This window comes from Ornithorhynchus anatinus, chromosome 21 (genome assembly GCF_004115215.2).
Source record: "Ornithorhynchus anatinus isolate Pmale09 chromosome 21, mOrnAna1.pri.v4, whole genome shotgun sequence".
NCBI classification, from domain to species: domain Eukaryota; kingdom Metazoa; phylum Chordata; class Mammalia; order Monotremata; family Ornithorhynchidae; genus Ornithorhynchus; species Ornithorhynchus anatinus.
The window spans coordinates 22,324,047-22,453,585 of NC_041748.1; the positions used below are offsets into that span (position 1 = coordinate 22,324,047).

Sequence of the window (129,539 nt, forward strand, 5' to 3'; positions counted from 1 at the left end):
ATCTGGACATTCAGCCGCGTCCAGATCCTCTCATGCGGAACTCCCCGGAAATTCAATCGTTCCATCGTATTTATTGAGCGCTTACTGGGTGCGGAGCACTGTATTGAGCGCTTGGGAAAAAACAACACGGCAACGAAGAGTGACAATCCCCGCTCACGACGAGCTCACAGTCTAGAGGTGCGGGGGAGACAGGCCTTAATATAAATAAAGAAAATGACAGAGATATTCAAAAGTGCCGTGGGGCTGGGAGAGGAGGGAATAAGAAGAATTATCGTATTTGTTCGGCGTTTATTTTGTGCCAGGCACTGTTCTAAGCGCCGGGGGAGACACAAGGTAATGAGGGTGTCCCACGTGGGGCTTACAGTCTCGATCCCCATTTTGCAGATGAGGCAACTGAGGCACAGAGAAGTGAAATGGCTTGCCCAAGGCCACACAGCAGGCTAGTGGAGGAACGGGGATTAGAACCCACGACCTCCGGCGCCCGAGCTGGCGCCACTGCGCCACGCTCCTGCTTTAGAGAAGCAGCGTGGCTCAGTGGAAAGAGCCCGGGCTTGGGAGTCGGAGGTCATGGGTTCGAATCCCAGCTCTACCACTCGTCAGCTGTGGGACTGTGGGCAAGTCACTTCGCTTCCCTGTGCCTCAGTTCCCTCCTCTGGAAAGTGGGGATTAACTGGGAGCCTGCCGTGGGACGACCTGATGGCCCCGTATCTCCCCCGGCGCTTAGAGCAGTGCTCCGCACATAGTAGGCGCTTAGCAAACGCCAACATTATCATTATTATTAGAAGAGAAGCAAAGGGAGCAAGTCAGGAGCAAGTGGGAGATGAGGAAAAGTGGAAATTACGTGACCGGGCCCCCCTACTCGGGAGGAAGGGGCAGGGGGGCCATCAAGTGAGGAGAAACTATCGGGACGCACCCCTGGTTCTGCTCAACACACGTTTCCCTTGCACAATTGGGCTGGAACCTGATGGGAGAAACAGGGAACCTTCTTTCCACAGCACCAGTCTGCTCGGGTAGAACACGATCTGCAAGATGCTGCGGGAAGAAACGACCCTGCGGCTGCACGATAATAATAACGTTGGTATCTGTTAAGCGCTTACTACGTGCGGAGCACTGTTCTAAGCGCCGGGGGCTTGTCCCACGTGAGGCTCACAGTCTTCATCCCTTCATGAGGGAACTGAGGCCCAGAGAAGTGAAGCGACTTGCCCACAGTCACCCACCTGACAAGGGGCAGAGGGGGGATTCGAACCCATGACCTCCGACTCCCAAGCCCGGCCTCTTTCCACTGAGCCACGCTGCTTCTCTAATGCGACTGCCCTCCCCGTCCTCAGCTTCAGAAGCAGCGTGGCCTAGTGGGTAGAGCAGGAGCCTGGGAGTTGGAGGGTCCTGGGTTCGAATCCCCACTCCGCCACTTGTCTGCTGTGTGGGCTCGGGCTGATCGCTTTCACTTCTCGGTGCCTCAGTGACCCCATCTGTAAAATAAGGATTAAGGCTGCGAGCCCCACGCGGGACAGGGACAGTCTCCAACCTGCCTAGCTCGTCTCTACCGCAGCGCGCTCAGTACAGTGCCTGCAACAGTAGCAGCGTGGCTTAGTGGAAAGATCACGGGCTTGGGAGTCAGGGGTCGTGGGTTCCAATCCCGGCTCCGCCACTTGTCTGCTGTGTGACCTTGGGCAAGTCGCTTCACTTCCTCTGTGCTTCAGTCACCTCATCTGTAAAAATGGGGATTAAAAAATGTGAGCCCCACGTGGGACAATCTGATTACCCTGTATCTCCCCCAGCGCTTAGAACGGTGCTCGGCACATAGTAAGCCCTTAACAAATACCATAATGATTATTATTAGTGGCAAGAGCCCGGGCTTGGGAGCCAGGGTCCTGAGTTCTAATCCCGCCTCCGCCACTCAGCAGCTGTGTGACTGTAGGCAAGTCATTTCTCTGTGGCCTCAGTTACCACATCTGCAAAATGGGGATGGAGACTGTGAGCCCCACGTGGGACAACCTCAATACCTCGTATCTACCCCCAGCGCTTAGAACAGTGCTGGGCACAGCTGTGTGACTGTGGGCAAGTCACTTAACTTCTCTGTGCCTCAGTTGCCTCATCTGGAAAATGGGGATTAAAACCGTGAGACGCCCCACGTGGGACAACCCGATCACTCTGTAACTCCCCCAGCGCTTAGAACAGTGCTCCGCACATAGTAAGCGCTTAACAAATACCAACATCATTATTATTATTATTATTAAGCGCTGAACAAATACCATCGTCATCGCTCTTAGTAGTGGAGTAGGCATTTAACAAATGCCCTTAAAAATGAAATAATTTTTAAAAAGTGTGCCACGGGCGACTTTTGTGTTTTTGCATCATCACGGCGTTCAGTGCAGTAAAATGGAGCCACTTTGCTGGGGTTGGACGCTTAGAGTTGATAGGAGAATGCATATTGAAAAATACGGTCGGAATCTTTGAACCATCTGCCCTCAGTCCATGATTATAGATTGTTATAATGCAACTTTCCCACACCGCAGCGGACTCAAACAACAAACCCCCATCTTCGGTCTTGTAGAAAAACCAGATTCTCCCCTTCCCTGGCGATTTAGGCCCTCGTACTCACCGCCTTCCTTGGCACGTTTTGCTAATGCTTTTGTTTTTGTCTGCCCGTCTCCCCCGATTAGACCGTAAGCCCGTCAAAGGGCAGGGACTGCCTCTATCTGTTACCCATTTGTACATTCCAAGCGCTTAGTACAGTGCTCTGCACATAGTAGGCGCTCAATAAATACTATTGAATGAATGACAGAAATCACATTCCATTAAGCAGGAACTCTACTAAATTTCTCTCTTCCCTTCCTCCTCCTCTCTTTAAATGTAGCGCCTGTCGTGTTGTAAGCTCGGCGGGGACGACGATCACGTCTATTAGCTCCACCGGAGTCTTCCAAGCGCTTAGTACAGTGCTCTGCAGGCAGTCGGACAGAGTACACCCAGTTTCTAGATGGATGGATTCCCCCTGGTCCCTAAAAAGTTCAATGAATCCGGTTCTGGGCCAAGTCTTTTGTTTTGTTTTGTTTTGCTTCAGTGGTATTTGTTAAGCGCTCACTACGCGCCTGGCACTGTACTGAGAACTGGGGCAGACACAGGCTATTGAGGTTGGATAGGTCATTTCCCGTCGTTCCACAGCATTTATGTATCTATCTGTAATTATTTGTTCACTCATTCATCCAGTCGTATTTATTGAGCGCTTACTGGGTGCACAGCGCTGTACTGAGCGCTTCGAATGTACAATTCCGGCAACAGAGACGATCGATATTAATGTCTGTCTCCGTCTCTAGACTGTATGTTCGTGGTGGGCAGGGAATATGTCTGTTTATTGTTGTACTGTCCCAAGCGCTTAGTACAGTGCTCTGCCCATGCTAAACGCTGACCGACTGACACAGTCCATGTCCCACGTGGGGCTCACATTATTCTCGGGGGATGTCTCCCTCCATAATGCCCTACTTGTAATGGAAATAATAATAATAATAATTCTGGTGCTGATCGTTAAGCGCTTACTGTGTGTCAGGCACCGTACTAAGCGCCGGAGCAGAGAGAAGGAAATCGGGTTGGACACAGTCCCTGTCCCTGGAGGGGCTCAGAGTTTTCCTCCCCATTTTCCAGGTGAGGGAACTGAGGCCCGGGGAAGTGAAGTGACTTGCCCAAGGCCACCCAGCAGACAAGCGGCAGAGCCTGGATTAGAACCCAGAACCGGGCTCTACCCACTACACCAGGCCGCTTCCCTAGGACCCGGAGTGGGGTGGCGGTGGGAATTCTGTCTCTTTGATTCCCTGTGCTTCCAAACCGCCTTTCCGGGGAGAGGTCTGTACCCTGTGTGACTTTGGGCGAGTCATTTCACTTCTCTGTGCCTCAGTGACCTCATCTGGAAAATGGGGATCAAGACTGTGAGCTCCAAGTGGGACAACCTGATGACCTTCTATCTATCCCAGCGCTCAGAACAGCGCTTGGCACATAGTAAGCGCTTAACGAATGCCATCATCGTTATTATTATCCCGGTCTGCGTAGCACAGCGTTCTGCACACCGTAAGCGCTCAATAGATACGGCTGAAAGAACGACTGTGTCTTTAAGGTCTGCAGGTTGACCGGATTTCAGCACTAAGCTTCCGGACGGGGTTTCCTGAGCCGCAACTGGGATTATTCCAAGGATAATAAGAATAATAATAATAATGACGACATTTATTAAGCGCCTATTATGTGCCAAGCACTGTTCTAAGCACTTATTCTAAGGAGCGAAGGTACGTGTCATAACAGGCCTTGGGGGGGGGGGGCAAGTTGGGAAGCAGGGTTCCCCCCTTTTATTCATTTCTCGAGTCCAGAGAGCCCCCCTGGTCTCTAGCTGGAGCTTTTGTGTTTGTTTTTTTTATGGCACGTGTAAAGCGCTTACTGTGTGTCAAGCACTGTTCTAAGCGCTGGGGTAGACACAAGGTAATCAGGTTGCCCCACGTGGGGGCTCACAATTGTAATCCCCATTTTACAGATGAGGTCACTGAGGCACAGAGAAGTGAAGTGACTCGCCCCGGGTCACACGGCAGACTAGTGGCGTGGTGGGGACTAGAACCCACGACCGCTGACTCCTAAACCCGCGCTCTTTCCACTAAGCCACGCTGCTGCTTCTTTGTCTTGACTAGGCGTTTCCTGCTGATTGTGGATAATCATAGTAATAATAATAACGGTGGTATCTGTTAAGCGTTTACCAAGCACCGTTCTAAACGCTGGGATGGGTACAAGCTAATCAGGTTGTCCCACGTCGGCCTCACAGTCTCAATCCCCATTTTTCAGATGAGAGAGCTGGGGCGCAGAAAAGTTAAGCGGCTTGCCCAAGGTCACACAGCGACATGCTGGGGAGGCCGGAATTAGAATACTAATAATGATATCTGTGAAACACTTATTATGTGCCAAGCACTGTTCTAAGCGCCGGGGTAATCAGGTTGTCCCACGTGGGGCTTGCACTTTTAATCCCCATTTTCCAGATGAGGTCACTGAGGCCCAGAGAAGTGACTTGCCCAAAGTCACCCAGCTGACAAGTGGCGGGGGCGGGATCAGAACCCACGACCTCCGACTCCCCAGCCCGGGCTCTTTCCACCGAGCCACGCTGCCTCTCCAAATATCTCCTTACACCGACAGACACGGTCGCCCCCACTCAGCGTTTCACAACGAGTCCTACTTTCAGGGCTGCGCAGCGAGACGGAAGGAAAATTCCCCTCCCTATTTTCCTTTTCACGCCAGGAGCAGGCGTTCACCGGGGAAGGCAGGTCTGATTTGCGTGATCTTTCGCAGAGGGTTTCCACCTGCAGAGCCTAGGCGGAGCCTCTATTTTCAGCTGCAGAATCCAGCCACGAGGTCTCCATGAGTGAAACTCTCCTTTTCAACTTCGAATTCATTCCGCTTCGATCCCTTTCCCAACCCGGGGAAGGGAAAATCGAGTTGAAGGGACACCCGAAAATTGCCCCCATCCCGTTATTCTTTCTGCCCGGGACTGAGGTGTACGGAAGCATGGGGAATACACCCATCTGTCTCTCCTTTATTCTTCCTTCCTCCATTTCAGGGCAATTAAAGATTAAGGATGCTTTGGCAAGGGGAGACAGGGTTTAGTGAATCAGATAAAACGGTCCAGGCTAGAGACGGGTGATTTCACTGTCTCTCTCTTCCCCTTCGGATTGGAACCTCCCCGAGGAAGGGATCATATCTACCTAATTTCATCGCCCTCTCCGAAATGCTCAGTTCGGTGTGTTGTACGCGGTTGCCCGGTGCCTACTTCCGATGAATTAATAATGATGGGATGATGACGGTTTTGCAGACGTTTGTATTCACAAGGCCTTCGCTGGCTTCCTGGGTCTTTTCCAAAGCAAGACACCGAGCGAGAAAGGTTAGGGCCCAGGCAGCTTCTTCTCTTGGAGATAGTGACCTGCCCTGGAGGAAGGATTTCCCGGGTTTGCTCAGTGACTGCGTGATTTTGGACGGCTCTGTATGCATTTTGAGACAGAGAGGTCTGGTGGTTAGAGCGGGGGGAGGGGGAGTCCGGACCGCAGGGTTAATTAATTAATGGAGGTATTTGTTAAGCGCTTGCTATCTGCCAAGCACTGTTCTAAGCGCTGGGGTCTGGTCCCAGCGATGCCAGCAGGGCGACCCTGAGCCAAGTCTCTTAGCGTGCCTCGGTTTCCTCATCTAGAAAATAGGGATAAAATAGCTGCCCTCCCGCCCTAGGCTGAGACCAGGGAGGGACAGAAACGGTGCCCATTCCAATCGCATTACCGTTATTGTTATTTTGATGTCGGTAAAGTCCTTCAGTGGATAGGGCACGGTCCTGGGAGACCGAAGGACCTGGGTTCTAATCGCGGATCCGCCACTTGTCTGCTGGGTGACCTTGACCTGGGGCAGGCCACTTCTCCGTGCCTCAGTTACCTCATCTGTAAAAATGGAGATTTAGATTGTGAGCCCTATGCGGGACAGGGACAGGGTCCAACCTGATTAATTTGTACCTTCCCTAGCGCTTAGTACGGTGCCCGGCACCTACTAAGCATTTAACAAATACTTATAAAAACGCTGTTCTAAGCACTGGAGAGATGCCAGTTAATCAGTAGGGCACAGAGCACACGGGGCTCGCGGTCTAAGCAGGGAACATACCTGTTTACCGTTTCAGTGTCCTTTCCCAAGCGCTTGGATCAGTGCTTGGCACACGGTAAGGGCTCAATAAATACGATTGGATGAATGCATGAATTTAAATGCAACACGGTGCGTGCTATCTTGTAAGTGCTTGACGATTATGATTATTATTCTCATTTTTTTGTAGGTTCAGTTTGAAGGAGCCACTCATCCACTACCCTTGTGTGAGGATCAAGGCCCTAGGTAAGGAAGTGATGTGGGAAAAGTGAAGGGCAGAGGGCCAACGTCACCCGGCCTCTCAGCAGGGAGGGGAGGTCGGAGCCCTGGCATTCTGAGTCCCAGCAAACCGCCCTCTTCGGCAATAAAACCCTGAATTTTGCACATCACTTCCATTTCGTCCTCACAGATTCCTCTCTGAGGCAGAGGAGAGGTAGCTGCATGGCGTAGTGGCAAGAGCCCGGGCTTGGGAGTCAAGAGGATGTGGGTTCTAATTCTGGCTCTGCCGCTCGTCTGCTCTGTGACCTTGGGCAGGTCATTTCACTTTTCCGTGCCTCGGTTACCTCGTCTGTAAAGTGGGGATTATTAATTATAATAATAATGATTATATTTCTAGTCTGTGAGCCCGTTTCTAGACTGTGAGCCTGCTGTTGGCTAGGGATTGTCTCTGTTGCCGAATTGTGCTTTCCAAGCGCTTAGTACGGTGCTCTGCACACAGTAAGCGCTCAATAAATACGATTGAATGAATGAATATTTGTTAAGCGCTCACTCTGCGCCAAGCACGCTTCTAAAACTGTGAACCCCACGTGGAACAGGGATTGGATCTAACCTGATTACCTCGTACCGACCCCAGCGCTTAGATCTCAGCTCTGTCACTTGTCAGCTGTGTGACCGTGGGCAAGTCACTTAACTTCTCTGTGCCTCAGTTACCTCATCTGGAAAATGGGAATTAACTGTGAGCCTCAAGTGGGACAACCTGATTACCCCGTATCTACCCCAGCGCTTAGAACAGTGCTCTGCACATAATAAGCACTTAAATACCAACATTATTATTATCCGTGCTGGGCACATAGTAAACGCTTAAGAAATGCCATAATGATCATGATCAGGCATCATGACCCTTTTTTCAACTGGGTGAGGTGACGGAGGCTCAGATAGGTTAAGTGACTGGTCCGAGGTCGCCCAGCCGGCGACTAGCAGGATTGCAAATTAGGGCTCTTGATCCCCAGACTCTGCTCTTTCTTTTAATTCATTTAATCTTATTTGTTGAGCGCTTACTTTGTGCAGAGCATTGTGTCCGGAGCGCTTTTTAGGCAAAGCCACCTGCCTGAAAGCCCCTAATGCCTGAAGGCTGCATCGAGCAGAGGTTGGGGTGAAGGAGGGCAGAACCCCCCGCAGGACCACCCTTTTCCGAAGTGGCCGGAATGAGCCGAACTGTGGCGGAAACAGCCGAGCGCAGCGCCCCCTTCTGCTCTCCCCGCCAAACTCCACCGTCCGGAGATTGCCGAGCTGCTGGAGGCGGGGCTCGCTCGCCCTGGCCGGGAAGAGCCGAGTTGTGACGGAAGCAGCCGAGCGTAGCGCCCCCTGCCGTTCCCCCGCGCCACTCCACCCTCCGCTCGCCCTGGTCCAGAGAAGTCGAGACAATATGGGCCATAGCGGCCGCTCCCGTCCTCCGCGTTTAGCACAGTGCTTGGTACATAGAAGCAGCCTGGACTTGTGGGAAGAGCCTGGGCCTAGGAGGCAGAGGACCTGGGTTCTGATCCCGACTCTACCATAATGACAGTTGTGGTATTTCTTGTTTAATAATAATGCTGGTATTTGTTAAGCGCTTACTATGTGCCGAGCACTGTTCTAAGCGCTGGGGGAGATACAGGGTCATCAGGGTGTCCCACGTGGGGCTCACACTTTAATCCCCATTTTACAGATGAGGTAACTGAGGCACAGAGGACTTAAGTGACTCGCCCAAGGTCACAGACAAGAGGCAGAGCCGGGATTAGAACCCATGACCTTCTGACTCCCAGGCCCGTGTTCTAGCCGCTCCACCATGCTGCTTAACTTATGCCCCCGGAGAAGAAATCCAAATCAGTCCATCAGGAAATGATTAAGTGCCTAAGTGCATGGGAGAGTTGGTAGACATGTTCCCTGCCCTCAATGAGCTCACTGTCTAGAGGGGGGAGACGAACATTAAATAAGCATATAATTTATAATACATCATTTATAGATCTGTACATAAGTGCTGTAGTATTACTATTAGTAATGGAATATATTGACTCCTGAGTGAAACACATTTTATGAATTTCCCGGTGAAGTACAAAAGAAAGCTCAATTGGCTAAATGCTCCATCCAGTGCTGGGAATCCAATTAGCGCTCAATCAATACCCATCACTGACTGCAGTGTGGCCTAGTGGGTAGAGCCCGGGCCCGGGAATCAGAAGGACCTGGGTTCTAATCCCAGCCCCGCCACTTGTCTCCTGTGTGACCTTGGGCAAGTGATTTCACTTCTCTGGGCCTCAGTTCCCTCATCTGGAAAATGGGGATTAAGACCGTGAGCCCCACGTGGGACAGGGACTGTGTCCAACTTTAGCAGCTCGTAGCTACCCCTGGGCTTAGTACACTGCCTGGCACATAGTAAGCGCTTAGAGGAGCAGTGTATAGAGCAGTATGTAGCACTGCTACAGGTAGATAGCAGTGGAACCAGAAGGCCCTAGGTTCTAATCCCGGCTCTGCCACCTGTCTGCTGTGTGACTTGGGGTAATTCACTTTACTTCTCTGGGCCTCCATCACCTCATCTGTAAAATGGGGATTGAGCCTAGGAGACAGGATCTGTGTCCAACCCAATTACCTTGTAATAATAATGTTGGTATTTGTTAAGCGCTTACTATGTGCAGAGCACTGTTCTAAGCGCTGGGGTAGATACAGGGTAATCAGGTTGTCCCACGTGAGGCTCACAGTTAATCCCCATTTTACAGATGAGGTAACTGAGGCACAGAGAAGTTAAGTGACTTGCCCACAGTCACACAGCTGACAAGCAGCAGAGCCGGGAGTCGAACTCATGACCTCTGACTCTGAAGCCCAGGCTCTTTCCTCTGAGCCACGCTGCTTCCCTTGTAATAATAATGCTGGTATTTGTTAAGTGCTTACTATGTGCAGAGCACTGTTCTAAGCGCTGAGGTAGATACAGGGTAATCAAGTTGTCCCACGTGAGGCTCACAGTTAATCCCCATTTTACAGATGAGAGAATTTAGGCTCAGAGAAGTTAAGTGACTTGCCCACAGTCACACAGCTGACAAGTGGCGGAGCCGGGATTCGAACCCATGACCTCTGACTCCCAAGCTCAGGCTCTTTCCACTGAGCCACGCTGACCTACCCTAGCACCTACTACAGTGCCTGACACATAGTAAGCGCTTTACAAATACCACAGTTATTATGATTATTATTAATAGTTGTTGGGTAAGGATTGTCTCTATTTGTTGCCAAACTGTACTTTCCAAGCATTTGGTCCAGTGCTCTGCACACAGTAAGCACTCAATAAATACCATTGAATGAATGAATTCAAAAGACTAAAAAGGAACACAGGTCACATTGTCTTCCCTCAGGGAGCCTATGGGTAAAGAGGAGAAGTTTTGGGTCAGCGCTTCTCCAGATGGCAGAGTCGAGGTACCTCTTCCTCGAGGCCGGTTCCCCGACGCTGAGCTTTTCCACCTGCCCTCCCCAAGGCAGCCTGGAAGACTGGACCCAGCCCGCCTCCGCCCCACCGCAATCCAACGCCGATCCTTCCGTCGCCCTTCAGCGGGCACGGACGCCGGGGTCGTTTTCCCGCGGCTCAGGAAACCGCGCCGAGAAAACCGAGAAGAGCTTCTATATTTAGTGCAGCCGGTCTACAGCTCTTACTGAGTGTCCCACAGCAGGCAGGTGCTGGCACGGGGCGCCGTGTTTGATTCTCCTGCCAACAGGAGAGCTCTCCGGCTGCTCGTGACCGGCTTGGCTCAATCCATCTGCCCTGATGGGGTAGCGTGGAAAGAACCTGGGCCTGGGAGTCAGAGGGCCTGGGTCTAATCATGGCTCTGCCACCTACTTGCTGTGTGACCTTGGACAAGTCACTTCACTTCCCTGTGCCTCAGTTTCTTCAACTGTACAGTAGGGATTAAATACCTGTTCTTTCTCCTACTGAGACTGTGAGCCCCACGGAGGACAGGGACTGGGCCAGACCTGAATAATCTGTATCTGCCCCAGTGCTTAGAACAGTGCTTGACACATAGCGCTCAACAGATACCGTTAAAAAAAGAAAGAGGCTCGCTGTGGGTAGGGATCGAGTCCCTCAAGACCGTAAACTCACTGTGGGCAGGAAATGTGTCTACCAACTCCGTTGCATTGTATTCTCCCAAGCACTTAGTACAGTGCTCTGCACAGAGTAAAGGCTCAATAAATACCATTGATGAGGATTAAAACAAATTACAAATATGTCTGGCCTCATGAACCCCCTCCAGACTGTGACTCCCTCTTGATTGTGAGCTCGTTGTGGGCAGGGAATGTGTCTGTTTATTGTTTCATTGCGCTCTCCCAAGCGTTTAACCCAGTACATTGCACACAGTGAGCCCTCAAGAAATTCGATTGAATGAATGGATGAATGAGGATGAGGTGGAGCGTGGTGGGAGGGGATGACCGGAACTGGGGGCGTCGTGTGGCGGCCCCCAAGACTTACATATCTCAGGGGGGCGGGGATGGTGTTGGTGTCCCTCTGTGGATTATTCTCCCTCCATGAGGAACAAGGAATTCTCTAGGGGCCGGGAATACTGGGGAGGTTGGAGGTCACCATCTAGGTCTCTTAGCCAAGGGTGTCCTCTTGCGGGACATTTCCTCACGGGGGTGATGGAGGGTGGGATGGGGTGGGCTGCAGGGGGCAGAACCTTTTTGGCCAAATAATAATAATGGTATTTGTTAAGAGCTTACTATGTGCCAGGCACTGTCCTAAGCGCTGGGGTGGATCCCAGCTCTGCCACTTGTCAGCTGGGTGACTGTGGGCAAGTCACTTAACTTCTCTGTGCCTCAGCTACCTCATCTGTAAAATGGGGATTAACTGTGAGCCTCACATGGGACAACCTGATTAGCCTGTATCTACCCCAGCGCTTAGAACAGTGCTCTGCACATAGTAAGTGCTTAACAAATACCAACATCATTATTTTTATTATTACAAGCAAATCAAGTTGGACCCAGTCTCTGTCCCATGTGGGGCTCACTGACTCCATCCTCACTTCACAGATGCGGTGACCGAGGCCCAGAGAAGGGAAGTGACTTCCCCGAGGTCACACTGCAGACAAGTGGAGGAGATGGGATTAGAACTCATGACCTTCTGACTTCCAGGCCCGGGCTCTATCCACCAATGGCCCAGGGAGTTACCTCCGGGCTTCCCGAGGTAACGTGGTATCCATCGCACTGGACTGAGCACCCCAGGGCTCTTCATATATATATATATATGCATATATATATATTTATATATATGTAGATTTGTAGGCAGTGGTGGTTGTGCTATTTGTTAAGTGCTTATTATGTGTCAAGCATAAGGAAGGCGCGTGGCCTAGTGGAAAAAGCACAGGCCTGGGAGTCAGAGGATCTGGATTCTAATTCTAACTTTGTCACTTGTTTGCTGTATGACGTTTGGCAAGTCATTTCACTTCACTAGAGAAGCAGCGTGGCTCAGTGGAAAGAACCCGGGCTTAGGAGTCAGAGGTCATGGGTTCTAATCCCAGCTCCACCACTTGTCAGCTGTGTGACTTTGAGCAAGTCACTTAACTTCTCTGTGCCTCGGTTCCCTCAACTGTAAAATGGGGATGAAGACTGTGAGCCCCACGTGGGACAACCCAATAACCCTGTATCTCCCCCAGCGCTTAGAACAGTGCTTGGCACAGAGTAAGGGCTTAACAAATACCAACATTATTATTTCACTTCTCTGGGCCTCAATTCCCTCATCGGTAAAATGGGGAATAAGACTATAAGCCCCACGTGGGGCCACCTGATAACCTTGTATCTACCCCAGCGCTTAGAACAAATACCATTATTATTATTATTATCTTCCCTCACATCTTCCCACCCATCGCACCTCCCATCTCTATGATTCTATTTATCTTGATGATGTCTGCGCTAGACTGCTTGTTTTGTTCTGTTTTCCTGTACTATACGTCTCCCCCGATTAGGCTGTGAGCCCGTTACCGGGCAGGGCATTCCAAGCGCTTAGTACAGTGTTCTGCACATAGTAAGCGCTCAATAAACACTATTAAATGAATGAATGAATCTTCCCGCCCATGGCGCCTCAGATGATCCGGTCCACGGCGCTTTAGACCTTCCCACCCATGGCCCTCGTGTCTTCCCGCCCATGACGCCTCAGATCTCCCCGCCCATCGCACCTCCCGTCTTCTCGCCCATGGCTCCTCATGTCTTCCCGGCCCACGGCGCCTCAGGCGTCCCCGACCATCGCTCATCCCATCGTCTCGCCCATGGCCCCTCAGATCTTCCCGCCTATCTCCCCTCACGCCTTCCCGCCCAAGGCCCCTTATGTCACCCCGCCCATGACGCCTCAGATCTCCCCGCCCATCTCCCCTCATGCCTTCCCGCCCATCGCACCTCCCATCTCCCCGCCCATGGCTCCTCAGAACTTCTCGCCCATCGCCCCTCATGTCTTCCCGCCCATGGCGCCTCCCATCTCCCCGTCCATGGCGCCTCAGATATTGCCACCCATGGCCCCTCATGTCTTCCCGCCCATGCCGCCTCCCACCTTCTCGCCCACCGCACCTCCCATCTCCCCATCCATGGCTCCTCAGATCTTCCCGCCCATCGCCCCTCACGTCTTCCCGCCCATGGCGCCTCCCATCTTCCTCCCATGGCGCCTCCCACCTTCTCGCCCACGGCACCTCCCATCTCCCCGTCCATGGCGCCTCAGATCTTGCCACCCCTGGCCCCTCATGTCTTCCCGCCCACGGCCCCTCAGGTCTTCCCGGCCATGGCTCCTCCCCTCTCGCCGGCCTGGGCGCCTGAGATCTCCCCGGCCACGGCGCCTCCCATCTTGTCGCCCGTGACGCCTCGGATCTCCCCGCCCATCGCCCATCCCATCTCCCCGGCCATGGCGCCTCCTGTGTCCCCTCCCCTGTCTCCTCCCCTGTCCCCGCCCATGGCCCCTCATGTGTCCCCGGGCCTGTCCCCGCCCCGTGCCCGGAAGCGGGACGGCGCAGGCCCATTTCCGCCGGGCCGGTGACAGCGGGACGGGCAGGACCGGACCGGACCGGGCCGGGCCGCACCGGGGAGGAAGGCGGGCGGGCCGAAGGACGAGGAGGAGGAGGAGGCGGCGGACATCTTGGCCTCCCCGTCCCCGACCTTTCCTGGTGAGCGCGGGCCGCCGGGCCAAGGTCATGGCGGGGAGGGTGATACCCCCGAGGTCAAAGGTCACGGGGACCCCCGGGGGGACCCGGCCGATGGGGACGGTCATCGCGTCTTTCGCCCTCCTCGTCGTAATAATGATGGTGTCGGTGAAGCGCTCACTATGTGCCCGGCACTGTTCTGAGCGCTGGGGGGGGGGGGGGGGGATGGAAGGTCAGCAGGTTGACCCCCGTGGGGCCCGCAGTCCCCATCCCCATTTTGCAGAGGAGGTCACTGAAGCACAGGGAAGTGACTTGCCCCAAAGCCCGCCGCTGACAAGCGACGGAACCGGGATTAATAATGATAATGGGGGTGTTGGTTAAGCGTTTGCGAGGTGCAGAGCACTGTTTTAAGCGCTGGGGAGATGCAGGGTCAACGGGTCGGGCCACGTGAGGCTCACAGTCTTCATCCCCATTTGACAGATGAGGGAACTGAGGCTCAGAGAAGCGGAGGAATAGAATAATAATACTTCCATTCAATCCTAATAATGTGGGTATTTGTTAAGCGCTTACTAGGTGCAGAGCACTGTTTTAAGCGCTGGGGGAGATGCAGGGCCATCGGGTCGGCCCACGTGAGGCTCACAGTCTTCATCCCCATTTGACAGATGAGGGAACTGAGGCCCAGAGAAGCGAAGGAATAGAATAATAATACTTTCATTCAATACTAATAATGTGGGTATTTGTTAAGCGCTTACTAGGTGCAGAGCACTGTTCTAAGCCCTGGGGGAGATGCAGGGTCATCGGGTTGGCCCATGTGAGGCTCACAGTCTTCATCCCCATCTGACAGATGAGGGAACTGAGGCACAGAGAAGTGAAGGGACTTAATAATAATGTTGCTATTTGTTAAGCGCTTACTAGGTGCAGAGCACTGTTTTAAGCGCTGGGGGAGATACAGGGTCATCAGGCTGTCCCACGTGAGGCTCACAGTCTTCATCCCCATTTGACAGACGAGGGAACTGAGGCACAGAGAAGTGAAGTGCCCACAGTCCTGCAGCTGACAGGTGGCGGAGCTGGGATTCGAACCCATGATCTCTGACTCCCAAGCCCGAGCTCTTTCCAATGAGCCACGCTGCTTCTCGTAGTCCTCCAAGCGCTTGGTACAGTGCTCTGCACACAGTAGGTGCTCAGTAAATACCGGTGATTGGTTGATAGATTATAAAGCCCTCGAGTGTGGGGGAATCATGACTGCTAACTTGATTGCACTCTCCCCATTGCACACTTATTAAATTATTAGAGGAACATGGCCTAGTGGCAAAGGCGGGAGCTTTAGAGTCAAAGGTCATGGGTTCTAATCCCGGTTGCACCACTCCTCGGCTGTGTGATCTTGGGCAAGTCACTTCACTTCTGTGCCTCAGTTACCTCACCTGGAAAAAGGGGCTCGAGACTGTGAGCCCCATGAGGGACAACCCGTTTACCTTGTATCCACCCCAGTGCTTAGAACAGTGCTCGGCACATAGTAAGCACTTACCAAATGCCATTATTATTATTATTATTATTATAAAATACTTTAGGGCGAGGGATCGAGGTGGCTTAGCTCCACTGTAGTCTCCCAAGCGGCCACTACAGTGCCCTGTACAGTAGGGTGTCAGTAAATCCTAGCTATTGATCAAGGGAGCCAGGGCTCCTGGACAATCCCGAGGGCTCGGTCGTCGGTTTGGGAAGAGGGGGATTCGTTTATTCATTCACTTGTATTTATTGAGCGCTTACTGTGTGCAGAGCACTGTACTGAACGCTTGGGAAGTACAGGTCGGTAACGGATAGAGAGAATCCCTACCCAACAATGGGTCACGGTCTACAAGATCTCATGTCGTAGTGGGTAGAGCACGGGTCTGGGAGTCAGAAGGTCATGGGTTCTAATTCTGGCTCCTCCACTTGTCTCCTGTGTGACTTTGGGCAAGTCATTTGCTTTGCGCATAGTAAGCGCGTAACAAATACCGTTATCAGCATCATCATTTCACTTCCCTGTGCCTCAGTGACCTCATCTGTCAAATGGGGATTGAGACTGTGAGCCCCACATGGGACAGGGACTGTGTCCAACTCGAATTGCTTGTATAATATTGATGGCATTTGTTGGGCGCTTACTATGTGCCAAACACTGTTCCGAGCACTGGGGGAGATACAAGGTAGTAAGGTTTCCCACGTGGGGCTCACAGTCTTAATCCCCGTTTTACAGGTGAGGCAGCTGAGGCACAGAGAAGTGACTCGCCCACAGTCCCGCAGCTGATGAGTGGAGGAGCCGGGATTAGAACCCATGATCTCTGACTCCCAAGCCCGTGCTTTTGTCACTAAGCCACGCTGCTTCTCATATCGATCCCAGCGCTTAGTACAGTATCTGGCACATAGTGTTTAAATGCCATCATTTTATGCAGGCGGGGGGAGACTCGGGAGGGGAGTACTGAAACCTGGGAGCAGGAGGAAGGTGGAAGTTAAAATCTAAGGACCACCAATGCCCCTCTCCCTTTCCCTTCCTGCAAGACAATTCATCCATTCAGTTCATTCAGTTGTATTTATTGAGCGCTTACTGTGTGCAGAGCACTGTACTAAGCGCTTGGGAACTAGAATTCAGCAACTAATAGAGACAGTCCCTGGCCACCAAGGGCTCACAGTCTAGAAGGGGGAGACAGACACCAAAACAAGTAAACAGGCATCAGTAGCATCGTAATAAATAAATAGAATTATAGGTATATGCACATTAATAAAAATAAATGGAATGATAATTATAAATATGTACATGTATACACACAGTTGCTTTGGGGAGGGGAGGCGGGGTAGAGCGAAGGGACCGGGTTGGGGCGATGGGGAGGGGGAGCAGAGGAAAAGGGGCGCCTAGGCAATCACTCATTGTCGTTGCCGGAGCGGTGAAAGTCCTGCGGACTTCTTGGCTACTTGATTCCGTCACCACTGCCCCGGCTCCAATCTGGCCTGACTTGGTTCTTCCTTCCTTAAGCGTTTAGTAAAAGTGCTCTGTACTCTGTCAGCGCTCAGTAGATAACATTGATTGATTCCATCAGGCCCTTTCAGTCAACCAATCAAGAGGCCTTCCCGTATGCAGAGCGCTGTCCTAAGCGCTGCCGTGGCCTTATCCTTGACTGCTCTCTCTTTCAATCCACGTAGTCAATCCATCACTAAATCCTGTCAGTTCAACCTTCAGAGCATGGCTAAAATCCGCCCTTTCCTCTCTATCCAAACTGCTATCAAGCATTTATCCTCTTCATTCACTCAGTCCTATTTATTGAGCGCTTACTGTGTGCAGACACTGTTCTAAGCGCTCGGAAAGTACAACCGACGACTGGATCAGCCTCCTTGCTGACCTCCCTGCCTCCTGTCTCTCCCCACTCCAATCCAGACTTCATTCTGCTGCCCGGATTGTGAGCTCGGTGTGGGCTGGGACTGATGTTATATTGTATTCTCCCAAGAACTTAGTAAAGTGCTTTGCACGCAGCAAGCGGGCACTAAATACAGTGGAATGAATGGATGATTATTCTACAAAAACGTTCAAGCCTTGCTTCCCCACTCCTCAAGAATCTCCGCCATCCTCCTCTGCATCACACAGACAGTCCTTACCCCTTGGCTTTAAAGCACTCAATCACCTCGCCCCCTCCTACCTCACCGGCTGCTATCTTCGCACACTTTGCTCCTCTAATGCCAACCTTCTCAGCGTACCTCGATCTCATCTATCTCGCTACCACCTCTCACCCACGCCCTGCCTGTGTCCTGGAACGCCCTCCCTCTTTCTATCTGACAGACAATTGCTCTCCCCACCTTGAAAGCCTTACTGAAGGAACATCTCCAAGAGGCCTTCGCTCCTCTCCCACTCCCTTCGGTTCCCCCTTGACTTACTCTCTTTATTCATTCCCCCTCCCAGTCCTACTGCAGTCGTGTACCCATCTGTAATTTTAATTATTTACATTGATGTTTCTCTCCCTCTCTAGACTGTAAGCTCATTGTGGGCAGGGAATGTGTCTGTTCTATTGTTCTGTTATCTTTTCCCCAACGCTTAGTCAAGTGATCTGCACACGGTAAGCGCTCAATAAGTACAAGTGACTGGCAATACAGCGGAGTTGGTAGACTGGTTCCCTGCCCACAATGAGTTCACAGTCTAGCGGGGGAGACGTGTTAATATGAAGTAATTTATAGATATATACACAAGTGCTGAGGGGCAATTACCAAGAGCCCAAAGGGCACAGATCCAAGTACATGGATACCCAAATTATCCAATTTTCTTGGGACATTGGGAGACTGGCAGCTGTCATTTGGTATTTTATGAGTTCTACCAGGGAAAGCAGCACGGCCTAATGGAAAGGACACGGGGAGTGGAAGTCAGAATATTAAAGTTGCTTTCCCAAATCTCAAGCGTCGAACGTGTTTCATGGCCCCCTTAGGTACAAGGTGAAGTGTGTGCGGGCGTGACCAAACCATAAAAAATGCCAGCCAAGAAACGGGCCTCAGCTGCTCAGTTTTGGTCACGGCCGGTATCCGAGCCCCCCGCCCCGTAATTCCATACCTTCTTATTTTATCCTTAAGAACAGTCATTCTGCCCTCTCCCGACAGGCTACTGGTCACAGACATTTTATGTCCCCACATAAAGGCAGATCAATTTGTTCTGCAGGGATTGTTTTGCTCTTTGGGAATATTTGCCTGTCATATGTTGTCATATGTGAAGCAGAAGGACGGACAGATAAAGAATGAAGGAGAAGGCACCCAAAGATCTTTTTTTAGATTGCACAGTATGCTGTCTTTGCAACTCCTTGGGCCCGTGTTATAATCTAACCTCTAATTTAGCTCCATTGTATTCCATCTGAATTTCTCGGAATGGCTTTTTTTTTGTCACCCCCATTCCTCTTCCTCCATCCTCGTCGTGATCGGTGGTATTTATCAAGTCCCCCTGTGTGCCGTGCACGATGCTAAGCACCTGGGAGAATAAGGTAGATGAAAAAAAACCTGGTTTTTACCCTAAAGAAGTTTTCAGTCCGGTAGGGAGAAGGCAAACACAAGTTTATTTTCAAATGCACGGCCTTGTGGAAAGAGTACAGGCCTGGAAATTGAGACCTGGGCTCTAATTCCTGCTCCACCACTTGCCTGTTGTGTGTGACCTCGGGGAAGTAATTCACTTAGCTTCTCTGTCCCTCAAGGTTCTCATCTGTAAAATGGGAATTAAATACTTGTTCTTCATCTCCTCTAGATTGCGAGCCCCGTTTGGGAAAGGGATGGTCTGTCCTCATTTCTTTCATCCCACTGCTTAATACAGTGTTTGGCACGTAACGAGCGTTGAACCAGTATTATTATTGTTCAAAGAGGAAAGAAACAGCGACCATAATAGTAGCCAGAGTATGGAAACATGAGTTAATGAATGATTAAGGAGGGTAAGGATTAAAAGGAGAGAGAAGAGAAAGACAGAGAGATTTTGTGTGTGAGTGCCTCTGCCTGCTGTAAGAAAGGTGTGATGTCAATATTACCCTTGCGCCTTTTGCTAGGGATTTACTGCCGTTTCAGTGAAGTTTCTAATCTTGACTTGATCCTGCCCTCCCTCTGTTTTGCTCTGGAAGGCTTTGAGATGAAATGGCCTAACTGAGGGAGCAGGGCCAGAATTAGAACTCAGAGCCGCTGGGCCTAGCCTGCTGGATCTCCCGGCCCCTTGTTAGCCGGGCAGGCGGCAGGGGCCACCATCGATGGACCTGCTATTCTGCCTTTCCGAGGGTTTTTACAGTGAAGGAGGACAATAAGAATAATAATTAGACCACTTCCGGCTTGCTTAACGCTTGTCTTTTCTTGAGCAGTTTCTCCTCACCTCATTTTATTCACTCGATATCCCGGCGGGTTAGAGACAGACAAATGGTGACCCCCATCACCCCTGTGTTTGGGGTGAACTAACTGAACCACAGAATGATCAAGCGCTTAGTACAGTGCTTTGCACTCAGTAAGCGCTCAATAAATATGATTGAATGAACAAATCAACGGTCAAGCAGGGTGGCCTAATGGAGCGAGCACTGGCCTGGGAGTCAGAAGGACCTGGATACTAATCTCTGCTCTGCCAATTATTTTCCGTGTGACCTTGGCTAAGTCACTTCACTTCTCTCTGCCTCGGTTTTCTCATCTGTAAAATGGGGATATCCGTTCTCCCTCCTCCTTAGCCTTTGAGCTCCATATGGGACAGGGACTGTGTCTAAGCTACTTAACTTGGACCTACCCCTGCGCTTAGAACAGTGTTTGACAAATAGTAAGTGCTTAACAAAGACCATATTTTTTTTTTTTTTAAAAAGCGATTAATCTGACGTTTCCCCAGCGAAGCAGAAGCGAAGCTGGGACTTTAACGCCCATCTCCTGACTCCCAGACCCCTTCGCTGGCAACTCTGAGCTGAGCCCACCCCCCGCGTCCTGCTGGCAAGTGCCCGTGGGCATGGTGGATGCCAGGTAGTGGGCATTAGCTCTCTCAAACGCCGCCTTGTCTGGTGTGACTTCCTTCTGCGAGCCAACAGCTGTCCTCGCTAGGGGCTTTCCAGACTCTAGTTCAGAAGGTGGTCAACCCATTGACCTACGCCAATTCCTCCTCTTAGAAACCACCTCAGGCCCCAGTGACCATAGTCAGTTGTAATAATTGCACGCTAACTGTGTGCAGAGCACTGTAGTAAGCGTTTGAGAGAGGACAATATAGCAAACACATTCCCTGCCCACTGCAAGCTTCCAGTTTAGAGCGGGGACAGACATGAATAGAAATAAAGAAATGACAGAGATGGACATAAGTGGTGTGGAGCTGGGAGGAGGGATGAATAAAGGGAGCGAGGCAGGGTGATGCAGAAGGGAGTGGGAGAAGAGAAAAGCCAGGTGACCGGGCCTAGTCTAGTCTCGCACCTGCCCAGAACTGAGCCCTGGCTGAAACAACAATAATAATAATTGGCATTTGTTAAGTATTTACTCTGTGGCAAACACTGGGATAGATACAAGATCATCAGGTCCCACATGTGGCTCACAGTTGAAGTTGGGGGGTAACAGGTATTGAACCCTCATTTTGCAGATGAGGAAACTGAGGCACACGGAAGTGAAGTGACTTGCCCAGAGTCACACAGCAGCCGAGTGACGGAGTCCGGATCAGAACCCTGGTCCTCTGACTCCCAGGTCCATAGGCCACCCTGCTTCTGTGAGTTAGAGGGGCCTCACAACCAGCTGCCCCGGTCACCGAGGGACAAATTCCCCCCAGGAGGGTGGGGCACCCCTGCTTTTGCTTGGGCTCCCCCCACTTCTGACTCAGGCTTTGCCCCCAGGCTGGGAGAAGACGGGGCCTCGGAGAAGCCTCCGAACCCAATTCTCGTTCAGCCGTGTGCCCCGAGCTTGTGGGAGTCACAGAATGTGATGGTACCTCAATCAGCCAGTCAATCCATGGTATTTGAGTGCTTACTGTGAGCACAGCACTGTGGTAAGCTCTGGGAAGGGGACAGTTCATCAGAGTTGGTGGACACGTTCCCTGACCACAAAGTAAGAGTATTTGTCCAGCGTTACCGTGGGTCTGGCAATATAGTGAGAACTGGGGGATGTAAGCTCCAGACTCTAAGCTCATTGTGGGCGAGAAAAGCGTCTACCAACTCTGTTATATTGGACTCTTCCCAAGTGCTTAGCACAGCGCTCTGCCACTGTGAGCACTCAATAATTATGGTACTTGTTAAGCACTTACTATATGCCGTGCATTGTTCAAGTTAATCAGGTTGGACGTAGTTCCTGCCCCACATGGGGCCCACACTCTTAATCCCCAATTTACAGATGGGGGAACCAAGGCCCAGAAAAGTTAAGTGACTTGTCCAAGGTCACACAGCAGACAAGCGCTGGAGCTGGGATTAGAACCCCGGTCTTTGCGACTCCGGGCCTGTGTTCTATCCACCGAGCCACACTGCTTCCATACCACTGATTGATTGGGATGTGGATAAGGGAGTATCTCAAACCCCAGAGGGCATCATTTGGCTCTGGAGAAACACAGACAAGGCCCAGAATGTCTTCCCTTTGGTGTTTGGGCTGGCAGGTTTTTGGGAATTAGCGATCCTCAATCCACAATTGAAGCCTGAGCACTCACTAGGAAGAGCTAAACTCTGCCACTCCCCAGTGCTCACAGGCGTGTGGGGCATCTAAGAAGAGAGCCCACTGGAATAAGCAGTATGGCCTAGTGGAAATAATAACAATAATAATAATAGTATTTGCTAAGTGCTTATTACGTGCCAAGCTATGTTCTAAGCGCTGGGGTAGTTACAGGGTTATCAGGTTGCCCCCTGCCGGGCTCACACTTTTAATCCCCATTTTACAGATAAGGGAACTGAGGCACAGAGAAGTTAAGTGACTTGCCCAAGGGCACACAGCAGACAAGTGGCGGAGTTGGGATTAGAACCCACGTCCTCTGACTCCCCAGCCCATGCTCTTTCCAGAAAGGCACTCTGGCACGAGCCTGGGAGTCAGAGGACCTGGGTTCTAATTCCGGCTCTTCCAATTGCTTGTTGTGTGACCGTGGCAAGTCGTTTACCCTCTCTGTGCCTCAGTTCTCATATTCTCCCTCCTACTTTGACTGTGAACCCCATGCGAGACAGAGACTGTGGCCAACCTAATTCACTTGTATCCACCCCAGTGCTTAGAACAGTATTTGGCACATAGTAAGCGCTTAACAAATACCATAAAAAAACTCTAGGAAATAACGACGATAATAAGGATGGGAGCCGCAAGATAAACATCAGACTCAGATCCACCAAGCATCTCGCAGTCAAGAGGGAGGGAGAACAGGTGTCATTTTACAGAGGAGGAAACCGAGGCTCAGAGGAGCCATTTTACAGATGAAGAAACCGAGGCTGAGCCGACTCAAGCCACTTCCCCATGGCCACACAGGCAGGTGGCGGAACCGGACTAGAACCGGAGCTCACGACGAGCGATCCCCTGCCCTTTCCGCGAGGCTCCGACGTGGGTTTCTCGTGACCTTGGGTTCAGGTGGTTGGTGTGACCTTCTTCATAATGAAACCAGGGTCTTTTTAAAGAGATGGGATCTGTTTTAGTCCACTGAAGAAAGCTAAGGGGTGATTTACTAACAGTCTCCAAGTCTCCCCAAGAGACTTCTCGGCGGTGTCGGGAAACTGGCTCCGATCCCTCAGAGGTCATTATGAAGCCACCATCTGCGGAGAGCTTCTGATCGAGACCGGTCACTCGCCTTTGCCGGATGTTGAGCTGGCCACCGGCCCCGGCGCAGACGAGGGCCCCCGGGGCCCTCCCAGCGTGTTCCGATTCCTCCACGGGAGGTGTCCCTTCATTTCAGCGGAGAAACGTTACCCGACAAACCATCAGCCGCCCAAGTAGCCTGGAAAATGGCCGGATTGTGCCTGCAAGTCTTTCTGCTGAGAAGCAGCATGGCCGAGTGGATGGAGCACAGGTCTGGGAGTCAAAAGGTCATGGGTTCTAATCCCAGCTCTGCCACTTGTCTGCTGTGTAATCTTGGGCAAGTCCCTTCACTTCTCTGGGCCTCAGTTACTTCATCTGTAAAATAGGGATTAGAGAGTGAGCCACTTGGCTAAGGGACTGGGCCCAGCCTGATTAACTGGTATCTACCCCAGCACTTAGAATAGTGCTTGGCACATAGTAAGCGCTTAACATGCACCATTATTATCATTATTAATAAGAAGACCCACACCTTCAGGGTTGATGTTTCGGGATTAAAGAAGAGAACTAGCGTGGCCTAGTGGAAAGAGCCCGGACCTGGGTTCTAATCCCCACTCGGCCAGTTGCTTGGTCTGTGACCTTGGGTGAGTCGCTTCACTTCCTCTATACCTCAGTATCTTGACTATAAAATGAAGATTAAATACCTGTTGCCCCTCCTACTTAGACCGTGAGCCCCTTGCAGGACAGGGACTGTGTCTGACCTAATTAACTCCTACCTTCTCCAGCACTTAGAACAGTGTTTGCCGCACAGTAAGCGCTAGAGGGGGATGAAAGACCCCACACCCGCCCAGCCCTTCAGCACAGATTCTTCTGAACGAAACTCGGAGCCCCACTTGGGACAGGAACTGTGTCCAACCCAATTTGCCTTTATCCACCTCAGTACTTAGTACAGTCCCTGGCACGTAGTAAGTGCTTAACAAATTATTATTATTAAGTGCCGTCGAGTCGTTTGCGATTCACAGCGACTCCTTGGATATACTTTCTCCAGAACGTCCCGGCCTGTGCTCTAATCCTCAACCTTTCTAACGGTTCTTCCGTTATGGTCGTTACGGTCTCTCTCCATCCAGCTGCCGGTCTGCCTCTTCCACCTTTTCCTAGCATTAGGGTCTTCTCCAGAGAATTAGTCCTCCTGATTATGGATCCAAAATATGCTAATCTAAGTCCAGTCACTTGGCCTTCCAAAGACCACTTGGGTTTAATTCCCTCCCAAATCCGCTTGTTTGTTTCTCAGGCAGTCCGTGGTGTTCACGCTCAACAAATATCATAATTATTATTATTATTAGAAGCATTCATTTCTTTTCTCCAGCAAATTCCCTTTCCAGCCTGGGTTTCTTATCCAGTAAGGTTCTTGACCCAAGTTATTTTTAAGCACTGGAGGTCTCAGGGCCTCAGGTCTCAGGGTCTCGAGCGTTATTCCGCCCACATTCCACCCACCACCCCTTCTAGACTATGAGCTTGTTAGGGGCAGAGTGGGTGTGAAGTCTTAATGTGTGTTAATGTCTCTCTCCCCACCCCCCAGACTGTGAGCTCATTGTTTCTCTTTATTGCTATCTTGTACTTTCCCCAAGCGCTTACTACAGTGCTCTGCACACAGTAAGCGCTCAATAAATATGACAGACTGAATGAATAAATGATTGAATGAAAATCCAAAATAGATGGATGGAAAATGATTGAAAATTGACCGTCTAAGTCGTTGTGGGTGGGAAGTGTGTCTGTTGTTATTATACTCTCCCAAGCACCAGGTAGTGTCCCACACCGTGGGCTCGTTGCGGGCAGGGAATTGTATTGTACTTTCCCCAACGCTTAGCACAGCGCTCTGCACACAGTAAGAACGCAGATACGATTGAATGGACGAATGAATGCTCTGCACACAGTGAAGCGCTCAAATACGATGGAATGAATGAACAAATACCGTAAAAAGGAAAGGGACGAGGTTCCTAGTGTGACTCAGCAGCCTAGTGGACGTACCTGGGGCTCACCCATCTCCTGCTCTAAACTGGCCAGTCCAGCCGGTTTGGAAACACCACGAGGCCACTCTGAGGAGAATCGTGGGGAGCGTGGGGAGCGACGCAGAACAGAACTCTGGTCTGGTCTTCCGGAGGGAGGGCGGTTTCAGTCTAGCCGAGTGTGTGAGTTCCTCAGTTTGGCTCTGCCCGGGGGGTTCAAAGGCTACACCCAGGGACTCTGGACTCGGGCATTTCACAATTAAGACTGCGTTTAGACGGGAGCTTCCTGTTCTGGCCTGTTGAGGAAAAAGCAGCAACACGGCTCGGTGGTTAGCGCCCGGGCCTGGGGGTCAGAAGGATCTGGGTTCTCATCCCGCCTCCTCCACTTTTCATTTAGTCATTCAGTCGTATTTGGCGAGCGCTTACTGTGCGCAGAGCACCGTACTAAGCTTTTGGGAGAGGACAATAGAACGGTCAACAGACACGTTCCCTGCCCTCAGTGGGCTAATGTGTCTGCTGGGTGACCTTGGGCAAGTCACTTCACTTTGCTGGGCCTCAGTTCCCTCATCTGAAAAATGGGGAGTAAGACTGTAGGACAGGGACTGTGTCCAACCTGATTACTCTGTATCTCTCCCAGCACTTAAAACAGGGCTTGACACATAATAATAATAATGTTAGTATTTGTTAAGCACTTACTATGTGCCAAGCACTGTTCTAAGCACTGGGGTAGATTCACGGTCATCAGCTTGTCCCACGTGGGGTTCACTGTCTTCATCCCCATTTTCTAGATGAGGGAACTGAGGCACAGAGAAGTTAAGTGACTTGGCCAAGGTCACACAGCTGACAAGCGGCAGAGCCGGAATTAGAACCCACGACCTCTGACTCCCAAGCCCGGGCTCTTGCCACTGAGCCACTCTGCTTCTCATAGTAAGCACTTCACAAATACCATTTTTATTATTATGAAAACGGAATGTTTCTGGGGGTGAAGGCCTTGGATTGGGAATTTATTCATGCTCAGCAACTGCCCCTTTCCCCCAATAATTCTCTTAATCACCCCCTTTTTGCTTCTTAAATAGGAGGCTTTGGGGGCTTTCCTCCCCTTTTCTCCCCCCTTCAGCATTTTCTCTTGTGCCCCAAAGCACAGCTATTCACACAACTTTCTTCCAGCAAACAAATGAGAAGCTTGGCCTCCAGTCTTGCAGTTCACATCTCCATCAACTCAGTTTCATCCATACTCGCTCCCGACCCAACCCTGAACCTCCCGAAGAGATTGCTGTTGCTCATTCCCCCGACCTCGAACCTCCCAAAGAGATTGCTGTTGTATATTCTCACCCTGTAGACTTAAAAATGAGAAGCCACTGGATTGGGGTGGGGGCCGGTGTGTTGTGTTATGATGCGTGTGTGAGAATCAGAGAGAAAGAGCACGTGCGTGCGATATGGAGGCAGTTAGTTTTAGTGTGAATGGTTTGCAACCAGGTCCGATAATCATCCTCTTCCTCCTTCTCACCCTCCTTTTAGTCCTTCACCTCCTCCTCCCCCTCCTCCTCCTCCCCCTCCTCCTCCTCCTTCCTCATCCTCTCTCCTCCTCCTCTTCTTAATCCTTCTTCACCTCCTTCTCATACCCCTTCCTTCTCTTTGTCTTTCCTTCTCCTCTTTCCTCCTCTCCCTTTTCCTCTTCCTCCTCTCCGCCATCCTCCTCAGCTCCCAGCTCTTTCACTTGCCAGCTGTGTGACTGTGGGCAAGTCACTTAACTTTTCTGGGCCTCAGTTCCCTCATCTGTAAGATGGGGATTAAGACTGTGAGCCTCACGTGGGACAACCTGATGACCCTGTATCTACCCTAGCGCTTAGAACAGTGCTCTGCACATAGTAAGCGCTTAACAAATACCAACATTATTATTATTTGCTGCCAGGGAGGAGGCCAGTGGCCATGAAGCAGCTTGGCAGTTGGGGGCCCGCTGATCCCCAGCACAGAGTCCGGTTCTGCTGGTCCTTGCCTGTTTATTTTATGGCACTCGTTAAATGCTTATTATGTCACAGACTGTACTAAGCACCGGGGTTGGTACGCGTCAATTAGGTTGGACCCAGTCCCTGTCCCGCACAGGGCTCACAGTCTGAAGTAGGGGGAACAGGTATTGAATCCCCATTTTACAGTTGAGGAAACTGAGGCCCAGAGAAATTCCGGAGCTCGCCCAAGGTCACACAGAAAGCAGTTGGCAGAGCAATTGGTGGAGCGGGGATTAGAACCCAGGACCTGGCCACGCCTGTGCTCATCCCACTAGGCCACGCTGGTGAGTCACGGAGTCGTACTGGCTCTCGGAGCAGGCCCTCCGCGGAGGCCCCGCCAGGCCGGTCAGACGGGTTCCTGGTTCCTGACTCCGAAGAGCTGGTGTCTGGGGGGGAGCCGCTTCCCCGGCTGAACTTGCCGTTCCTTGGCTCAGAAGTCGGCCCGGCTCTCGGCATTCCTTGGCCGAAATCCAGACCTTCCCCCGGAGAGGCAGGGGACTTTTGAGAAGCAGCCTGGCGTAGGGGATAGAGCCCGGGCCTGGGAGTCAGAAGGTCATGGGTTCTGATCCCGGCTCCGCCACTCGTCTGCTGTGATCTCGGGCAAGTCGCTTCCCTTCTCGGGGCCTCAGTGACCTCATCTGCAAAGTGGGGATTGAGACTGTGAGCCTCACGTGGGGCAGGGACTGTGTTGAACCTAATTTGCTCGTATCCACCCCAGCGCTTGGTACAGTGCCTGGCACATAGTAAGTGCTTAACAAATACCATAATTATTATTATTATTATTGGAGGAAGTTGACTTGGGCAGCTGATGTTCCTGGTGGGTGGTAATTCTAATTCTGGTAATTACTACTAATAATAATAGTTTCACTTCAGCACTTACTGGGTGCCCAGCTCTGGGGTCGATACCAGATGATGAATCTGGACCCAGTACCTGGCCCACAAGGGGCTCACAGTCCAAAGGGGAAGGAGAACAGGGATTGAATCCCCATTTGACGGCTGAAGAAACTGAGGCCCAGAGCTCATGCTGGGCAGGGAATGTGTCGGTTATTTTATGATACCGTATTTTCCCAAGTGCTTAGTTCAGCATTCTGCACATAGTAATCAATAAATAGGATGGACCAGCTTGCCCAAGGACACCCAGCGGGCAACGAGCAGAGCCGGAATTAGAACCCAGGTCCTCTGACTCCCAGGCTCTTTGTACTAAGCCCTGTTGTTGCTTCAGTCCCGCTTTGAGGGTTGTCCCGCTTTCTTCCCTCCGACTCGGGGCGCCTCACCCCCTCCATCCTTCCAGGCTCACGGAGAACCGAGCCTGGATGCCAGCTCCTGGCCGAGGCCCCTCACGTTCCAAGCCGAAACAGCCGCGAGAACCAGCCGATCTCCGGCCGGCTCTCCGTCGGTTGGCCTGCGTCTCTGACTCCACAGCAGCGTGGCTTAGCGGAAAGAACCCGGGCTTGGGAGTCAGAGGTCGTGAGTCCTAATCCCGGCTCCGCCACTTGTCAGCTCTGTGACCTTGGGCAAGTCACTTCTCCGCGCCTCCGTTGCCCCATCCGTAAAATGGGGATGAAGACTGTGAGCCCCACCTGGGGCAACCTGATTACCTTGTATCTAACCCAGCGCTTAGAACGGTGCTTGACACATAGTGCTCAACAGGATACCAACGTTATTATTAATGTTATTTTTATTAAGACCCTCCTCGGCCTGGGGGCGAGTGTCCAGTGAATAAGATTCAGCCTTCTGAGCAAGCTGGGAGGGGAAGAACTGTAATAGTAGTTGACGACTTATTTCTTGAATGCCTCCTCTATGCCTCCCTGAGCACTGTAGGCCTCTTGGGAGAGTCCACTAGAATTACTGGACACGGTCCATGTCCTCAAGGTGTTTACAGTGAGTTGGACTGAAACGTTTCAGGTAGGAGAAAGGACTAATAATGTTGGTATTTGTTAAGCGCTTACTATGTGCAGAGCACTGTTCTAAGCGCTGGAGGAGATACAGGGTCATCAGGTCGTCCCACGTGAGGCTCACAGTTAATCCTCATTTTACAGATGAGGTAACTGAGGCACAGAGGAGTTAAGTGACTCGCCCACAGTCACACAGCTGACAAGTGGCAGAGCCCGGGAGTCGAACCCATGACCTCTGACTCCGAAGCCTAGGCTCTTTCCACTGAGCCACGCTGCTTCCCCAGACTAGAGTGTAGGGAAAAGTTACACAAGTGTCTCGGGTCTCTGTCCGAAGGTCGGGAGGAGGAGACGAGGACTCAAGTGGTTTGATGATGTGGAAGTGCTTAAAGTGGCATTGGCGAGGGGAAAGAGTATTTTCAATGGTATCGGTTAGATGCCTACTCTAATAATAACAATAATTATGGTATTTATTAAGCATTTACTATGTGCCAGGCACTGTAGTAAGCGCTGGAGTGGATCCAAGCAAATGAGGTTGGACCATGTGGGGCTCACAGTCTCGATCCCCATTTTACAGATGAGGTAAATGAGGCCCAGAGAAGTGAAGCGACTTGCCTGAGGCCACACAGCAGACAGGTGGCGGAGCTCGGATTAGAACCCGTTACCTTCTGACTCCCAGGCCCGTGCTCTATCCTCTGCGCCATGCCGCTGTGCCAGACGCTGTTGTAAGCGCTGGGGTAGATTGAAGGTAATCAGGTTGGACACAGACCCTGTCCCGAAAAGGGCTCACACTCTTATCCCCATTTTGCAGATGAGGGAACTGAGGCTTAGAGAAGTGAAGCGACCTGCCGTAGGTGACACAGCCGACAAGTGGCGGAGCCTCAATTAGAACCCAGATCCTTCCGACTCCCGGGCCCGGGCTCTCCCCACTAGGCCACGTTGCTTCTCTTCAAGCCACGTTGCTTCTCTTCAGTGTGGTATTTGGATCGATCGGGATGAAGCGGCAGGCTGTTGGAAGGGTTGACCTTGATCCGCCAGCGGTTCGAGCCGGGACTTCCCTCCCCCTTCCCGTTTTTCCCCCGCCGGCACGTGACCTCCTTCCAGAGGAATCGCTCCTGCTGCGGTGCTGCCTGCAGCCTGCAGCGGCGACCCGCGGGGAGATGCCGCAGGAGAGGATCCAGCCCGGGCCCCCAGCCGCAGTCTGCCGATGATCGCTCGCTGCCAGCGAAGGGCCTCTGAGCCCTCCCCCGCCCAGTCGATCCTCGGTTGAATGTATTGAGCGCTTCCCGGGTGCAGAGCGCCCCACCGAGCCCCCCCATTCCCGCCCAGGGAGCCCCGCCGATTGAACCCCGCCCTCTCCCGAGCTGGCCCGGCCCCTGGGGCGCTAGCCGTCCTCGGCACTTGCAGTTCACTCAGCAGGAGAGGGTGAGAGTGCTTTGGGGCGCACGGATTTTTCTTGGGGCTCAGTACGCACCCGGAAAGCCCCCAATAAATACGATGATGTGGATGAATGCTTAGAGGGGCAGCGACGGGAATCGTCCTTCCGTTCTCAGGGGCCGGGGGTCGGGGATTTTTCGCGGTGAGGGACCCCAGAGCGATGTTCTTGTGGCTTGCCCCTTTAGCAATCGATCGATCGGTGATATTTATTAAGTGCTTACTAGGTGCAGAGCACTGGACTGAGTGCTTGGAAGAGGACAGTATCACATAGGACAGGGACTGTGTCCAACCTGATTTGCTTGTATCTATCCCAGCGCTTAGTACAGTGCCTCGCACATAGTAAGTGCTTAAGAAATGCCAGAATTATTATTATTATTAGACACATTCCCTACCCACAAGGAGCCTACACTCCAGAGGGGGAGGGAGATGTTAAGATGTGCTGCCTTGGAAGGTTAGGGTTCAGCTTCGGGGTTCAGTTAAGCCTTGGGCCAGTGGAACAGACAGTTTGGCCCCTCTAGTGACAGGTCGCCACGAGAAGCAGTGTGGCTTAGTGGAAAGAGCCCGGGCTTGGGTGTCGGAGGTCGTGGGTTCTAATCCCGGCTCCGCCACTTGTCAGCTGTGTGACTTCGGGCAAGTCACTTCACTTCTCTGTGCCTCACTCACCTCATCGGTAAAATGGAGATTAAGAGGGTGAGCCCCACGTGGACAACCTGATAACCTTACGTCTACCTCAGCGCTTAGAAAAGAGCTTGGCACATAGTAAGCGCTTAACAAATGCCATTATTATTGTGATGATTGATTATTAAGCACTGTTGTAGCCCTGAGGTAGATACTAGTTAATCAGGTTGGACACAGTCCCTGTCCCACATGAAGCTCCCAGTTTGAGTAGGGAAGAAGAGGCATCGAAAACCCATTTGCCAGACAAAGAAACTGAGGCCCAAAGAGGTGAAGTGACTTGCCCAAGGGCACAGAGCAGGCAACTTGCAGACCTGGGATTAGAACCTAGGTCCTCTGAGTCTCAGGCCCGGGCTCTTTCCATTGGGCCACTGCCAATCCATTCCTCCTCAAATGTTTGCTTTCTCCAGGTCCTTAGTTACACTTTCCTCCTCTTCCTCCTCCTTCTCTCCATCCCAGCGAAGACACTTACTTAACTCCTTCCAATCCCCATCCTAAACCATTTGAGTCCAACAGCCGGTACCCCGACTCTTTGGCTGACCCGCTTTTTTTTTAGGTATCTGTTAGGCACTCACTATGTGTCAAACACTGTTCTCAGCGCTGGGGTAGGTACGAGTTAACCAGGTCAGACAGAATCCCTGCCTGGAGCTCACAATCTAAGTAGGAGGGAGAACGGGTATTTAATCCCCGTTTTACATTTGAGAAAGCTGAGCCACGGAAAAGTTGGGTGACTTGCCGAAGGTCACGCAGCAAGCAGTCGGCAGAGCGGGGATTAGAACCCAGGTCCTCGCACTTCTAGGCCCGGGCTCTCTCCGCTAGACCGTGCCGCTGCTCAGTGTCCCGTGCCGCATGTCAGTTTACAGACGACCACACCTTTTAAGCCCTTCTTCCTCCTATTTGTAAATGTTTTTATGTCCGCCCCACCAGGTTGTAAACTCCTCGAGCAGGGTTATATCTGCCAACCTTACCTTACAACGCCAAGCCCTTGCATATAGAATTTATTGAGCCCCTACTGGGTGCGCTGTACTGAACGCTTGGGAAGTACAAAGCCAAGAAGCACAAGCTTCTCGCTCCCATGGGGCTGATGCTTGAGTGGGAGAGCACATAAACAAATATTTACAAATAGAATAATTAGTTGAATGTGCAGTTGAATAACCGGATTTGCAAGAGTACTTAGGATGGCTAAAAATAAGTTCGTAAGAGCTAGAGGTGACGACTGGTGGTGGGTTTATGTGGCTCGGAGTGCTGGGAAATTAGTTGGGGGAAATCAGTCGATCAATGATATTTATTGAGCGCTCACTGAGAAGCAGCATGGCTCAGTGGAAAGAGCCCGGGCTTGGGAGTCAGAGGTCATGGGTTCCAATTCCGGCTCTGCCACTTGTCAGCTGGGGGACTGTGGGCAAGTCACTTCACTTCTCCGTGCCTCAGTTACCTCATCTGCAAAATGGGGATGAAGACTGTGAGCCTCACGTGGGACAACCTGATGACCTTGTATCTACCCCAGCGCTTAGAACATAGTAAGCGCTTAACAAATATCAACATTATTATTATTATTCGTGTGTGCTGAGCACTGTACTAAACACTTTGAGGAGCACAATACAACTCTTGAAAGAAGCAGGATTGCCTAGTGGATAGAGCACGGGCCTGGAAGTCAGAAGGACCTGGGTTCTAATTCTGGCTCCGCCAGTTTTCTGACGTGTGATCTTGGGCAAGTCACTTAACTACTTCTCTGTGCCTCAGTTCCCTCATCTGTAAAATGGGAAATTGGGGCTGTGAGGCCCATGTAAGTCATAGACTGTGTCCAACCTGACTAGCTTGTATCTACCCCAGCATTTAATACAGTGCCTGGCACATAGTAAGTGATTAATAAATATCATTAAAGAAACAAAACAGTTGATAGACAAGTTCCTTACCCGTAGCGGGGAAGGCTTGTTGGAGGAAGTGGGATTTCAGGAGGGTTTTGAATGGGGGGAGAAGGGCAGGCGATGATCTGGTGGATTTGGGGAAGGAGGGAGAGAGTTCCAGGAACTCAGGAAAGACAACTGATTAGTTGACTAAGAGATGGCACCGCCCCGCCTGCCCAGACAACTATTTGGAGCTGAGTTCGTCCGTGAGCCAGCCTCAGTTCCCCTTTCAGTTCCCCCAAATAGAAAGCCCCGGGTTTTTAAGCTTTGCAAATCACAGGGCAAGTCGTCTTTGGTTTTTTTTTGGTTTCTTTCCTTCCTATTCCACGTTGCCAAGCACGGCCGAAAGCCAGAGACCGGGGCCGAGCGCAAAGCCCAGGCTGACGGGGAACCTTTTCTCCTTCTCTCTTTCAGACCCTCACGGCAAACCACGGGACCAAAATGACCGACTCCAAGTACTTCACCACCACCAAGAAAGGTACCACCCGAGAGCCTTCCTCTCCCTTGTGCTTTCCCCGGGATGAGCCCGGCTGGGGGGTGGAGGGGGAGAGTCAGGGAGGGAGGGGGTCCGGGAGTGGGCGCGGGGACTGGGCATAGGCAGCCCCGGGTTCTTGTCCTAGCTCTGCTTCTTGACCCTGCCGGGTGACCTTGGGCAAGTCATTCAACCTCTCTCGGCCCCAGTTTCCTTATCTGTAAAATGGGGTTAAGAGCCCTTCTCTCCCTCTGTCTTAGACAAGGAGCCCCGTGTGGGCCTGGGATCGATGATTATTATTACATGTAATAATAATATCCGTATATATAAGGTTTATTACGTGTTTACTCCGTGCCAAGTAAGTACGGAGCTACAAACCAGATCATTAGGACCCACAAGGGGCTCAAGTCTAAGTAGGAAAGAGAACAATTGTTGAATCCCCATTTTGCAGATGAGGGAACTGAGGCACAGATAGGTGAAGTGACTTAGATGATCGTCATCGCTGTTATCATCATTATTGTTAGTATCATTATTACTGCTGTATTTAAGTACTTTATGCCAAGCACTGTTCTAAGCACTGGGGTGGCTACCAGGTTAACAGGTCGATCACAGTCCCTGTGCTCACAGTCTAGGTAGGAGAGAATAGGGTTTAATCCCCATTTTACAGGTGAGAAAACTGAGGCACAGAGAAGTGAAAAGACTTGCCCAAGGTCACACCGCAGACAAATAGCAGAATTGGGATTAGAATTCAGGTCCTCTGACACCCAGACCAGGGCTCTTTCCCCTAGACCGTGCTGCTTCTCGTCCTCTGATCATCTCTCTACCCTAGTCTAGCACAATGCTTGACATATAGAAAATGCTTAATCAGTCCATGATACTTATTGAGTGATTAACAATGTGCAGAACACTGTGCTTAGAGGACAAGGTGCCAAAATTAGGAGGATTCAGAACCTCCCTCTCCCCTGGTAATAATAATAATAATAACAATGATGGTATTTGGTAAGCGCTTACTAAGTGCCAGGCACTGTACTCAATGCTGGGGTGGATCCAAGCAAATCGGGTTGGACACAGTCCCTGCCATGCATAGGGCTCTCAATCTTCATCCCCATTTTACAGATGAGGAAACTGAGGCTCAGAGAAGTGAAGCGCTTTCCCAAGGCCACACGGCAGAGAGGTGGTGGAGCCCCCGATCTTCCGACTCCCAGGCCGGGTCACTGTCCACTATTGGGAAAAGGGGCTAGACTGAGCGCCCTCGGGGTCTTATAGAGTCTTAGAGCCGGGAAGGGGAGGGGAGGAGAGAGCCTGTAGTGGCTGCAGCTGCTGACAAGGCATTTTTGGAAGTTGGCTGTCCGTGTCAGCTCTCCTGGCTTTTCTCTCCATCCCTCTTTCCTTCCTCCCGCCCTCCCTTCCTTCCTCCTTCCCTCCGCCCGCCCCCGCCTCCCTCTCCCTCAGAGTCCGACCCGCAGTCTCTGCTGTTCTGGCAAGAATTTTATCGTCCCTGCAGCTGGCTCAGCTCACCCGTTAGCCCCAGCCCAAGTCCCGCCCGTCCTTAATTTCCCAGAAGAGGCACCGAACTAATTTTCCCCCCGGAGGCCGTTGGGATGTTGTGGGGACCAGGCGGCCCGTGTCCCCCACAGCTGCTGAGCGGAAGGGGTGGGGGGATGGGAGTCAATGCCCCGGAGGGGCTACTTGGGAGCAGGGGAAGGGGCTCAAGCCTGATCCCCTCCTCCCCTCCTGTCCTTTATTGAAGTCACCCAGAGCCCCGTGGGGCTTTCCAGTCAGAGAACGGGTCCCGGAGAGGTGGGCGGCTTGGGACGGGGCCCTCAGGAAGAGTCGGCCCGGGGTGACGGTCACCTCCCGCCGAAAGCGCCGGCCTGGCACATTCCTCCGGCGATCCCTTTTGCAATATCCCCAGGCCCCGCCAGCGCCGCCCCTTCTCTCGGAGACGGTTGTTTGTGGCCATCCTCGTGCCCCGGCCTGGGGTGGGGGGCCTCTGCTGACCCTCCCTCCCGGAATCAGCCCGCTCCGGCTCAGCTGGCCCACTGGACGTCCTCACCCCCCGCCTCGCCCCTTGCCGACCCCACGCTTCCCAGGCAGATTAAACCGGAGCCCGGCCTTGAACTCGCCCAGCTCTTTCCTGCCTGCTGTGTGATTATCTCTCACCACCTACCGCCGGCTTCCCTCGTGATCCCGCCAGAGCCCGGGAGATTAGGGAGGGGGCAGAGGGAAGGACTCCTTCAGGGACCCCCGGCGTGGTAGGAGCGGAGCAGAGGTCCGGACTTTCCGACTCCCCAACTTCCCAGCAGTTCTCAAGGGGCCTGAGGAAACCCAGTTTCTGAATTCGCACGAGGCCTCCCCTTCCCCTCCCCGGGGACGCGGCTGAGCCCCCCGTTTTTAGAGCAAACGACCGGATGAAATCTGGACCGGGCGGTCTTAAGATGGATGCTCATGATTAGAACCTGCAGATAATAAAAAGCCCCAAATTGATGCCGAAATAATAATAATTATCTTGTTAAAAGCTTACTATGTGCCAAGCACCATTTTAAGCATTGAGGTAAATAGAAACTAATGGGCCCCACAGTTTTAATCGCAGTTTTACCGATGAGGAAACTGAGGCCCAGAGAAGTGAAGTGAGTGCCCAAGGTCGCACAGCAGAATGTGTTGGAGCTGGGATTAGAACCCAGGTCCTTCTGACTCCCAAGCTCGGGCTTTATCCACTAGGCCAGACTGCTTCTCAAGACCATTTGTGTCACATGCGATCGTTAGGTGCGGGAAAGAGCAGTTGAGGTGGCTAGATGTTATGGAAGGTTGAAAATTTTCCTTTCCCTTCGTAGATGGGGCTAGTCATTGTCAACACAGAATCCCTGAAAAAGGGAAGCCAGGCAGAAAATGACACGATGAGAGAAATCTGATCTGTAAACTGTAAACTCATTGTGGGCAGGTGCTTAGTACAGTAATGTTGGTATTTGTTAAGCGCTTACTATGTGCAGAGCACTGTTCTAAGCGCTGGGATAGATACAGGGTACTCAGGTTGTCCCACGTGAGGCTCACAATCTTGAGCTAATCAAGCTCAAGCTAATCAAACAGTGGTATTTATTGAGTGCTTACTGTGTGCAGAGCACTGTACTAAGCGCTTGAGAGAGTACAGTTCAACAGAGTTGATATACATTCCCTGCCCACAACGAGCTTACAAGCTGTAATAATAATTATGGTACTAATTGAGCGCTTACTATGTGCTGGGCACTGTTCTAAGCGCTGGGGTAGATACAGGGTTATCAGGTTGTCCCACATGGGGCTCACAGTTTTAGTCCCCATTTTACAGATGAGGTAACCGAGGCACAGAGAAGTTAAGTGATTTGCCCATAGTCACACAACTGACAAGTGGCAGAGCCGGGATTCGAACCCACAATCTTTGACTCCCAAGCCCGTGCTCTTTCCACTAAGCCACGCTCCTTCCCTGTCCCCACTGAGGTTCACACTCTTAATCCTCATTTTACAGATGAGGGAACTGAGGCCCAGAGAAGAGCGGTGGCTTGCCCAAGGTCACACAGCAGACACGTGGCCGAGCCGGGATTAGAACCCAGGTCCTCTGACTCCCAGGCCCGTGCTCCTTCCACTAAGCCACACCGTTTTTCCACTAAGAAGAGGAGAGAAGGGTCTCCCAGATGAGAAGGGGCAGGGAGGACTTGAGCAAGAAGTCGGCGGCCACGGGAAAGATGAGAGCGAGGCCTCTTGATCTCCCGACAGAACAGGGAAGATTTGGGATAACGTCTCTTCCCTATGGCTTTTCCCATTCCGATGGAATGGGCGGAGGGCCTGTCCCTCTGGGAGGCGAGTGAGGGAAAGGGAATCTGATGAAGCCTTTGGCCACTGCTTCCCGGGAGGGAGAGGCCAACCCGTCGGTGACTTTGTGGCCTTCAGGGCCACCAGCTTGGCCTTTCCTCGGCGACGGGCAGCCTCACCTCCTCTTCCCTGTTCCAGGGGAGATCTTCGAGCTGAAGGCAGAGCTCAACAGCGACAAGAAGGAGAAGAAAAAGGAAGCAGTGAAGAAAGTGATCGCGTCCATGACCGTTGGCAAGGATGTCAGGTGGGCCGCGCAGAGGGGAAGGAGGATCTCGAGCCGCTGGGTGCTTCTCTGGCTTCGGTTGTACTCTCCTGGGCGTTGAGTACGGTGCCCTACACCCAGTGGGCACTCAGTACATAGCTCTGCCACTTACACCTGTCGTGGCTGCCCTGGAGTGAGGGGTGGGGATAGGGTGACGCGTGTCTCCTCTGAGGAGGTTTGAGCACCTTAGACGCGGAAGCTGCTCGCTGACCCTGGGGGCAGGGTGGAGGGCGAGGACTGACAACCGGGAGGGTTCCCAGGTGAAAAGTGTGGCCCATCAGTGGTCCCAACAACGAGGGGTCAGGCACGGACCCCTTCCCGCCCAGGAGGACCCACCCCAGCCTAGGGAAACAGCTCCTAGGCTGCTTCAGGTTATTCATTCACTCATTCATTCAGGCGTATTTATTGAGCGCTTACTGTGTGAACAGAGGGTCCGGTCCCCCCCTCCGACTCCTCAGCGGGATCTGAACTCGGGGGTCCCGCGGGGCCACTCGCTCCGGCTCTCGCAAGCCCCCGGCCCGCCGCCAACCTGCCTGCCTTGGCTTTTCAGCGCTCTCTTCCCTGACGTGGTCAACTGCATGCAGACGGACAACCTGGAGCTGAAGAAGCTCGTCTACCTCTATCTGATGAACTACGCCAAGAGCCAGCCGGACATGGCCATCATGGCCGTCAACACCTTCGTCAAGGTCAGTGGGCGGGAGGCGCGCCAACCTCTTCCGAGCCAGGGTGTCGTCGTCGTCCTCCCCACCAAGCCCCGGCCTGATAATAATGGTGGTATTTCTCAAGAGCTTACTATGCGCAAGGCACTGTTCTAAGCGCTGACAGAGTCAGTCGTATTTATTGAGGGATCACTGTGTGCAGAGCATTGTACTAAGCGCTTAGGAGAGGGCAGTATAACAAGCTAACAGATATATTCCCTGCCCAAAGTGAGTTGACAGACATTAATCTAAATAAACACATTACAGATAAGTGGTGCGGGGCTGGGAGGGGGTGATGAATAAAGGTGGCAAGTCAGGGTGATGCAGAAGGGAGTGGAAGAGGAAAGGAGGGCTTAGTCAGGGAAGGTTTCTTGGAGGAGATGGGCCTTCAATAAGACTTTGAAGGTGGGGAGAGTCACTCTCTGTCGGATTTGAGGAGGAAGGGTGTTGCAGGACGTGGGCAAGAGGTCGGCGGTGAGGTAGGTGAGATCGAGGTCCAGTGAGAAGGTTGGCATTAGAGGAGTGAAGTGTGTGGGCTGGGTTGGAGTAGGGGAGTAACGGGGTGAGGTAAGAGGGGGCAAGGGGATTGAGTACATTTGGATGTCTGTGCCCCCGGGCCCGAGGCGCTCCCTGCCCCCCTGCCGGGCCCGGTTCAGAGGTCAGCGTCGGGCACCGCCGGCGATGTCCGCGGGCATTGAAGCCGCCCGGGTTCGCTCCCTCAGGACTGCGAGGACCCGAACCCGCTGATCCGGGCCTTGGCGGTGCGGACCATGGGCTGCATCCGGGTGGATAAGATCACGGAGTACCTGTGCGAGCCGCTGCGCAAGTGCCTCAAGGACGAGGACCCCTACGTGCGCAAGACGGCCGCCGTGTGCGTCGCCAAACTCCACGACATCAACGCCCAGCTGGTGGAGGACCAGGGCTTCCTGGACACCCTCAAGGATCTCATCTCCGACTCCAACCCCATGGTGACCCAGTCCCTCCCTCCTCCCCTCCCTCCCTCCTTTTGGTCCTCCCTCTCCTGCTTCTGGTTTGTTTAGAGGTTCCCTGTCTGTCCCTGCTCCTCCCCTCCTCTGATGCCCCGCCCCCGCCACGCTTGCCGGACCCTGGTTTTTCCTCTGTGGGTTGGTTTTGGGTGAGTGACTCCCTGCCAGAACGAGGCGGGCAGAGGCCTGGGGCATCCTTCCTTGTCTACTTGTCATTTTTCTGCCTGTCCTGCATCCCCCGCCCCGCACCCCCAACCCAGTTGCCACAACCCCCGTCCTCTGGAAGGAGCCGACAGGGACCGTTCCCCGGGGGTCTTCGTGAACCAGGCTGGCACCCTTGGAATTCTCACCCATCTCACCCACGGGGGCGAGCTTAGCCAGTCGGGTGTCAGCCGGGCTTCCTACCCACACCCTCGGGGTGGGAGGTGGTTCTCTGACCCGGCAGCCCAGAAGAACTCAGAGTTTGGACTCCCGAGCGTTTGGTACAGTGCACGGCACTCAGTGGACACTAAACACATCCCATTACCAACTGGAACTGCGTGGGAGCTCTTAACCGCTAACAAACTCCCATCTCAGAGGCAGCTCCGACTCTCTCGGTGCAGGAGAAGGCTCCGATCCCCCTAGGTGGGCGGAAGGGTGGGCTCTCTGAGGGTCCTGCTGCCTTAAAAGCTGAGGGGCCAATCTTCATTTGGACAGATAGCTGAGGATCCTTGGGACCCTGGGCTGAGGTCTTTCCCGGAACCCAGCCCCTTATAGTAATAGTAATAATAATAATGATAAGTATTTGTTAAGCCCTAACGTGCCAGGCACTAAGTGCCGCTGGAGATAATAAATCCCAGAAAATCAGGATGGACACGGTCTCTTTCCGACGTGGGGCCCACAGCCCAAGGGGAAAGGAGAACGAGTATGGAGTCGTCGTTTTCCAGTTGAGGAACGTGAGGCCCACAGAAGTGAAATGACTTGCCCAAGGTCACACAGCGGGTACGGGGCAGAGCCGGGAGGAAAACCCAGGTCCTCTGAGTCTCAGGCTTCTGCCCTTTTCACTGCACCCCGCTGCTCCATCCTAGGCTAGGGATTTGGGGGAAGGGGACCCCGGTGAATTTTCTCACCAGCTTTCCTCACCGCGGGCACTGGTTGGTGCCAGGAAGTTGGTATCAGATTCTGTGGCCCGGTTGTCCTAAAACTGGGCCTTAAACATCAGCCCTTTCCCATTTCCTCACAGTAGTTTGAGCAGCGTGGTATAGTGAATTCAGGACGGGCCTGGGAGTCGGAAGGTCATGGGTTCTAATCCTGTCTCTGTGTGGCCTTGGGCAAGTCACTTCACTTCTTTGTGCCTCGGTTACCTCATCTGTAAAATGGGGATTAAGACCGGGACCTCCATGTGGGATAGGGACTGTGTCCGACCCTGTTTGCTTGTATCCATGCCAGCGCTTAGTACAGGGCCCGGCCTATAATAGGCGCTTAACAAATACTACTCTGTCTGGCCTGTAGTTCCATATGAGTTGGCACGGGTCAGAGAGTCACCCCGACAAGGGGAAAGCATCACTGCCCCCTCCAGAGAGAAGGGGGTGGCAGGACTGTGGATTCTGATGTCCGACTCCCTGCCCACAGGCCTCCCCTGCCCCCTTCTTAATTCTAGGTTCACATTCCGTAGGACTGAAGGGATTGGCGTCCCAACAGTAGGAGATCTAGTGGGTCCTGAGCGCCCGCGGGGTGGAATGCGTAGTACTGGGCGGCCGGGAAAGTCCCAAACCAAGCAGGGGCCCACCCCCTGCCCGTGAGGAGCTTCCCCGGGAGGGTGCGCTCAGCCCCTCTCCCCCGCGTCCCCTCCGCCCGGCAGGTGGTGGCCAACGCGGTGGCCGCCCTCTCGGAAATCGCCGAGTCCCATCCGAGCAGCAACCTGCTGGACCTGAACCCGCAATCCATCAACAAGCTGCTGACGGCCCTGAACGAGTGCACCGAGTGGGGCCAGATCTTCATCCTGGACTGCCTGGCCAACTACATGCCCAAGGACGACCGCGAAGCCCAGAGGTGGGGAGCGGGGCGGGGGCCTCCCCCGAGTCTCCGACCGGCCGCCGGCGGCTCCCTGCTCTCCCGAGCGCTCAGTACAGTGCTCTGCCCCTAGTAAGCGCTCAGTAAATACCGCTGATTGATTGAGCGATTGACCCTTCCTCCTGGGTTAGCCGGAAGTCCCCACCTCTGGACCCCCTAGACTGCAGGCGGGCCTCACCGTGCGGCCCCCCGTGTCCCAAGCCAGGGCCCTCGTTATCCACACTCCCCTCCTCCGGGGTCCCGACTCCTCCCAGGCCCATGGAGGGCTGGGGGGCGGTGGGGCGCGGCTCCATTGCCCGGTCTCGTTTCCCTGTAGCCCGGAAGCTCTCTGCGGGCAGGGAACCCGTCTCCCTACTCGGTTAGGTCGTCCTCTCCCAAGCGCTTCTTAGTGCAGCGCTCCGCACCCCGTAAGCGCTCGATAAATACCGCTGCTGGATTCCTCCGCCTTAACCCTGTCCCCCGCCGCCCCGCCCTCGCAGCATCTGCGAGCGGGTGACGCCCCGGCTGTCTCACGCCAACTCGGCGGTGGTGCTGTCGGCCGTGAAGGTGCTCATGAAGTTCATGGAGATGCTGTCCAAGGACCTGGACTACTACGGCACCCTGTTGAAGAAGCTGGCCCCGCCGCTGGTCACCCTGCTCTCCGCCGAGCCCGAGCTGCAGTACGTGGCCCTCCGCAACATCAACCTCATTGTGCAGAAGAGGTAACGGTCTCCCCCGCTCCCCACCACCGGATCGACGGGCCGCGGCGCGACACGGGCCACGGGACCGCGTGCCGACGGGCCGTTTCCGGTCGACTGGGTCTCGGCAGTCGGCACTCGGCAGGAGCCCTGCCGGGCCCGCCCAACCCGGCAGTGGTTTCGGTTTGGTAGCGGTATCGGAGAAGCCGTGCGGCCTTAGTGGAAAGGGCACGGCCCGGGGAGTCAGAGGACCGACGTTCTCATCCCGGCTCTGCCAGTTGCTTGCTGTGTGACCTTGGGCAAGTCACTTCACTTTTGTGGGCCTCAGTTCCCTCCTCTGTAAATTGGGATTCAATACCCCGTTGGTATTTGTTAAGCGCTTACTATGTGCAGAGCACTGTTCTAAGCGCTGGGGTAGATACAGGGTACTCAGGTTGTCTTAATCCCCATTTTACAGATAAGGGAACTGAGACACCGAGAAATAAAGTGACTCGCCCACAGTCACACAGCTGCCAAGTGGCAGAGCCGGGATTCAAACCCATGACCTGACTCCCAAGCCCGGGCTCTTTCCACTGAGCCACGCTTTCCTGTTTTCCCTCTTACTGAGACTGCGAGCCGCAAGCGGGACGGGGACCGTGTCTGACCTAGTGAATCTGTACCTACCCCGGCCCTCGTATTCATTGAGGTATTTGTTGACAAGTGGCGGAGCTGGGATTAGAACCCGGGTCCTCCTACTCCCAGGTCCAGGCTCTTGCCAGTGGGTGATTTTAACGTCTCTCCTCCCGTGGCCTGGAAGCTCTTTTCCTTAATGGTATTTAAGTGTTCACTGTGTGCCACACACTTTACTAAGCACTGGGGTAGATACAAGCTAATCGGGTTGGACACAGTCCCTGTCTCCCGTGGGGCTCACAGTCGTAATCCCTAGTTTACAGATGAGGTCACTGAGGCACAGAGAGCGAGGTGACTTGGCCAAGGTCTCACAGCAGACGTGGCGGAGGAGGGATTAGAACCCAGGCCCTCTGACTCCCAGGCCCGGGCTCTTCTCATTAGGCCGCGCTGCTTCTCACAAGCTCCATGGCAGCAGGGCTCGCCTCCACCAACCCCCATGCCCGGTCCTCTCCCAAGCGCTCAGCGCAGCACTGCGCACATAGTAAGCGTTCAGTAAATACCATTGGTTGAGTGGTCGCTGTCTCCCTCCCCATCGCACCAGGCCCGAGATCCTGAAGCACGAGATGAAGGTGTTTTTCGTGAAGTACAACGACCCCATCTACGTCAAGCTGGAGAAACTGGACATCATGATCCGCCTGGCGTCCCAGGCCAACATCGCCCAGGTCCGCTCCCCCCACGCGGGACCGTCCCACGGGCAGACCCCCTCGTCGGTCCCGGCTCCGCCGTGCGGGGTGCTGTACTGAGCGCTTAGGAGAGGGCACTGGGGGAGAGCAAGAGTTCCAGGGCGCCCAGTCAAAAGCAGAGCAGCAGCGGTTCTCTCCCAAGCGCTCAGCACAGCACTCAGGATTGATCGATTGATTGCCTGCCTGGGCAGGGTGGTGGTGGGGTACTTAAGGAGTGGAAATGTAATAGTATTTATTGACCCCCCTCCCGGGCACGATACCCTGTGCTGAGCGCTTGGGAAGTCCAAAACAGAGAAGAGAAGGTTGTCTGCCCACAAGGAACTGACTGTCCATTGAGGGGAGACAGGCGAAATCTTGGGGTCTCAGGGGTCTGTCTTTGAGGAAAGATGGAGAATTTCTGCTCCACGGCTTGCGTGGAGGGGTAGACTTTTTTTCTAATGGTATTTGTTTAGGTGCTTACTATGCACCAGGCTCCGTACTAAGCACTGGGATAGATCCAAGGCCATCAGGTTGGTTACAGTCCGTGTCCCACATGGGGCTGGCCGTCTTAATCCTCATTTTACAGATGAGGAAACTGAGGCTCAGGGAAGTGAAGTGATTTGCTTGAGGTCACCCAACAGACAAGGGGCGGAGCCGGGATTAGAACCCAGGTCCTCCGACTCCCAGCCCCGGGCTAGTTCCACTAGGTCTCGCTCCTTTCCCCGGAGGACCCCGGGTGCCCGGCCTAGACCCGGGCAGAGCGTCCCCCGCCGCTCAACCAGTTTCGCCTCCAGTCCTTAGCAGAGCCCGATGCAGGAAGGGGAACCAGGTGTGAGGCCTGCCTAGGTTTTGCTGCGCCCCGGGGAGGAAGCTCGTCGAATGCCAGCCAGGCATGGCATCCTGCCCAGTCGGGGGAGTGAGGGACAGCTCACCCAGTTCCCCAACCCCTCTTGAAAAGATCCTCGTTGGCTGAGCTGGTGAGCCAGGGGCTGGAATCCGAGGTCTCGGAGCCCAAGGTCCCGGCGTCCGAGGTCCCGGCGTCCGAGGTCCCGGCGTCCGAGGTCCCGGCGCCCGAGGTCCCGGCTTGATTCTGGGGTCTGACAGCAGGTGTTGGCTGAGCTGAAGGAGTATGCGACCGAAGTGGACGTGGATTTTGTTCGCAAGGCGGTGCGGGCCATCGGGCGCTGCGCCATCAAGGTGGAGGTGAGATTTGGGGGCATCTGGGTGGGCAGGGAGGGCGCCGAGCCGGCGGGAAGGGGAAGAGTCTGCTGCCAGTTGCTGCTCGGTCATCCCAGGAGTTCCAGAGGCTGAGCGTTGGGGCCTTGGCCCAGCTGGGGTTGCTGCAGTAGTGGGGGGTGGGGCTGCCCAGGAGCCACCTGCTTCCTCCCTCATCCCCCGACCTCCTCCTCTTCCTCTTCCTCATCCTCTGGACAGCCTCCGCCTGTCTCCTTCCCTCTCTAGGCTGTTTACTTAATTCCCCCTCAGGGAATGGGGAAGGAATATTCCCAATCCACCTTCTGAGCTGGGAAGGAAGGGGGAGGGGAAGGGGAGAAGAGAGAGGTGAGGAGTTGGGGAAGGGAGGGGGGAGGAGGAAGGGAGCAGGGAGAAGGGGAGATGGAGGGGGTAATATGGGGAGACGGAGAGGGGAAGGGAGGAGGGAGATGGGGTGACAGGAAGATGGGAAGGGAGATGGGAGAAGGGAAGAGAGAGGGAGGGGAGGAGGGGAAGGGGAGAGAGGTAGAATGGGGGAAATGGGGAGAGAGACGTGCAAGGGGCCTCGCGTTCTTGGGATCGGCCTTCTTAGCTGCTCAAAGAGTGGTTGGGGGATGCCGGCTGACCCCTCCCTGCCGATCCCTCCGCCCCGGCCCACCCTTCTCCTGCAGCAATCGGCCGAACGCTGTGTGAGCACGCTGTTGGACCTGATCCAGACCAAGGTCAACTATGTGGTGCAGGAAGCCATCGTGGTCATCAAGGATATCTTTCGCAAGTACCCCAACAAGTACGTCCGATTTCCCCCGCCCTCGCAAACACACCAAGCCCCCGCTCGCCTCCCCCCGTCCCGTCCTGGCCCCTGTGTATGTCTCAGGAAAGCCCCTGGAGTGACCAGAGAATGGAAAGTGCTCATCCATCACTAGTGGACACTGAGCCCAGACTGGGTGCAGAGCACTGTTCTGCGTGCCTGGGAGAGTATATTAGGGTTAGAATAATAGTGGCGTCTGCCGAGAGCTTACTTTGTACAAGCACTGGGGTAGATAGAAGAGTCATTCGTTTGGACACAGTCCCTGTCCCCCGTGGCACTCACAGTCTAAATCGGAGGGAGGAGGAGATGATTCCCATTTTTCAGATGGGGTAACAGAGGCCCAGTGAAATGACTTGCCCAAGGTCACACAGCAGACAAGCGTGCAGTCTTGAGAAGCAGCGTGGCCTAGTGCAAAGTCAGAAGACCTAGGTTGGTTCCAATCCTACTCTGCCACTGGTTTGCTGCGTGACCTTGGGCAAGTTGCTTCACTTCTCTGGGCTTCAGTGATCTCATCTGTAAAACGGGGATTGAGACTGCAGGCCCCATGTGGGACAGAGACTGTCCAATTTGATAAACTTGTATCTACCCCAGCACTTAGTACAGTGCCTGGCACATAGTAAGCGCTTAACAAAACCCCCAATTATTATTATCAAATTCCCTGCCCACCAACAAGCGTCTGGTCTAGAGGACTGGCCAGATTTCTGGGGGAGGGGTGGGGTGGACACGGGTGGGGCAGGGTTATGGGATGAAGCAGCTGAGCAGCGAGAGAGGAGTTCTCGCTCTTGCCCCGGGGTCCCTCCCGTCCCCGGTGCCGCTCCCCTGGGCGGCCCCAACCTGCTGGCGTCCCCGTGGTCCGGCCGGCACCGGTCAAACCCCTCACGCCCCGGTCGTCCCCCGGCTCCCAGGTACGAGAGCGTCATCGCCACCCTGTGCGAGAACCTGGACTCCCTGGACGAGCCCGAGGCCCGGGCGGCCATGATCTGGATCGTGGGCGAATACGCCGAGCGCATCGACAACGCCGACGAGCTGCTGGAGAGCTTCCTGGAGGGCTTCCACGACGAAAGCACCCAGGTCAGCGGGGCCCCCGGGCCTGGACGGCAGCGGGCGGGACAGGCCGGCCTTCCTCAGCTCTCCTTGCGTCAGCACGGACTCAGGGGCGGCGTGAGCTTCTTCCCGGTGCCCGGCTGCCAGGCCCTGGGCCCAATCTGTGGCGGGGGCGGCGTGATGCTCCCCGGGTCTCATTGTAGGGAGCAGTGAAATGGATGGTTTCTGCCCATTCCAGGGCTGGGGAGCCCGGTGATGCCAAAAGCCAATCTCCTCCACTCTGGGGGCTTGAGAACCAGGTCCCCCAAGTCCCCCGGCCGCTCTCCATCCCCCCACCCTAAACCGCCCGTCCTTTCCTAAACGATGACCCGGCGGTCCGGCCCCGGAATCGGGACGGACCCTGGGGTTTCGATTTGAGGGGCGGGGACCGTCGTGGGTCCCAGAGGAAGTCAGTCAATCAGATGTGTTTGTTGGGCGATAGTAGATTCGTAGCACTGCTGTAGGCCCTTGGATGCCTACAGTAAGGACCTTAACAGTCCCGGAGGGGACACGGGAAGTATCTGAGTATAAGTGAGTTTACATAAGTGCGTCGTGGGTAGGAGTGGGTGAGTACATGGAGGCGGATGATTCCCAAATCTACATCTCCAGCCCTGATCTCTCTCCCTCTCTGCCGTCTCGCGTTTCCTCCAGCTGGTGCCGGAGCCTGGGTCCTACCCCGCCACTGCCCCTTATCCCCCCACACCGCATTCTCTCTCTCTCTTTCTCTGTCTCTCTCTGTATCTTTCTCTCTCCCCCATCCCGCTCTCCCCCTAATGTCTCAGCCCTGTCCCCGGGCCGCCCACTCCAACTGCCCCAGCCTGGGATTTCATTTTGCTTCAGTCTGTCGGCGAACGATATTTATTACCTGCTTACCACATGCAGAGCACTGGACTGAGCGCTTTGGCGAGCGCAATGCAACAGTTGCTAGACACATTCCCTACCCACAGCGAGCTAGGACTTTGAATCTGGTCTCTTCTGCCGGGGCAAGGAGGGAATTTTCTGAGCAAGAGGCAGAAGAGGCTTTCCGGGGCGAGGGTTGGCTGCATGGTGCAGGAAGGGGAACCCTGTGGGGGCTCGATCGCTCGGGGCCTTTCTGAGGGACCGCGGCTGCTCCAGTAAGCAGTGGAGGACGGGCCCTCTTCTCCACCATCCACCCCTGTGGACCAGCGGGCGTGGACCCGGGGGATTGGGCCAGGACTCTGTAGAGCCTCCGCCTCCACAATTCTCTGGGATCCCAGGCTTGCCAAGGATCCCGAGGCCCAGCCAGGCCCAGCGGGATCCGGAGAAATGACGGAAAGCCTCAAGTGCGGAAATTTGTCCGACTTTTCAGCTCAGTGGACTGTCGCCCTCTCATGGTCATATTTCAGGCTGCAGTCTGCTTCCGATCAGTTAATAATAATAATAATAATAATAATAATAATTGTATTTAAGTGCTTACTCTGTGCCAAGCACTCTTCTAAGTGCTGGGATAGGTACAAGGTAATCAGTGTGGACACAGTCCCTGTCCCACATGGAGCTCCCAGTCAGCGGTATTTATTGAGTGCTGACTGTGTGCAGAGCATTCATTCAGGTGTATTTATTGAGCATTTACTGTATGCAGAGCACTGTACTAAACACCTGGGAGAGGAGAGTATATCAGAGTTGGGAGACACGGTCCTTGCCCTCTGACTTACAATCTAGTAAAGCTCATCGTAACTAGGTTCATGGCCCGGGGTTTTGGGAAGCTCGTCGTGGGCAAGGAGTGTGTCTGTTTGTTTGTTATATTGTCCTCTCCCAAGTGCTTAGTGAAGTGCTCTGCACACAGTAAGTGCTCAATAAGTACAGTCGAACGAATGGAAGAGGACGAGGAGGAAAGCTATTTATTAAATGCCCTTTTTGTTTGTTTAATGGCATTGGTTAAGGGGATACTCCGTGCCGTTCTAGGTTCTGGAGCGTCAGCCTCCCGTGAGGGCAACGGCTGACTTGGCTTGGCCCCGGCTCCGGCCGAGGCCAGGGCCGGCACAAACCCCCCGTCCTTCCTGTCCCTTGCCGGTCCTTGAGGGATCATTCCCTGCTGTCCGCTGCTCGTCCCCATCAGGTCCAACTGCAGCTGCTCACGGCCATCGTGAAGCTGTTCCTGAAGAAGCCCACCGAAACGCAGGAGTTGGTGCAGCAGGTGCTCAGCTTGGCCACCCAGGTAGGCCTGCGGTCCCCCCTGCTTCCGTTGCGACCCGACCTGTGCAGGCCGCTGGGGCCTAGGAGTCGGGGCCCCCGGCCTATAGACCGGAATCCCGCCACTCCGAACAGATCTAACAGTGACGGCATTGCTGAAATCCCGGCTAGGTGTTAAGCACTTGGGGAGAGGGGACCTGGTCGCTGCCCCTTCTGGGTCTCCTAGTTTCGGGGAGAGGAGACCAGGTCCCTGACCCTCCTTGGCCTCCCAGTTTTGAGGAAAGAAGATCTGGTGTCTGCCCCTCCTGCATTTCCCAGCTTCAGGGAGAGGAGACCCGGTGTCTGCCCCTCCTGGGTCTCCCAGTTTCAGGGAGAAGAGATGTGGTCCCTGTTCCGCTCCCCGGGTCTCCCAATTTTGGGAAGAAGAGACCTGGTCCCTGCCCCTCCAAAGTCTCCCAGTTTTGGGGAGAAGAGACCTGCTCCCTGCCCCGCCTAGGGTCTCCCGCTTTCGGGGAGAGGTGATCTGGTCACTGCTCCTCCTGGATCTCCCAGTCTACAAGGGAGGGAGAGTTGGTATAATAAGAAGAAGAAGAATTGCGGTATATGTTAAGCACTTACTGTGTGCCGTGCTGGGCTAGATACAAGATAACCAGGTCCCACATAGTGCTTACGGTCTAAATAGGAGGGAGAACAGGTATTGACTCCCCATTTTACAGGTGAGGTAACTGAGGCACAGAGAAGTGAAGTGACTTGCCCAAAGTCACAAAGCAGAGAAGCGGCAGAGCAGGGATCAGAATCCAGGTCCTCTGACTCCCAGGCCTGGGGTCCCTCCAGTAGGCCACGTTGTGTCCCATAACTTGTATCTTGTCCCCATTGTTCAGAGGAGGAAACTGAGCCCCAGGAAGGTGAAATGACTTATCCAAGGTCTCACACCAGAGGCCAGTGGCTAGGCTAGAAAGAACCCCAGTCACCTGACTCTCAGACCCTAGCTTTTTCACTAGACCACAATATTGCCCTTTTCCTCAGTTTCCCTATATGGGAAGTGGGGCAGAGAAGCCTCTGTCCACCACCATCAGTTTAGAACGAGGAGTTTAGTGGGTACTGTGACATCCGGTCGGGTCCCCTCCGCCTCGGGTGGGCCCAGGGCCGGTTTGGGGTCCCAGCCCCCCCGCTTATTAAGGCTCGCCCCCTCCGGGGCGGCGCTCGTCGCGCTGAAGGATTCCGACAACCCGGACCTGCGGGACCGAGGCTACATATACTGGCGCCTGCTCTCCACGGACCCCGTGGCTGCCAAGGAGGTGGTCCTAGCGGAGAAGCCGCTCATCTCCGAGGAGACGGACCTCATCGAGCCCACCCTCCTGGACGAGCTCATCTGTTACATCGGCACGCTGGCCTCCGTCTACCACAAGCCCCCCAGCGCCTTCGTGGAAGGCAGCCGGGGCATCGTGCACAAGAGCCTGCCTCCTCGCACGGGCTCGTGAGTGTGAACGCCGCCCTGGCCCCTCACGCGCCTCCACGGCCCTCCCCCGCCCTCCACGCGCACGCTGCCTCATTTCTCGGCGGCACCGCCGAGAACCCCGTGCCTCCCTTCCCCACAGGCCCCCACCCCTCGGTCCCCAGGCAAGGGATAGGAATGGACCCTTCATCTCGGGGGCATCCCAGAGCCAAAATTCCCTCGTGAGGTGACCGAGGAGTGGAGCAGGTGTGGCCCGAGGGGACCGGAAGTGGACTGGGCTGAGGCGGCTGCCAGCCGAACTTTCTGTTCCAAAAGGCCACCCCCGGCTGGCGGGCTGGGGTCCCGGAGCCCCCGGGGAGGGTCAGGGGGCAGCGTTCAAGCATCCGGGAAGTTCCCTCTGGTCGTACCTTTGGAGCGGGTTGGAGGCTCCAATCCTCTCCCGGTCGGGCTCCCCGGCAGGACCTGCGTTTGCCCGATGGAGACTGCGGGGTGGGGTAGCCCAGGGGCCTCTCCTCAGGAGACGATTGGGCGTGCCAGGGGTGCTGGGGTGAGGCCTGCCTGACCGCGGGGCGCGGGGGAGGTGGCCGCTTTCCCGTGATCCTCTCTGACCTGCCCCTGTGGTCCTCAGAAGCGAGAGCGCGGAGAGCCCCGAGGCGGCCCCCGCCGGCGCCCCCCCGGCCGAGCAGCCGGCCGTCATCCCCACCCAGGGCGACCTCCTGGGCGACCTCCTGAACCTGGACCTGGGACCCCCGGTCAGCAGCCCTCCGGTGGCCACGTCCTCGGTGCAGATGGGGGCCGTGGACCTCCTCGGGGGAGGGCTGGACAGCCTGGTAGGTGGCACCTCCTCTCGGCGGCTCTCCTTTCCCTCCCCGGGGGCCGACCCCTCCGGCCCCAGAACGACGGCGACCGCTCACTTCCCTCCACCCTTCCGTTGGGTTCCGACACGCGGGCGCTCCCACCGAGTCGGAAGGGGTCGTTCTGAAGCGGGGTGAAGGGGTTGGCTACTGAACCATCCCAGGAGGCGGCCCGCCAGGGAGAGGTTCTGGGAAATCCGGGGTTGGCTACCAAGCTAATAGCGACCCCGGGGCACGGCCCCAGGCTTCTGGAGCTCAGGTCAGGGTCCCTTCTCTTCCCGGAGAGACGGGGGTCTCGGGGTCCACCCTCTCCCCGAGGGGGCTCAGCGCTCGATGGGGACCAGCTGCGGGGCCGGGGGGAGGGGGAGCCCGCTGAGCGGAGCGGAGCCCGTCGGCTCGGCGACGGGGGCTAAGGGGCCCGGGATTCCTGGCCTTGACTACGTCCCACCGTACTTGACCACCCGCCCAGCGCAGGGATGTGGGTCTTGTTTTGGGCAGAGATCTTGTTTGACTAATTTCTCCCGTCCCCTTCCCTCTCTCCTCTTCTCTCTCTCTGTGTCTCTCCTGTCCCCGTCTGACGCTCCTCTCTGCTGCCTTGTCTCTCTCTGCATGTGGCTGGCTGTTCTCTTCCACCTGCTTCTGTTTGGAGATGGGGGACGAGTCCGAAGGGGTAGGGACCGGCCCTCTTCTTAGCCCCCGAGACCCTCCCCACCCCCCGCCGCCTCCGGAGAAACTGGAGCAGATCGGCCTGTCCCGACCCGGGCCTACTCGGCCGACTCTCCGCTCAGGATGCCCTTTTCACCCCCCGACTTCTGGCATCCCACCCACCCTGTCCCCACTGCATAATTAATACCACTCCTGTTCCCATCGTACCTCCTACCACCGGACCCTCCCCCCCCCCGAATCAGGCAGAGAAGAGCCCCCCTCCTCGCCCTCCCTCCCGAACGGCTCCGTCTCATCCCCCACCGCCCTCTGCGGCCGAGACGTCCACGGGCCTCCCGTCTCCCGACCCTGAGAGCGGCGAAGGGCGAACGCAGAAACCCCCCCGGCGGGAGCGGGCCCTGGTCTTCCCCGTCCCAACCGTCCCGTAGACGTCTCTCGGGTTCCGGTGGTTCTCGGGCACGCCCGTGCGTTTGCTGAGTGTTAGTCACCGCCCCAGCTGGCGGAGTCCCTTGTCCGGCCCTGGTCCGCAGGGGTAGGCCGGAGGCGGCGTTGGGGGAGGGAAACTGTCTGCGTCTCAAGTCACGTGCCTCTTTCTCGTTTCTGCAGCTTAGAGGTGATGTGAGTGGCAGCCCTGCAGTAAGTATCCGGTTGGCTCTCTGGTCTGGACCCTCTCTCTGTCTCTCGCTTTCTGTCTCTCCGTCTCTCTGTCTTGGCTTGGTGCCCCCTCCCTCCCGCCTGCCCCGTCAGTCTCCCGCGCTAACCGCTCTCTCCTTCCCTCCCCAGATGGGCGGCACCGGCTTTACGGCCCCCCCGGCAGCGGTGCCGGCCAACTCCGGGGCACCGATCGGCGGCGGCTTGGGCGATCTGTTCGACCTGACCGGTGGAGTGGGCGCCCTGTCGGGGTCTTACGTCGCGCCCAAGGCCGTAAGTGACGCGCGCCCTCGGGCCTGACGACCGAGCGAACCAAGCGACCCGAGCAAACTTGTTCTTGTTAGGCACTTCCTAGGTGCCGGGCACTGTACTAAGTGCTAGGGTAGAGCAGTCAGTGGTGTATATTGAGTTTTGACTGTGTGCAGAGCATTGTACTAAGCGCTTGGGAAAGTACAATACAGTAGAATTGGGACACACATTCCCTGCCCACAAGGAGCTTACAGTCTAGACCAGGAGACCGACGTGAATATAAATGTGTAATTTACGGGTATGTACTAAGTGTTTCGGGGGCTGAGGACGGGGTCAAGACTAAACGCCCAAAACTTACGGATCCAAGCGAATAGACGACGTAGACGGGCGATATAAGGCAATCAGGTTGGACACCAGTCCCTCCCCGACATGGGCATCACAACCTAAGTGGGAGGGAGTATGGTTCAGTCCCAGTTTTACGGATGAGGCAAGGAGAAGGGAAGTGACAAGTCCAAGGCGACACAGCAAGCAAACAACAGAGCGGGCCAAGAACCAGGTCCTCTGACTCCCGGACTCGGGCTCTTTCCGCCAGACCACACTGCGTCTTGGGCTCCTGCCCGGGCATAAGAGCCGCCCGCTCGTGCCGCGGGGAGGCACGTTCCCCTCACTCTCCCCCCTGCCCCGCTCGCCTCGGGCCGTGCCCCTTCGTGGAACCGACTGGAGGAGCTAATGCTGCCCCGTAATTCCCGGATGCCACAGCCCAGCAGCCAGTCCTGAAGAGAAGAGAGCCCCTAGGGCTAGCAGCGTTAAGATCTTCACACCACCCCCTATCTGACCACTGCCTCTGGACTGTAAGCTCATCGTGGGCAGGCAATGTTGGATTGTCCTCTCCCAAGCCCTGAGCTCTCTACCCGATAACTGCTCATTAAAGTACCATGGATTGATTCCCTTTCACACCCCCATCTTTGTCTTACCACGTATCCCCAAGCTTGCCCAGCAGGCCAGTGGCAGAGTTGGGGTTAGAACAGTGCTTAGAACGGCGCTTAATACAGTGCTGTGCACACAGTAAGCGCTCAGTAAATACGCCTGAATGAATGAATGAACCCAGATGTCCTGCCTGCCAATTCGGGGCTCTTTCCACGAGGTGGTTAGCATTTCCTTGCTCTCCGCCACAAGAACATCCTCCCTCCCGGACCTGCTGTTTGGGCTAGAAATAGAGACGAGAAACAGTATGGTCTAGCGGATAAAGCCCGAGCCGGGGAGTCAGAAGGACCTGAGTTCTAATTCCGGCTCGGCCATTTGTCTGCCGTGGGACCTCGGGCCAGTCACTTCACTTCTCTGGGCCTCAGTGATCTCATCCGAAAAGTGGGAATTTAGACCGTGAGCCCCATGTGGGACGGGGACTCTGTCCAACCTGATTAGCTTGTATCTACCCCAGCACCTAGTAAGTGCTAAACGAATACCATCCTGTTGGGCCACAGGCCCGGCCTCCACTCCGAGATTGTGCTCTCCCCCACTAACTCCGTGCCCGGCCTCACTCGGGACCCCGGCTGGCTCGCGGGGGGAGCGGGAGCGGGAAACACCGTCCGGTGAGAGGGTGGGCATCCTTCGGCCGCCCCATCAAGCCCTGCGATTCACCTGGGAACCTGGTGGTCCTGGCTGAGAGGGAGACCCTCACGCTCTGCCCCCCGGCCCAAATCCAGCGTGTCGGCCTCCCTGCGCCGGACAGGCGGGCCCCCTGAGGACGCCGATCCCCCACGCCTGCCGTCCTTGCCCAGGTGTGGCTCCCCGCCATGAAGGCCAAGGGCCTGGAGATCTCGGGCACCTTCAGCCGCCAAGCGGGTTCCATCTCCATGGACCTGTCACTGACCAACAAAGCCTTGCAGGTCATGTCCGACTTCGCCATCCAGTTCAACCGCAACAGGTAGGGCCCCGGCCGCGGGGGACGGGCAGAGGGGAAGAGGCTATTTGTCGGGGGGTGAGTTTCCCTAAGTCAGTCCGGAGAGTGCTCATTTTGGATCTTTGCACCCCTGTGCGAAACTCTCAGTGTCTGGCACATTATAAGCGCTTAACAAATACCACTATTAGTAGTAGTATGTTTGGGTAGGTCCCCTACGGGGCCCCGCTGAAGGGTTTCCTGCCACCTCAAAGAGGGCAGCCGGTCTGTGGTGACGATAGCTCTCCCCCCCAGCGCATCCCCTCCACTCCCGTGCCCGCGTGGGGGGCTGGCGTAGCCAAGGTGAACCGGCCCGGTGGCGTCAGATGAAGCATGCCAATATGGCGGCTCTGAAACTGGCCCTTCTCCCATCTCTCTGCTCCGGGGCAGGGCAGGGAGCCGGCCGAGCCGGAAGCCGAGTTCGGGGCCGGGTCCCTGGCTCAGGGGGCGGGACCCTTGCCGTATCGGTGGCGACTGCGGAGGGGGGCCGGGGACCTCCAGCCCGCGGCGCGCCCCCCCCCCCCCCCCCCCAGCCCTGGCCGCCTCTCCTGATGACTCTTCTCTTCCTGACTGGCTCCAGTGATGAGTAAACCTGAGCCTCTAAGAAGTTGACTGAAGAGGCCGCGGGGGACTGAGTTAGACGCCGGCACCTGGTTGTGGGGGATGGGAGCGGAGTGGGGGGTCGCCCCACTTTGGTACCCCAGACGGGGCCTGAGTAGAAGCCGGGGGAGGAGCTCGGAATCGCCCTCCTGCAGCGCTCTGCCTCCGTGTCAGCCGGGAGCCCCCCGGGACCCACGTCCCGGGCCCGCTCTCGCCTCGGAGTGCGGCCGGCGGAGGCCCGGGAGCCGAGGGGCCGGTTTCCTGTTCTCCCAGAGCTGCGAGGCGGCCTGGGTTCTCACCCCAGGGCCGGGACTCGGAGTGAGTGCCGGGATGCCAACGTTTAGGTACTGGCCTTGGGACTTTGGGTGTTAGGCGTTGTCATCGGGCATCCCTCCGGGCTGTGAGCTTGTTGGGGAAGGGAATGTGTCTACCAATTCTATTATACTCTCCCAAGTATTTGGTATAGTGTTGTGCCCACAGTAAGCGCTCAATCCATAATGACGGGAAGTGCCCGCAGGGAGTGTGCTGGGGGAGGGCGAGGAGGCAGGCCCCCCTCGAAGGGGTGGGAGCCTGTCGGAGAAGAGACCGGGCAGAACAGGTGGCTTCGGTCCATCGATCCTGATCGAGCCCTACGATATGCAGAGCACTGTACCGAGGGAAGCAGCAGTAGAGAAGCAGTGTGGCTTAGTGGAGAGGGTAGGGGCTTGGGAGTCAGAGGTCGTGGGTTCTAATCCCAGCTCCACCACTTGCAGTCTGCTATGTGACTTTGGACAAGTCACTTCACTTCTCTGTGCCTCAGTTCCCTCATCTGTGAAATGGGGATGAAGACTGTGAGCCCCACGTGGGACAACCTGATGACCTTGTATTAGAGAAGCAGCATGGCTCAGTGGAAAGAGCCCGGGCTTGGGAGACGGGGGTCATGGGTTCGAATTCAGGCTCTGCCACTTGTCAGCTGTGTGACTGTGGGCAAGTCACTTCACTTCTCTGTGCCTCAGTTACCTCATCTGGAAAATGGGGATTAAGACCGTGAGCCCCAAGTGGGACAACCTGATTACCCTGTATTTACGCCAGCGCTTACAACAGTGCTCTGCACATAGTAAGCGCTTAACAAATACCAACATTATTATTAGTAGTAGTGGTTATGAGCGCTTAACAAATGCCATCATTATTATTACCAAAAGCGCTTGGGAGGGTACAGTATAACCGGGCAGGTAGGCGCAACTCCCTGCCCACAACGAGCTCACTGTCTAGAGGGCTTCTTGATGCCAACATCTAATAATAATAATAATGTTGGTATTTGTTAAGCGCTTACTATGTGCAGAACACTGCTCTAAGCGCTGGGGGAGATACAGGGTAATCAGGTTGTCCCACGTGAGGCTCACAGTTAATCCCCATTTTACAGATGAGGTAACTGAGGCGCAGGGAAGTGACTCGCCCACAGTCACACAGCTGACAAGTGGCAGAGCCGGGAGTCGAACCCATGACCTCTGACTCGGAAGCCCAGGCTCTTTCCACTGAGCCACGCTGCTTCTCTAGAATCCTTGGGGACGTCGGGTGGATGTGGGAGATGAGATCCCCGGCCCCAAGGAACCGACGGGCCGGAAGGAGCCCTCCCCAGGCCGGCCCCGGGCCCGGTGGGAGGGGCCCTCGGCCGTGAGCCGGCCCCGCCAGCAAGGAGCTGGCATCCCGGCCGCTTGGGCCTCAGCCCTCTGCTTCCCTCTCCCCTTGGGGTCGGTTGCCCCTCGGCAGCTTCGGCCTGGCCCCCGCGGCCCCCCTGCAGATCAACGCTCCGCTCGGCCCCAACCAGACGGTGGACATCTCCCTCCCTCTCAACACCATTGGCTCCATCATGAAGATGGATCCCCTCAACAACCTCCAAGTGAGCCACGGGCGGGGAGAGGGAGCGAGGATGGGAAGGGGGGCGGGCGGGGGCAGACCATGGTAGGGGGTGTCGAGCCAGAGGAGCAGAGGGGGCTGGGGAGTGGATAAAAATAAGTGCGATGCTTCAAGTGCCTGCTCCGTGGGCAGGGATCGTGTCTACCCACTCTCGTCGTCTTGTCCTCTCACAAGTGCACGAGAAGCAGTGTGGCCTAGTGGAAAAAATACGAGCCGGGGAGTCAGAGGATCTGGGTTCTAATGCCGGCTCTGCCAATGGCCTGCTGTATGACCCGGGGCAGGTCACTTAACTCCTCTCCCTCGGTTTCCTCAGCTCTAAAATGGGGATTACGTACCTGTTCTCCCTCCTTTGTAGACTGACCCTAGGCGGGACAGATACTGCATCCAACCTGATTAATTTATAATCTATCTCCCGCAGGGCTTAGAACAGTGTCTGGTACATAGTAGGCACTTAACACTGGCTAAAAAAGCGCTTAGTACAGTTCTCTGCACACGGGAAGCACTCAGTAAATCCCATTGATGAAACCCTGTGCCACTGAACCCTGTACTAAGCACTGGTGGAAATAGATGCAGGGTAATCAGATCAGGCACAGACCCTGTCCTGTTTGGAGCTCCCGGTCTAAATAGAAGGACGTACGGGCGTTGTATCCCCATTTTCCAGAGGAGGAAACGGAAGCCCAGTGCGGTGACTTGCCCAAGGTTACGCAGCAGGCAGGGGGCCGAGTCAGGACTAGAACCCGGGTCCTCTGACTCGGGGCACTTTCCACCAGGCCACGCTGCTTCTCATCAAGGAGTTTCTACTCTAATAGGGGGACGGGGGGAGACTGACACAAATTAGAAAGGAGCCGTTGGGCCGATCCAAGCTGGGCCAAGCCCCAGCCGAGACCCGCGCTCACAGCCGCCCCCCGAACGGAGGATGACCGCCTGGGGCCGGAACGGAAGAGGAAAGCGGCCCTCGGGCCCGTTCCCGAGTTGGCCGCTCGAGCGGTGGGATCCCCGACGGGGTCCCTCCTGCCTCGGCGCCGCCCCGTCCCACCCCTCCCCCGGCTCAGCCCCCTCCCGCTCCCCTCCCCAGGTGGCCGTGAAAAACAACATCGACGTGTTCTACTTCAGCACCGTGTACCCTCTTCACATCCTGTTTGTGGACGACGGGAAGATGGGTAAGTCGGGGTGGGGGCCGTAGGGGGGTGCCGCCCCGGGGCTGAGACCGACCCCCCTCTCTCTCCCTCCCTTCCCAGAGCGGCAGATGTTCCTGGCCACGTGGAAGGACATTCCCAATGAAAACGAGGCTCAGTTCCAGATCAAAGACTGTCCCCTCGGAGCAGGTGAGCCCCGGGCCGTCCTTCGGTGCCGGCCGCCCTGCACGCCCCCCCCCCACCTCACTCTGGGGGGTCCTGGGGGTCAGGGAGGTGTCAGCAGGTGGGGGTGGCCCCTCGACGGCCCTCACTTCCCCACCATCCCGACGCCCACCCCCCGCAGAGGCCGTGAGCAGCAAGCTGCAAGGCAGCCACGTGTTCACCATCGCCAAGAGGAACGTTGAGGGCCAAGACATGCTCTACCAGTCCCTCAAGCTGACCAACGGCATCTGGGTCCTGGCAGAGTTGCGGATCCAGCCCGGCAACCCCAGCTTCACGGTAAGGGCCAACAGGGCTGTCCCCCTCCCCCTCTTCGGCCGCGTTCCGGTCCACCCGCTGGCCCAGGGAGTGGAAAGCCCTCCCTCCGACGAGGGAAGCGAATCAGCAGCGTCTCCCGGTCGGGGAATCCGGGGGCGTCTCATCCTAGCGGAGTCGCCGTCTGTACACGGCACCTCCTGGGGGCTCAGCATTGGTTCGTACAGTCGAATTTATTGAGCACTCTCCGTGTGCAGAACACTGAACTAAGCGCTTGGGAGAGTGCAATGTAACAGCACTGTGCCCAACGCTTAGGACTGGTCAGCGGAGGCACCGGGCCCCATCCCTGCCCAACGGCGGAAAGGGTTTTGCAGGCAGGCCGACTAAAGGGATTTACAGATTGTGGAAGCGGGAGGAAGACGGAGCGTCAGATAGGGAGTAGGACCGATACTCTAGGGCGAAGTCGCAAAATAAAAGTAGAAATACTTGAACAGACAGAAGCGTTGAGGATGAGTAGAAACAGGTGAGCGCCGGAGACGGCTCGGATCGTATCGGCTCGAGGCTGTGAGCGTCTATCGGGGAAGACTTTCTGCAGGAAGTGGGCTCTCAGTCGGGCTTTGAAGATGGGGCGAGCTGCGGGCTGGCGGATTTGGGCGGGCAGGGAGTACCGGGCCGGGGGAACGGCGCGAACGAGGGGTCGGAGGCGGGCGGGTCAGCGGCGAGGTGCAGCTGGGGGAGCGAAGAGGGGGAACCGGGCAGGAGTGGGGAACGTGGAGAGAGAGAGCTGGTTCCCAGAGGGGGCCCCGGCCTCCTGTGCCCCCTGCCGCCCTGGGCCGCCGCCTCGGCCCGGGCCAGCCCCGTGGTGGCGGTTGCCGGTCGCCAGTTCTGCGGTGGTTGGGGCTGTTTGTGCTGAGCTGGTGTGTTGATTTCCATCTCCCTGTGTACTCGGTCACTGCATGCCCACCTGTCCGCCTCCCCCGCTGGCTCCCCACCGGGCAGGATCTGGAGGTTAGCGCACTTTTTTCCCCACCCCCCCCCGTCCCTATCCCCACCTTTTGTCTACCAAAGCAGCGATTTAAGTTTCTGGACATTCATTGTCTGGCTTTGTTTTGCCTCTTGCTTGGCGCTGCCCCAGCCCACGCTCCCACCCCAGTTCGGCTCTGCTTCCGCGCTCGGCCGTGCCCCACGCTGCCCGCCCCCCTCTGCCATCCGCCGTCCCGCGGTGGGCCTCTGGCTCCTTCTCCCCCGTCGGGCTGGCTCCCCACCCCACAACTGCGCTCTCGGGCAAGCAGCCTGGCCTAGTGGATAGAGCCCAGGCCTGCGAATCAGGAGGATCTGGATTCTCATCCTGGCTCTGCCACTGGTCTGCCGCGTGACCTTGGATAAGTCACTTCTCTTCTCCGGGCCTCAGTTACGTCATCTGCAAAATGGGGATTGAAACCGTGAGCCCCGTGTGGGACATGGACTGTGTCCAAACTGCTTAGCTTGAATCCACCGTGCCCGGCACGTAGTAAGCACTTACCAAGTAGCAGAGTCATTATTCTGGCCTAAGGTCTTGCAGCGGTCGGGCCAACCAAGTCCCCCAGCAGCATGGATAGGGCATGGGCCTGGGAGTCGGAAGGTCATGAGTTCTAATCCCAGCTCCACCACTCGACTGCTGTGTGGCCTTGGCCAAGTCACTTCACTAGGTCATCTTTAAAGCGGGGATTAAGACCGTGAGCCTCAAGAGGGACGGGGATTGGGTCCAACCCGATTTGCTTCTATCCACCCCAGCGTTTAGTACACTGTTTGGCACATAGTAAGCGCTTAACAGATCCACAATTATCACTGTTATTGTTAGGTCACCCACCCGTCAGCAGCCAAAGGGGGCTTCCAGCCCGACTCAGCAGGCTGGCCCCCTCCTCGCCCCAGTGAGACCTCATTTAGAGGAGGCTTTGATCTCGGTTATCTTAGGCCTGGTCTATCACACCCCAGTTTCCTGCCCAGGAGTCCAAGAGCAAACCGGCAACCGCTCCGACCCCAGCCCCGGGGCTAAAGAGGAGGCTGTGGCCCACCCTTGCCCTCCCCTCCCCCTTGCTTCGCTAGGGCATGAGGGCTCTCCCTCCCCCTCCTCCCCCACTCTCGCCCCCCCTCCTCCCCTTCCCTGACCCCACCAGCAATCGGTCATATTTATTGAGCACTTACTGTGAGCAGAGCACAGTTTGAGTGCTTGGGAGCGGACGTTAGAATTGGCGGACACGTTCCCTGCCCACGACGAGCTTACGGTCTAAAGGGGGAGACAGACGTTAATATAAAGTACGGATGTGAACATAAGCGCCCTGGGGCTGAAGGGTGAACGAAGGGAGCACATTCGAGTGCAAGACGACGCAGAAGGGAGTGGGAGAAGAGGAAATGGGGGCTTAGGCGGAGGAGATGGGCCTTCAGTAAGGCCCCGGAGAGAGGGAGAGAGTCATCATCCGTCAGATATGAAGAGGGCGGAGGGTGTTGCGGGCCAGAGGCAGGCCGTGGGCGAGAGGTCGGTGGTGAGATGGGACAGGGAGTAAGTTGGCGTCAGAGGAGCCAAGTGTGCGGGCCGGGTTGGAGCAGGAAAGCAGCGAGGTGAGGAAGGAGAGTGCTTTAAAGCTGACGGTGAGGAGTTTCTGTGTGATGCGGGGGTAGGTGGCTAACCTCTAGAGGGTCTTGAGTGGGGAAATGAGGAGAAGTGGAGTGGGCGGGAGGGTGGGTGGGACGTGCAAGCCAGCAGCAGCTCGGTTGCCCTGCTTGTGGGGAAGGGGGAGGAGGAGGAAGGAGGACAGCCTTCTCTCGGCTCCCTGCAGTTCTGCATGCAGCATCTCCGCAGCTTGGCCTTGGGAGCGCTCTCCCGTGCTTGCTCTCTCGTCTCTGTCTCTCTCTCCCCGGTGTGTCTCCCCACCCTCCGGCCATCCCAGGCCGGCAAAGCCGTGGCTCCTGGGGAGGGCTGCTTCTCCCCCACCCGCCTCCTCACGCCCTCGACTCCCGTCTGTTCTCTCCCCGTCCAGCTGTCCCTCAAGTGCCGCGCCCCGGAGGTGTGCCCCTACGTCTACCAAGCCTACGAGACCATCCTCAAGAACTGAAGGCCTCCCACCAGCCCCCTCCCCGCCAGCCTCGGCCAAAGCGGGGGGCCGGGCCGGGGGAGAGGGGGGCGGGGGGCCGGGCCGGGGGAACGCTTCCCCGGCCTCGTGCGGGGCGGGAGGGGCGACCCCGCACGCTCCTCCCACCCCCCCGAGCTCTGCTGGGAAGGGGTTTGGATTGGGGCAGGGGGTGGGAGGAGCCCCCTCTCCCGTCCCCCTGCACTTGCCGAGGAACCACGGGAGCAGAACGAGGGCCGGGAAGTCTCTGCGGGCTTTCCCCCCAACCCGTGCGTCGCTCCCCTGCCCCGCAGCTATTCCCCTGCCCCTGCCGGGCCTTCCCCGGAGCCCAGCCGTCCAGGGCCAGCACGTGACCTCCCTGCAGCCGGGAAGCCCGCTTTCCCCATCCATCGCTCCCCCCCTCTCTGCAGCCGGCCAGTGTGGCCGGGCCCGGCCCGTGACGGGGGCTCGTGATCGGCCGCGGGTCGCGGGCCCACCCTGCTCCGCCGGGGAAGCGCGCACGTGCGCTCATGTATGTGTGTGCGTGTGGGTGCGTGTGAGTGTGCGTGCTTTTTGGACGGATCCCTCCTTCACCCCCTCACCCCCCACCCCCGATTCTGGAGAGCCGCCCCCTCCCCTCTCCGGCCGGATCGGGGCGGGATCTTCGGCCTCGGCTCTTTCCGCTTTGCAGCCCAGACTGGGGTGGGTCCATCCGAGGCAGGGCTCCCTCCTCCCCCACTCCCGGCCCTCGCTCGCTCCCCTCCCCACGCCCCACGTCCGCTACGGTGCCGCGGGGAGGGGGACCGTGCGTCCCTCCGTTCCCTGGCTTGGCTTGCTCTCTGCCGCCTCCTCGGCCCGGGGCCGGCCGGGGGCGGCTGGGGGCTTGTGCTGTCTTTCGATGTTCGTCCGCTACGACGCCTGTTTGTCGGACTCAGACTCCGTGCGACCGCTGAACATTGAGCTTTTCTCGGTTCCCGCTGGTTAATAATAAAGAACGTTATTTCACGCAGCAATCCGTGACACTAATTTTTTTTTCCCCCTCCGCCCTCCCCTTCCTCCTCCAGCCCCCAAAAACGTACCCTCCGGGGTCGGTGGGAGTTGCAGCCCCTGGAAGTAAATTTATCTTTATAAACAGAAAAAAAATATATATATATATATAATGTCTACTCCTGTTTTCAAGGAAGAGAAAATGAAATAAAGGTGACATCTTGCCATGACAATGCTGTCTTTGGAGAGATCTGTGGGCGATCACGGGTCATTCAGGTTTGCTCTCCTGCGAACACAGGAATCCCAAGGAACGGGGATCCGCTCGGTGTGGTCGTGGGGATAGGGGTGGAGAGACAAGGCTCCGGCCTTCTGGTCGGCCTAGCTCTGCACCCAGTGAGAATTCAATCGGTAGTATTTATTGAGCGCTTACTGGGGGCAGCACGTTGTACTACGTGCCTGGGAGAGTTGGTAGACACGTTCCCTGTCCACAGCGACCGTGCAATCTAGAAGAAGTGGCCAGATAAGGGGTGGTTTAAGCTCTTAATGCTGCTAGCCCTTGTGGCTCTCTTTCTCGGGACTGGTTTCTGGACTGGGGCATCTGGGAATTAGGGGGCAGGGGCAGCTCCTCTCAGCGGTCCCCAAAAGGGGCACAGCGCGAAGCGAGCTGGTGGGGGCCGACAGGGACCCGCTTGAGGCAGAGACAGGGGTCGGGGGTGGAGAAAACACGGCCCTGGCCTTCTGGTGGATCCAGCTCTGCAACCCGGTAAGTGTGAAATGAATACATCGGTGGATCAGACTAGAAGGAGTCATCTCCCCTATAAAATGGGGTCGCGGAGGTTTCCTTTCCCCCCAAGTGGGGCCGGAGAAGACAGCTGCAGAGGGTGCTGGGCCGGTTTGAAAATGTGCCATTCCCTCTGGGATTCCTTATCAGAGCTCCAGAAGCTGTCGAGTTTGGGATCGGATACAGGCTGCAGCTGGAGACAGCGGGGTAAGCGGATTTTCCCCTCCCACTTTTTTTCTTTAATGATATTTGTAAAGCATTTAGTATGTGCCAGGCACTGTACTAAGCACTGGGGAAGGTACAAGATAATCACGGTGGACACAGTCCCTATGATGATGATGACGATGGTATTTGTTAAGCGCTTACTATGTGCAAGGCACTGTTCTAAGTGCTGGGGGGATACAAGGTGATCAGGTCGTCCCAGTGGGGCTCACAGTCTCGGTCCCCATTTTACAGATGAGGTAACTGAAGCATAGAGAAGTGAAGTGACTTGCCCAACATCCCACAGCTGGGCACAGAAGTGACTTACCCAAGGTCACCCAGCAGACAAGGGGCGGGGGCGGCATTAGAACCCAGGCCCGGGCTCTTTCCATTACGCCACGCTGCCCTCGAGTCCGAGGTTGGGTCTGTGGAAGAGGAGATCTGCTGGCGCCAGGCCCGATGCCCACAGCCCCTTCCACGCACCCCACTGTGGGCAAGGCCTTGGAGACTGGTCATCTTGCGGGTTCCCCGCTGCCAGCCCTCACCCCCCGTGGCCGAGACCCACTGGGGCAACCTCCAGACCCCCGAGAAAGCCCCAGGAAATTTTAACAATTATAACAGAAGCAAGCATGGCCTAGCAGAAAGAGCCCGGGCCTGGGAGTCAGAGGACCTGGCTTCTACTGCTGGCTCCACCACTTGTCTGCTGGGTGACCTTGGGCAGGTCACGTCACTTCTCTATGCCTCAGTTTCTTCATCGGGGCTTAGACGGGAAAGGCCTTTCATGAGAGATGTGATTTTAATAAAGCTTCGAAGGTGGGAAGAGTAGTGGTCCTTTGTATATGAAAGGGGAGGGGGCTCCAGGTAAGAAGGAGGACATGGGGAAGGGGTAGGTGGGGAGAAAGATGAAATCAAGGTACCGGGAGTAAGCTGTTGGCATCAGAGGAATGAAGTGTGGACATTGGATTCGATCAATCGTTTTATTGATCGATTACTGTGTGCAGAGCATTGTACTAAGCGTTTGGTAGAGAACAATGTAACAGTTGGTAGACGTGTTCCCTGAGTTGACAGTCTAGAGGGGGAGACGGGCATCAATATAAATTATGGATATGGACGTAAGTCCTCAGTGAGGCTGAGGGAGGGGGCGAAGAAGGAGCAAATCCAGGTGCAAGAGAGGCGCAGAAGGGAGTGGGAGAAGAGGAAATGAGGACTTAAGGAAGGCCTTTTGGAGGAAGTGGGTTGTAGCAGGAGACGGGCAACGTTAGGTAGCTTGGCACAGTGCTTATCTGAAGCAGTGCCCTAAGGTCAGGTAGTTTAGCACAGTGGTTAACAAGCACACCAGGAAGCACTGAGGCAAATGAGAGAATCAGGTTGATTATCTGTCCCTCCGGGGGATCCACACTCTCAGATGGAGAATGGGTACTTTATCATCCCCATTTTACAGAGGAGGAAACCGAGACCCAGAGAATTCAGGTGAGTTGGCCGCGATTAGGGTCGGGATCTCCGGACTCCGAGTTCTGGGCTCTTTCCTCTTTAGCGTTACCGACGGGTGGCGGAGCGGTCTAGTGGAAAGACAGGGACCCGGAATCGTGTCTCCTGTTAATGTGCGCGCCCAAGCTCGACCCCCAGAAGGCCTTCAGTAAACGCTACTGACTGTTGGACCCCGGGGTGGGGAAGTGGGGGGCGTTAGGGGACACAGCCTCCCCCTCTCCCTGCGTGCTGACAGGTGGAGATGCCCGATTCCAGGTGGACGTGGCAGTCTGGAATTTCGAGCCCAGGGTGGTGGCCCCCGGCCCAGGATGACCGGGATGGGCCGGGATCGGCGCTCTAACACCAGAGGCGAGTTTTGCTTTTAAGGCTCAGTTTTATTCCTTTCGAGAAGCAAGTCGCTGGCTCCCGAAGGGTTGACGCATGTCTGGCGCCCAGCGGCCACCTTCCTCCCCTCATCCCTCTCTCCCTCCCTCCTGACACCCCCGCTCTCCCCCTCCCAGATTCTTGGCCCACCTCGGGCCCATCTGGGACTGGAATCGGGGGGTCCCTCCCCTCCACCTGGCCCAGTTCACTCCCGCTCCCGACCAAGGGGCAGGGATTCTGTAGAGACTCTGCGACCTCTGAGCTCTGGCCTCATCCTGGCTCTTCGGGTCCCGGCTGGTCCAGGTCAGGGGCCGGAGTGGCCCGGGTCCTGGGGCGCGAGGCCGCCGCCCTCCCCAGGACGCTGGGCTCTGGCCTCCGTGGTCACCAGCACCTCGTCCCCCACCTGTCCCCCGATGAGCAGCGAGACGGCTCCCTCCACGCGGCCGGTAGCCGCCAGGGCCACCACGGCTTGCTCCGTGGGGAAGCCCATGCGCTCCAGCTGTTGCAGCCTGTAAGGGCGGGGGCGGGGGGCACAGTCGATCCTATTTATGAAGCGCTGACTCTGTGCAGAGCACTGTAGTAAGCGCTTGGGAGAGTACACGACGACAATTAACAGACACATTCCCTCTCCTCCAAGAGCGGCACAAGCTACCCTCTCCCACTGCCTCCCCTCGCCCCTAGAGCCTGCCTACTGCGCCACTCACCCCTGCCTCCCCCAATCTCCCCAACCCTTCACCCAGAGGGTGCCCCTCCACCATTCATCCCCCCCGCCAGGGTGCCCGCCTCCACCATTCACCCCCCCGCCGGGTGCCTGCCCCCACCAACCACCGCCCCTCCTACGAGTGCCAGCCTCCACCATTCACTCCCCACAGAATGCCCATCTCCACCCCACCCTCACCGGGTGCCTGCCTCCATCCTTCACCTCCCCCCGCCAGAGTACCCGCCTCCCTCTGTTCCCTAAATCCCCATTCCTAAAAAAAGCCCAAGCCCCAGCTTTCCCTATCCCATCCCATCCACCCTGGGGCACTGTCCCTTCCCATCCCCTCCCGGGCACCCAGATGTGACTCTGAGATCACCGCTAAGCCCCCTAACTTTCCCATGCTCTGCCCCCCGTCGCCGCCCTCAGGTTCCTCCTTACCGCAGGGAGGACACGGAGGACTTGGGAAGGCGCAGCTCCTCGGCGGGCCCCGGGGGACCCCGCTCCAGCAGCGAGGCCTCGATCCCGGCCTGCAGTAGCCGTTCGTCCAGGGCCTCCGCCAGCAGCCACGGAGACGGCGGGTTCGGCGGGGATGGGGGGCTGCCCGGGGCGGGGACTGGCTCAGAGAAAGCTGGGGCCCCGGGCCACGAGGGTCCACCTGCCAGGCCCGGGGCCAGCAGGGGGGTCATCCCCAGGGCTGGGGGCCGGGGCGGGCCGGAGCCGAGGATTCCGGGAGGGTTCGGGGGGAGGACTGGAGTTGGAGATCTGGAGAGTCGGAGGAAGCGGCCGCAGCGGGGCGGGTGGAGGAGAAAAGAACAGAAGTAATAATAATAATACTGATATTTGTTGGGTGCTTACTATGTGCCAGGTACTGTACTAAGCGCTGGGTGGATACAGGTCACGCTGCTTCTTTAGACTAACTCCTTGTGGGCTGGGATCACGTCAACCAACTCTACTGTACTGTTCTCTCCTAGGCAAGCAGCATGGACTTAGTTAGTGGCAAGAGCCCGGGCTTGGGAGTCAGAGGACGTGGGTTCTAATCCCAGCTCTGCCACTTGTCTGTTGTGTGACCTTGGGCCAGTCAATTCACTTTTCTGTGTCTCAGTCACCTCATCTATAAAATGGGGATTGAGACTTTGAGCCTCACGTGGGACACCCGATTGCCTTGTATCTACCCCAGCGCTTAGTATAGGGCCTGACCCATAGTAAGCGCTTAGCAAATACCATAATTATTATTACTATCATAATTAAAGCTAATCGAGTTGGTTTACGTTCCCTTCCCTAAGTCCTCATTTCCTCCTCTCGTGCTCCGTTCTGTTTCGCCAAAGCACTTAGATTTGTGCATTCATTCATTCATCCAATAGTATTTATTGAGCGCTTACTATGTGCAGAGCACTGTACTAAGTGCGTGGAATGTACAATTCAGCAACAGATAGAGGCAATCCCTGCCCGATGATGGTCTCACAGTCTAATCGGGGCCAAGCTCTGGATATTCACCCCACCCTCAGCCCCAACACTTATGTACCCATCCTTACACTCCACCATTTCTCCTATCTGTAATTTGTCTTTCTCCCCTCTGTAAGCTCCTTACGGGCGGTGAAAATGTCTACCGACTCTACTGCGTTGTATTCTCCCAAGCGCTTAGTACAGTGATCTGTACACGGCGCTCAGTAAGTTCCATTATTGATCGAATGATTGAATTCTTCCCCCACTTCCTAGTCAGCACCGTGTTAAACTCTTGGGACCCTGCAGCACAAGTACAAGACGCGTTTACGGTCATTCATTCCTTGATTCAATCGTATTTATGAAGCGCTGACTGTGTGCAGAGCACTGGGACAGAACAATATAACACTAAACAGAGACAATCCCTCCCCCCAAATAGCTCACCTGTCTTCCCCATCGGACTGTAAACTCCCAGTGGGTAGGGATTACGGCTTCGGACTCTTCCCTCACCTCCCAGCCCCACGGCGTTTATCTATCTGTAATTTTATTTATTTGTATTGCCGTCTGTCTCCCTCCACTAGACTGTGAGCTCGCTGTGGGTAGGGAATGTCAACGTTTATTGCTGTATTGTAATAATAATAACAACGTTGGTATTTGTTAAGCGCTTACTATGTGCAGAGCACTGTTCTAAGTTCTGGGGTAGACACAGGGGAATCAGGTTGTCCCAAGTACTTTCCCAAGCGCTCAGGATAGTGCTCTGCACACAGTAAGTGCTTAATAAATACGATCGACTGAATGAAGGGATGAATAAATGAATACTGTCCTCTCCCAGGCTCATCCAGAACAGCGCGTTCCATGCAGGGAGAACTTAAGAAATAATAATAATGTTGGCATTTGTTAAGCGCTTATTATGTGCAGAACACTGTTCTAAGCGCTGGGGTAGACACAGGGGAATCAGGTTGTCCTACGTGGGGCTCACAGTCTTCATCCCCATTTTACAGATGAGGTAACTGAGGCACAGAGAAGTTAAGTGACTTGCCCAGAGTCACACAGCTGACAGAGCTGGGATTCGAACCCATGACCTCTGACTCCAAGGCCCATGCTCTTTCCACTGAGCCACGCTGCTTCTCACAAATACCATCGATCGATTGGTTTCTTGCTCACAAGGAGCTTCTGCTCTAAAGCCACTTCCATTCATTCATTTGAGCCACGCTGCTTCTCACAAATACCATTGATCGATTGGTTTCTTGCTCACAAGGAGCTTCTGCTCTAAAGCCACTTCCATTCATTCATTCGATCGTATTTGCTGAGCGCTTGCTGTGTGCAGAGCGCAGTACTAAGCGCTTGGAAAGTGCAGTTCGGCAACAAATAGAGACAATCCCTGCCCACAACGGGCTCACAGTCTAGAAGTGGGGGAGACAGACAGCAAAACAAGTAAACAGTTATCAATAGCATCAACATAAACAGAATTACAGATATATACACATCATTAATAAAAAATTAAGAGAATTATAAATATGTACACATATGCACAAGTGCTGTCGGGGGGGAAGGAGAGCGAAGGGAGCGGGTTGGGGTGAGGTGGGAGGGGGAGCAGAGGAAAAGGGGGCTTAGTCTGGGAAGGCCTTCTGGAGGAGATGAGCTTTCAGTAGGGCTTTGAAGGGGGGAAGGAGCGATGGTTTGGTGGATTTGAGGAGGGAGGGCGTTCCAGGCCAGAGGCGGGACGTGAGCCAGGGGTCGGCGGCGGGACGGGCGAGATGGAAGCCCAATAAGAAGGTTAGAGGCACCCAAGGAGCGAAGTGTGCCGGCTGGGCTGGAGAAGGTGAGAAGGGAGGTGAGGTTTGAAGGGGACAAGGTGATAAGGAGCTTTAAAGCCAATAATGAGGAGTGTTTGTTTGATACAGAGGTTGACAGGCAACCACGGGAGATTTTTGAGGGGAGTGACATGCCCGGAGTGTTTCCGTAGAAAGATAATCCGGGCAGAAGAGTGAAGTATAGACTGAAGTGGGGGAGTGGCAGGAGGTTGGGAGGTCAGAAAGGAGGCCGAGGCAGTAATCCCGTCGGGACAGGATGAGCGATCGTGCTGACGTGATAGCGGTTTGGATGGAGAGGAACGGACGGATCTTGGCGAGGTTGTGAAGGTGAGAGCGGCAGGTTTTGGTGACAGATTGGATGCTATGTGGCCCTTTACTTCCCAGTGTCTGTTACCTCATCTGTAAAATGGGGAATAAGACCGCGAGCCCCACATGAGACAGGGACTGTATCCGACCCAATTTGCTTGTATCCTCCTGGCGCTTAGTACAGTGTCTGGCACATAGGAAGCAATTAACAAATGCCACAATTATTATTATTATCATTAAAGGAGAACCCAGAGATCCCACAGAGGGGCTGATTCCCCGCCTTGGCTTCGGGGGAAGAGGGAAGGTCTGTGCTCACGGGTGTATGGGGTGGGGGGTGGGGGCAAGGACTCTCACCTGGTCCCGGCTGGATGGGTGAAGGGCAGGACCCCCGCTTGACCCGGGGCGGGGACAAAGCGGAATAGCCAAGGGGCCTTCAGGGCCCTGCACATCGCACTGTTCTGCCACTGCCGAAGCCGCCGCTCGGACAGCTCCAGACACCGGAGATTCCCCGACGAAGCTGTCCCCCGGAACCGGCGGTGGGGAGGGTGGAGGAGTCAAAGAAAAAGCCTTGCCCCCCTCTTCCCGCTTCTTCCCTGAGGGACGGTGCTGTGGTGTTTGTGGAACGCTTACTACGATCCAGGCACTGGGGTGGATACGTGCAAATCGGGTTGGACGCAGTCCCTGTCCCACCTGGGGCTCACGGTCTTAATCCCCATTTTCCAGATGAGGGAACTGAAGTGAAGTGACTTGCCCAAGGTTACAGAGCAGACAAGAGGCGGAGCTGGGATTAAAACCCATGTCCTTCTGAATTCCGGGCCCGGGCTCTATCCACTAGGCCATGCTGTTTATCGATCAATCGTATTTAATGGGTGCTTACTGTGTGCAGAGCACTGTGCTAAGCATCTGGGAGAGTATATTATAAGAGTATATCAGAGTTAAAGACATGTTCCCTGCCCTCAACGAGTTTACAGTCTAGAGGAACTAGTACAGTGCTCTACACACCATAGGTGCTGTCGGGACATGGTTGACTGGAGCCAGAGACCAGCTCCCCTAATTCCTGCCCAAAGACACAGTGCGGCTTAGCGGATAGAGCACGAGCTTGGGAGTCAGAAGGACCTGGATTCTAATCTCGGCTCCGCCACATTCATTCATTCGATAGCATTTATTGAGCACTTACTATGTGCAGAGCACTGTACTAAGCAATTGGAATGGACAATTTGGCAATTCACACGTCTACTGTGTCACCCTGTGCAAGTCACTTCACTTCTCTGGGCCTCAGTTCCCTCATCCGTCAAATAGGGATGAAAACTGTGAGCCCCATGTGGGACGGGGACTGTGTCCAACCTGATTTGCTCATATCCACCCCAGTGCTTAGTATAGTGCCTAGCACATAGGAAGTGCTTAACAAATACCATGATTATTATTATTAAGTGTGAGCCCTGTGTGGGACAGGGAGTGGGTCTAACCCAATTACCTTGTATCTACCTCAGTGCTTAGAACAGTGCTTGGTACAGAGTAGGTGCTTAATAATAATAATAATAATAATGATAATGATGGTATTTAAGCGCTTACTATGTGCCAAGCACTGTTCTTAGCCGTAGGGGGGATACAAGGTGATCAGGTTGTCCGACACGGGGCTCTCAGTCTTCATCCCCATTTTACAGATGACGGAACTGAGGTACAGAGAAGTGACTGGCCCAGAGTCACACAGCTGACAAGGGGCGGAGCTGGGATTAGAACCCAGGACCTCTGACTCCCAAGCCCATGCTCCTACCGCTGAGCTTATAGGTACCATCGTTATTATTACGAGGTCCCCCCCCGACTTCCCCTGCCAAAACCTCAACGCCCGCCCCGGTCAGCGGGCCCGGAGGTCCCCCCCGCCCCCCAGCCCCAACCCGGTCCCCCCCGGAGTGTGAGAGAAAGGATACAGAGCAGGCCCCAGACCAGAGCGCACAGGTGGAGGAGGAGCGGGGAATCCTCGCCCAGCAGCCGCCCCAGGCCGAGCAGCAGCAGGCAGGGCAGGGCCGCCGCCACCAGCCGCCCCGGGCCGCCCGCCGGGCCCCTCGGCCGCGACGCCAGCAGGGCCAGGTGGACCGGGGTGTAGCCGCACGCGCTGCCCGCCCCGGGCGCCCCCAGCCCGGCCAGGAGCACGTAGAGGAGGCCGCTGCCCAGGGTGCCCAGGACCGAGGCCCACACGTAGCGGAGGGTGCCCAGGCGGCTCTCCTCATACCAGCCCAGGATGGGGCAGAGCGCCAGGCTGAGGAGCAGGGCGGGCAGGGCCGTGTGGCCCAGGGGGAAGGTCAGCAGCCGGTACGCTGGGAGAGAAGGGACGACAAGAAATTCACATGAGGTCACTGAGGCCCAGAGAAGTGAAGCGACTTGCCCAAGGGCACGTGGCAGACGTGAGGCGGAGCCGGGATTAGAACCCACATCCTGTGACTCCCAGGCCCGGGCTCTATCCCCCTAAGCCATGATGCTTCTCAGTGATAATTATATTAGTATTATTATTAATTCAAAATGGGTCCGGGACAGGGCAGATGGTAAGCTCGTCTTTAGACCGAAAGCTCGCCGTGGGCAGGGAATGGGTCTGTTTAGTGTTGTACTGCCCTCTCCCGAGCGCTTAGTACAGTGCTCCGCACACAGTCAGAGCTCAGTAAATAGCACTGAATGAACTGAATGGCAAGGAGTCTTCTCCGCACCCACCCAAAGGCCTCCCTCACCTCCCACCGGCGGACCCCCGCCGGACAAAAGCCCGTACCCTGCCAGTGTCCGAGGGTCAAGTCCAGGTTGAGAGCCAGGCTGCGGCCGGCCCCTGCCCACCACAGGCAGCTCAGCAGCAGCATCAGGGCCGACGAGGCCAGGGGGAGACCGGGCGGCGCCAGGGCCGGTGCCCGCGGGGGCCCCGACGGCATGGTGCCCGCCACGGGGGTGCAGCTAGGACCTGGCCGGGCCCGCGGGGCACCGGCCGGAGGAAGGCGGGGGACCCGGTGTCAGCTGGCGAGAAAGAAAAACAAAGATCGGTGATCAATCGGTGCTACTTTCGGTGCTACTACAGAGAAGCAGCGTGGCTCAGTGGAAAGAGCGTGGGCTTTGGAGTCAGGGCTCATGGGTTCGAATCCCAGCTCTGCCACTTGTCGGCTGTGTGACTGTGGGCAAGTCACTTAACTTCTCTGTGCCTCAGTTCCCTCATCTGTAAAATGGGGATGAAGACTGTGAGCCCCACGTGGGACAACCTGATTCCCCTATGTCTACCCCAGCGCTTAGAACAGTGCTCGGCACATAGTAAGCGCTTAACAAATACCAACATTATTATTATTATTACTTCCTGGGCGCTTTTGGTATTTGTTCAGCGCTTACTATGTGCCAGGCTCCCTCTATAGATTGTAAGCTCATTATGGACAGGGGGAACGTGTCTGCTAATTCCCTTGTACTCTCCCAAGCGCTTAGAACAGCGCCCTGCACCTAGTATGTGCTCAATAAATACCATCGATTGATCTGGGAATGTAATAAAAATAATAATGATGATATTTGTTAAGCGCTTACCATGTGCCAGGTCTTGTACTAAGCGCTGGGGTGGATACAAGCAAATCGAGTTGGACACAGTCCCTGTCCCATGTAGGGCTCACAGTCCCATTTGAAAGATGAGGTTTCTGACAGATGAGGAGAAGTGAAGTGACCTGCCCAAGGTCACACAGCAGACAGATGGCAGAGTGGGGATTAGAACCCATGACCTTCTGACGCCCAAGCCTGTGTTCTAATGAGAAGCAGCGTGGCTCAGTGGAAAGAGCACGGGCTTTGGAGTCAGAGGTCATGAGTTCGAATCCCAGCTCTGCCACTTGTCAGCTGTGTGACTGTGGGCAAGTCACTCAACTTCTCTGGGCCTCAGTTACCTCATCTGTAAAATGGGGATTAACACTGTGAGCTCCATGTGGGACAACCTGATTCCCCTATGTCTACCCCAGCGCTTAGAACAGTGCTCTGCACATAGTAAGCGCTTAACAAATACCAATATTATTATTATTAATGTAGCAAATGGAAGATTCTGGTCTTCCCAGAACGGCCCACCTAAGTCTTCCCACTAAGTTACTAAATAAATCATTTATAATAAATATTTTAAAGATGCGTATATAGTAAGGGCTAGTACAGCGGCTAAAATGTGGAGTTTGAAGACTGTCCATTGTCGAGTACAGCCAACAACAAATGAAAGTTTGGGGATGAAAGTCATTCTATATATTTAAATGTATTGGAACAGGGGAGGGTCTAGAATCAGAAGGAGGGGGGAAAGCAGTCCCTGAAATAATAATAATAATATAATCAATAAAATTTTGATATTTGTTAAGCACTTATTATGTGCCAAGCTCTGTGCTAAGTGAGGGAATCCATACAATGCAATCACAGCACAGTCCCTTTCTCACCTCGGGGAGGGTAATCATTAATAATAATTATGGTACTTGTTAAGCGCTTTCTGTGTGCCGAGCTCTGTTCTAAGCGCTGGGTAGATACAACTCAAGCGGGTTGGACACAGTTCCTGTCCCTCGTATGGCTCACACTCTTTGTCCCCCTTTTACAGATGAGATAACTGAGGTCCAGAGAAGTGAAGTGACTTGCTCAAGGTCACACAGCGGACACGTGGCAGAGCCGGGATTAGAACTCACGTCTTCTGACTCCCAGGCCCGTGCGCCATCCCCTTTCGCCATGCTGTTTCTCAATAACGATTATATTAATAATATACTGATGTTAATAATGATAGTGCTATTGATAGTGATCATCGTGATGATAATACTCTTGGGGAAGTGATGCCACACACTGTACTAAGCGCCGGGGTAGGTACAAGTTCTTCAAGTCAGAGTTCCAGCCTCACGGTCCAAGAAGGAGAGAGCAGGGATCAAAACCCCATTCCGATGAGGCCACTGAGGCACAGAGAGGTTCGGTGGCAGGCCTGAGGTGACCCAGGAGCGGGTGCCGCTCCCTGAGTCGGAGACCACCACCCCACGCCGGACTGAGCCTGGGGCGGGGGCAGAGGGCCGCTGCGACGGCCAGATGGGCAGCAGTCCGGTGGCCTCTGAAGCGATGGTGGGCTTGAGGCGGCTCAAGACCCCCAGTCCCCATCACTGTGTCCAGGGAGAAGGCCACTGAGCCTCCCTGCCCTGATGCCCCCCTCGCCCTCCCCCTCCCCCCGGGGCAGGGGTCACATCTTTTCTATACCGCTCCTGGGAATTCATTTCTTTCCCAAATGCTTAGCATGGTGCCATGTGAACCCTTTATGGGCATGGATTGTCTCTCATTGTTGCTGAATTGTACTTTCCAAGCGGCTAGTACAGTGCCCTGCACACAGTAAGTGCTCAGTATATACGGTTGAATGAATGAATGAAGGAAGGAAGGAAGGAAGGAATGAATGAATGTACATAGTAATCAATTAATAATGACTGCTCCCACCTCCTCCTCCTCCCTCCTCGTCCTCCCTCACTCCTCCTCTCCCTCTCCTCCTCTTCCTCCCCATTCCTTCTCCATCCTTCTCTTCTTCCCCCCTCCTCCTCTTCCCCTTCCTTATCCTCCTCCTCTCCCTCCCCCACTCGTCCCTCCCACCTCCTCCTCCCCCATTCCTTCTCCTTCTACCCTCCTTTTCCTCTTCCTCCCCCTTCTCTTCCCCCTCCCCTTCCTCCCCCCAATCCTCCCCTCCTCCTTCTGTTCCCCCTCCTCCTCTTCCTCCCCCCAATCCTCCCCTCCTTCTCTTCCATTTCCTTCTCCTCTTCCTCCCACCTCCTCCTCTTCCTCCTTCTCTTCCACCTCCTCCTCTTCCTCCCCCCCTTCTACCTCCTTCTCCTCTTCCTCCCCCTTCCTCCTTCTCCTCACCCCTCCTCTTCCTCCCCCTCTTCCTCCCTCCTCCTTCTCTTCCCCCTCCTCCTCTTCCTCCCCCCCTCCTCCCCTCCTTCTCTTCCACTTCCTTCTCCTCTTCCTCCCTCCCCCTCCTCTCTTCTTCCTCCCCCTCCTTCTCTTCCCCCTCCTCCTCTTCCTCCCCCCTCCTCCTTTTCCTCTTCCTCCCCCTCCTCCTCTTCCTCCTCCCTCCTCTTTCTCCCCCTCTTCCTCTTCCCCCTCCTCCTCTTTCTCCCCACTCCTCCTCTTCCTTTTCTTCCACCTCCTTCTCCTCTTCCTTCCCCCCTCCTCCTGCTCTTCCCCCTCCTCCTCCTCTTCCTCCCTCCTCCCCCTCCTCCCAGAGGCAACCAGACCCACCAGCCATTTTGCCATGCTGCTCTGCGGGGTCGCGGCGGGAGGGGGGAGGAGGAGGAGGAGGAGGAAGGGGAGGAGGAGGAGGGAGAGAGGAGGGAGGAGGGGGAGCCCTGGGGGGCGGGGCCGGAGGTTAGGGAGCGTCCACCAACTGTGGGCTACCAGACCAGGAGGAGGAGGGAGGAGCAGGACGGGTGGGCTTGGGGCCTGGCCTGCCCTTCTTGCAGTCAGTCGAATTTCCCGAGCGCTCACAGGGTGCAGAGCACTGGACTGAGCGCTTGGGCGAGAACAATCCAAGACAGGGACAATCCCCCGCCCCCCAGGAGCTCACAGTCACTCAATCCATCAGCCAGGGCTACCTCCTGGGGCCAAGGCCCTGGACTAGGCGCTCCTGCAGCGTCCAAATCAAAACCCTCTATTATTAATATGATTATTATTGAGGGAACAGCGTGGCTTAGGGGAGAGCGCACGGGCCTGGGAGTCAGAGGACCTGAGTTCCTCCCCTCCTTGTAGACTGTAATAAAAATGTTGGTATTTGTTAAGCGCTTACTATGTGCAGAGCACTGTTCTAAGCCCTGGGGGAGATACAGGGGAATCAGGTTGTCCCACGTGAGGCTCCCAGTTAATCCCCATTTTACAAATAAGGTAACCGGGGCACAGAGAAGTTAAGTGACTTGCCCACAGTCACACAGATGCCAAGTGGCAGAGTCCGCATTCGAACCCATGACTTCTGACTCCCAAGCCCGGGCTCTTTCCACTGAGCCACGCTGCTTCTCTGTAAGCTAGGTGTGGACAGGGATCGTCACTCTTTGTGGCTGAATTCTACTTTCCAGGCGCTAAATACAGTGCTCTGCACACAGTAAGCGCTCGATCGATACGACTGAATGAACGAATGAAGGCACGGAGGTCACACAGGCTTCAACTGGTTAATCAATCGATCGATGGGATTTATCGAGCCATTACTGAGGTCGATACGAGCTAGTCGGGTGGGACGCAGGCCCTGTCCCACGTGGGGCTCGCAGTCTTCACCCCCAGTTTACAGGTGAGGAAACTGAGGCCCAGTGAAATGACTGGCCCAAGGTCACACAGCTGACTAGATCTGGCAAATCTAGGATTACAGATTTACAGATCTAGGATTAGATTTACAGATGAGGGAACTGAGGGCCAGAGAAGTGAAGTGACTTGCCCGAGGTCACAAAGAAGACAAGTGGGGAAGCCGGGACTAGAACTCATGGCCTTCTGACTCCTAGGCCCTGGCACTATCCACTGGGATAGTGGCAAATCTGGGGTTCGATTCCAGGTCCTTCTGACTCCTGGGCTTGCAGTTTATCCACTAGGTCACACTCCGCTTGAGTGACTATAATACACAGAGTTGGTAGTAATAATAATAATAATATAATGTAATTATATAATATAATATATATCTGTTGCCAAATTGTACATTCCAAGTGCTCAGTACAGTGTTCTGCACATAGTAAGCGCTCAATAAATACTACAGAATAATTATGGTACCTGTTAAGCCCTTACTATGTGCCAAGCACTGTTCTAAGCACTGAAGTAGATACAACGATTTGCTTGTACCCACTCCAGCGGTTGGTACAGTGCCTGCACATAGTAAGTGCTTAATAAATAGCTCAATTATTATTATTATTATTATTATGCTTAAAATTCCCCAACCCTACGATATCCCTTCAATCCCCTCCCCTCCTCCCCGCCCCATCCCTCTCATCCTGTCCGAGCATGAGCCCCCATAAGCAGCGTGGCTCAGTGGAAAGAGCCCGGGTTTGGGAGTCAGAGGTCATGGGTTCTAATCCCGACTCCACCGCTTGCCAGTTGTGTAACTTTGGGCAAATCACTTCACTTCTCTGTGCCTCAGTTCCCTCATCTGTAAAATGGGGATTAAAACTGTGAGCCCCACATGGGACAACCTGATCACCTTATATCCCCCCAGCACTTAGAACAGTGCTTTGCACATAGTAAGAGCTTAACAAATACCACCTTTATTATTATCCAAACCCTCTGCACCCCTTGTGCCCTCACCTTCCCCAAAGTCCCCACCCCCCCCAACCTCAACCAAGTGCAGCTCGTGAAAACTCTGATCCATCGCTCCTTCATCCTTGGGCTGTTCTTAATTTGCCCCCTCCTTTCATTCATTCTTTCAGTAGTATTTACTGAGCGCTTACTATGTGCAGAAAACTGTATAAGCACTTGGAATGTACAATTTGGCAACAGATAGAGGCAATCCCCGCCCAACGACCGGCTCACAGTCTAAACGGGGGAGACAGACAGCAAAGCAAAAGAGAACCAAACAAAAACAAGACAACATCATCAAGATAAATAGAATCGAGGGGACGTACGCCTCATTAACAAAATAAATAGGGTGATTAAATAATATAGACTAATGAGCACAGTGCGGAGGGGAGGAGAAGGGGGAAGAGCAGAGGGTGGGTCTCCTCCTCCTGGCCATCCCTGAAACCCGGCTCTCCCCAGATCACAGGCTCTCCCCAGCTGCTCTCTCCAAGGGGGTCTCATCTTCTCCCACTTCCCCAGACTCACAGCGTGGCATAGTGGATAGAACCCGAGCCTGGGAGTCCGAAGGTCATGAGTTCTAATCCTGGCTCCTCCACTTGTCTGCTCTGTCACCCTGTTCAAGTCGCTTCACTTCACTGGGCCTCAGTTCTCTCATCTGTACAATGGGGATTGAGACGGTGAGCCCCACGTGGGACAGGGGCGGTGTCCAAACCCATTTGCTTGTAATAATAATGTTGGTATTTGTTAAGCGCTTACTATGTGCCGAGCACTGTTCTAAGCGCTGGGGTAGACATAGGGGAATCAGGTTGTCCCACGTGGGGCTCACAGTCTTAATCCCCATTTTACAGATGAAGGAACTGAGGCGCAGAGAAGTGAAGTGACTCGCCCACAGTCACACAGCCGACAAGTGGCAGAGCTGGGATTCGCACTCATGAGCCCTGACTCCAAAGCCCGTGCTCTTTCCACTGAGCCACGCTGCTTCTCCACACCAGTATCCACACCAGTGCTTAGTACAGCAGCGTGGCTTAGTGGGAAAAGCCCAGGCTTGGGAGTCAGAGGACATGGGTTCTAATCCCCGCTCCAGCACTTGTCAGCTGTGTGACTTTGGGTAAGTCACTTCACTTCTCTGTGCCTCAGTTGCCTCATCTGGAAAATGGGGATTAAGACTGTGGGCTCCAAATGGGACAACCTGATTACCTTGTATCTCCTCCAGTGCTTAGAACAGTGCTTGGCACATAGTAAGTGCTTAACAAATACCATTATTATTATTATTTCAGTGCCTGGCACATAGTAAGCGTTTAACAAATGCCATTATTATTATCATTATTGGGAAAAGAGGTGTCGGCTTCCTTCTCACACCCCAATGCCACTTTCGCACCATTCTACCTCCCCTAACCCTTTGATGAGGATGGTATTTGTTAAGCGCTTACTAGATGCCAAGCACTGTTCTAAGCACCGGGGAAGATACAAGGAAATCAGATTGTCCCACGTGGGGGTCCCATCTTAATCCCCATTTTACAGATGAGGTAACGGAGGCACAGAGAGGTTAAATGGCTTGTCCAAGGTCACACAGCAGACAAGTGGTGGGGTCAGAATTAGAACCCACGTCCTCTGACTCCCAAGCCCGGGCTCTTTCCACTAAGCCACGCTGCTTCTCCTTTCTTTCCCCTCCTTCGAAGCCCATAACATGCGTCTCTACCACCCGCTCCAGATTCTAGTAACGGTCATCTCCCGCCCCCCAGTACCACCTCCACTTCTTTAGCCGTTTGGATCCCTTTCTCACATTCCTTCTCTCTTTCACCATCCCTACATCGATCCTTGGGGACATCCATATCCACGGATATGTTCCTGACGACCCTTCCGTGGCTTAGTGGAAAGAGCCTGGGCTTGGGAGTCAGAAGTCATGGGTTCTAATCCCGGCTCTGCCATTTATCTGTGTGACTTTGCGCAAGTCACTTCACTTCTCTGGGCCTCAGTTACCTCCTCTGTAAAATGGGGATTCAGACTGTAAGCCTCATGTGAGACAACCTGAATACCCTCTATCTGTTGCCGACTTGTTCATTCCAAGCGCTTAGTACAGTGCTCTGCACATAGTAAGCGCTCAATAAATACTATTGAATGAATGAATGAATTATAACAAGCCCAGCACTTAGAACGGTGCTTTGCACATAGAGAAACAAGTGTGGCTTAGTGGAAAGAGCCCGGGCTTAGGAGTCAGAGGTCATGGGTTTTAATCCCGGCTCCGCCACTTGTCAGCTGTGTGACTGTGGGCAAGTCACTTCACTTCTCTGGGCCTCAGTTCCCTCATCTGTAAAATGGGGATTTACTGTGAGCCTCACGTGGGACAACCTGATGACCCTGTATCTACCCCAGTGCTTAGAACAATGCTCTGCACATAGTAAGCGCTTAACAAATACCAATATTATTATTATTATTATTATTAGCTGTGTGACCTTGGGCAAGTCACTTAACTTCTCTGGGTCTCAGTGACCTCATCTGTAAATTGGGGATTAACTGTGAGCCTCACGTGGGACAACCCGATTACCTTGTATCTACCCCAGCGCTTAGAACAGTGCTCTGCACATAGTAAGCACTTAAATACCAACATTATTATTATTATTAACAAATACCGTAATTATTATTCCGCTGCCTGCTTTCCATCACTCCTCAGCTCCACTGATCCCACCTCACCCACTCCCCAACTTGTACACACACTCAATCTCATCCTCTCCAGCCACTGCACAATCTCTACCCTCACCAACTCTTAAATCCCTCTATCCGACCACAACCTCCTCACTTGCCTTCTCTCCCACACACCTCAACCCCGTAAATCCGTACTCAGAAGTTCGGTCCACCCACCACAGCGCTTAGTACAGTGCCTGGCACACAGTAAACGCTTAACCAATACTCCATTCATTATTATTATGATGCCTGGAGCAATCAAAACTGGAAAAACTGGCAGCAAGGAGGGCAGAGGAAGTGTTTCAATCTAATTGGGAATAATGGAGCCGTTTTGGTCCAGCAATCAATCAGTGGTATTTATCAATCAATCAGTGGTGTTTAGCAGTCAGTTAATAGGTGTACTAACTGCTTACGGGGAGCAAAGCATTTTATTTAGCACCTGGGAGAATATAACCAGACTTGGAGTTTAGTGAATTCATTGGAGAGGGTTTTAAGTCCTTGATTTAAGTTTTAAGCACCAACTGTATTGTATCTACCCTAGTGCTTAGTACAGTGTTCGCACACGGTATGTTCTTAACAAATGAAAAGGAGATATTCGCCCTACCCTCTGCTCTACAGTGATTTTGTTCAAATCCGTAATTCATTTTAAAGCCTGTCTCCCCTTCTAGACCGTAAACTCCTTGAGGGCAGTGAATGTGTTCACCAACTCTTGTCATGTAACTCTTCCAAACGCTTAGTAATAATAATAATAATAATAATAATGTTGGTATTTGTTAAGCGCTTACTATGTGCAGAGCACTGTTCTAAGCGTTGGGGTAGATACAGGGTAATCAGGTTGTCCCACGTGAGGCTCACAGTTAATCCCCATTTTACAGATGAGGTCACTGAGGCACAGAGAAGTTAAGTGACTTGCCCATAGTCACACAGCTGACAAGTGGCAAAGCTGGGGTTTGAACCCATGACCTCTGACTCCCAGTCCCGTGATCTTTCCACTGAGCCACGCTGCTTCTCATAGTGCTCGGCACACAGAAAGCACTTAATAAATAATAAGTGATTGATTGACCCCATTTGCTTATATCCACCCCAGCTTTTCGTACAATGCCTGGTGCGTAGTAAGCGCTTAACACGTACCATAATAATAATAATTATTATTACTGAATGGTTCCAGAAGGTGGGATTTTAGAAGGGTTTGGAAGGTGGGGAGAGCTGTGGTCTAGAAAATTTGGAGGGGGTTTCAGGCCGGGGGATGGGCGTGAGCGAGTGAGAAAGAGGTGAGAAGATGAGAAGGAGACCAAGGGTTGACCTGTCCTGCCTCCTAATTCTACCGTGAACCCCTTATAATAATAATGTTGGTATTTGTTAAGCGCTTACTATGTGCCGAGCACTGTTCTAAGCGCTGGGGTAGACATAGGGGAATCAGGTTGTCCCACGTGGGGCTCACAGTCTTAATCCCCATTTTACAGATGAGGGAACTGAGGCACAGAGAAGTTAAGTGACTTGCCCACAGTCACACAGCCGACAAGTGGCAGAGCTGGGATTCGAACTCATGAGCCCTGACTCCAAAGCCCAGGCTCTTTCCACTGAGCCACGCTGGATTGTCTCCGACCTCATTACCTTGTATCTACTGAGCGTTTAGAACAGTGCTGGACACAGAGTAAACGCTTAGCAGATACCATGATAATAATAACAGTAGTTTTAATTAATAATAATGAGGGAATTGAGGCACAGTGAATTGACCAAGGTCACACAGCAGCCCACTGGCACAGCTAGATTAGAACCCATTACCTTCTGCCTCCAAGGCCTGAGCGCTAGCCACTACACCATACTGCTTCTTGGCAGTTGCCTGGCACCGAGTAAGCGCTAATAAATACCACCAATAAAGTGGCAAATCCAGGGTTAGAACCCAGGTCCGCCCCCTCCCAGGCTCACGCTTTCCACTAGGTCACGCTGAATTCTCAGCTGTTGCTAGGAAAGGGGCAGGGATTCCTAGGCCTGTAGTGTGGCTCAGTGGAAAGACCCCGGGCTTGGGAGTCAGAAGTCTTGGGTTCTAATCCCTACTTTGCCACTTGTCTGCTGTGTGACCTTGGGCCAGCCACTTCTCTGTGCTTCAGTTACCTTATCTGTGGAATGGGGATGAAGACTGTGAGCGCCATGTGGGACAACTGATTAGCCTGCATCTCCCCCGGCGCTTACAGCAGAGCTTGGCACATAATAAGAGCTTAACAAATATCATTATTATCATTATCATCATTATTATTATAATGTTGGTATTTGTTAAGCGCTTACTATGCGCAGAGTACCGTTCTAAGCGTTGGGGTAGACACAAGGGAATCAGGTTGTCCCACATGGGGCTCACAGTCTTAATCCCCATTTTACAGATGAGGGAACTGAGGCACAGAGAAGTTAAGTGACTTGCCCAAAGTCACACAGCTGACAAGTGGCAGAGCCGGGATTCAAACCCATGACCTCTGACTCCAGAGCCTGTGCTCTTTCCACTGAGCCATGCTGCTTCTCACTTATTACTGACCCATCCCAACGGTGCCATCTTCATAATTGGGGGATGAAGACTCTGAGCCCTACGTGGGACAACCTGATTACCTTGTATCTATCCCAGCGCTTAGAACAGTGCTTGGCCCATAGGAAGCGCTTAACACATACCAACATTATTAGTATTTATTTATAAATGGAAAGCGGGCAAGTCACTTAACTTCTCTGTGCCTCAGTTCCCTCATCTGTAAAATGGGGATTAACTGGGGAGCCTCACGTGGGACAACCTGATTACCCTGTATCTACTCCAGCGCTTAGAACAGCGCTCCGCACATAGTAAGCGCTTAACAAATACCAACATTATTTGTTGTATTATAGAGAAGCAGCGTGGCTCAGTGGAAAGAGCCTGGGCTTTGGAGTCAGAGGTCATGAGTTCGACTCCGGGCTCTGCCACTTGTCAGCTGTGTGACTGTGGGCAAGTCACTTAACTTCTCTGGGCCTCAGTTGCCTCATCTGTAAAATGGAGATTAAGACTGTGAGCCCCATGTGGGACATCCTGATTCCCCCGTGGCTACCCCAGCGCTTAGAACAGCGCTGGGTACACAGTAAGCGCGTAACAAATACCAACATTATTATTATGATTATTAACATTATTATTAAATGCAACCCAGGCAAAGCGAGCGAGGCCTTGCCGTGATGTGTCTCTCTTAGAACAGTGCTTGGCCCATAGTAAGTGCTTAACAAACACCATCGTCATAATCCTATTTATTAATATTGCACCGATTTACTTGTTTGGACGTCTGCCTCCCCCTTCTAGAGTGTAAGCCCGGTGTGGGTAGGAATTGTCCCTCTTTAGTGCTGAATTGTGCCTTCCAAGCGCTCAGGCCAGTGCTCTCCAACCCAATTAAGCGCTCAATTAAGACGAACGAATGAATGCACGAATAACTGAATGAAAGGGCCTTGCCCCTGCGGCCCCCACGATTAGTCAGCAGTTGCTCAAAGGCCCCAAATCCCTTCCCCCAGCCCGACGGTGGATTTTTATTTATTTTATTCCATTTTTTCTGCGTTTCCCTCCAGCTCCGTCTATTGCACGACGCTCCCTTGCCCCAACGGACGGAACCATTCCGACTCCCCCCCCACGCCCGACCTGGATTTTTAAAAATCCTCCCCCCGTTTGAAGTCGCGTTGGATTTAGGAGCCTCTCCCCTTCTGTGGGGAGGGTCGGGCCTTGACCCCAGCGTTGGGCTTAGGGTTTTGAAGGAGGAGGGGGAAATGGGGGGGCGTGGAGTGGAAAAGGGGTGAGGTGTCCCCCCCCCGGTGGGGTGGGAGTGGTCCCGCCCGAGGTTGTGGGGTTGGCGCCTGCGCAGATCGGCGGCCCGGGCGAGGGAGACGGACGTTGAGAGAAGGAGGAGGAAGGAGAGAAAATGGCGTCGACGGGTGAGTATGGCCGCTCGGCCGCCGGCCTCGGGAGGCCGCGGGGCCCCTGTCCCGCCCCCTCGGCCCCCTCCTTACCCGCAGCCCCCAGCGGGGATGGGTGGGGAAGCCCCCCGTTGTGGCGCCGTCGGACCGCGGGGCCGCCGGTCCTCGTCGTCCGTCAGGGGCGGCCGTGCGGGGCCTCCATTGTGGCCTCCCCGTGCGCGCCCCCGCCCGCCCCGCGCGCCCCCGCCGCCTCCCCTCCCCCCCGGCCGGTCCCCGGCTCCCCGCGGGGGGTCCCGCCGCCACGTGGGCGGGGCGCCTCCCCCGCACCCCGAACCCCGCGCCGCCTCCAGGGCGGCCTCCAGGCCTGCGGCGGCGCGGCGGTTGCCCGGGGCCCAGCTGGAGGGGCCGTGCCAGACAAAACACACACACACGCACACACCGTTTTTCCCTCCCTCCCTCTCTTTTTCTTTTCCCTTCTCCCTCTTTGCCTCTACCTCCCTATCTTTTCCCCATCTCCCTTTTTGCCTCTGTCTTTTTCTCTTTTCCTTCCTCTCTCTTTCCCTCCATCTCTCTCCCTTTCCCTCCATTTCTCTTTCCCTCTTCCTCTCTCCCTCTATTTCTCTCTCTCTCTTCCTCTATCTCTCTGTCTCTCTTTGCCTCTTCCCCTCTCTCTTTCCCTCTTCCCCTCTTCCCTTTTCTCTGTCTCCCCCTCTCTGTCTCTCTTTCCCCCTCTTTGTCTCTCCCCCCGTCTCTTTCCCCCCCTCTGTCTCTCTTTCCCCCCCTCTGTCTCTCTTTCCCCCCCTCTGTCTCTCTTTCCCCCCCTCTGTCTCTCTTTCCCCCCCCGTCTCTCTTTCCCCCCCTGTCTCTCTTTCCCCCCCTCTGTCTCTCTTTCCCCCCCTGTCTCTCTTTCCCCCCCTCTGTCTCTCTTTCCCCCCCTCTGTCTCTCTTTCCCCCCCTCTGTCTCTCTTTCCCCCCCTCTGTCTCTCTTTCCCCCCTCTGTCTCTCTTTCCCCCCTCTGTCTCTCTTCCCCCTTCTGTCTCTCTTTCCCCCCCGTCTCTCTTTCCCCCCCCGTCTCTCTTTCCCCCCCGTCTCTCTTTCCCCCCCCCGTCTCTCTTTCCCCCCCGTCTCTCTTCCCCCCTCTGTCTCTCTTTCCCCCCCTTTGTCTCTCTTTCCCCCCCGTCTCTCCCCCCTTCCCCCCTCTCTCTTTCCCCCTCTCTGTCTCTCTTTCCCCCCTCTGTCTCTCTTTCCCCCCTCTGTCTCTTTTCCCTCGCTCTGTCTCTCTTTCCCTCTATCTCTCTTTCCCTCGCTCTGTCTCTCTCTGTGTCTTTCCCTCTATCTCTCTCCCTCCCTCCCCCTCCATCCCTCTTTCTGTCTCCCTCGCCCTCTGGCAGGTCTGTCTCCCCCCGGGCGCCCCCCGTGCCCCCCAGATGCCCCCGGTGGGGGTCTTCCCTCCCTCCTTCAGTGCTGTTTATGGAGTGCCATGTGGGTGCCCGGCACTGTAGTGAGCGCCTGGGGGCGGGCAGTAGAGTCAGTCGCCTCGGCCGGTGTCTTGCAGTTAGTAGCCGCGCCTCCAGCTAGGTGGACCCCAGTGGACCCGGACCACCCTCCCCCCCCCCGACCCTCCCCTCCTCTCCCCTCCCTCATCCGGATTAGCTGAGGGTGCCTCCCTCCCTTTCCCCTCCAACTAGGAGGTGGCTCAGAGTAATGGAGGCGGGATATTTGGTAAGGGTGCACTGTGCCAAGCGGTGGGGTAGATAGAGTGTAATTCGTTGGGAGAGGGTCTCCTCTCATTCGGGGATCACCGTCTAAGGGGAAGGGAGAAAGGATTCTGCAGAGGAGGAAATTTAAGGCACCGAGAAGGCCAACGACTTGCCCAAGGTCACGCACTAGGTGAGCGGAGGAGCTGGGATTGGAACCCAGGTCTACCCGCTTGGAGATTGTGAGGAGGAGGAGGGCTGCGCCCTGCTTCAGACCCTCGATGGAGGACCGCCCCTGGCTGGTGGTGTTTTTGTGTGGGTGCTGTAAGTGGAAAAGGGAAATAAATGCTAAGTTGACAGTCCTGGGGCCTGACTGGTAAAGGGAAGTTAATAATTTCTCTAAAGCCTTTGAAAGGCCATTCCCAAAACATACTTCTCATAGGGTAGTAACACTCAGGATTTATAATCCTAGTGTAGTCCTAAAAGTTGAGCCATTCGTTAGACGAATTTGTGCCTCGGGGGCATTAATAATGGTAAAAATAATAATTTGGTAGTTGCAAATCCCTTGCTCTGCTGATAATCAGGTGGATTATTAGAGAAGCGGCGTGTCTTAGAGGAAAGAGCATGGGCCTGGGAGGCAGGGGACCCAGGTTCCCATCCTGGTTCTCCCACTTGTCTGTGACCTTGGGCAAGTCCACCTCACTTCTCTGTGCCTCGGTTGCCTCCTCGGTAAAGCAGAGAGTGAGACTGTGAGCCTTGTGTGGAACAAGGGTTTGGGTCCAACCTGATTGGCTTGTATGTACCCCGGTACTTAGTACAGTGCCTACCATATGGTTAGTGCTTAACAAATTCTCTTCTCCCCAACAAAAAAAAAATGCTAAGCAAGAGAAGTATTTTGCACTTTAAAGTGGTATTCTCCCTTCACCAATTTAATTTTTTTCATGGTGTTAAGTGCTTACTGAACTGTTCCAAGTAAGCTCTGGGGAGATACAAGGTAGTTATTCAGTCGTATTTATTGAGCGCTTACTGTGTGCTCAGCACTGTACTAAGCGCTTGGGAGAGCACAGTAGAACAATAAACACAGTCCCTGCCCACAGCGAGTTTACAGTCTATAAGACACAGTCCCTGTCCCACATGGGGCTCACAGTCATAATCCCCCTTTTATCCATGAGGTAACCAAGGCCCAGCGAAGCTAAGTGACTTGCCCAAGGTCACAGCTGACGAGGGGTGAAGTCAGGACTAGAACCCAGTTCCTTCTGAGTCCTAGACTTATTGCTCTACCCGCTAGGCCACGCTGCTTAAATGGAATGTGTGGTGTAATTACACAGCGCTGAATCTCTTCCAAACTAAAACCTTTAGCCTTCTCACTCTTTCATTTTAAAATTTGCAACACTCAAGTAGACACCTGGGATGGGGGGTTTTCCAAGATGGAGACATCATAAAACCACCTCAATTTAAAAATACTGCAAGGTTTCTTGACAGATTAAGGAAAAAATGCATGAGCTGTGCCTACAAATGTTTAAAGATGCTTCATACTGGGATAAAATCTATACAGTGAGACCATCAAGTAGTTCCCATCCTTTCGGTCAGAAAGTACTACCCGCTTAATGAATCACGGTGTTATGAGGGGAGTCCATCACAACCATGTGAATTATGGGTGTAACTTTGAGAAACAGCTTTGATTTGAGGGCAGTTGTTAAAGTGATTTCCAGGTTTCTTGAAGAAAATTCGAGCTTTTAAATATAATCATAGTATTTGGTAAGCGCTTATGTAGCTAAGAGCTAGAGTAGAAAAAGACCCACGAGGTTGAACACAGTCCATGTCCCACCTGGGGCTTGCAATCTTAAACCCATTTTCCAGGTGTGATAACTGAGGCAGAGAAGTGAATTGACTTGCCTGAGGTCACACAGCAGACAAGTGGCAGTGAATAAAATGTATAATTCTGACCTGATTGCCTTGTATCTACTCGGTAGTGTTTGGTACATAATAAATGCTTAGTCCATCCTTCAAGTACCATTATTATTTGATTTAAGAGGTCTTTTAATGTGTGATATTTTTTGATGAAGGCTAAAAAATCCTCCATTATGTGTTGATTTTGGGGGGGGGCGGCAATCCAGGAGATGGCAGTTCATTTTGCGATCAAATAAACGTCTTTAAACTTGTCGAAGGGCGCCGTGCCCTATTTGTGCAGGGCGGGTAGTGTCCTGGGGGGCACCAGAGCGGTCACCTCTGGGGGGTTCAGTGTTTGCAGCCTCCCAAGCACCTGCCAGGGTATTTAAGTGGCAGTGAAAGCAGTGGGAGGAGAGATAAGGAAAAGTGCCCAGCGATTGGGTTTCACAGTCAGGCTGAAACTGAAAAAGCCCTTGCCAATTTACAGCAGGAAGGCACGGTGGCTGGGTTGTAAACAATGCTTGTCCGTTGCCTCTCCAGTGGGCTTGTGGTTATCGAAGGTCGGTGGAGTGGGGGGAACAGGTTTATCCCGGCCCAGTCTGCGTGCGAGTAAGTCGGGATACCTGCTCATTAAGCAGCGCAAGAAAAGTTCATGGTGGAGAAACTTGCCTTCCTCTGTCTTTGCTACCGTCTCTTCTTACCTCTCCTTAACCCCGGTCCTTTGCCTTGGAAGGTCGGTCGGTCCAGTCTCCCTCTTTATCCCCCCTTCCCCAGCCGGCACGCTGCTGCTTGCTGCCACCCAGATTTCGGGAAGGGGAATCGGGAACCTGAAATTTTCCAAAGAGCGGTGTGGACATAGTTCAGCGTGTAGCACAGTGCTTGGCACATACTAAGCGCATAACCACCAAAAAAAAAAAAAAAGGCAGGGCGGAGAATGGTTGTAAGCCAAGGGACCGGGCCTTGGCATCAAACTGTCCCCCAAATGGAGTGTTTCCGTCTTGTGGGGCCGTAGAGGGCAAGGGCCAGGGTTGGGCCTCCATGGTTTGTTTTTGTGTTCTTATTAAATTCTTAGGTAACATTCTTTGCTTCCTTGAGGAAGCAGCGTGATGTAGTGAATAGAGCCCGAGCCTGGGAGTCAGAAGGTCCTACATCTAATCCCAGCTCTGCCACTTGCCTGCTGTTTGACCTTGGGCAAGTCATTTTATTTAACGGTGCCTCAGTTACCTCATCTGTAAAATGGGGATAGAGACTGTGAGCCCCACGAGAGACAGGGACCGTGTCTAACCCAGTTTGCCTGTACCCCCCCCCCCCCCCGTGCTTAGTTCAGTGCCTGGCACACAGTAAGCGCTTAATAAAATACCATTATCATTATTATTGCTGAACCCAAGACGTTTTCCTTCTCTGAAATCAAGTTTTAGCCAGTCCCCAGTGTGAAACTTTTGTCCAACTGCATCTTGTTTGATTCTGAATGTCCGTTTATCTCAATTTTGGGGGCCTTCCCAATCCAGTATTGGGAAGCAGGATGGACAGTTAAAGCTGTGGTGAAAGTAAATATCGAAACCATACTCAGTGCCCAGAGCTTTCTGATGGGGGGGACTAACTAGTTAGGGTCTTCTAAATGTACCTAGGTTGAAGATTGCATGATAAGCATTTTGCACTTCAGATTCTGTTAGAAATGTATTGTTTGGAGGAGCACATTTCAGGAGCAGTGCGGCATAGAGGGAGTAGCCTGGTCCAGGAGTCAGGACTTGGGTTCTAATCCAGCTCGGCCACATACCTGCTTTGAGACCTTGGGGAGGTCACTTCACTTCCCTCATCTCCAAAATGGAGAATCAATACCTGTTCTCCCTCTCATTTAGACTGTGAACTCCTGAGGGGTCGGATTATTTTGTACCTATTAGCACTTGGTACAGTGCCTGGTACGTAGTTAGTGCTTAACAAATATCATAGTTGTTATTATTATTAGATTCTGTATTCTGCACGTCTCCAATTCCATGTTTTGGGGGGCGGAGGGGAATTTTCTGTTTACATAATGGCAGCCCGATGGGTTTACGTGAACCGAAGACCGTCCAACTTATTTGGCAGTTTGTTTGCACCTAAAAAGCGAAATTACATTAGGGGAAATGTCGTTTTGCTGATCTGTTTGTTGTGGAATGTATTCAGATAACTCTTGGCCCATCGCGAATTAATAATAATAATGGTGGTATTTGTTAAGCGCTTACTGTGTGCCAAGCACTGTTTTAAGTGCTGGGGTAGATATCAGGTAGGGCTCAGTCCCTGTCATCCATTCATTCAATAGTATTTATTGAGCACTTATGTGCAGAGTACTGTACTACGTGCTTGGAGTTTATAGTTCGACAACAGATAGACAATCCCTGCCCAATAACGGGCTCACATGGGGCTCACACTCTTAATCCCCATTTTACAGAAGAGGTAACGGAGGCTCAGAGAAGTTAAATGACCATCCAAATGTTACACAACAGACGTGGCAGAGCTGGGATTAGAACCCCAGGTCCTGTGATTTTTTTCCGAGCCCATGCTCTTTCTAATAGGCCATGCTAACTTTAGGAACCAGATGACCATTGGGTCTCTTTTAACAGGTCACCTTCCAGGGATGTTTTTAGGTTGGCCGATTTGGGCCAATCTAAACTTTAGTTGAGGTTTGGCTAGCACCTGGCCGTTTGGGGAGAGCGAAGTCCTCGAAGCCAGAGACAGAGGGTTATCTCTTGCTTGCGTTGTTCATTCTCGAGCACCTCTTAAAATGCCCTGCACCCAGGTGCTCAAGTGTTTTCGACAGGACTGGAAAGAAAATCCCTATTCGTGTGCAGAATGCATCTGTGAAAATAACATTGGCCTATTAGCATTTGTGAAATTGGTTTTGTGGAGAGTCCCTCAACCCTAACGAGCATGGGGGTTTGGGGTTCGGTTCAAGGAAAAGCCATAGCATCAAGGGCTTTTCCATTGACATGAACTGTAAGGTCATGTTGAGAAGGGAACATGCCTATCATCTCTGTCACATTGTTTTCTCCCTTGCTTTGGATGCAGTAAGCACTCAGTAAATACGATTGATTGACATATTTTTCTCTATGAATAAGAGAAACACTTTAGGGCTACTCGTGTGAGCTACAGCTCAAACAAGATGGTAGCGCTTTTAGAAACGTTGTAAGCTTTTCTTGGTGAAGCAATAATCATAAGAATTGTGGTATTTGTTAAGTGGTTTACTGTGTGCCGGGCACTGTACGAAGCGCTGGGGTGGAGACAAGCAAATCGAGTTGGACACAGTATTAGGCCCCCGTGGGGCTCACAGCCTCAGTCCCCATTTTACAGGCGAGGTCATGGAGGCCCAGAGAAGCGAAGTGACTTGCACAAGGTCACACAGCAGACAAGTGGCATTAGAACCCGTGACTTAATGATGCCCAGGCTGTAGCCACCCCACCCTGCTGCTTCTCCAAGTAGAGAAGTAGAATGGAAAGATAAGGTTAATGGAGATGATTTGTGCTTTCTGAGATCCTGTGGCAGAAAGATACGTCATTGAATGGGACATTGCATCGTCAGGCAATCGATGGTATTGAGCGTGTACTGTGTGCAGAGCACTACACTAAGCACTGGGGAGAGAACAACACAACAGAATTAGCAGACACATTCCCTGCCCGTAATGGGCTTAGGGTCACCTGAGGAACAACCTGTGAAGGAGCAGACTGGCAGGCGAGTGGGGCTTTCTAGGTAAAGAGGTGTTCACTTGGGGCGGTATTTGATCCTCAGATGGCAGCAGCGGCGTCTAGTATAGTGCTCTGCAAACTGTAAGTGCTCAGTAAATACGACTGAATGAATTGAATGAACTTATTGGACCTGCCTCTCTTGGATGATGGACAGTTCTGCGCTCAATTCCTGAATTAGGCGGGTGTGTAGGAACTCAGTCATGTGTGAGTATGTGTGGACACGCGTTTGCATGCGTGCTCTTGGGTAGACGATTCCAGATCCCACCCCTTTTACCTGGCCACTGTGAAAGTGAGGTATGGTTCCTTCATGTTTCTCTTAGCCTTTTGCAGTTAGTCTTTCACAGTGTTTCCTGTAGTAGCCTTTATTGAGCTCCTACCTAAGGTGGGGCACTCTCTAGGTACTTGGGAAGAACAGAATAACAAAGGATCACATTCTCAGCTCTCAAGGAGTTTACACTCTTAACGGGGGAGAGAGTTTAAAAAAAAAAAAGAAATTACAACAAGAGTGGTCAAAATAAATTTCGGAAGGTTCTCCTTTTTGTGCCTCCACTCCTTAGGGCTGGAACAAAGGACGTGGGAGTTAGTGACTGGTGTATTTTTTTTCCCTCCTCAAAGTCCAGGTTCCACCAATCTAATGTAACCAGAGACCTGCTTATGCCAGATTCAGTCTTTGCCTGAATTTCCTGGGTAATTGCCTCCATTTTCCACATTACTCGAAATGTAGTTTCCTTTAAGGGAGGGAAGGTAATTTCCTGGGCTTTGAAAAAGGAACATTTTTAAAAATAGATGAAACTTCGTGGTGTTGGGGTTTGGGCAGTGGGAGTGTGGGGTGTGTTTGTGTTTATATTTTGGACAGTGATTCTTAAAACCAAATTCCCCGGTAAGGTGCGGTGTTTTCCTTCTGCTTACTTACCATTCCTGGTTCTCATCAGTCACCAGCAAGGTCTGAGTTAAATCCCAAGCTCGATCAACGAGCGTATTTCTCCGGCAGTGATGAAAACTGAACAATCTCTCTGCCTCAGTGTCCTAGTTGGCCGGGTTGCTTAATAGCCACTAATGAGCTGCCTTAGAGTCCCTCTAGACTGTAAGCTTCCTGCGGGCAGGGAACTCACCTGCGATTGTTGTATTGTACTCTGTATTGTATTGTACAAGCGCTTAGTACAGTGTTCTGCACACAGTAATCGCTCAATAAATACGCTCGACTGACTTGAAAAGCTTGTGCGATGGTCATTTTCCTGGGCAGGGTCGTTGGGGTTTGGGCACAACGCCCAGGGGCCTGTCCCTGGCTCACCCCTTGACCCGTTCTCCAGTCTCACTGCTTCCCGCCCTTCCGATCGATCCCCCACTGGGCGGCAGTTTTTTACATGGTGCCTTTTTTTAATTTTTAATTTTAATTTTGATTCTTTCCTCTCCACAGACTATAGTACTTACAGCCAAGCAGCGGCCCAACAGGGGTGAGTACTTTTCACGTCTTTTGCAATGCACACTATATGTTCCTCCCAGCCATGTCGTGGTTGAGTGAATGTCTCCTTTCAGCCTGAAATATTTTTCACTAGCTAAGCCCTGCGCCGGTTGGCATAAGGTGGGCCGGGTTAGGAACGGAGGTGGCGATTTTTGGTTGAAACCTTGCCTTGAATTCCTCTTACAGCTACAGTGCTTACGCCGCCCAGCCAGCTCAAGGATACGCACAGACAACACAGGTAATCGGACCGGCATCTTTGTGATTTCCAACTGTGGGGAAAGGGTGAGCTGTGAGACTCAAAAACAAGGGCGGATCCTTGTCCTTTTTCTCTTTTAAATGGTATTTAAGCGCTTACTATGTTCTAGGCACTGTATTAAGCACTGAGGCACCCTACAAAGGGAAAATCATTCCACTTGGCAGCTCAATTTTGGGCATTGCAGGAGGTGTGCCCCGAAGTTACGGTTTTATCTTCAAGTGAAAGCCAGGTTAGGTCTGAATTAGACATCGCCCCCCCCCCCCCTTCACGTCCGACAGACGACTCTCCTCTCCTTCAAAGCTTTGTTGAAGGCACATCTCGTCCAAGAGGCCTTCCCTGACTAATCCCTCCTTTTCTCTTCTTCCACTCGCTTTTACGTCTTCCTAACTTTCTCCCTCTATTCATTCCCGGCCCCACAGCACACATCTGTACTTTATATTAGTGTCTTTCTCCCCCTCTAGACTGCTAGCTGGTTGTGGGGAGGGAGTGTGTCTGTTATTGTTAGAGTATACTCTCCCAAGTGCTTAATGCAGTGCTCTGCACACAGGATGTGCGCAGTAAAATACAATTGACTGACCGACATATCTGCCACTAGCTGGAAAAGCGGAGACAGTCCGCTTCAGGAGAAAAAGATTGGAGCTCCGGCCTTCCGGTTTGCGGAAATGGGCCGCTAAGCCCAAAATGAGCACGATAAAAGTCCGCTTTCGTGGCCTGATAAAACTTGTACAACTGGTTAACTAGATCAAGACCGTTGAGATGGACGATGTTACCCAAGGCATCTTTTGTTCTGTCTTAAGAACTACAGGGGCCTCTTTCAAGCAAAACTCTAAACTAGGTAGAGGATAAACTCTTTCGATTCCTTTCCTTTGAAATGACTGACTGGTGTTCACCCCTCCCTGCTTTCTTGCCTTTTTATTTATTGTTAGAAGTACAACGATTACTTCAAGCATTTTTGCAGTCTGTGACACCCGTCCTTTTCTGGTGACCAAGGCCTTTGGGGTGTCTTGCTTTTAATATTCTAGAAAGTTAGATTTGATTTGTCTGCGGTCTCGAGAGGCATGTCCGGTGGCTTACAAGCCTCCAGAATTGCCTTAATTTTCAAAGTCTCTGTATCTACCTCCATTTTATAAGACCAGTTAAAGACGTCGTGGATTTCACTCGATCAGTGCCAAGATTTCAGGGTCTCATCAAACAGCGTCAGAGTTCAGTGTTATAACCTGAAGAATCTTCTGAGGTCAGGCACCTGCCTTGGTTGGTACCAGAAAGCAAGAGTGGACACGATTCTCCAGTTGGGTAGCCGTATCGTAACCAGAGGGAGGGGGCCAATTCATCTAAACGTTGTGTGTACTCTCTCTTCTCCGGATCAGGCTTACGGGCAACAGAGCTATGGAGCCTACGGGCAGCCCACCGATGTCAGCTACACCCAGGCCCAGACGACGGCTACCTATGGACAAACTGCATATGCGACTTCCTATGGGCAGCCTCCAACTGGTAAGGGCCGCTTGGCTTGGCAAGGGAATGGGGGTTGAGGATTATTATTATTATTATTCCCGTTCTCTCGTATCGGTTGCCAAGAGTATATCCGTCTCCGCCCCGGGGTGGCTCTGGTTGGCAGTTTTCCGCCGAAGCCAACGGTAGCTGAACCTCTCCAAATCCAACTGACTTAAAATCCAACCGACTTTCCCTGATCCCTAAAAGGGTGAACTGCATGATGAGGTGCGATGAGGGATTTCCAGACCCTCGCCCTGCATGTTCCACAGTCGTGAATTGCCAATCCAGAAGCGTACCCGGCCTTGTTCACAACCTCTGTGTGAGTTTGATCGACAGTTGGCCTGGAGAATTCTCTCCATGGACATATTTTAGAGGCAGGTTGTTCTTGAGAGTCACAGTATCCGCATTTAGGCTTCAGGGACCTGGAAGCGAAGTGAATGGAAATATAGAGGACTTGTTCAGCTTAAGGGGAGGAGTATTAAGTTGACAAGTTTTTGGCTCGCCACTTAATGCCTGTCGAATAATCTAGCTGGGCAGCAAGGTCATCCAAGGTTTCTGACCTGTCCTTGCCCTGGCCCACTCTAGGAGCAATAGAAAGTTCAGGGAGGAAAAATCTGGCCTGGCCTTGGGCCCCTGGAAGCCCCAAATGAGCATGAAGCCTGTAGAGTTGGGCTCTCTGACCTCAGTCTCCCCTGGGGAAGACTTACCCGCTTCTCCCATCCACTGCTCCCTCTCACCTCCTGCCACTTAAGATATTCTTAATTTACCCAGATGTGGTACTCAGTAATAATTGTGGTATTTGTTGAGTGCTCCTAATGCATTAAGCACTGTACTAGAGACAAGATAATCAGGTCCCATATGGGGTTCATCTTGTCTAAGTAGGAGGAGGGACAGGGATTGAATCTCCATTTTGCAGGTGAGGGAACTGAGGCCCAAAGAAGGAAAGCGACTTGCCTTCGACCACACAGCAGACAAGTGGCCGAGCCAGTCTCTTTACCGATTCCTCTGACTCGCAGGCATTGGCTCGTTCTAGTGGGCCATGCTATTTCTCAACGAGTTAAAGATGGTTTCCAAATACTGAAAAACCAAACATCTCCTTAAAGCTTAAGTGAGGCATTTATTCTTTTCGGTGGGATACGTGCACTGAAGTTGCCAGTACCAGTTGCTTGGGAGGCCATTTCAAATCACAATCATTCTGGGTGTCGCCATTTGCTTAGCAAGGGGCACTTGCAGTCTTTGAAGCTGAATGAAGGTTGGGAACATTTCTTGTGATCTTTCCCCTGGCTTGAATTGCATTTATTGTAGAAGGAAGGGCTTTAGCACTTGAACTCTAGCTGTGTATTCCAGGTCATTGGCATAGTTTTAGAACTTAAACTACTAAGAAGTAGTTTAACTGGTCTTATAAGAAGAAGTGGGAGAAGTGCAGGGACCAGCTTGGAGAGTTTTCAGGGGCATTTCTGGGCTCTGGAACCAGTTTAGCGAATTGAGCTGCCCTAAGAAATTTTCAGATTCAGAAACTGCTTCCCCTGGCGGGCCTTTCTTCGTAGTCAGGAGGACAGAGTGGATCTAGTCCTTTTCAGTTAAGTGTATGCAGCCAAGCCAGGGAGTAGAACGAGAAAAGCGGGCGTGGGCATTAGAATTAGCTTCGGCACGTCTGGGAAACTCATCCAGTTTACTAGGCTATGAGCATCCTCCAAAGTTGTAGCGGGAGTCATTGAAGAATGGTTGAGGGTGACAGAGGATGGCATTTGCAAGACTTGCTGACCCCAGATTCAGCCAGTCGCTTCAGTGAGTGAAGAAAACTGAAGTAAAATTTCACCTTGCACCTGGAAAACCATCAACAAAACCAAAGACCTTCATTTGGCAACACAGCCTTATTATTAAGCCTTATCAAAATCATATCCCTTCCAAGGGAACTTCCTTGATTACGTCCTCATTTTCCCTACGCCCTTTCCCTTCTGCGTTGTCCTTGCACATGGATTTGTGCTCTTTATTCACCCCACCCTCAGCTGTCCAACACTTAAAGTCCATAATTCTAATTTATCGTAATGTCTGCCTTCCCTTCTGGTATGGGAAGGTGACTGCCAAATCTGTTCTAGTGTATTCTCCCAAGGGCTTAGGACAGTGCTCTGGGCACAATAGTGAATACCATCGATCGATTGAACACAAAGCCGAATGCTGCCAAAGAATTCTGTTACTTAGGCAGCATACTGCCCAAAGATGCAACGATAGGGAAGTAGAAAATGCAATCGAAAAGGCCAGTTTCTCTCTGGGGAGGCTGGCCAACAGAATGGGAAGGCAGGGTGGTAGCAGGCACCAGACCTGGCCCAAAGCTGACAGCTGAAGTGCTCTTGAGCTTCCTGTTCAGGAGATAGACAGCCCTATTTATTGAGCCTTTCTGTGTGCAGAGCACTGTACTAAGCGCTTGGGATATTACGATATTCCCTGCCCACAACGTGCTTGCAGTCTGGGGGGGCGACAGACATTAATATAAATAAATTACAGATATCTATATAAGTACCGTAGGGCTTTATGGGGGCGGGATTGAAGGGAGCAAGTCAGGGAGAGGGAGAAGAGGAAAAGGGGGGCTTAAGGAAGACCTGTTGGAGGAGATGGGCCTTCAATAAAACTTTGAAGATGGGGAGAGTCATGGTCGGATGTGGCCGGGGGAGCGTGTGGGTGAGATAGACAAGGTGGAGGTCCACTGAGAAGGTTGGCATTAGACCCGGATCCCCCCATGCAGACACCACATCTGTCGTCTTGAGGCATTCTGCCTGCGACTCCTGGAACCGTACGAGAGGCCGAGGTAGGATCCTAAACAGTCGGTTTCCGAGCACTGAAGTTCTGTTCACCTCAGGACAGTGTGAGGAGAGTGGATGGCAATAGGACAGGCGAACAACTGCTACACGGCGAGCAGAAATAGGGCAACGGAAAACAAGGCCATGACAGGGTCCTCGGTCTCTGACGGCGCCGCATCTCAGCTGAAAATCCAAGGCAGATGGACCGGCACTGCAGTGATGAAAAGACCGTCTCTTTTTGAGCAGTAACTGCCAAAGGATCATGGTGCCAAGAAGGGAAAGCCCAAATGGTGCCAATCGCTGCTCATAGCAATCTAAACCAGACCAGGATGTGTCCAGGGTAGGCAGGTCTGACCTGCATTGGCCTTCCCTACAGGGGCCCTAAATAGTAGCACACCACAAGTACCCGCTGTCTGTGAACGTCGCCATCAGCGGGGTCTCTAGTGCTATGGATTGGTATTTTCAGGTTTATTTCTCTGGAAATCCCCAGTCAGCTTGGGTCTATACACTTAATCGGTTTTGAAGGTCGAGGGTTTTGAGGGAATCTGAGAAAATCCATTCGTTTCCCCTCTCAGATTTCCTCGCCTCGCAAGTTGGGTAGAAGGGGCTTCAGTTTCATTTATCTCTTAGCCCAATCAATTGTTTCTTTGCTCAGGAAATGAGACCCAAAGCTTTCACTGCCTAGAAAGTGAGGGCCAAGACCCCTGATAGGTCCAGGGATTGGAGGACTGTGTTCTGTGGAAGATTGTTCCGTAGCAGAGAAAAAGTTCGGTCAGGCATCGGGCGGGAATGCCACCAAAAGAGTCAAATCGGGCCTTTCACGCAGCCTAACGTGAAGAGGTTGTATTTATAGGTCTTCTTGCTTCAATGTCCCAGTCGTCTTCCCCGCAGCCCCTTTTCCTCATAAAGTGCAAGGTAGATGACACTCCGCCAGGGTCCAACGCCATCGACAATGACGATGTTCGAGTGGTTTGTTTTTGTTTCTATTGGGGGAGTTCTTTTTAGAAATTTTGTTGTCAGTTTTGTGGATACCTGGTTCACCAGGGGTGCTGGGAAATTTTTGGTGATGACTTGGTTGCCATGCATTTAAGGGAAGGAAGAATTAAAACCACTGCTGTGGTTTAGTGACAGCATGGACGTGAATTAGCGATAGGTGTAATAACAAGGAAAGTGGGGCTAGTGGCCTACTTTAGGATTTTGGTTCACCCTCGATCTTTGAGGGCAGAAACAGCTGTGGAATTTGTTTTAATGTCCTCTGAAAATGCTGGCAAAGGGTGTGGAGTCGTAAGACTAGTGCCTCTGAGGAAAACTGTATTTGATTATGCCTTTGCTAAGGGAAAGAAAATCCATGGTTCCGGTAAGGAAAACGTTTGAGTTTTCAAACCTTGAACTAAATAAGTAGGTTTCGATGGATAGTCAATTTTATTGAGAGCTAGTTGTGTACAGGGCACTGCCCTAAACACGTGGGAGAGTGCAACACAATAGAATTAGTTGACACCATCCCTGACCTAAAAGTGCTTTCAGTCTAGGGGCGGAGATGGACGGCCACTTCAAAGTTTTCCAGATTTTCACCTGTTTGCGTGTGTTCAGGTTATTTGAAGGTGTTTGATGGAAAGCACTGGTACTCAGTTTTGCAGGAAGCATTTACAGTGTGCAGAGCACTATACTAAATGCTCGGTACAGTTCAACCGAATCGGTAGAATCGCCCACGAGGAGCTTAGAGTCTCCAGAGGACATCGGACACGCATCCTTTTAAATCCATCTGTGGAGGAAGGCGCTTGGTCTAGATTGATCGATCTATAGCTGTCCAGTAAAGTTTAGGGGGGTGGGAGATATTTTGTGGGATGGATTCTCTAATGAGAAGTGGCTTCTCTGGTCCATGGGTGGGAATGGTGGGAAAAAATCTGACTCGTTCGTTCCTGGTTGTAGGTTATACTACCCCGACAGCTCCTCAGGCCTACAGTCAGCCGGTACAGGGGTACGGCACGGGGGCCTACGACACCACCACGGCCACCGTTACCACCACTCAAGCTTCCTACGCGGCCCAGTCCGCGTATGGCACCCAGCCCGCCTACCCGACATACGGGCAACAGCCGGCTGCCACGGCACCGACAAGGTAAGGACGCCTCTCTCTCCTCGTTTCTCTCCGCGCACTGCGCCGCGTTCCGGTCCCGCTTCCTGGGTTTCCGGAGAAAGGAATGGGTGTTTGAGGAATAAAGCTCTTCCTGAGCATTTCTGCTGCTCCACGGGACTTTGCCCTTGGGAAGAGATGTCCCTTTTTTGGGGGTGTGGCGTCGGCAGGCCTTCCGAGAGGGGACTAGTGTCACTAAAGTAATTGGGCTCTGTGAAAGGAGATGAAAGAGGAAATCTTGGAAGCACGTTCTGTAACTCAAGTCAACTTCCAAAGAACTTCGAAACCAGCATTCCTTAATGGAAGACAACGAATGCTGTTGGTTGGCTAGAACGTAGATGCTGATGGCTTTTAAAAAAAAAACACCCAAAACCTTCCCCAGCCAATTACTTAGCTTTAGATGTGTGACTGGTTGGGATCTGGCAAAGGGGTTGTTGTTTTTGTTTCTCCAAGTGGGATAGAAGACCTACAAAACAAGTTCCATTTCCTTTTTTTTTTTCTTATTTTTTCTTTTCTCCCAAGTGGAATATATTGTGGGCAGGAATGTGTCTGTTTTTGTTCTATTGTACTCTTCCAAGCGCTTAGTACAGTGCTTTTCACCCGTTAAGCGCTCATAAATACACTTGGATGAATAAATAGCCGGCACCAATTGAGCACCTGCCTCAATTTCTGTTTTGGGATCAGGCGACGGGGGCCCGATTGTCATAGGCAGAACCTTACCTTTGCTGGGGGGTTCCAACCCTAGTAATCAGTCGGATTTATTGAATGCTTCCTGTGTTGAGAGCACTGTATTCATGCATTCATTCAGTCGTATTTATTGAGCGCTTACTGCGTGCAGAGCACTGTACGAAGCAGAAGCTCTTGGGGGACTACTATCCAACCAAGTCCGGTAGGCACGTTTCCTGTCTGCAGCAAGTTTACAGACCAGCTAACTTGTTTCATACTGGCCAGAGGCCCCCGCCACCCCCCAGGTACAGAATTGAGAAGGCAATGATTAGGGGACATTTGTTAAGCGCATACTAGGTGCCATGCCCTGTGCCAAGCGCTCAGAGGTACAAGGTCATCGGGTCAGATACCTCTATCTCCCACGGAGCCCAGTCTAGATAGACGGGAGAAGCGAGATTTGAAAGCCCGTCATCATCATCCCTCGGTGCCGTGTGCTAGGCACTGACTGTACCGAGTGCTCGGGAGAGCTAATGGGCAGGTGGCTAATTGAAGTAATCGAGACGCTCGGAGGACGTCACCTCTTTGGGTTTGGCTGTTCTGATCGGGGTGCACAAACGGGCTGGTTTGGGGGGTGTCCGAGTGGACCTTGAGTGTGGCATCGATGGCCCGGGCAGCTGGTCTTCCAACGGAAGGTTTGGAGAGGCGGTTTCTGCCAAGGTAACTTCCCGGACCAGCCTCAAGTGCCTTTCCCTCGGCGAGACCTCTGCTAGTGGAACCTACGAGCCACGAGCACAAAACCTTGCCCACGTTGGTGTTGGGAGCCTTTTGGCGCTCTGGGTGGGAATGTAGCTGCTTCTACCGTAGACCATCGAGGTGAACTTCAGGGCCCAGCGAACCCCAGGGTAAACAAGTCTAATCCCTTCTAACGGATTTGGCAGAGGGTAAACGTTATTAATTGTTGCTTAACGGAAGATTGAAGGTCTTTGCTCTAGCCGGTGTACTTGGTGGCTGCTCCAGCATTCCCTACAGAAAAGCTGGTAGGGAATAAAGGAGACGGGTCGCTTGTCACCTAGCCTTATTGACTGCTGTAGAGGGAAGACCTGAGCTCACGCCAATACTGGTGAGATCACTTCCGAAACGCGCAGTGAGTAATCGACCAATCAGTGGGTCACCTCAGCTACCCAGACCAGAGAAGCCGGCTCCCTGGGCCCCGGAGCGGGCCTTCGTGGTTGCCCTCTGCGGTGTCCCCAAACGTCGCCCGCGGCAATCCCGGGCTGCTGCTCGGCACCGGTTTTTCTCCCTTCGGAAAAATCCCGAACAGCCAGGTGGGATTTCCTCGCTCAGTTTGGGAACGAGATCGTCCGTGCCCGAACTGAGGTCTCTGCCGGATCGGGTTGAGCTAACTTCAAACCTTTCAGTTCGTCCTGGGTTGTTCTCTTCTTTTGCCCAAGGCACTTTAGGTCAGCCGCGGGAAACAAGCCACAGCGCCCTCACTAATGTCCCCCCAGGTTTTGGCCTTTCTGCTCGCTCCTGGTCCGCTCCCTGTTCAGCCAAAGGGGAGAGAGGGTTGCGTGGGGTGGGGTGAGTCGCTCCAGAGACTTCGGGAGAGTGCCCAGAGTTGGCTATCTCGGACTCCTCCGGGCTGAGCAACCAGGAGCCCGGCCCCTGCTCGAGGCAGTACCGGGGGACAGCTGACCGGCCGACCTGGGAGCCGTCGGGAAGTATCGGTTTCCCCTTGGGGAGTGGGCACGTGACCCCGTGGGGACGGCAACCCCATTCTCTCCCTTCCGCCCTTACCTGATCCATGACTTTTCAGGGACCTTCTGGCACAGAGACAAGGGCTCATTTTGCACCTGGGGTTACTAGGGCCTGGCGGAACAGTGCTCTTTGTGGGTGCTTTTGGGGAAAATCTCCGCGATGGGATCCGGTGAGGGGTTTTTTGGTTTTTTTTTTTTTTTTGAGGCGTTTGAAGAATAACGTGTTCTGTCTTTATTTGTCTCTGCTTATGTTGCGATTTGAAGTAGCCCAAACAGACCTCTCATAGGCCAGGGTGCCACCTTTGGGTTTGGACCTGGCAACCAGTAGCCGAGGGCGCATATTCCCCGGGCCGGTGAAATTCCCTCTGTCTTCCCAGCCCCCTGAGAGGGGAGCAGACGAGATTTTGAACCGCCCTCCCACTAGCATGGAAAGGCCGGGTCAGGCGCACAGATTTGTGTAGGAGAGACTCCCCTTTGGTTCCTAGCCCGTGCCGAAGGAAGAGTTCTCGGAACTGTCACTTGATCGGTCTGGCTAGTGAGCTGGGGTCCCGGAGTCCCAAAGCCGACCCTAATGCTCCGATCAGGGTTTTTCCGAAGCATCTGCCAGCCAAGTGGGAAGACCATTGATGGCTCCCAACGGGAAAGACGGTGTCTCACGTTCGCTCTTTCTCTTTTAGACCCCAGGATGGGAGCAAGCCCGCTGAGACTAGTCAGCCTCAATCTAGCACAGCAGGCTACAGCCAGCCCAGCCTAGGATATGGACAGAGTAACTACAGCTACCCCCAGGTACCCAGCAGCTACCCCATGCAGCCGGTCACCGCGCCGCCATCCTACCCTCCTACCAGGTAACGAACGCTTCCCGCCCTCACGCCCCCCCTGGAATCGGCTGGGGGGACCGCTTCCGCCGTCGGCTCAACCTCACCCCTTCGATTCCCTTCTGCCCGCACCCCTCGCCTAGCATGTTCCGCGAGCTCATTCGCCCCAATCAGCTGAAAAGTCAAAGCTTACGTCGAGGGGCTCATTGCATCCTAGCTCATTAGTTCCCACCGAGGTCCCAGGGGGAGAGTCGGCACTTGGATTCTGATATTAAAAGAACGACAGACATCTAGTTGACCGCGGAGTAACGTTGGAATTGACTGGTCACGAACAAAGCAATCCCGACTCGGGCCACTTCTCTTGTCCGCTTTCTGGGTCGGTCCAGAGTTCTCGCTTCCCCGTAGCGGGGCTTGCTCGGTGGGCCCAACAGGGGCTCTTCGTGTGTGCCTCGGACCCCTCATCATCGCGGATGGTCAGTCAAGAGTTAACTCTCTCACTGCCCTCTCAGGACTGGTAGTGTGCAAAATTATGCCTTAAGCATTGCCTTTTAAGCATTTTCACATGACCTCCTTTGATGTGGGCCCCCCTCGGCCCAACTCACGTGGCCCTTCCCTTTTGCTTTTAATGCTTTCATTCGGAAATGCTTGGCCCGCTCTGAAATTCTGGGAGGAGAGCAGCGGTCGTGTCTGAAGTTACAATCAGCTCCAGCACAGTCCCTCTCCCACACGGGGCTCACGGTCTGAAAGGAGAGGGTGAACGGGCATTTCCTTCCCATTTTACAGAGGAGGAAATTGAGGCCCAGAGAAGCAAAGTGACTTGGCCGAGGTCACCCAGTGGATTAGAGTTGGGGTCTCCAGACGCCCAGCCCCCGTGCTCTTTCCCCTAGGCCACATTTTGTCTCCACCGGAAACAGAGCCGCGCATCTTTGTTCATTCATTCATTCGATCGTTTTTATCGCACGCTTACTTTGTGCAGAGCACAGTACTAAGCGCCTGGGAGAGTACAGTACTATAGTAAACGAACACATTCCCTGCCCGCTGCATCTGACGAGTAGCTCCTTTTAAAAGAAACAAAAAATTATCAACAGCCTAGGAGTGGGTGGTGTCCCACCTTCTGAAGGAGTAGTAATATCCATCTCCTCCCCAGCCTGTTGTAGTGAGGTGGGGGGAAGGGGGATGAGTTTTAGGGGTTTGAAGAAGCGGTACGACCCTCCCCTTCCCCCCCCCCCGACCCGGTTTTACTTTTTGTCTTGCAGCTATTCTTCTACGCAACCGACTAGTTACGATCAGAGCACTTACTCCCAGCAGAATACCTATGGGCAGCAGAGCAGCTACGGACAACCGAGTAGCTATGGTCAACAAAGCAGCTATGGGCAGCAGCCCCCTACTAGTTACCCCCCCCCAACTGGATCCTATAGCCAGGCTCCAAGCCAATATAGCCAGCAAAGCAGCAGCTACGGGCAGCAGAGTGAGTTTCTTGAAGAAAACCAGTGCACTAGGACCGTCCTCCGGGCCCCTTGTCCCCGGGCTCTTGAGCCCAGGTGCCCGCTGGTTGCCCGAGGCCGGTCTCCCAGCTTGGTTTCCGGGAAAAGGCTGGGTGGGGGCGAGTTGGCCAAGCTTGGCCTCCCGGGCCCAGTCCGCCCCTTTGAGCTTTCCAAATCCCCCTTTGGGTACACCCTGATGGTGGGAAATAGCCAGAGGAGGCCTACCAGGCTCGGCGGAGGGCGGGCGGGGGGGGATGCCTAGAAATTTCTGCCCTGGGGTGGTCGGACTTCTACGCAGAGCCCCGTCAACGGAAAGCCCTGTGGTCCCCTTAAAGAACTTACGAGCCCTGGGCCGGGGGGTGGTTCCCAGAAGAAATTGGAGCTAAACGCTCTTGGTGGAGGTACAGAGTGCAGACTAAAGTTGCTCTGAAGAGGCCTTCCTGACCCAGCCCATCGGCAGCTGGTGGGGATGATGACGGTAGTGGTACTGACGCCCGTCTTATGTGCCAAGCACTGAGCCAGGCGCTGGACTAGACACACGATAATCAGGTCAGACACGTTCCCTGTCCCACGTGGGGCTCCCGGTCCAAAGCACCAGCAATGGGTTAAAGCTGTCAGGGATTCGTGGCGGTTGAAGGGGAGCAGCTAGATGGTCATTTTGCACTGTGGCGAAGTGCGTGCCATTTTTTAAAAACCAAACAAAAACGAGACGAATGCAGCGTTTGAGCTGCCTCAGGCAGCCAGAAGATGCTGCTTTGAGGCTTACAGGTGTGTGGCTTCTTCTTCAGGTGCATTCCGGCAGGACCACCCCAGTAGCATGGGTGTGTATGGGCAGGAGTCTGGAGGTTTTTCCGGTCCAGGAGAAAGCAGGAGCATGAGTGGCCCCGATAACCGGGGCAGGGGAAGAGGGGGATTTGATCGCGGAGGCATGAGCAGAGGTGGGCGGGGAGGAGGCCGCGGTGGAATGGGGTAAGAGCAAATCTTTTTCTCCTTTTACCTAATTTTGTTTTATCCATAGGTTGGGAAACTGGAAAGAAGGGACTGAAAGACGGCAAATTGTAAAAGCCACATTTCCAAGGGCGGGCAGGCCTTGTCCGCCTTGGCCCTTTCCAAGGCTTGGAAATGTCCCGGTGGGGGCGGGGCGGGCGGTGGCGAGGGCCCGTTTTCCCCGCCCACGATCAATCGGTGGGGTCGGGGAGGAGGCCGTAGGAAGACTTCGAATAGAGTCCGCTTTCAGCTCCCTTCGCCGTTGGCCGAGGCAGGTCCTCTGCCAGGTCAATAAGAGGGCTTTGGGGTGGAGCACTCACGAGCCCTCGGACGGTTCTAGGCTTAGCTCCGTGCTCGCCTGTGCCGGGGGGAGGGAGAAGGTGGGGGAAGGGGGGCGGCTAATGGGAGGGTCGGGTAGGCCCGGAACCCTACCCGAGCATCACATCCCCTGGCTACAGTCCCGGGTCGGAACACCGCCCCCAAAGCCATGACCCTAGAGGGGCCGGAAATAACGAACAGAATTGGGAGCGTGGAAGAGAGCAGGGTGACTGACCGGCGAGGGGTGGGCTTTTTTATTAATTTATTTTGAAGGGATTTTGTGGTTTTGGTTGGTTTTTCGGGGTTGGGGTGGTGGCGGGGGGGGTGGCATAGAGGGTCCCCGGGGGAAGCCTTTCAGGTAGATTCAGTCAGCTGGGCCATTTCGGCGGACGGCTCGGTCTGTTTTAGTAAACCGTCTATGTGCCGAAGAAGACCCCTGGAGGGGAGGGGGTCAAGTAAGGTTGGTAAAGGCGAGCGGGCCGGGTGACGTGATAGGGAAGGTTTCAGCCCTGTGGGTGCTCCATCCCAACCGAAGCTAGTCAGACGCTATGCAGAGCTTCGCCTCGATACACGCCGCCGCCCGGAATCGGGCACTTCAATTTTGTCCCCCCAAAAGCCGCCCGGGATCTGTCCGGCACAGTGATTCTCCCTGTCGCCGTGGGCCACTGGAAATTTCACGTCTGAAAGTCCGATCTGGGTCTTGATCTCCCCTGTCCCGCTCCAGTCCTCCCAAACCTGTCTGGTGAGGTTGAAATTGGCTCCAAGTGTCCCTCCTGGCTCTCTGCATAGCTCACGTGGGAGTGATTCTGAACAGCTGGGTGAAATCTTTATGGGAAAAACCAACTGCCCGATCCATCTCTCCCCCGGAACATTCGGCCACTGACGGAGTGCATTTCGGCCCAAGCGATGGACCCGATCATTTTCGAAAACGGGAGTCGGCTTCCGACATGAAGGTTTCACCCACAGCACAGATGGATGTTTTAAAAAGTAGATGTAGACACTCGAAATGACTATCATCACGTCCCCACACCCCTCGAAATTTGGTGCTTTTTGATTACCAAAGATTCTAAAGTTTTTTTTGCCCCCCCCCCCCCCCATCTCTGGAGTTTAATGCTATAACGAATAAATGATTTCAGATTGACTCGCAAAGACGATGCTAGCAAAGGGTGGGCCGGGGAGGGAGGCCCCGCTCCCCGAATTTAGCTTCCCCTGCAAAATAAGCCCTTTTTTTTAAAAAAAAAAAAAGAAAAAATATCCCAGCTTGTCCCACGTGGTTTCCGATGGACTGCGAAGCCGTCCGTCGGAGCTTACGGGGGCTCTCCCCGACCCCTCCCCAACCCCTTCACCCCCATCCTTCCACCCCCACCCCTTTCCTACCCGTCCACCGTGTGGTGATGGCGTTCGGTGTCTTCTCCAGGTAAGGCGTGCGATGTTGGAAACGTGCCCTTTTCATTGACTGACTCCGTATCTTTGCTTATATCTATTGGTTGTTAAACGTGGAAACTTTTTAACATGCTTTGTCGCATTTATATGCTACAGGTTACAAAGTGAGAGCCTTGTATACACTTCAATACTTAAAAAGTACCCGTACTCAGTACTCAGCCGGCAGCATAATGAAAAGTGGGACTAGACACGGTGTCCATATGGAGAGGAAAAAATATGCCTAGGAAATATTTTTTTTTTTAACCAAATTGTGTTCATTGTATAAATGGAATCTTTCTGTAACTCTGGTAACTGCATACTTGTTGTTTGATCATGAAAATAGAGGAGGTATACTACTCTAGAATTGTGTAAAATTAAAGTGTAAACTTGTGTGTATTGAAAAAGAGAAAACAAAACATTTGATGGTGTGTACTTTAAAAAAAAAAAAAACAAAAACAAAAACCAGAAAGCAAAGCTGCATGCAACAGCTCGATATTGTATATTTTCAGTCCTCGGGTATTAACGGTGCAATACTGGTGTGCCAACCATTCGGGGGCTCACCCTCAGGGGCTGCCCTTCTCCCCACAGCCCCTTTTTTTCAAGGCGGCACCCCAAGTCTGGTGACCGTTCGGCTGCCGTTCCGCTCCGGACTCTCTTTTCCGGCCCGCCCCAGAAAAGAAATGGAAGGCGGCGACCTCCTCCTGCTGTGCCCGTGCTAACACCTGACCCAAATGTCCGTAAAGTTGCACCCCCTGGTGCCCCAAACAGCCGGGCCCCGGTCCCGGTCCTCCTGCCGGGATGGTTCGACCGACTTAGCGCCCCGGAGCGGATGGCTTTTGTGCCAAAGACCCAGCGGGGGTTTCCGCCAAAATATGTGGCGGGTGGGACGTTGGCCGGGGCCATTCCCTGCCCACCCTCAGAGGGAGGCCCCTCGAGGCACTATGGGCTCTCCCCCCTGGGAGAAGAGGTTGGGGGCTGCACCTTTACGTACGCCGAAGGGGGTTCCCCAAAACCGCTGCCACCCTGATTGCCGGCTGCCATTTTGAAACGGAGCGCTTCCGGTTTGTCAGCGTGGCGTGGGGGCGGGGGGCGGGAGGCTGAGGGGTCGTGACTTTTTTATGTCCTTTTTTCCCACCCTCTCCCCTGTTTTCACCAAGTATTGCACTACTAATACCCACCCCAGAAGAGAAAGGGTTCAGTCAAAGCGGTGTGTCAAATCAGACAAGCAAGGTTGTGTATAAAGGCAATTTTGAGCAAGCTGCCCTGAAGAAAGGCATAGTGCCGACATGAGAGAGAGACACGCACTGTTTGGAGATGTGTTTAGCCAATGCCCTTCTTCCCCACGAGCCCCCGAGGCTCAGAGCGGTACTGGCTTTTTAAAGGGAAAAAGGCCTTCATTTCTTCGTTTATCCCCCCAGCAGCGCTGGAGAGCGAGGTGGCTTCAATAAGCCTGGTGGTAAGTTTTTGAGTATTACAATGGATAGTGTTAAAAAAAAAAAAAAATTATGCAGTCAGTTTTTAGACCAAAAAAGATAATTTTTTTTATTAGTTTCATAAAGCGGTTTAAAAACAAAAAAAAAAAAGACCTTACAACCTAGACTTTAAGATGGGTACTGCCGGCATTGTATAGGGGTAATGAGGTTGACATGTGGTTTCCAAAGGGTAACTTGAAGTATTGAGTGACTGCTTCTTTAATTTGGGGGAGAAAAAAAGACCTGTAAAAAAAAAAATTTGGTTTACTTGGAGAACAAGTTAACTTTTTAGAAACTTAACCCCGATTGGCACAGTAAGCATTGAAAAGCGTATTATCGGTTAATGGTTTTGTTAAAAAGGAAAAAAAAAAATTTCCCTAGCAGACTGATGACACGTTAAAAGGGGCACTGCTGCTCTTTGCAGTGCGGGTCAATTTTGAGTTTAACGAAGCCCCAGCGAATGGTGGTTTAGTAGATAGTTATGTGTGTTTGTAAGGTTTGCGGCCCGCAAGGCATCCACTGACAAGGTTCTGTATGATCTTTCCTCATTGGCAGGACCTATGGAAGAAGGACCAGATCTTGATCTAGGTAACCAAATCCTTTCCCCGGGTAACCGGGGAGCGGGGTGGAGGGGCAGGCGGGCCGGACGCTGATAACATTTGTGGCATTTGTTGAGCTCTTACTAAGTGCCAGGCACCTAGGTCGATGGAGGATGATCAGGTCGGATGTGGTCCCGGCCCCGCTCGGGCCTCCCGGTCTGACGGGGAGGACGGGTGTTTAACGTCCATTTTACGGATGAGAAAACTCAGGCCCAGAGGAGCTAAGCGTCTCGCCCGGGGCCGGGGCAGAGTTGGGATTAGAAACCGGGCCTCCCGGCTCCAGGGGCCGTGCTCGATCCATCCAGCCCCGTTCCTTCTCGGATCTTCCTTCCTGTGTTGCGGTAGTTGGGGTTGGCGTGGGAAGCACGCTTCGCCCGTGGCCTGCAGAGCCATCTGCGGGGCGGGAAGGCGGCTGACTGGCTTCCGAGTGTCTCGGTGACTTGGCGTTGCCCGGGCCTTTGGCCAAGGCTTCTTTCAGGGATGTGCGGATTCGAGCCACGGTCGTCCCCTGGGAAGTTGGGCCGGGGCGCTCTCTGAGGGCAAGCGCGGAGCCCCTTGTTAGGTCTCTGGCAGACGGTGTGGGTGGCACCCTTCTCACCCACAACCCCGCCAATAATGGCAAATGAACCGTCTTGCCCTTGAGCCCTGTTAGCAATTACTGCCCCTCAATCAATGGAACTGCAAACACTCAAGTGGAAACTTCATCCTTGGGCCCCGACTTTACTTCGAGACTCCCGTCCAGGGTTTTTTTGGTTTTCTTTTTAAAAATAGAACTTAGGTGCTTACTGTGTTCCAGGCGCTAAACTTACCTCTGGGGTAGATATAAACTAATCAGATGGGACCCAGTCCGTGTCCCACTTAGGGCTTTCAGTCTTAATCCCCATTTTCCAGAAGAGGGTACGGGCATAGAGATTTTAAGTGACTTGCCCAAGGTCACCCAGCTGACAAGGGGCGGAACCGGGAATTGGGATAGGGGATACTGGGCCTCACTGTGTTTCCCCATCTCCCTCTACCCTGTCAGAGTGGCCGTGTTCTCTTGCCCCCAGCTAGATGTCCTCAGGAGAAGCAGCATGGCTTAGTGGGTAGAGCCCAGGCCTGGTAGTTGGAAGGTCCTGGGTTCTAATTCTGGCTCCGTCACTTGTCTGCTGTGTGACGCTGGGCAAGGCATTTCTCTGGGTCTCAGTTCCCTCATCCGTCAAATAGGGATTAAAAGTGGAAGCCCCATATAGGACAGGGACCATGTCCAACACGATTAATTTATATCCACCACAGCGCTTAGATCAGTGCTTGGCAGATAGTAAGTGCCTAATAAGTATCATCATCATCATCACTCAGTGCTTTGTACACAATAAACGCCTCAATGAGTATGATTGAATGAATGGTACTCTCCCGACCACTTAGTTCAGTGCTCTGCACATAGTAAGTGCTCAATAAATATATTGAATAGTACTCTTCCAAGATCTTAGTATAATGCTCTGCATGTAGTAAAGCGCTCAATAAATAGCACTGATTTAAGCATGTCTTCCTCGGGACATGGGGAGAGGCACGGCGTCTGCGGCTCTGCCTCCTTTACTCTCAGTTCCTCTCTCTGGGCCGAGCGGAAGCCATCGGGGCCAAGCGGGAAGGGCGCAGGACTAGAAAAGTAAGAACTGGCAGAGAGAAGACCTGGAGTCCCAGCTTGTCCACCGGGCTGTCCTGGGGCCTTGGCGGGTCACTTCTCTGGGCCTCAGTTTCCTGTCGCTATAGTGGATGACAAGCTACCCACTCCCCCCACCTCTTAGATGGTGTAACCCCTGTGGAGCAGGGACTGGATGGGACATGATCATCTTGTACCATCCGACCTCCCCCAAGTGCTCAGTGCATGCCCGACACCTAGCAAGCGTTTAGTAAATCATCATCATCGTTGGTATTTTATCTATCAAACGCAGAGCACTGTATTAAGCGCTTGGGAGAGTATAACACAACAGAGTGGGGAGGTGTGTTCTGTGGCATCCGTTTCGATTCGCACCAGCCGTGGGGGTTGGGCTGAGGGAAGCGGGGCCTCTGCCAATCCCGTGCGACTGCCCACTGACGTTTCTGGTTCCCACGTCAGGCCCACCCGTGGATCCGGACGAAGACTCCGAGAACACCGCCATTTACGTGCAGGGGTTGAATGAGAACGTGACTCTCGAAGACCTGGCCGATTTTTTCAAGCAATGTGGTGTGCTCAAGGTGGGTGGAAGGGCGGCCGGGATGGGAGCTGGCCTCGTGAGGCTCCCTGGCATCCGACCCTTCACTCTCCTAACGTTTTCTTGGGCTCATCCTGGACTACTGGAGCATATCCTGCATCAGTCCTCTTGGTTCCGCAGCAGGGACGCGGGACGGGTCCCCCGTGGCTCTGGGCTAGCGGGCCCTCGCTTGGCCGGGGAGACGATCGTTCTGGGGTGTGGCGGGGGCAGTGGCCTGCTGGTCTCAACCCAGTGATGAAGGGGAAAAATAAATTGTGTCTTTTCAGATGAACAAGAGGACCGGGCAACCCCTGATAAACATTTATTTAGACAAGGAGACGGGAAAGCCAAAAGGAGATGCCACGGTAGCCTACGATGACTCTCCTACTGCTAAGGCCGCAGTAGAGTGGTTCGACGGTGAGTGGCTGGGCTCGGAGTGGTGGGGATCGGGTGACCGGGCCGGGGGTCACGGGGCCCCAGACCCGGCCTCTCCGGCGTCCCTTCCCCGGGGAGCCTTGCTCAAGAAAAGGGACGTCTCCTCCCTTAGGCTGGGGAAGCCCCTTCGGTGGGGAGGAAACCACGTGGCGGGACGGGGTCTGGCTGGGACCGCTCCGGGCGCACCTCGGACCGGGCGGGCCTCTGGATCGTCTCGTCCCCGAGACCGGCCGGTGAAAGGCTGGGCTTTGCAAATGTGTCCTTCTCTTTGTGTTCCAGGTAAAGACTTCCAGGGGAGCAAGCTCAAGGTTTCCCTCGCCCGGAAGAAGCCTCCGATGAACAGCCTGCGTGGCGGCATGCCCCCCCGGGAGGGCAGAGGGATGCCCCCGCCGCTCCGTGGAGGTAGCCTATCCTTGGAGCCCCGGGGACCTCTCCCTCCCGGTCTTCCAGATCCCTCCCTCCCTCCCCCAGCGCTGGGCCGCAGGGAGTTCACTCTCGTTTCCCCTTACAGGTCCAGGGGGGCCGGGAGGCCCTGGAGGTCCCATGGGCCGAATGGGGGGTAGAGGAGGAGAACGGGGAGGCTTCCCCCCAAGAGGACCACGGGGCTCCCGAGGAAACCCGTCTGGAGGAGGAAACGTCCAGCACCGAGCCGGAGACTGGCAGTGCCCGAACCCGTACGTCTTGGCTTTAATCTCGGCCTCCGCGTTCCCCCTGCCCCCTCTGCCCACTCGGCCCCGTCCGTCTGTCAGAGCTCAGCGGTGCAGCTCGCCGCCCCGGTAGTTCACCCTTCCCCTCGCCAGCACTACCAGTCTGTCGGTCCTGCGCTTATATTTAGTGCTGTTTGGGGTGGGTGGGAAGGAGCCCGGAACGTCCGGGCTGTGCGGGGTGGTCCCTGGAAGGAGACCCAGATGAAGCGGTCGGCGAGGGGGCCGCCGAAGCTCCCGAGCTGCCTTGCGCAGAGCAGACCGGCGGGTTGGTTTTCGATGACCTGGGTTCTTGTGTTTCAGTGGATGTGGAAACCAAAACTTTGCCTGGAGAACAGAGTGTAATCAATGCAAGGCTCCCAAACCGGAAGGCTTTCTCCCGCCTCCCTTTCCCCCTCCAGGTAGGTGCGTTGACTCTCCCCCGGCTTGGGCCCCGGATCGGCCGCCGAAGCCCTCGGGGCCGGGGCCCCGAAGAGAGCCACGTGACCTCGGAGGGAATCTGGGCTCTGGTCAGGTTGGGTCGTTCTGGTCGAGGGGAATGGGAAAGCCCCGTCACCTCCCCGAGTTTAGTGCTTCCCTGCTTCGGGGAGCCGGCTGTGGGCTCCGTGAAGCCGAGCGGCCCCGGGGGCTCGGAGATGCCTGATTTCTTCAGCTTGGAAGGGGGTGGATCGAGGCCCAGGGGCCTTGCGTGGTGTCGGCGGAGAGACATCCGCCCAGCTCCCGGCCGGCTCGGGAGTCGGGCGAACGCCCCCCGAGGTAACGCCGACGTTGCCCCTCCGTAGGTAGCGATCGCGGAAGAGGCGGCCCTGGCGGCATGCGAGGGGGCAGAGGAGGCCTGATGGACCGCGGCGGGCCCGGCGGCATGTTCAGAGGCGGCCGCGGGGGAGACCGAGGCGGCTTCCGCGGTGGCCGCGGGATGGATCGAGGCGGCTTTGGCGGCGGGAGGCGGGGCGGGCCCGGTGGGCCCCCGGGGCCGCTGATGGAGCAGATGGGAGGAAGAAGAGGACGTGGAGGACCTGGGAAAATGGACAAGTAAGTGACCGGGCTGAATCCTTTCGGGGGGGCACGGGTGGTGCCACGGCAGGGGGTAGCGGGGAAAGAGGAGACGTTGAGTCAGAGGGCTGTGGCTGTTGAGGTGACTGATTTAGCTGGAACTCTCACCATCTCCATGTTGCTCCAGGGACTCCCCTGATTCTCCCCTGTCCCCTGCCCTTTTTTTTTTTTTTGTCTTTCTGTTTAGTTTTGCTTATTGGTATTCATTAAGCACTTACTCCGTGCCGGGCACTAAACCAGGCCCTGGGGGAGATAGAGGTTAATCAGGTTGGCCAGAGTCCCTGTCCCACATGGGGCTCACCGCCTCAGTCCCCATTTTACAGATAAGGTAACCGAGGCAGAGGGGAAGTGAAGTGACTTGTCCAGAGTCACGCAGCAGTTGAGCGGCAGAGCCAGGATTAGAACCCGGGTCGCTCTGACTTAAGAGGCCCACTAGGCTCTCTCCACTAGGCCACGCCGCTTCTCTGCTCTCTTCCCCAATTAAACACACCTGGGAATGGGGCCCTCAGAAGGCGACCCTTGGGCTCTGACGTGACTCCTTTTCCCTTGCAGAGGTGAACATCGCCAGGAGCGCAGAGACCGGCCCTACTAGAGGTAGAATCCCCGCAGAGCTGCATTTACTACCAGATTTATTTTTTAAACCAGAAAATGTTTTAAATTTATAATTCCATATTTATAATGTTGGCCACAACATTATGATTATTCCTGTCTGTACTTTAGTATTTTTCACCATTTGTGGAGAAACATTAAACAGTTAAATGGTAGTGCGCTGAGGTTTTTTTTTCCCCCCCCTTCCCTTCTTTTAAGATGGTTGTTTAACCTAAGACTAAACCAATGAGAAACCATTGTTGTGAGCATGCTCAATATCATTGTGTGGAGAACCAGGCGGAGAACTAACTGTAACAATGTTAATGGTTGTGATGTTTTTTTTTTTTTAAATAAAATTCCAAATGTTTATAAACGTAAATCCTTCTTCAGCCTCTGTTGAGCAGTAACCTGAAAGATCCTCTTCCCTCACAAGGGCTTAAGTCTGCCCGCCCGATGCTTTGGGCCCAAGGGGCCTGGGGTCAGGATTTGTTGGGTACTATTTTTCAGCGAGAGTGCTTTTAAAGCCTCAGTTGATATAGCTTCCTTCGGATGTTGGAACAGCCGATTGCCGCCAGCCTAGCCGAGAGGAGCGGGAAAAGCCATAGCATAATAAGAGAAGCGGTATTTGACTGTCCAGGTGCCAACCACTGGGTTAAGCACTATACCTCTAAGGTGTTGAGGTTGGTTACAGCCATATCTCACGTGAGGTTCACAGTCAAAGGGGGAGAGAGAAGGGTTATGGAATTCCCATTTTACAGGTGAGGAAACTGAGGCCCGTTGAAGGGAAGTGACTCCCCCAGGGTCGCAAAGCGGGCAGGAGGCGGAGCTGGAATTAGAACCCAGAAGTCTCAGGCCCGAGCTCTTTCCTCAAGGCCGTGTGACATCCAGGGGCTCTTGTCTCAATGTGGTTCTGAGGAGTTAAGCGACCTGGCTACATCCAGGAAAACCTCTCCTTGATCAGATTTCCGTACGTTTTCCCAGGCCCAGTTTGCGTTGACTTGATGTTGTTTACAGATCCGATTTCTTCAACGTATTTTTTTCTTAATGATATTTAAGCGCTTATAATGTGCCAGGCTGGGGGAGATAGGTGATCAGATTGGACACAATCGCTGTCCCTCGTAGGGCTCACGGTCTTAATCCCCATTTTACAGATGAGGTAACTGGAGCCCAGAGAAGTGAAGCGACTTGTCCAGGGTCACTCACCAGACAGGTGGCGGAACCAGGATGAGAACCCTTCTGACTCCCAGGCCTGGGCTCTTCCCGCTAGGCCACACTGCTCCTCTTAAGTATTGACTGGTGACCCTGGATTCGGGGGCTGGAAGCGAGCATCATTCAATCAGTGGTATTCGTTGAGCGCTTACTATGTGCAGAGCCCTGTACTAAGTGCTTGGGAGAGCACAATACAACCGAATTAGCAGACACATTCCCTGCCCACAAGAAGCTTACGATCTAAGCACGGCACGTAGCCCCGGAATGCGGCCGTCTGAAAGGAGTTCGTGGGACGGAGAGGTGGCCGTCGCCGTGATGCGCTGGGTACTGGGATTTTCACGACCGTCTCCACTCCGGTTCAAGTGCAGGCTCTTTGTGGCCCTCCCCCTGAACCTCTCCAAAGGTAAGGACTGAATATAGCTTGACAACAATAATAATAATAATAATAATGTGTACTTGTTAGGCTCTTCCTATATGTCAAGCACTGTTCTAAGCACTGGGATAGGTCCCGGCTCTCAGGCTGGACAAACTTGGAGCTCACAGTCTTAGTCGTCGTTTTACAGATGAAAGAACTGAGGCCCAGAGAAGTTAACTGACTTTCCCAAGCTCACACAGCAGACAGGCGGCGGAGTTCTATCCACTAGGCCATTCTCATCCTTTAAACTGTAAGCTAGTTGTGGGTGGGTAATTGGTTTATATTCTCCCAAGCGTTTAATATAGCGCAGTACACACAGTAAGCGCTCAATAAATACTGCTATCTGAGCCACGTGTGTGAATCCTGATGCTGTTTTGCAGGTTGCCGTCAAGAACGAGGGAAGATTTAGCAGCTCAGCTCTAACTCTTAATTAGGGTTTTTGTTAAGTGCTTGCTAGGTGCCGAGCACTGTTCTAAGTGCTGGGGTAGATTCGAGTTAATCAGGTTGGACACGGTCCTTGTTCCACATGGGGCTCACACTCATCCCTACTTTATGGATCAGGAAACTTGAGGCACAGGAAAGTGAGGTGAAGGTCACAGAGACAAGTAGCGGAACTGGGATTAGAACCCAAGTCCTTCTGGCTCTCGGTCCCGAGCTCTATCGATTAGACCACACTGCTGCTCAACGGATTCCTGTCCGTCATAGGGTTGTCCTTCTATTTGAAGGTGACGCTGCTGCGGCTGTTGAGATATCTCCAATTGGGGCACCCAGAAAATCTCTGGAGCACTTGGGGGCTGGAACTGTGAAAATCGAGGAAGACGCATCTGTTTCTGGCACCCGGGCGTTCTGGGGAGAGAGTTGCTCCTTATGTAGTGGGCGAGCTCGTTGTGGGCAGGGAATGTGTCTTTATTGTTGCATAGTACTCTCCCAAGTGCTTAGTACAGTGTCCTGCGCAGAACTCTCAAATTCAATAGATTAGTGGTGGAAAAGAGGGTAGGGTGCGTGACACCGTCAAACGGGACCTCTCATTGAGTTGTGTTTGCAGTAGCGGTGATGGTCTGCCTGGAGTCATCCACATCCCTGTTCCGTGGCTCTGGGTGCAGTGACGCACTACGGGAGAGGTGGTGTGGGGGGGAGACTGTAGACTGGAAGCTCCTTGTGGGCTCTGTTGTACTTTCCTAAGCACTTAGTACTATGTCCTGCACATGCGAAGCGCTCAATCAGTTCCGCTGACAGAGAGCGAGTGGGAATATCCCCGAGATTTCAGCCACACTAGCAGATGCCAGGCATTTAGTACAGTGCTCTGCACACAGGAAGCACTCGGTAAATACGATTGAGTGAACGAATGAATTGGGCTCTTCCTTTCTGTGAGATCCCGGCCTTAATGGGCCTGTCTTCCCACCACACAGGATGCAAGCCACAGGTTTGACATTGTCGTCCATCGTCTATCAATGGTATTTAATGAGTACTTAGTATAATAATAATAATAACAACCATGGCATTGTGGATAGAATACGGGCCTGGGAGTCGGAAGGTCGTTGGTTGGTTCTAATCCCAGCTCCACCACTTGTCCACTATGTGATTTGGGGGAAGTCATTTTGCTTCTCTGTGCCTCAGTGACCTCATCTGGCAAATGGGGATTGAGACAGTGGGACGGGGACCGTGTCCAACCCGATTTGCTTGTAATAATACTAATAATGAGAGTATTTAAGTGCTTACTATGTGCCAAGCACTGTTCAAAGCTCTATCCACCCCAGCACTTAGTACAGTGCCTGGAATATAGTAAATGCTTAACAATGCCACAGTTATTATTAAGCTCTTGGGAGGGTATAATTCAACAGAGTTCAGTTGACCCATTCCTGCCCATAATAAGCTTACAGTCTCCGAGACTGCCGGATGTTGTCTTGCCTGAGGATTAGTCCCTCTGCAGGATGGCATAGTGGTTAGAGCCGGGACCTGGGAGTCATGGGTTCTAATTCTGGCTCCACCACTCGTCTCCTGGGTGACCTTGGTTAAGTCACTTCACATCTCTGGGCCTCAGTTTCCTCTCCTGCAAAATGGGGATCGAGAACTGTGAGCCCTACCTGGGACAGGGACCGTATCCAACCTGATTTGCTTGTATCCACACCAGCGCTTAGTTCAGTGCCTGGCACATAGTGAACGCTTAACAAATACCAATAATTATTATTATAATCCCAGCTCTGATGCCTGCTTGCTGTGACCAGGAACAGGTCACTTAACCTTTTGGTGCCCCATGTTTGTCATCTGGGGATAAAATTCCCGTTCTCCCCTCGAGACCGTGGGCCCCTGTGTGGGACAAGAACTGTTTGATCAGAGTATTTTGTATCTCTCCCTTAGGGCCTAGCGTTGCTCTTGGCACATAGAAGATGGTTCGTAGTTAATAATAGTAATCGTGGTATTTGTTCAGCGCTTACTCTGTATCAGACACTGTTCTAAGCACTGGGGTGTATACAAGCAAATGGAGTTGGATATAGTCTCTGGCCCACATGGGGCTCACAGTCTCAATCATCATTTTCAGATGAGGGAACGGAGGCACAGAAAAGTAAAAAGATTTGCCCAAGGCAGACAGTGGCAGAGCTGGGATTAGAACCCAGACCCGATCTGTAGCCACTTGGCCATGCTGCTTCAACCCTATCATTATTAAATGCAATCCAACCGAAGTACTCACAGCACCCTGAGAAGCAGCGTGGCTCAATGGAAAGAGCACGGGCTTTGGAGTCAGGGCTCATGAGTTCGAATCCCAGCTCTGCCACTTGTCGGCTGTGTGACTGTGGGCAAGTCACAACTTCTCTGTGCCTCAGTTCCCTCATCTGTAAAATGGGGATTAAGACTGTGAGCCCCACGTGGGACGACCTGATTCCCCTGTGTCTACCCCAGTGCTTAGAACAGTGCTCGGCACATAGTAAGCGCTTAACAAATACCAAATACCAACACCCTTCCCCGCCAAACTTATGTATAAATTTATTTTAGTGTCTGGCTCTCCTACTATCAATCGGTGGTATTTATTGAACTCCTACTATATGCAGAACGCTGTACTAAGTGCTTGGGAGTGTCCAGTGCAACAGAAATAGCAGACTCGTTCCCTGAGCATAATAGAGTTGATAGACATATTCCCTGCCCACGGGGAACTTTTACAGCCCAGGGAGGTAAAATACCACTATACTGTAAAGTCCATGAGAGCAGAGATCTTGTCTACTAATTCTCACTCTCCCAAGTGCTTAGCACAGTGCTTTGCAATCAGTATTGACTGATGATTATGTACCTATTGAGTTCAGAACCCCAGGCCAAGTGGTTTTGGGAGTTCATCAGAAATACTCATGTTCCCTACCCTAAAGAATCTCACGCTTTGCTATTGGTACCTGTTAAGCGCTTACTATGTGTCAGCACTCTTCTGAGCGCTAGGGTAGATATACGTTAATCAGGATGGACACAGTCCATGTCCCACATGGGGCTCACAATCTTAATCCCCACTTTACAGATGAGGTAACTGAGGCCCAGTGAAGTGACTTGCTCAAGGTCACAGAGCAAGCAATTGGCAGAGCAGAGATTAGAACCCAGATCCTCCAACTCCCAAGTCCGTGCTCTTTCCACTAGGCCACGCCACTTCCTATAAACTCCTGGTGGGCAGATGTTGTGTCTACGAGCTCTACTGTACCGTACTCTCCTAAATGTTCAGTACAGTGCTCTGCACACCGTCTGTGCACAAGAAATTCCACTGATTACTGGGTGTTGGAGTCGGGTTTTGAGAATTGGACTCTTTCTACCAGAATTCTTTCCCCCGGTTTTACATCGCTGAATCCCTGAAGGCCAAGTCATTCTGTCTGCTGATCTTCCTGCTGTATTTTCCTCTACCTCTCAGTATTGATTCATTCCTGCAGTTGTATTTATTGAGCACTTACTTTGTGCAAAGCACTGTCCTCGAAATTGTCCCCAGTAAATTATCATCCTCTAGACTGTAAGCCGCTGTGGGCAGGGAATATGTCTACCAAATCTTTTCTCTAATAATAATAATAATAATGTTGGTATTTGTTAAGCGCTTACTATGTTCAGAGCACTGTTCTAAGTGCTGGGGGAGATATAGGGGAATCAGGTTGTCCCACGTGAGGCTCACAGTCTTAATCCCCATTTTACAGATGAAGTAACTGAGGCACAGAGAAGTGAAGTGACTTGCCTACAGTCACACAGCTGACAAGCGGCAGAGCCGGGATTAGAACCCATGACCTCTGACTCCCAAACCCGGGCTCTTTCCACTGAGCCACGCTGCTTCTCTATAGTGCTCTCCTAAGTGCTTAGTACAGTGCTTTGCACCCAGAAAAGCAGCGAGGCTCAGTGGAAAGAGCCCGGGCTTGGGAGTCAGAGGTCATGCGCTCTAATTCCGGCTCCGTCACTTGTCGGCTGTGTGACTTGGGGCAAGTCACTTCACTTCTCAGGGCCTCAGTTACCTCATCGGTAAAATGGGGACTAAGTCTGTGAGCTCCACGTGGGACAACCTGTTTACCGTGTATCTCCACCCCCAGCGCTTAGAACAATGCTTGGCCCATAGTAAGCGCTTAACAAATGCCATTATTAGTAGTAGTATTCTTTGTGTCTGTTACCTCATCTGTAAAATGGGGATTAAGACTGTGAGCCCTCTGTGAGACAAGGTGATTGCCTTGTAATCCCCCCAGTGCTTAAAACAGTGCTTGGCACATAGTAAGTGCTTAATATACCATTATTATTATCATTTTAATATACCATTATTACTATTATTATTAATAATAATAAATACAACTGATTATTCTGATGAAGTGGGCTTTGCCCTGAGCTATTCCCTTATCGCCCACTAGGTGACGCTGTTCTCTAAGAGAAGCCCAGCTTTTTTCTTTTAATTGATATTTCATTCATTCAATCGTATTGATTGAGTGCTTACTGTGTCCCGAGCACTAGATTAATATTTCTTAAGCACTTTCTATGTGCCAGGCATTGTGCTAAGCCCTTGGGTAGTTCCAAGGGAGCAGCGTGGCTCAGTGGAAAGAGCCCGGGCTTGGGAGTCAGAGGTCATGGGTTCGAATCCCCGCTCCGCCACTTGTCAGCTGGGTGACTGTGGGTAAGTCACTTCACTTCTCTGGGCCTCAGTTACCTCATCTGTAAAATGGGGATTAAGACTGTGAGCCTCACATGGGACGACCTGATGACCCTGTATCTACCCCAGCGCTTAGAACAGTGCTCTGCACATAGTAAGCGCTTAACAATACCAACATTATTATTATTATTATTATTACAAGCAAATCAGGTTGGACACAGTCCATGCCCCCTGTAGAGCTCACAGTCTTAATCCCCATCTTACAGATGAGGAAACAGGGGTACAGAGATAATAATAATAAGATAATGTTGGTATTTGTTAAGCGCTTACTAGGTGCTGAACACTGTTCTAAGCGCTAGGGTACATACAGGGTAATCAGATGATCCCACATGGGGCTCACATTTTTTAATCCCCATTTTTACAGGTGAGGTAAGTGAGGTAGAGAGGAGTTAAGTGATTTACCCAAGGTCACACAGCAGACAACTGGTGGACCTGGGACAGGAAACCAGGTCCTTCTGACTCCCAGGCTTGTGAAATATCCACTGAAATGTATTTTAATGTCTTTCTCCCCCTCTACACTCGACCCCTTGAAAGCAGCAAACTGGTCTACCAACTAGGTTGTATTGTCCTCTCTCAAGCGCTTAGTAAGGCGCTCTGCACACAGTCAGCGCTCAAAAACTACCATGCATTGATTAATAAAAGCAGAAGTTTTGCCAGAGTGGTTTGGACAGATGGAGCATCAAACAAGCAATCAAGAGCAGTCAAGTGCTAATCAGCATTTAGAATGGTGCTCAGCACGTAGAAGAGAATTTGACATATATTATGCACTTAACAAATGCCATTAAAAAATAGTATGTACAGAGAAGCAGCGTGGCCTAGTGGATAGAACACGGGCCTGGGTTCTGATCCCAGCCCTGCCACTTGTCACACAGCAGTGTGACCTTGGGCAGGTCACTTCACTTCTCTGTGCCTCAGTTACCTCATCTATAAAATGGGGATTAAGACTGGGAGCCCTGTGTGGAACAGGGACTCTTTCTAACCTGATTTGCTTGTATCCACCTCAGCGCTTAGTACAGTGCTTGCACAAAGTGAGAGCTTACCTGAGTACCTTTGTGTAGAGCACTGAACTAAATGCTTGGGTGAGTACAGTAAGTTAGAAGACTCGATCTTTCCCTTCAAAAAGCTTCCAGTCTAGCCGGGGAGATAGACATTTGAAAAAATGATTGTGCTGTACTCTTCCAAGCACTTAGTACAGTGTTCTGCACATAATAAGTGCTCAATAATTCCACTGATTAAGTAGGAGGAAGAATTGTACTTCCCAAGTGCTTAGTACAGTGTTCTGCACACAGTAAGCGCTCAATAAATATGATTGAGTGAATATAAACATAAGTGCTTCCCGGGTGGGGCAGGGGTGAGTACCCAAAAATTTACATGACAGAAGTGTGGTGCAATTGATGCCTGTCTACTTGTTTTGTTTCCTCCTCCTAGACCATGAGCCCCTTGTTGGGTCGGGATTGTCTCTATCTGTTGCCGAATCATACTTTCCAAGCGCTTAGTACAGTGATCTGCACACAGTAAGCGCTCAATAAATACGACTGAATGAACGAATTAATACTGAGGCGGCTTTTACCGGTGGCTATGTAGGAGAAAGAGATGAGATTAATCAGGGAAGGCCTCCTGGAGGAGGTGTAATTTCAGAAGGGTCTCAAAGATGGGGGGGGAAGGGGAAGGAATTCCAGGGAGAAGGGAGGTAGAGAGCAAGAGGAGATGAGAACGAGACACAGCGAGTAGGTTGGCTTGAGAGGAATGAAACGTGGGAGCCGGAATGTAGTGGGAGACGGGAGAGAGAACGGATCGAGGCAGGAGTTTCTGCTTGAGGCGGAGAGGAAAGGGCAACCAACCACTGGAGGTTATGGAGGAGCGGGGAGACGTGGCCAGAAGGATGTTTTACAAAAATGATCGGAGGGGCAGGCTGGAAGCCGAGAAATCAGCTCGGAGGCTGATGCCAGAGACGAGCCGGGCTCAGCGGTTCGGGTGGAAGAAGAGGCGGGTTGCGGAGGCGGAACCGATGGGATTTGGCGACCGGCTGAATCCGGGGGCCGAGAAACAGGCTGGCAGTCCACGGGGGCGGTCAGAGAGCAGAGTCTTTTACTCGGGACCTCATCGTTCTTGGTCACAGAGTCCGCCACTCGTTGGTTGCCTTGGAGTTCCGGGTCACCTCCGCACAGGGACTGAGCCGGGGAGAAAGTAGGGGGTGCCCAGTGCCCAACACTCGAGCACCTACGTTCAGTCATCAATCAATCAGTGGTATTTATTGAGTTTACTTTGTGTAGCGCACTGGACTAAGCGCCTGGGAGAGTATCCCTGCCACAGCAAGCTTACGGTCTAGAGGGGGAGGCAGATATTAATATGAAGTATGAGTCTAATTGTTGTTTTGATCTCTGTGCTGAGCACAATGCTTCCTTTAGAGTAAATGCTTACTAAACAAATGGGGTACTTACTGGGAACTTCATCTATTCACTGTACTAAACATCTGGGAGAATGCAATGGAAAGATGATTAATGGAATTTAATAATAATTATAATAATGGTATTTGTTAAGTGCTTATCTATGTACCAAGCACTATTCTAAGCACTGGGGTAGATAGAAGGTTATCAGTTTGTCCCACGTGGCGCTCAGTCTTTATCCCCATTTTGGATGAGGTAACATCCAAATGATGAGGTAACTGAGGCCCAGAGAAGTGAAGTAACTTGCCCAAGGACCCCCAGCAGACAAGCAGCGTGATTTAGTGGAAAGAGCACAGGCTAGGGAGTCAGAGGTCGTGGGTTCTAATTCTAGTTCCGTCACTTGTCAGCTGTGTGACTTTGGGCAAGTTACTTCACTTCTCTGGGCCTCAGTTACCTCATCTTCCCATTGTGGGCAGGGATTGTCTCTTTATTGCTGAATTGTACTTTCCAGGTGCTTAGTACAGTGCTCTGCACGCAGTAAGTGCTCAATAAATAAGAGGGGAAGGGACTGTGTCTAAACTGTTTAGCTTAATCCTACCCAGGATTGTCACTGTTTATTGTCGTATTACATTTTCCCAAGCGTTTAGTACAGTGCCCTGCACGTAGCAAGCGCTTAATAAATATGATTGAATGAATGAATGAGCGCTTAGTAGAGTGCCTGGCATATAGTAGCACTTAACAGATGCCCTAAAAAAAGCAACAAAAAAAAAGAAAGCATAGCCTTCCCCCATTGTCTATAAGGCGGGACCTGCGCTGCTCCTGAGTCCCCCGAATCCTGGTTCTGTCCGGTGTGGCCCCGGGGAGGGCGGGGTGCGAGAGGGAGCTTGGAAGACGGCCAGCCCCACGGATGGGGACGCCCTGCCCGCCTACCTCAACCTCAGCTACCGGGATCCCCTGACCCACGGGCCCATCCCCATTGGCGACCCCTGCCCCGTGTGGGGCTCACAGGCCGGCGGCACCCAGCCGAGGCTGGCGGCATCCAGCAGAGGTTGGCATTGTCCAGCAGAGGCCAGCGGTGCCCGGCAGCGCCCCCAGAAGAGGCTGGCATCATCTGGCAGAGGGCGGCGGGGTCCAGCAGAGGCCAGCGGGGCCCAGAAGAGGCCGGCGTCATCCGGCAGAGGCCAGCGGTGCCCAGAAGAGGCCCGCGTCGTCCAGTGGAGGCCAGCATCATTCATCAGAGACCGGAGATCGTCCATCAGAGGCCAGCGTCGTCCAGCAGTGGCCAGCGGCCCCCAGAAGCGGCCGACGCCATCCGGCAGAGGGCTGCGCTGCCTAGAAGAGGGCGGCGTCGCCCAACAGAGGCTGGCGTCGTCCATCAAAGGCTAATGTTATCCAGTAGAGGCCAGCATCGTCCATCGGAGGCCGGAGTCGTCCATCAGAGGCCAGCGTCGTCCAGCAGTGGCCAGCGGCCCCCAGAAGAGGCCGACGCCATCCGGCAGGGGGCTGCGCTGCCTAGAAGAGGGCACTGTCGTCCAACAGAGGCTAGTGTCGTCCAGTAGGGGCCAGCATCATCCATCAGAGGCCGGAGTCGTCCAGTAAAGGCCAGCGGTGCCCAGAAGAGGCCGAGGTTGTCGGCAGAGAGGCCAGCGGGGCCCAGCCGAGGCCGGCGCCGTCCAGCAGGGGGCGGCACCGTCCGGCAGAGGCCGGAGTCGTCCAGCAGGGGGCAGCGTGGTTCGGCCCAGAGAGCAGCGTCGTCCAGCAGAGGGCGGCGTTGCCCAGGCGAGGGCGGAGGCGTCCAGCAGAGGGCAGCACTGGGCAGCCCAGCGGCGAAGTGCGGGCTCCGGCCCCGCCTCCGCGTTTGAAAATAAACCACTTGCAGCTTAAACCCTTGGCAGGCGGTTTAACGCCCCCGGCCAGGCCACCCACCCGCCCCCCTTGCTGCATCGGAGAAGCAGCGTGGCTCAGTGGAAAGAGCCTGGGCTTTGGAGTCAGAGGTCATGAGTTCGACTCCCGGCTCTGCCACTTGTCAGCTGTGGGACTGGGGGCGAGTCACTTCACTTCTCTGGGCCTCAGTTCCCTCATCTGGAAAAGGGGGATTAAAAGTGTGTGAGCCCCACGTGGGGCAACCTGATGACCCTGTGTCTACCCCAGCGCTTAGAACAGTGCTCGGCACCTAGTAGGCGCTTAACAAATACCAACATTATTATCGAAGGTGCTTGGAGTCCCCCCTTCCCCTCCTGGAGCTCCCCGGATAGTAATTGTGCTATTGGTTAATAATAATAATGGTGGTATTTGTTAAGCGCTTACTATGTGCAGAGCACTGTTCTAAGCGCTGGGGGAGATACAGGGTAATCAGGTTGTCCCACGTGAGGCTCACAATATTCATCCCCATTTTACAGATGAGGGAACTGAGGCACAGAGAAGTGAAGTGACTTGCCCACAGTCACACAGCTGCCAAGTGGCAGAGCCGGGATTCGAACTCATTACCTCCGACTCCCAAGCCCGGGCTCTTTTCCACTGAGCTTTAAATGCTTGCTAGGTGGGAAAGCACTGGACTAAACACTGGGCTGGTTACAAGATAGTCCACACTGGCTCTGTTGGAAAGAACTGGACTAAGCACGGGGGTAGATAGAGGATTATCCATGCTTGCTATGTGGGAAAGCACTGTGATAATAATAATGTTGTTATTTGTCAAGCAGCATGGCTCAGTGGAAAGAGCCTGGGCTTGGGAGTCAGAAGTCACGGGTTTGATTTCCGGCTCTGCCACTTGTCAGCTGTGTGACTGTGGGCAAGTCACCTCACTGCTCTGGGCCTCAGTTACCTCATCTGTAAAATGGGGATTCACTGTGAGCCTTACGTGGGACAACCTGACTACCCTATATCTACCCCAGCGCTTAGAACAGTGCTCTGCACATAGTAAGCGATTAACAAATACCAACATTATTATTATTATTACTATGTGCAGATCACTGTTCTGGGGTAGATACAGGGTAATCAGGTTGTCCCACGTGAGGCTCACAGTCTTCATCCACATTTTACAGATGAGGGAACTGAGGCACAGAGAAGTGAAGCGACTTGCCCACAGTCACACAACTGACAAGTGGCAGACGGGGGATTTGAACTCATGACCTCTGACTCCCAAACCCGGGGTCTTTTGGTATTTGTTAGGCGCGTACTATGTGTAGAGCACTGTACTAAGCACTGGGCTAGATACAAGATAATCCATGCTTGCTATGTGGGAAAGCACTGTACTAAGCACTGGGAGAGATTCAAGGTAATCCACACTTGCTATGTGGGAAGGGACTATACTAAGCACTGGGGTGGATACTGTTCTGTTTTGTTGGACGTCTCCCCCGTTTAGACTGTGAGTCCGTCGTTGGGCAGGGACTGTCTCTATCTGTTGCCGAATTGTATATTCCAAGCGCTTAGTACAGTGCACTGCACGTAGTAAGTGCTCAATGAGTACGATTGATTGAATGAATGAAGATAATCCACACTTGCTATGTGGGAAAGCGCTGTACTAAGAAGTGGGGTAGATGAAAGATAATCCTGTAGCTCCTAAACCATCTGAGGCTCATCCAGGCTTTGCTGAATGACCTTGGGCAAGTCACTTCACTCCTCTGCGCTTCAGTGACCTCATCTGTAAAGTGGAGATTAAGACTGTGAGCCCTATGTGGGACAGGGACTGTGCCCACCCTGATTAGCTTGGATCTACCCCAGCCCTTAGTATGGTGCTTAATAATAATATTTGTTAAGCGCTTACTATATGCAAAGCACTGTTCTAAGCGCTGGGGGAGATACAGGGTAATCAGGTTGACCCACGTGAGGCTCACGGTATTCATCCCCATTTTACAGATGAGGGAACTGAGGCACAGAGAAGTTAAGTGATTTACCCACAGTCACACAGCTGCCAAGTGGCAGAGCTGGGATTCGAACTCATGACCTCCGACTCCCAAGCCCGGGCTCTTTTCCACTGAGCCACGCTGGGTAGTGCTTGACACACAGTAAATGCTTAAAAAAGTTATTATTATCAGGGTTTTAATGCCCATTTTACAGAAGAGAAAAGCTACACACAACAGGCCGGCGGGATTAGAACCTGGACTCCCAGGTCCCGGCTTTTCGCATGGGGTCACCATGCAGCCCTGGGGGGGGTGGACACTCTTGCTGGGGAAGGTGGCCTAGTGGGTAGAGCACGGGCCTGGGAGTTAGAAGATCCTGGGGTCTAATCCCGGCTCCACCTTTTCGCTGTATGACCTCGGGCAAGACACTTCACTTCTCTGTGCCTCAGTTACCTCATCTGTAAAATGGGGATTAAGAGTGTGAGCCCCATATGGGACAGGGACTCTGTCCAACCTGATTTGCTTGTATCCACCCCAGAGTATGGGTACAGTGCCTACTACATAGTGAGTGCTTAACAAATGTCACAGTTATCATTATTAAGGTCACAGTCGGGGCTCAGCATTCGTTGGGGAAAACAGAGGAGACCGCTGCGTGTGTGTGAGATAATATAAGTAGGAGTTTGTGGGAATATACGTGTTGGGTCCGCTTACATGTTTTCAGTGGACCGATGACCGCGATCGTATTTTTTGAGCGCTTATTGTGTGTAGAGCACTGTCCTAAGCACTTGGGGAGAGTTCAATATAACAGTTGGTGGGCGTGTTCCCTGCCCAAAATGAGCTTCAGGCTAGAGGGAGATACAGGCATTAATATACATAAATTACAGACATGTACATAAGTATTGTGGGGCTGAGAGGGGGTGAATAAAGAGAGCAAATGCAAAAGGAAAGGCGACACAGAAGGGAGTGGGAGAAAAGGAAAGAAGAATTTCGTCAGGGAAGGCTTCTTGGAAGGAAAAGGCTCTGGAGGCCAGGAGAGTTAATCATCTGTCAGGTTTCAGGGGGTTCCATTCATTCATTCAGTTGAATTATTGAGCGCTTACTGTGTGCGGAGCACTGGGCTAATAATAATAATGTTGCTATTTGTTAAGCGCTTAACAAATACCAACGTCATTATTATTAGTATGTGCAGAGCACTGTTCTAAGCGCTGGGGGAGATACAGGGTCATCAGGTTGTCCCCCGTGAGGCTCACAGTTAATCCCCATTTTCCAGATGAGGTAACTGAGGCACAGTGAAGTGACTTGCCCACAGTCCCACAGCTGACAAGTGGCAGAGTTGGGATTCGAACCCATGACCTCTGACTCCAAACCCCGGGCTCTTTCCACTAAGCCACGCTGCTTCTCTAATCTTGGGAAAGTTCAATACAACAAAAACCAGACACATTCTCTGCCAACAAGGAGCTTACAGTCTAGAAGCGGGGAGACAGACATCAATACAATTAAAGGACAGAAATGGACATAAGCGTTGTGGGGCTGAGACGGGGGGAAGAAAAAAGAGAGCGAGTCAGGGCCGGGCAGAGAGGAATGGGAGAAGAGGAAAGGGGGGCTTAGTCTGGGAAGGCTTCTTGGAGGAGATGTCCTTCAATAAGGTTTTGATGGGGAGGGAGAGTCATTGCCTGATGGATCTGAGGAGGAAGGGCGTTCCAGGTGGGCCAGGGAACGGTGGTGAGACAGGCCAATCGAGGCACATTTGAGGAGCGGAGTGTGCGGGCTGGGTTGTAGAAGAAGAGAAGCAAAGTGAGGTAGGAGGGGGTAAGCTGATGGACTGAATTAAAGCCAACGGTAAGGAGTTTTTGTTTGATGCCCAGTTGGATGGGCAACCACTGGAGTTTTTTGAGGAGCGGGGTGACACGTCCTGAACGTTTTTGTAGAAAAGTGATCCAGGCAGCAGGGTGAAGTGTGGATCGGAGTGCGGAGAGACAGGAGGCTGGGAGGACAGCAAGGAGGCTGATGCAGTCA

At 53.6% G+C, this 129,539-nt stretch overlaps 3 protein-coding genes and 1 non-coding gene across 11 annotated transcripts; 3 read left to right on the top strand and 1 right to left on the bottom strand.

Annotated features, from left to right (window-relative positions):
- Positions 1-13,836: 13,836 nt before the first annotated feature.
- Positions 13,837-61,723, top strand: AP1B1 (adaptor related protein complex 1 subunit beta 1). Of its 6 annotated transcripts, none has more exons than XM_029048942.2 (24): positions 13,837-14,009; positions 33,494-33,557; positions 37,533-37,638; positions 38,207-38,342; positions 39,077-39,322; positions 41,181-41,371; positions 41,872-42,093; positions 43,280-43,400; positions 44,508-44,603; positions 45,284-45,399; positions 46,326-46,491; positions 48,581-48,679; positions 49,872-50,131; positions 50,739-50,940; positions 51,614-51,634; positions 52,234-52,263; positions 52,411-52,551; positions 54,306-54,451; positions 56,813-56,942; positions 58,035-58,119; positions 58,198-58,284; positions 58,439-58,593; positions 59,569-59,577; positions 61,587-61,723. In XM_029048942.2, the coding sequence occupies exons 2-24, from the start codon at positions 33,521-33,523 to the stop codon at positions 61,659-61,661; spliced, it is 2,877 nt and encodes a 958-aa protein (XP_028904775.1). In that variant the 5' UTR covers positions 13,837-14,009; positions 33,494-33,520; the 3' UTR covers positions 61,662-61,723. The 6 variants fall into 6 exon arrangements, with proteins under 6 accessions (XP_028904775.1, XP_028904777.1, XP_028904778.1 ...); XM_029048947.2 differs by lacking the exon at positions 13,837-14,009 and adding an exon at positions 33,297-33,360; XM_029048944.2 differs by lacking the exon at positions 51,614-51,634.
- LOC114806239 lies at positions 54,995-55,094 on the top strand. The gene has a single exon (XR_003754274.1). It is a non-coding gene; the product is annotated as a small nucleolar RNA SNORD125 (small nucleolar RNA).
- A 3,742-nt stretch (positions 61,724-65,465) lies between the features above and the next one.
- Positions 65,466-84,792, bottom strand: RHBDD3 (rhomboid domain containing 3). 2 transcript variants are annotated; one of them, XM_029048730.1, is made up of 6 exons: positions 84,673-84,792; positions 72,494-72,729; positions 71,664-72,050; positions 70,090-70,252; positions 66,614-66,937; positions 65,466-65,984 (listed from the first exon to the last, which is right to left on the bottom strand). In XM_029048730.1, the coding sequence occupies exons 2-6, from the start codon at positions 72,645-72,647 to the stop codon at positions 65,780-65,782; spliced, it is 1,233 nt and encodes a 410-aa protein (XP_028904563.1). In that variant the 5' UTR covers positions 72,648-72,729; positions 84,673-84,792; the 3' UTR covers positions 65,466-65,779. The 2 variants fall into 2 exon arrangements, with proteins under 2 accessions (XP_028904563.1, XP_028904562.1); XM_029048729.1 differs by lacking the exon at positions 84,673-84,792 and adding an exon at positions 75,967-76,016.
- Positions 84,508-114,909, top strand: EWSR1 (EWS RNA binding protein 1). Of its 2 annotated transcripts, none has more exons than XM_029048727.2 (17): positions 84,508-84,597; positions 93,303-93,339; positions 93,534-93,585; positions 94,971-95,094; positions 99,822-100,008; positions 103,124-103,291; positions 104,518-104,729; positions 105,534-105,714; positions 108,891-108,928; positions 109,500-109,532; positions 111,636-111,754; positions 112,038-112,167; positions 112,465-112,587; positions 112,697-112,859; positions 113,193-113,290; positions 113,672-113,921; positions 114,495-114,909. In XM_029048727.2, exons 1-17 carry the CDS (start codon positions 84,585-84,587, stop codon positions 114,532-114,534), a joined length of 1,968 nt encoding a protein of 655 aa, XP_028904560.1. In that variant the 5' UTR covers positions 84,508-84,584; the 3' UTR covers positions 114,535-114,909. The 2 variants fall into 2 exon arrangements, with proteins under 2 accessions (XP_028904560.1, XP_028904561.1); XM_029048728.2 differs by having other exon boundaries at positions 108,894-108,928.
- The last annotated feature ends 14,630 nt before the right edge of the window (positions 114,910-129,539 follow it).

Excerpts from the sequence above, each read along its gene's own strand:
- AP1B1 (XM_029048942.2), top strand. The coding sequence starts at position 33,521 with ATGACCGACTCCAAGTACTTCACCACCACCAAGAAAG. Across the intron at positions 33,558-37,532 it reads CTTCACCACCACCAAGAAAG|GGGAGATCTTCGAGCTGAAG; the intron begins GTACCACCCGAG and ends TCCCTGTTCCAG. Across the intron at positions 41,372-41,871 it reads GACGACCGCGAAGCCCAGAG|CATCTGCGAGCGGGTGACGC; the intron begins GTGGGGAGCGGG and ends CCGCCCTCGCAG.
- RHBDD3 (XM_029048730.1), bottom strand. The coding sequence starts at position 72,647 with ATGCCGTCGGGGCCCCCGCGGGCACCGGCCCTGGCGCCGCCCGGTCTC. Across the intron at positions 66,938-70,089 it reads ACCCATCCAGCCGGGACCAG|ATCTCCAACTCCAGTCCTCC; the intron begins GTGAGAGTCCTT and ends CCGACTCTCCAG. Across the intron at positions 65,985-66,613 it reads TCCTCCGTGTCCTCCCTGCG|GCTGCAACAGCTGGAGCGCA; the intron begins GTAAGGAGGAAC and ends CCGCCCTTACAG.
- EWSR1 (XM_029048727.2), top strand. Across the intron at positions 93,586-94,970 it reads GATACGCACAGACAACACAG|GCTTACGGGCAACAGAGCTA; the intron begins GTAATCGGACCG and ends TCTCCGGATCAG. Across the intron at positions 113,291-113,671 it reads GCCTCCCTTTCCCCCTCCAG|GTAGCGATCGCGGAAGAGGC; the intron begins GTAGGTGCGTTG and ends GCCCCTCCGTAG.